General features: G+C 43.2%; 5 protein-coding genes across 14 annotated transcripts in view; 2 read left to right on the forward strand and 3 right to left on the reverse strand.

Annotated features, from left to right (window-relative positions):
- Nucleotides 1-6788: 6788 nt before the first annotated feature.
- On the reverse strand, nucleotides 6789-55824 carry LOC119378948 (uncharacterized). 9 transcript variants are annotated; one of them, XM_037648050.2, is made up of 6 exons: nucleotides 55719-55755; nucleotides 51801-51853; nucleotides 48863-48915; nucleotides 37376-37449; nucleotides 23812-23917; nucleotides 6789-12645 (listed from the first exon to the last, which is right to left on the reverse strand). In XM_037648050.2, exon 6 carries the CDS (start codon nucleotides 12514-12516, stop codon nucleotides 9130-9132), a length of 3387 nt encoding a protein of 1128 aa, XP_037503978.1. In that variant the 5' UTR covers nucleotides 12517-12645; nucleotides 23812-23917; nucleotides 37376-37449; nucleotides 48863-48915; nucleotides 51801-51853; nucleotides 55719-55755; the 3' UTR covers nucleotides 6789-9129. The 9 variants fall into 9 exon arrangements, 7 of the variants coding, with proteins under 7 accessions (XP_037503978.1, XP_037503980.1, XP_037503974.1 ...); XM_037648052.2 differs by having other exon boundaries at nucleotides 55551-55754; XR_007414807.1 differs by lacking the exon at nucleotides 6789-12645 and adding an exon at nucleotides 12653-12821 and having other exon boundaries at nucleotides 55719-55793.
- Nucleotides 52764-55553, reverse strand: LOC119378950 (elongator complex protein 4). Its single transcript, XM_037648054.2, has one exon. The coding sequence runs from the start codon at nucleotides 55503-55505 to the stop codon at nucleotides 54417-54419; it is 1089 nt and encodes a 362-aa protein (XP_037503982.1). The 5' UTR covers nucleotides 55506-55553; the 3' UTR covers nucleotides 52764-54416.
- A 5357-nt stretch (nucleotides 55825-61181) lies between the features above and the next one.
- On the reverse strand, nucleotides 61182-62756 carry LOC119378951 (uncharacterized). Its single transcript, XM_037648055.2, has one exon. The coding sequence runs from the start codon at nucleotides 62675-62677 to the stop codon at nucleotides 61247-61249; it is 1431 nt and encodes a 476-aa protein (XP_037503983.1). The 5' UTR covers nucleotides 62678-62756; the 3' UTR covers nucleotides 61182-61246.
- A 1951-nt stretch (nucleotides 62757-64707) lies between these two features.
- LOC119382808 (constitutive coactivator of peroxisome proliferator-activated receptor gamma) lies at nucleotides 64708-115273 on the forward strand. Its single transcript, XM_037650671.2, has 10 exons — nucleotides 64708-64721; nucleotides 65569-65714; nucleotides 84681-84910; nucleotides 85409-85648; nucleotides 85731-86022; nucleotides 93102-93420; nucleotides 96793-96956; nucleotides 103750-104012; nucleotides 106294-106506; nucleotides 110573-115273. Exons 1-10 carry the CDS (start codon nucleotides 64708-64710, stop codon nucleotides 110624-110626), a joined length of 1935 nt encoding a protein of 644 aa, XP_037506599.1. The 3' UTR covers nucleotides 110627-115273.
- Nucleotides 115274-118458: 3185 nt separating this feature from the next.
- The window catches only part of LOC119378952 (constitutive coactivator of peroxisome proliferator-activated receptor gamma), a 44921-nt gene continuing 19200 nt past the window's right edge, over nucleotides 118459-144179 (forward strand). For both annotated transcript variants that reach the window (XR_005181081.2, XM_037648056.2), the window contains exons 1-7: nucleotides 118459-118715; nucleotides 123082-123311; nucleotides 123869-124108; nucleotides 124195-124486; nucleotides 129522-129840; nucleotides 133771-133940; nucleotides 140290-140552. Coding sequence is in view for 1 of the 2 variants with exons in the window: in XM_037648056.2 (XP_037503984.1) it covers nucleotides 123090-123311; nucleotides 123869-124108; nucleotides 124195-124486; nucleotides 129522-129840; nucleotides 133771-133940; nucleotides 140290-140552 (1506 nt within the window). In the remaining variant the exon portion in view is untranslated. The remainder of the gene's footprint in view (nucleotides 118716-123081; nucleotides 123312-123868; nucleotides 124109-124194; nucleotides 124487-129521; nucleotides 129841-133770; nucleotides 133941-140289; nucleotides 140553-144179) is intronic.

The raw sequence follows: 144179 nt of genomic DNA on the forward strand, positions 1-144179 counted from the left end.
ACATCTTCGCGACCCCGGAATGGAATGCGAATGGAATGGGGACAACGCTTGGAGGAATGGAATGGGAATGGAATTAAGCTCTTTTTGCACGGAATGGAATGGGAATGGAATTACGTTTTTTTCCGAAAATAGAGCACGTTTTCGTCTACGTGCTGTTTTTCAAACTTCAAACATTAGTAAGTCAGAGCCTCGAATTTAACAAAAAGCAGTATTTTTAAAATGGTTTGGCTGATTGCAAGCACGGTACATTTATAAGCAACGCGCGTACTACAAACAGAGGCATAAGTTAGTGTACAAACAAATGCATTTTCCGAGCAGATATGAAGGGAGAAACAAACTACCCCTGCGCGTTGGTTCGCATTGATAACCCCACACGAAAGTGGCGAATACTCTATGCACAGCCTGATCTTTATCTCACGAGCAGTTTGGTACCTGACACACGTAAATAACCTTTGTGACAAGGAAGACACTGCATACCTGCGCACAGGCGAACACAGAAAGTTCTCCTCACCCCATCCATGCATGCTTGCGAGGCGCGCTTGACAAGCGTCAGTGCAGACGAGCAGTGCGGCCCAGTGTTCCGTATTCGATGCAAAGGCACAAGGTGCCCGAGAGGTGCAGTGTTCCAGCTAATACCAGCAGATCTAGAGGGTTTTGTTCCCCATTAATCAAATCTTAGTTTTCTCCATATTCACGACTGCTCCAGACGCGTAGCAAGACTTTTTTCACCATAAAAATACGCTATGTCGTCATTTTATAGCATTAACACATTTCAGCTTAACCATTATTAAAACATCGTCATTCGTTCAAACATGCCGACCATGCAAATACTATAGGTAGCAGAAGAACTGCCCCAATGGGAATTAGTAGGCTGGTTGTACTGCACGAGATATGTCACCAAGCTACTATCCCTCGACCTTGGTAACGTGTTTTGCGTACTTTTGCAGTTCTTAATGCATCTGATGGCATCAGCTTTATGGGGCGTTCATTCTTAACTCGATAAAACTATCAAGATGCCTTTCCTACGTTGAGGAATTACAAGAATGGAATTGAACTGCCCGGCCATTCCCGGAGTGGGAATGGGCTAAGCTTTTTCATTCCGAGGAATTGAAAGGAATGGAATTGAACTGCCCGGCCATTCCCGGAGTGGGAATGGGCTAAGCTTTTTCATTCCGAGGAATTGAAAGGAATGGAATTGCGGCAAGTCCTAATTCCCGGGAATGGAATTGGAATGGAGGTTCCCACGCCGCAGCACTGCTTCCCACCCACTGCAAAGTGCTCAGCCATAATTCTTCATCATCATCAGCCACAGCACAAAGTGCACATAATGCCTTACAGATGTGTAGCGGGTACCACGATTCCCCGAAAAATGACGAAAAATTGCATAGTGGGAACTTCGCTACTTCAGAAAAATTACGATGATTTATGGCGTAGTGGGTACCTTGCATGGCACTTCTATTAGTTGCTACAAAGTCCGCTCTTCCAGCTTTCGCTGTGACTGTGCTGCGTGTTCCGCGCAGGCCTGGCGATCCTTTTATCAGAACAGCGGTCTCGGACATCAGAGATTACACTCAATGACGTGCTGCTTCTGAGATCGTGCTCACTCCCTTGACACAAAGCATTGAGCCCACTAAAAGAAGTCGTATTTGTCTCTTGAGAAAATAAATACTATGGCTTTGAAATTAATACTGCTTTGTGCAAGTTGGTAGGAATTCGTGGTAAAGTTATTTCCGCTCCACTGGAGAGCGTGTTATACCCTTGTCCCACTCTCCTAAGAGGAGGGTAAGTAACTACATCACAAATCCAGTGTTTTTTATGATTACCTTAACTTCAAATTTTTGCATAAAAAAACCGTCACGAACCGTTACGGAACATTTTTGTTCGTTCCGGAACAGAAACGGAACGGAACTTTTTGCGGTGGAACGAAACCAAAACCGAAACGAAAAACATTTCGTTCCGACACCCTGATTATTACAAATAGCATCTTCTATACTTTTTTTGGCTTTCTTGTCTGTTATTCTAATTAACTACATAGACAAAGAGCATGACGAGTGTACGAGAAATGACATTTAAATGTACTTACCGTATAAGTGTCATACCCATAGAACTGAGAGGACCACAGCATTTCTCCGGAGAGTTGGAGACTTGACCATGCAGCGCAAGCATGTACACACACATACGAACAAAGCCAGGCGAATGCAAGCAACATGGAAAGCACTGACTCGGGCTTTCATTCACGTTCTTCTGTCCTTGTTGTTCGTGCGCTGTCACTCAAGATGAAGCTTAACCAACTCGCCCAAATACGAGCTCTGTTAACAAAGCTGAACGCGTATATGCTAGCTGTTCACATCCTCTTATTACCTGAAACACAACGTAAGTAAGCTACTTCAGACCCATGCACAAACCTTTCCGAGACAGTTGCCTATTTAATAACTTCAGAGACCCTAATCGCTCCCTTGTGTTCTACCCTGATGCCTTAACCAAAGTGGTCATTTGCTATCCAAACTCATTCAACGGCACCAAATCTGCTGGAATGTGGAAAATACATAGTACGATAACCAAGCAAAATATGTGCGCAGGAACACCACACGAATGAAAACATGGCCGGAGCATGACTCTGTGACAGCAGTGCTTGCGGAGTGATTTTCTACTGAAACGAACCGTTTCCAAATTGGAGAAAATAGAAAAACGAAGACCAAACTGCAAGCGCCCGACTTGACTTACTTCCGGATATCTGCAAAAATACGAGTTTATGTGCTACGCTGCAGCGATTTAAAGGACCCCTGACACCGAATTTGGAAACTCGAGATGCTTGTGTTGTTTGATAGTCCTGCATGCGGGCGCACTTCTGACCGATTATGAGTGACGAGCGTTGCCTTTAAGATATTTTAATTTCGTTTTAAAGTAAGCCTGAGTGCTCATCTGAATTTTGAACTCCTATCAACATAACCACTAGTATGACGTAGACGTAGGCCCCTTGTGACGTTGCAGAGGTAAAGCAAGTGTTGTCGACGTCACAGACAGAAATATGCGCGGTGCATGCACTGTGGTATATTGCGAAGCATGTTTGCTTTCCCACCTTCTCCTTCTTCGCTACGTGTCGGCAGGAAGCGTGAGCTCTCCGTGTTTGTTCTCCAACTGACAGTTCAACAAGCGCGTGGCTGACGTCACCCAATACTGAGCGCACGTCATCACGCGTGCCCCGAGGCGCGACCGCCGCGGCGCGGCGCTAGTTTCTTATCCTCTTTCGGCGCGCGTTTTGAACCTACACGAAAAATGAGCACAATTAACGCTGCTAGGATTATTTAGACATCACGTAGGAGCATTTGCGGTGTCATTCCGTGATTACAAGACATCGACCTACTTATTACAACATAAATGTCACAAACAAGTAATCGGCTGTCAGGGGCCCTTTAAGGGATAGCACGGGAAGGTGAACATGTCATTTTCCGTTTTATAATGAAAAGCCTCCCATGTGCACCAGTCAATGTTAAAGGGACCCTAAACCACGTCCGATATTGTTTTAACATTTCATGCAAGCGCGCGCATCGCAGGGGCGTAGGCAGAAATTTTTTTCGAGGGATGGGGGGCACCTCCTTGATTTGAAGTGGGGGCCGGGTAGGCAGATGTGGTCAAGTGTCCTTTTGGGCTCTGTATGCCATAGAAAAAAAAAAAAAAAAAAACCGGGGAGGGGGGGGGGCGCACGGGCCCACCGTCTTTGGGCCTTTCGGTACCCCCAGAGTTGTTGTGACGTCATTAGTAGAATCTGGTCAATGTCAGCAGCAGAAAGAACCTGTTTGTCTGCCTGCAGGTACGCGCGTTTCCTGCTTATCCTCGCGCGGCGAGGCGGAACACTTGGTCGGGAGGAGAGACAAGCCAACGAATGGAGCGTAACGAAGGAAAGAGTGAAACGAGCGAGAGCCTCATTTAAATCTCCAATCGCATGTAAATCCGTTATTACGGCACCATTCCGAAAAATTCTCACGGCCACGTGTTCGTTGTAGACTCGTGTACAACCGCAATAACACAACTAAATTTCGACCTCTGGGTGGTTTAGGGGCCCTTTAAGGAGAGATGGAGGGCAAAATCGAATGAAAATGCGATTATTCAATTTCAATGGCATGGCATTCCAGCATTCTTGACAAGTGTTTCCACGAAGTGGCGCCTTCATGTGTGCAACAGAGGGCATTTAAAAATGGCGCCAAACGCGCCTGCACCTATTTACGGCACGAGTTGTTGTAAGCGTTGTAGCGTTTGCTTTTTTGTGAATGTAAGGGCGCGCAAGTGTATTTATATGTATAATCATTTAGAACAGTAGCATATCTTCAGTCCAGGGCCGAAGGGGGCTGCGCGCCATTTGGGAAGGCTCGCAGCTGTGATCTGCGTCACAAACGCGCTGAGGACGCATCAATGCCTCGGTTTTCACCAAATCCGCGCAAGAAGCGAAAATTCTGTAGGAACCAGTACATCAAAGTGCACCGTCAACACACCCGAGCCACCGCGGGTGAGTGCAAGGGCTGCCAAGTTTGGAAGCGCTTCGCGAGATTTCTTTTTGATGATGCGGGTGCAGACTCATCTGGATAATGTGCGCTTCCATCTGGGCGCACGCAGAGCACCAACGTATCTCTTAACAACTTGATTTGGTGCCGGAGCGCGAAAACTACATTTGTTGGAGCATTCACAGTGAAAGCTGCTGTTTATGATACGGTCAGTTATTACAAAACGGCAACAATGCCAGAAAGGAAAGTCCTCGAGGCCCTTGGCGTTACACCAGGTGTCTATGGTGATGCTGCGCTAAGCAGGATGGAGCAGGATATGATAAGAAAGGCAGATTTTCAAGCCTCTGCCTGCCGAGAGCAAGAAAATAAGAAAAATCAAGGCAAGTGAGCGAAAGGGCTTCAAAAGACAGGCCGAAGTGAATGATGACGAAGATTATGCAGCAAAAGCATTTAATTTGACTTGACGGAAACTCTAAGTGGAGTTTTCTCCAAACCACTGCTTTTCGTCAGAAAAGGAACATTTTTTCTGTAACTACTTCAGCTGTCAAGTGGAAATTTTTGTGACTTGTTTCTGAATAGCATGCACCCTTACTGAAGCAAAAAAAAAAAAAAGTGTTGCCGAAAGCTTTTTTTTAAGAGAAAGCCTTGAAATTCTAGTGCTCAAAGATCTAAATTTTTTACTAGAATTTTCTCACACCTACAATTATTATTTTCGTTCAGGACACCCCGGGCACATTTAACAGCCACAAGAGAAATAAAAATATTAAAAGTGCACACACATCACAGTTTTGACATAAACGAGTTTATTTCCAGTTGCACTAAAGGAAGTCTGAAATTGCTATGGTGTGCAAGTGTAACTCCAACTTCCTGTTGATCATAAAACATAGATATTGCATTATGTACAAGGCGAACAAGAGTTTGGGACAGAAACAGACAAAGCAAGAATTGCTTGCAATGGTGAGCCACCACTTAATGTCCAGCTGACAGTTTCAATAACAAACAAGAGCAACCTTTCAAAAGCCCATGTATTTCTGCCACTTGCTGTTTTTACCACTGTATAAAAAAGTCAAGAATCTTCAGACACTTTTTTTACAAGCCCTTGCTCAGATGAATCAGGCTGAAGAAAAGGAGGAGAGCAAAGATCAATACCACACAAATACATCAAGCTTTATCTATTATACAAGCTGGAGAGAGAAGTCAACACAGAACATAAGACCTTTTGTACTGGCCATTCATAATGTGTTCAGAGCAGTGCAATTGTGTTTCAAGCACAATAAACATCCATCACCGGAGGCTTTATGCACACAATGAAAAAAATAAATAAAGCAAAGAAGCAACTGTAAGTCACCTAAAACAACTCAAACATTTATACACTCCATCCTTAGGTCATTGACAAAGCAACATATGTTCAGAATTGGCACATAATGTTGTCACTTAAGCAATGGTGCCATTTTAATGTGCACTGGACACTGGAAAAACCCTCCAATGAGACAAACATTTATGCTAATTCTCCATTCATTTCTGGCACAAAAAAAAATTATGAAAGGGAAAATAGACAACCACAAAACAGACTCCTTGTGGCTTTGTGCTACAACCGGGTGGTTGTCTATTTTCCCTTTCTTAACCCTTCCGCCACCTTGCGGGTTTCCGCAGAACTGATTTGCAATATGTGTCCAGATGCTTCGAGTTGTCGATGGATTCGCCCTCGCGCTGCCAATTGCTAGCTTCCTGGTTAGCTCAATTGGTAGAGCGACCGCCCCGGATAGGCGTTGGTCCCGGGTTCGATCCCCGGACCAGGACGAATTTTTCGGCAACTAAGAGGCTTTATTTCTGAGAAATCCGTATGGTTTTCCTTGTGGCTTTGTGCTACAAACGGGTGGTTGTCTATTTTCCCTTTCTTAACCCTTCCGCCACCTTGCGGGTTTCCGCAGAACTGATTTGCAAAAAAAAATTATGCACACTAAAAAGTACTTACAGTATTAAAGGTTATGAATTTACAACTTAAGGGCAATTTTAGTATCAAATAATGCCCCTTTTTCTGGCAATTTTTAGTGTAAAAGGTTCAGTGTTTTTCATGCAATAAGAGCAATGGCGAGTGAAGATAAAAGCGGTGGTCTGCGCGACAAAACGCAGATGAAAGATGAACAGACAAAGTTCTGTGCTCAATGCAAAGACATGGAAAAAAAAAAAAGCATAGACAAGGAAAATTCCTCATGAGGAAATGACAACAAAAAATTCACACAATATATCCTCAGCATTTATTTTTTTTGTGTGTGTGTGAATGATAGAAGAAGCAAATACACAGCACTCAACTTCACAGTTGACACATCTATTGTAGAGCCTCTGAATACACATACACCTCATTCAGGAATACAGCACACTGCCAGATGGTGAAACAGAGTTCATTACAACGTAAGAGAGTTCTACAATGTAAAGTGACCCTTTTGCTATTATTACCTGTAGGCACCTTAAAGCTTTTATAAATCAAGTAAAACAATAACAGCAGGAAACAAAGATACAGTTAAAACTTGATCTAACGAAACCCAATTTTATGATGTTCTCAATCTAGCGAAGAAATTTCCATTCCCTGGCAAATACCCATAGGGCATAGTGTTGTCATCAACCCGTATTAATCAACCAACTTGGCCACCAAACCTAATTTAACAAAGTAGTTCCTGAAATAACTGAGTAAAAAAGCAGTGATTTCCTTATAATTTTGACAGAGACGACTTTTTTTTCGAATGTGTGCGCTAACGCCATCGTGTTAAAACATCTAGCTGCCCCAGTCACGGTGCTAGCTTTGTTTGGACGAGGCTGCATGCCGCGCCCATGCACGTAACAGACTCGGTAGTCCATAGCACTCCGATCTACAAGCTGGTGCACAAGTGGTTGCTTTCGTTCTTTCACGGTTTATGCAATACATAACACTAATCATCTCCCCGCAACTTTCTCGCTCTGCCTGCTCACACAATCACTGCATTCTTTCTCCACGTCTTCGCATATCGGTAGCCTGTCATAGTTTCACGTGACCATCTACTTGGCCTGCATGACCAAGACACGGTGCCCCCTATGTCTGGGTGACATGAGAGGCTCCTTGTCCAGGCCACCCCTGTGGACTTTTTATACGCACAGGCGTGTATTGGATGCAAAAACAATGCCGTGGTAGCTTTTGGGCATCAGTAAGTTACAATTTTAGATTTCGAAGGACCGATAAATCCCTTTCTCAATTTTGCGAACTAACCGATTTTATGAAATAATCTGAGCATGATAATCTCTTCGTTAAATCAAGTTTAAACTGTATCAAATAGAAAAAAAAGGTAGCATAAGCAAAATCTAAAATTGCTTGAATACAAAAATGAGCACACCAATCATTACTCATACAAAAATTGACAAGCCAAGGAAATGGAGTGGCGAAAAAAAAGCGAGGTACCAAAATCATACAACCAGTCATCAGCATTTATTGACACATATGAAAACAAACAAGCACAATGCACCCAATAGCCTCCTTTTGACAACCAAATCGTCATTTTGATTTTGGATTCACTACTTTTTTTTTGCATATGCTAAGCTTGTATATTGATAAAATTAGGCTGACGTCGGATATTTTGACATTTTACTTTATCGTTATTACTTCCAAGGTGATAAGGGGTATACCAACAGTGGGACACAGTCGAATACGGAAATTGTGATCTCACCTGCTATTGCACTGTCTCATCAAAATGTCAGCATTGCAAATCATTTTTAAGACAGGCAGGAGGAGGAGAAAAACATCATTCCTCTGACACTGCTCCACTACCATCAACACTAAGAATCAGTGCTGAAAAATGCCCTTTTTGCTGGTGAATGAGTGCAGGCAGCTTTCAGTGGCTATTTCAATAAGGGAGGATTTCACATAAACAAAGATTGCACAGGTGCCCTTAGGATGAACATGTTTGAACACATGCAAATGTCTTGACAAAAGAAACAATGTTCTATAGACTACAATGTGTGCTAGTTTATATCTACCGCATAGGACCAGAAATGTAGGAGAAATGATATGCATAATTATCTATACTAAAAACCATGATAACACATGGCATGTTTGGTCATTTCGTTTGCACCAGCTGCAGCAGTAGGTGCCATGATACAGTCACATCACCGGATTTTACGGCCAAACAACTTGGTAAAGATTTTTCAGGTGCATAGTACTGCCACTGGTAGATAAAAGAACATGTGCCCTGTAACAGCACACAAGTGTTTTTGCAGCAGCACTGGCACACAGTTTAAAACTGCAAATAAACACAAGCATACAAATAAAAATACACAGCCGTTCAAACACAACTATTACATCCCTTGCTTTTGTTCCTAAATACAAAGAAAATTAAAATGAACACAAGGCTCACTTAGCAGCCTACTGTGGGCCTTATTATATGAAAGAGTTCTGCAAAACTATGTGAAAACGGAACTTTATTTAGATCCATGTGGTCACAATTTACAAAATTGTGCTGTACACAGAGCAAATTTTTTTGTGCTTTTAATGTACCATTCTTTTTTCCAATTAAGAACAATGATACTGGCGATAGAAAATATGACGATCAAATTAACTGACTGAGTGCAGCAGCCAGCAGTGCACATGACAGTGGTAATAGATTCATGCAAGAGCAGTGCTTGTACTTTTCAGGGCCTTGGAATCCCAAGCAGGTTGTTGTTTAGAGTATGGGCAGTCCTGCTTATGGTGCCTCACAATATTCTCCATGCGAGCTGAGCGGAAGCCACATTTGGAGCAGTGATACCGTGATGTCATCTTATCCATTGAGGAATTTGGCTTCTGGCAGCGAATTCTGATGTCACCAGCAAATGTATCACTCATAGAGGGAATCCGGCTACCAGCACCATCACCTACACTCTTTTTATGAGGCACAACTTTCACTGGCTCTGAGCGTCGCTTTCGAGCTTGCTTTACAGCAGTCGCTTGGCTGGTTGTGCAAGGTGTGTGCACAGGTTGGCTTTTTCTTGCTGTGGGCTTTACTACATCTTTTGCTTTGGCTGTCTTGACAGTAGACTCTTTTTCGAATGGGATACGTACAGATGAACTTTTCGATGGCGGACGGCCAACTTTTTTTGCACTTCTCTTTCTCGTTGCTGCAGTTTCCACGGCGGCTTTCTGAGCTTGCTCTTTCTTGAAGAAATCTAAAAGAACATCAAATGCCTCTTCTGACTTGCTCTTTTGTGTTGCAGATTGAACATCTTCACTAACGTAGGCCTCAAAATCTTCATCATCACTATCTGGGATGATGACTCTCTTTCTTGGTTTTGTTGGTGTACGAAGGCTCCAACGCTTTTTACTGGCAGTGTCATCTTCATGCTCATCTAGGCATTCATTTTCAGGTTTGGTTTCTCCTTCTCCCAAATCGGAAGTTGCAGATGCTCGACATGGCTCTTTAGCTGTCACATCTTGCTCTTCAAATGGTGAACATGATTGTGTTGAGTCATCAGGTGGACGGGGTACCAGGTCAAGTGCAGCAAGAAGTTTATCAGTAGGAGGGCCTTTAGCACTGCTTTTTCTTCCACCCTTTTTAAGTGAAGCTCTAAGTGAAGCATAAATCTCTGGCACATTCGTAATGCCCGTATCTGTGACACTAGTTTGACCTCCTACTTGTTCCTGAATGTCTTGGTTGAAGGCTTTCGCTCTTATTTCAGTCTTTTCACATGCATCCTTGCCTAGATGCTCATCGTCATGCAATTCTTGAAGTCCTCCAATGTCATCATGTTGAGCACAATGCTCAAAAACGTTCTTGCTATGATGGCACTTAGAAATGTGCATCTCTGTGTTATCAGCAGGCTTGCCAAGAAGTACATCAGTGGTTTCTTCCTGTAACTTGTTTTCTTCAGTGTCTGTTTCTGATGATGCTTGTGGTTGAACTACACAATGTTCCGTAGTTGTATCAGGTCGGCTGCCTTGGACAGCTAGTAAAGTTGCATCTGATGGTGCTTCTTGGATACTTTCAGACTCTCTCTTCTGGGAGGCTTTAAGATTTTGATTATGTGGAGAGCCCTGCAATTTGCTTTCTGCATAACTGCTTGTTACGGGAATCAATGTCATTTTGTCACTTTGTTTCTTTGGCATTTCACGCAATGCCTTCACTTCACTTGACTGGAATGCCTCCTCTTTCTGGATAGATTTTGTCTGATGATCTAATGTTGATTCAGAATTTTCTTTCAACATATTAAGTTCTGTTACTGGGTTATCTTTCTCAGTCGATTGAGATTTTGCTTTTTCATTGTCAGTAATTACGTTATTACTTAAAATACTAGCAGCTGGTAGAACTTTCAATGTTTCACCTTTGCGCGATTTTTGTCCTGGGTCTTTTGTCTTTTCATGTGCACAATAGTGTTTAGCTGAGGTACTTTCTTCTTCAGGTTCATCAATATTGTGTGCAACATCACTGCAACTGGTTTGAGACAGTTCCTCTGGAGCTGCAGGCAGAGATTCAATATTGAAATCTGCAGGCTCGTCTTTGGACTCTAGGGTTTTTTCTACACTTGTGCTGACCAGAAGAGATGCACTTTTCTCATCCTCTACAGTACAGTAACGTGTAGACTTTCTTCCTTCCTTCTCTTCCAAGCTTTCTTGTTCTTGGTGAAGGGCCATGCTACTAGCTTCTGATTTGGAAGATGCAAATGTAGAGCTGGTCTGTGGCTTTAATATCGACACATTTTTTATTGAGGCATTTCCTTTAGTATGACATTGAGGTGGATGTCCCGCCCTGCTTTTGACAAGACCTGCTGCATCAGCCCTCAATATAACAGAATGCTTGCTGGCCTCTGGGTCCAGGCTTTTATGCAGTGGTCCAGTCACAGTAGAGCAATCACTGCTGCATCTAATGCTTTGACTCAAAGGTTCATTTTGCTGTTCGACATTGGCACTTTGACTAGCTGTTTTGCTGCACACTTCCATGTTTTGGCCTTCGTCGAGGGATTCTTTTGATGGGACTTCACTGTGCTCAGCTACCACTGGAAGAGATTTATCACTTTTCTTTCCAAGCAATGGATTTGTTGTAGTGCCAGTGATAAAATGGTTGCTTGAAGTTTGAGATGCACACACACCATCCATAGTTTGTGCCCTTGTACCTTGACCTTGACATTCAGAAACTTCAAGGGTGTTGTCTGCAGTCTCAGTACTCTTAGAGTCCCGTACAGCACATAGGGCATCTTCCTTGGTATGCATGCCTGCATCAAGCACATCAGCGGTGTCCAACTTCCCACCAACAACGGGTGGCGCTAATGGCATTTCGGACATGTTCAGGTTGACCTCTGTACCAGGTTTTATGGACTGCACCAATGGCACAGTCATGTCACTTGAATGATTATCACCGACATTAATGTCCACTATTCCATTCTTTTCTTCTGTGACTTGCATTGGTTCCCTGCTCTGTGAAGGTGGCTTTTCTCGACATTCTGAACTGTCGCCCTGACCCAAGGTGACTGGCACATCAGAGCTACTCGTCTTACTAGACTTGTTCACACCTACTGGTGCAGCTGCATGAGGCTTACTTTCATATTTGCATTCTGTGCTTTCTTCAGGAACATGTACATTATCAGGAATTGCATTTACTACACCACTGCCATTTTCCTCTGACAACTCTTTACATTCTTGCTGTAACTCCATCTGGCTGCTTTCAGGTGATGCAACACACTGCCCATCTACATGACCCTTTGAAACCTCCTGGCATGAAGGCCCAGTGTCAAGAACAGCAGCAGAATGTTCCACCGGTGCGCCTTCCATGCTTACAAGCTTCCCATTAGCATCTTCAGACAGTATTAGAAGTTGCTGTCCTGCAGAAGTTCTAATTGTTTCTACACCAGTGAGCTGCTCTGGAAGGGCAGCCGAGATGGCATTATCCAACTGATTCACTGTGAAGGCTGCCTCGTCTCCCACTGCCTCAGAATCTCTAGAAAATGCCTGAACAACAACATTTTCAGAGTTTTCTTCTACGACAACAATTATAGGTTGCACTTCCTTCCCGTGCTCGGACATTAGGATGTGTTCCCTAAGTGCTTCAGTTTGGAGGTAGAAAGTGTCGCCCCCGACAAGCTGCAAGCCAGAGTTGTTCAGGTCAATGTAGCCAATCACTTCTTCGTGGACACTTGGCTCTGATCCTGCGACCTAAAGAAAACACACTTCACTTATATTATGCCCAATACAGTAAAAGCAGGTGCCTCCACTTCACGTTATCAGCAACTGTCATTACTTACATGCAACACCAAAGAAATACTTGCCTTATGACCACTGTGATAAATTAGGTGCAGGAAAGGTCAAAACAAATACTTGCCTTATGACCACTGTAATAAATAAGGAGCAAAAGAAAGTCAACGCTAATCTACAAAATTCTTAACATAATTAAAAAACAAGCACAACAAAAGGCATAATTCCTGTGATATAACAGCTGGAAGGCGAGCACTGGAGTGAAATTACCATGACTGCCATCTACACCCGCTACAATTAACATGGAATTTTTGAAGTTGAATATGCTTTTGTAACAGAATGCTTCAAAGGTGCTCTGAGACATTTTTCTGGCCATTAATAACTGAAAGCCAGTTAGACAAAATAACTGTAATAGAAGCAATGTATATACTGCCCAACTTAAAGCAAAATTAAAAAAAAAACCACCCCTGCTCTTTAGGCACACAATGTATGTCATCACAATGAAGTGCCAATAGTGCAATGCTTACCGTTTATGTTGGCATTGCATCTGTTGTGCTTCTGGTTATTCTTACTTAAATTTAGCCTTTGACTCATTATGCTAGGGTAATCTTTACTGTTCGTGATATACAACTGCTCACCATGCAAAGGCGCACGAGGCAATATTACAAAACTTTAACACAGTACCAAACTTCAAATAAATAATTTTATTCATTATCAAAAGGCACATCAATTGCTCCTGAGGCCCATTACTACTGCAAGCAAAACAAAAAATAAAATAAAAACGCACATGAAAATGTGAAATATTTTTTTAATGATCACATAAATCTTTACTTCAACTCAAGTCTAAAATCTTTGCATTCAATACATACTTACTGACTCTTTAGTAAGAGGAATGGAAAAAAAAAAATCTGCTGCAGCCAATAGTGCCAAAATAATTGCAAAGGCCATTAAAAAATTTGAAGCAGCAGAAGCAAGTTAGGCTTCTTGCAGACCCATATGTAGAGAAAATTGTATACATGCTGGTAGCTATGTTCAATGCCATTCACAGATTCTACGGAGCCTATTCTTCAAGAGGCAAAACTGTCCCTTTTCAATACCACCAACGCGTAAGCGCATAGTTCACAAATTAAATTAATACAACATACAATTAGGCCAGGGAAAGTGTAGGAGACATTAATTGTTGTCTTTAACTGTAGTGTAGTATTAATGACGTAAATTGAAGTCAGCTTAAGCGGACAAAAAGATCACCCTTTCCGTCGGTGGGATCTGATCCCACAACCTTCGAATTATGCATCCGATGCTCTACAAATTGAGCTATGATGGAAGGTGCTGCCCCGTCCACTCTGTTGGTCATTTTTGTATGTGTAATCCCTGAAAGTGTTAGCCAATGCTGCTTGTGGCCAAGGCGGCAAGTGTAGAACACTCTTTTTGCCAGAGGGCATCATGTGGCACGTGATCTTTGCTCGAGGCGGCAGCTGGCTATGAGAGGCGCTGGCCAACACATATCTAAACATAATTCATTTTATGCTTTGTAAATGCTCACATGGCTACACTTTAAAAAGAAATGGTGTATTTGGGGCATCCTCCTACCACACAACAATAATTGTCATCTTGAACGCTTTTCTTGCATTATCACTGTGCGCCCGGTACATTTTGGTCACAAATGGTGTGCACTCTAGGGGTGTGACATAACATTCTTCATTGGGAAGTAGAGAGTGCACAGTATGAGAATGGAAACAAAAGCAAGCTAGAAGACAATTATTGTTGTGTAGCAGAAATACGCCCTAAATATGTTTTTTTCTTCTTTTTATTAGTGTGTACATTTAAAAAGAAACAACAAGCTTGCGCCCGTGCCTTAGCTTGTCCGAGGGCTTATCTTGTTCTCAAACAATAATTGCCATCTGTCTTGTGGTTACCTTCTTGAAAAGTCTGTCCCTACCAATCTTCTTTTTGTAAAAAATACATAGTCATATTGGTAATGCATATTTTGATTGTAGCCTGGAAGTACCTAGTGCACAGCATTAATGAAAGGAAAAGCACACAAGACAAATGATGACTATTATTTGGGGAGAAGATAGGTCCCAAGATTGCAAGGTTTTCTCAGACAGCTTATTTTTTACCCAAACAAGAATCATCGTCTATCATACATACCTTTTCTTTCAGGGACAAGAAAAAAAGGGCAATGTTTGAGCAAAACTTTGAACAATGTTTCCTTTACAGTCACAGCCCACAATTTGTAGCTTTTCAATTCTTCATCTTTTATCATGGCATATCACATCCTTTATGTTGCTGCTTGAGCTTATAAAGAGAAAAGAAAATGCAGCCTTTATTGAGATGATAGTAATTTCATGCTAAGCCATTTCTCATGCGAAACAGACTTCCAGAACAGTGGCCACATTTCCTTTACCTGAGGCACCACCAACCCATTTAATTATACAAATTCTTGCGTTATTGATGCTCATGCCATGGTGAAATTTTGCTAGCACCTTTGCAATGGAACAGTTCAAAAACTTAAAACAGCAATAAACATGAAACACGTTTTTTTGTTTTGAAAATTGTAATTCTTTTGCCCTGCACTCCCCTTAAAGGGACACTAAAGGCAAATATTAAGTCGACGTTGATTGTTGAAATAGTGGCCCAGAAACCTCGTAGTGCTACTTTTGTGCCAAGGAAGTGCTTATTTTGAAATAAAATCACATTTTAGTGGTACGCATCACATTAGCGCATTTTAAATCACCCGCCTGAAAGCTGCCTTTCTCACGTCACTGGTGCCGTGCCCAACGTTGCCCGCCTTTACTGTGCGGCGGCGTGCACCATTCAGACATCCAGCAACATCACATGCATGCGGAATTTTGTCGAACTTTCTGTCAGAGCGACTTTCACAAGCGTGCAAAACACACGCGGCAGTACGCGATACCGAAACTACCACCGAGATGCGACCGCGTGAGCGAGGCAGGGCGCCGGGCGAAGTGCAGTTCGGCGAAAACGGAACTTTTGAACCACGCGCGCTGTTCCAGATGGCAACGCCAAAGAGGTTCTTTTTTCCATGAATAAAACAGAAACGAACAAGCAGCATTTTATTACGTCTCTTGATGCACGGAAGGTTCTTTTTTTTATTGCAGCTACTTTGATTACTAGTGATGAATTGTAGTCGGACGCTCTTATGTCATCAGGATCATTTCCAAAATGTCCCACTCGTGGCGCACGTCGTGTGATACATTTAGCTTAATTTCTCGGTAAGTAGGTCACTGCTGTTGATAATATTGCCGTTTTAGACGTTGTCATACACTGAGCTTTCCCTCTGACATAAATTGTTATTTGCCTTTAGTGTCCCTTTAATACACAACTACCTTATGCATTACATGCTTAATCCAACTATAAAATTCTTCCTGTTTACATCAACTACATTACCAGCTACTTGTGTTTGCTCTCTAATCCATATTACGTGCTTCCAGTCCCTTAGCATTGGACTTATAGCTACATTCCATCACTTCTTGCATGGTTCTTTGTTTTCACTTAAAGCAACACTTTTTCAGCATGATCAAAAAATGCTGCCAATCGGTAGTCAAGGCTCCTGAGAACATGCGAGCCAAACATTGTAGCGCAGCAACGCGGCCTGGAATTTACAATTAATTCTCAAAGTCTGCTAGAAATCGTTCCCTCTTTCTACAAATAATGCCATATACCCAAATTCACAGCCGTTGGCTGACCTGAGCATCGTGAGCTGCATAGTTACCGAGGCCACCACGCGCCCGTGCACGCGCTCGCGATCACACTGAAAGTAAGCCGCGCATTCGAAGAAAAAAAAAAGAAAAAGTGCTCAAGGTGATGACGCGCGCATGACGTAACTTCTTTCCCCTGTGCCCATAGGCGTGCGCACTGGGGAAGGGGGGGGGGGGGCGAAACCTGCCTCATACATTAGCTTAGTAGGAGGGGGGGCGCTGCGATGAACCTTCGCTCCCCCTGATGGGGAACCCTGCACATGCCTATGCCTGTGCCATCCCTCCCTGCTTTGCTTCCAGCGTGCTCGTCGGGATGAGAGAAGAGAGAAAGCAATTACAGCGTGAAACAAATATCTAACTCCGCTCGTACTTGACAGATTCTAAAAATTTTTGTGGCGGTCGATTCATGAAGCAATAAACTCCTTTGATGAAGCCATTCAATGGTTACTTGGAAAAGTGTTGCAGGGCCCCTTTAAGTTTTGGCCCCACAGATTAGCATTAATGTATGCTTTCCTTTTCAGCAGCAATGGTAAGCTACCATACATGGTTAAAAGTGTTGCTTCTGAGCACTCACTCATTTTTATCCATATGGAGATTTCGTTTTCATTCTTTGAGTCCCATGTGACCACTTGGCCCAAACAGTAATGGTTCAGGCAGTTGGCCTCTCAATGCTGATGCTGGCACGAGCAAAGAGCTGATTTGGAGCAGCTATAAGCGCCTTTGCGACAGTGTCAAATGTACATCTATATGCTGTATTGTCTCAATATAGCAGTAGTTAACAAATATTGCAGATCCAGCTTCATGCATATCAACACAGCCTTCTGAATAAAAATTACCAGGCTAGATTAGTCAATTTTTTAAGATAACGCATTTCCTTGTGCGCATGTCATGCCATAAACCCGTCTTTACAATTTCGACTAGCTACAAGCCTTTGCACCTTCACTGCACTTAATGTGATAAATATTATATATTGCAGAACTTCATAGATGTGAGACCAAACGAAAGCTGCGGTGCAAACATCCAGAGATATCCCAGCTTCAAATATGCAAAGTCTGTCCAGGATAACTGTGGTTTGGGTCATGCAAAAACACTTTAATTACAACCACTGTATCTCCTCTTTGATCGTGCAAGACAGCTAGGAGGGTCCCCACTAATATAAAATAATTAGCCAGCAGTTGCAAACCTTTTTGCTTCTACCTTCCTCCTAAAATCCAGCGGCTGAGTAAGCATGTACAAGGTATCTCTAAAGTGCCACAGTCAGCAACTACACCAAGTTATGCCTGATCGAACATTCCATAGCTTTTGATCTGGGAGCCTCCAGTAGAATGTCAATGCTACAGTATGAGAAGTAATAGCACACAAGCAGCACAAGAAAAAAAGCTGCACAGCAGCATTACATTGGCAGAGGTGCAACAGCTGAAATACGATTTGGAGCAATTTTTGGAGCAGCAAAATGTTGCTTTTGGAGCACGAAAATGCAAAATTGGAGCAGGTTATGAAAAAAAAAAAAGAACTCCATTTTTTAGCAAGAAATCTCAGATTTGGAACAGTATAACAAAGAAGGCTTACTTTTAGAAAAGAAAACAAAAATATGTACAAACTACTCAACATCAGCAAATTCGTGCACAGCGCACGTGAGCATTGCTGTTTCAGTAAAAGCAGTGTGTTAACCACCCCACAGTGCAAACAATGACGAAGTCCGCGTTAGCATTCGCAGTGCCTGTCAAATGATTTGATAGGCGCTGCAAATGCTAGTGCGGACCTGCCAACCTGGCGACCTCAACATTCGGGAGATTCATAAAGCAGAAGCGAGTGGGCGTGGCAAAAAAAAAAGAAAACTGGCATATGTTTCTGTTTACTGTTTCTCAGGGCTGCAGAAACGTCATACCCAGCTCTGAAGGATTGCCAAGAACTTTTTTTAGACGTCAGCGATCATACTTGTGCTCGTAATTACACAGCACGTGCATGCATGAGTAATTAATGAACAAAATGTGCTGTTTCCCGTGACAGCTAGTACGTATAGGCCCTTCTAAATCTTAGCACGCTTTTTCCCAAAGCACCAGCGTACTGTGTCAAAAGTGGTGCAAAAAACGTTCTGTACGCGGCAGAACCATGCCAGGAAATTTTAGAACCAATGTCCTTTCTTGTTTTGTTTCGCGGTGGGGTTAGGGTTAGGGTCTGTGCTTCTGAATTGAATTAGATGATGATGCCCAAACTACTGGTGGCCAAGGTGGCCTCCATTTCTTACTAAAACTGGCGTAACTGAGAAAATTTTGAGGCTTGTCAGGCATTTTGGTGCAGAGTGGCGCAATTTCAACAAATTTCACGGTTTGGCTCAGCTTGGTGCAAAAATAAGGAATTGTATCAAATTGGCACAATTGCAAAAGCTCTTGCACTCCTGCATTGGAACCTCCACCAGGCAGTAATGCAAGAAAACCCAAAACAGCATATGGAGCACGAATGACCAATGTAATGGCAGCTCGGTTCACTTTCATATGGTGAAGACAATGATGAAAGTAGCTTTTGTTGTTTTGGAGCAATTTCTGGAGAAGGAAGAACGCCTTTTCTTTTGCATGTGCCGCATTAACATTAGCACAGTGACAAACTATCTAAATCACTGTAAAACATCACATGAGCCTAGAAAATGAAACAAACTAGTACATAACCTTAAAAATAAGTAAATATTACTTAAACTAAAATTACAGTGACTGAATTTTATTTTGAAGATTACATTAATCATATATAATGAACAATTAAAATGTCAACAACTTATGAGGATGAGTCAAGACTTTCTTGACTCATCCTCATGTGAAAGGCAAAAATGCTATTTCCTTAACTTCTCCTCCTCCAACTTCTGCGGAGGCCCAAATGTTGTGGTGGACAAGGGCGCACACCATTCGAGTAGGAATCACGCTGTCCGCTACATTTTTTATTAGCCAAAATAAGGTACATACAGGTTTACAAATGTACATATTTACCTACCTTACACTATTTTTCCACATAGTCCCCACACCAATTCAGACATCTGTCCCTTTGCAGCACCGAATTTGGGATGCCCCTGTGGTCGAATTTGTCCAGTTGACTGTGGAACCATCGAATTGCTGTCTTGGCTTCTCTGGTGCACGTGAATCGCTGTCAGCTCAATTGGTAGAGCATCGGATGCATTATTCAAAGGTTGCAGGTTCGGTCCCTGCTGGCGGCAAGTTATCTTTTTATCCACTTTACTTTCTTCTAATTTACAACAAAATTACTACAAATAACATCCCCCATACTTTCTTTGGCTTTATTGTCTGTTAGTTCTCATTAATGTTGTGTCTAACAAAGAAAAACAAGCTCTTAAAATTCTTCTTTCGTCTTGCCAGGAGCTTTTCAGTGGACTGGACCGAAAGCATTCCCCATATGTGGACTGCATTTTTCTCTGGATTTTGAACGGAATTTGTCTTTTGCTCCACAGAATATGAATCACTTCGTTACTTGTACGCCATGGAAGTGTGAAGCACAACCACCATCTTCAACAACTGACAGCAGTGCTATGCCGCAGAGCTACTGGCAGATAAGTAGAGCTGTGTAAAAGTAAAATTTTGGGTGCGAAGCGAATTCGAATATTAAAGTTGGAGTGTGAATCGAATTGAATAATTTTTTAATATTTCTCAAATATTTTTTGAATATGTGAAATTACAAGGAAAAAGAAAGGTTGCAGAGGATCCCTAAGCATATTCTTATGAGATGGGAACATGAAAGCGTTTTCATGTTCCTATCATCGGCTTGGTTGGTGAAGCGCTGGAGGGGTGCTGCTAAGTCGTGTTCCCGGTTTTCTTATAAAGAATGAGGCAACGCAGATGCCTAATTGTGTTTATTTACATGATTCGGTGCAACCAAAGTGGTGTCGACAACACTTTACATGTGAAAGGCAAAAATGCTATTTCCTTAACTTCTCCTCCAACTTCTGCGGAGGCCCAAATGTTGTGGTGGACAAGGGCGCACACCATTCGAGTAGGAAGTTCCTCATCTGCTGCACGGATTTCTCTCTTTTACTCCTTGGCTGCAAGTGGTTTCTGTGGCAGCTGTTGGCGCTGGCGACAGCTCCGGTCGGAGAGGTCACATGTTTCCCGCACACAGCTTTTGCAGATACCGGACGAGTGCGCGCTTTCGCAAACCTGGCCAAGTAACGCTTTTGTGCTAAAATGTAGTGCAAAACATGACGAAAAAGAAAAAAAAATGCCTTTAGCGCGGTAACCCGTAGACCTGGCGGCAGCACGCTGTCCGCTACATGAAAACAAAACTGTGCTGCTAGCTGTCACATAGTGACGCGGGTGACGTAATGTGCCATATTGCTACGAGCCTGCGTAACTTGATATTTTGCCGTTTTTTGGGTGATACTAATGTATTTTATACTGCAGGTTGATTTCGTGGTGGGTGATACTAATGTATTTTATATCGCAGGCTGATTTCGCGGTATCAAGACATAATTCAAAAAGCATGTTTCGCAAAACAAGTCAATCGAGTACGAAACCGGAACCACATTCGTGGCATTAGCAACAGCCGACCACCAGTGGTAGACGTAGTGACCGATGGAATGCATTGTAAAGCGAGCCTGCACAGGCTCACTTAGTGCTGAACTACGTTCTGTTTGTGTCAAATTTGTTCCCAGCGAAGTGGAAATTGTGAGGTGCCCCTTTCATTATGAAAGCTCATATCAATGGAAAGTTATTTCGCACGTTGAGGACAGCTACGTTGCGTCTCTTCTGCATGTCCGTGAGTGGTGCAAAGAAAGGAAGGAAATCTTCAGCTGCATGTTGACCAGGAAAAGTTTCTACAGGCCGAAAATTAGAAAATATCTGGATCTCAATGACAAGCTTGTAGGCGTTCTCAAGCAGCTCCGTGTAGACAGAGCTTGTTAAATTAACATCCCTTGAAACGGCGCACGATCTTAAAGACAGCAAAGCTGGATCACTGAAGGAAAGGAACTGCCAGCAAAATAAATTTCATTTTCTATGAGAATGCATTGTGCTTGCCTTTTTTTTTTCTTCTGATCTTCAACATTGCGGCAGGCCATAGTTTTGAAAGATCTTGCAACATTACATGCAGATGCATTTCTATTTAGAATTGTCAAAAATTGGGTGTGCATTACATTCTATGAAGTACGGTTTAAGGAGATGCGCTTCACACTTTTACGCTTAACTCTTCCTAGAGTGTGCGCAGTGATCGAGCTGCCTTGTCTAAAATAGTGTGGGGTGTGGTGACGGCTGTTAACCTTTCGAAAGGTTCGTGAGAACTGGGTTTGCGCACATGATTTAGAAGCTCTCTGATTTGATTTTAAGTGAACGAAACCGTTAACATTTATTTTCCGGAAGTTTGAATATTAGCACATCCCTACAGCTAAAACTGGGCCGTTCCAAGAAAGCTTCACCACTGGAAATGGCTATGCTGACTTTGCATTTACAACCATAATATGGCTAAAACAATATAGGAGCAAAGACTTTATGATTTGCCCTCATATTAACCAAGCTGCAAATTGAGACATAGTGCAAATGGGGACAGAAGCGAAAACTCATGCAACAAAAATGCCACTTCTTGTGGAGAGAGCTACAATAATGCTGATGCCGCAGGATTACCTTGCATGGACCTCTTGCATTGACTTGCGCTGCATGTTAACTGCCACATCACAAAGCAAGCAAACAAGCTGTGCTTTTGTAATGATACATCAACGTAATTGTATTTAAAAAATTCCTCTATATATACACAAAGTATAAAGCACGACATACGTGCTTGCAAAAGCAATGCTGTCGTTGGTAAAAACAGCGCATCACTGTGCAATGTGCACTGCAAAGCATCATCAAGGTAAGGAAATAAATGGCATTAATGTTTCAGTTTGTGTTTTAACTGTTCTGCTAGGTTATATTCTGCTAAGTGGCACAATCCAGCGCTTCCTGTAAACTGTGAACAGTAGTGAATTGACACGAGGTCTGCTCAGTTTTTGTGTGGATCTCTGGTTGCATGGTAGGTGCTGCATTTGGGCATAGGTTCCTTGGGCAACTACCGATAGCAGCTGCTACTGACCGCCTCTTGGTACTGCTTCAGCATACTCTCTTTAGAAGTTGAGACGACAGAAAAGCATTCAGGTTTCTTCAAGTGCGTCATTCTTACACCCATTTTTACGCACATGAGTTCATCATTCGCCTGGTGAGCCCAACACTAGAGAACTTTGACATGCCAATGTTTGATAACATCTGTAATTTTAAAAGAGGAGAGGGAGATGTGTGGCCCTGGTATATTGAACACCTTGAACCTTTTTTTCACTGCCCATGACATATGTTGCAGGATCTCGTTAAGCTCACCCAACTGCAAGATAGAACCTTGCAAAAAGTTACTTCTGTTCTGAGGGACCATTACTGCCCCACGCAATGTGCCATTGTTCAGTGGTTAAGGTTTAACACGCATATTTGCATGTAAAGCCAGTCCATCAGTGATTTCGTGGTGTCACTCAAAAGTCTCTCTGGACAGAGCAACCTTGAAAAAGATCCTTGAAATGTCTAGAAGGACCGCATCATGCGTGGTGCCAACAACAATGGGGATGCCGCGAACATGGCCACGAGGCTGAGAATCTGCTTGGAGAATCTCCCGATGACCAGAACTGCTTAAGTAGAAAACGACTTCTCGTGAAGGGCCTCTGTGCAGAACATTCTGCGCAGTGCTGTGAAAAGCCACCAGGGGAAGATCGTATCTTTCTTCAAATAGATATGAATGCAGGCCTGTTTTGTCAAACGAGTGTAGTACTCTTGTAATTTCACCTTCTCATGTTCGGTCTATTTGGTTTAAAATGCCACAAGGTGAGAAGTAAGGATTACCTTGTTTACAGTGGGCTTGAAGTCTCAAATAATGCATTTTTGTACCTAGGATATACGCACGAGCCAGATTTCCCATTTGTTACAGCTGATTCTTTTTGTCTCTACAGTTACAACGGATATTGGATATAACAAACAAATTCATGGTCCCGAAGCTACTTCGTTATAAAGTTCGACTGTACTGCATCTGCTTAAGAGTTACATCCGATCTTTAGTAAGCTATTTCAGCAGTGCAGAGAGTGGACAGTGAGTCAAGATATTGTCCATAGGGGTAATATTTACATGGTTTCCATTTGTCTTCCCAGAACTAACTGCTTCAACAATAATGATATAGTGATTACTTCCTAGTGTGGAGTACAATTTTTCACAGAACATAAAAATGACATATCCTGAAGTCTTTTGTTAATCATGGCTTATAGTTATCTGTCAAACCAAATAAGCTACAGAAACACTTACTGAAATTTGTTGCTCTAGAACTTCTCTAAGCTCCAGCATACATAAGGGTAACATACCTGCCACTCCAGGAGCAATGAGCCTGTCATGACAATGCATTGACTTACACTGAATTGAACCTGTCCTCAAGGTCCTTTAAGAATGCTTGGTACTACAGCTCCAGGCCAAAGCACACAGGCCCATAAGAATGTGCAGTTACGGGATTGTCACATCCTTAAATGAAGAAAAGAAAAAATAAAATCACAATAACATAAGTATTCATTATAAAGCCACATTTAAAAAAAAAAGCACACTAGAAACCTTTTCACCGCAGTCCTGCAAAATAAATGTCCGGATACCTCGTTGGTGCTTTTTTTTGTTGTTCTAATCTGTAAATGTTATCTCAATATTGCTAAGGTATCACTCGAACTACGTGGAAACATCCAAGTACGAAGACCAATGCAAGAAAGAGCAAAACACTCAACACAAACCGCTAAGCTGTACAAAAGTAAAAGAATGGCGTAATCCCAACTTTAACAAATTCTGCTCTGCCTATGGTATTACAATTTATACTTTGTAAACAAACAAACAAACAAACAAATTTAGTATAATATTGTAGAAAGACATATCACAACACTGTAGACCAGGAGTCGGCAACCTCCCGGCCCACGGGGCAGTATTATGCGGCCCCCGACACCACGTCAGAGCTCCTGCCCTCCCCTAACCGATGAACACCTCCACGACTTTCTGCGGCTGTTGATGAGCAACCTTGATGTAGGTATTTGCGAGTTGGCTAAGAGTGTTCAGCAGCAAAAGTCGCATTGCAAGAGTGTTTCTTTTTATTTTGCTTGTAACTTATGTTAATTAATTGCAATATTGTCTTATTATTAATGGCAACTTAGTATTAATTGCAACTCTTTGCCCTCAAAGTAAGCCCCCCTCCCCCCCCCTCCCCCCCCCTCCCGTTCCCCGATTTGCCGTGTGGCCCCCGCCGTGTTGGCTTCATGCAACTCAGCCCTCCACCTCAAAAGGTTGCCGACCCCTGCTGTAGGCTATAATATCAGAGGTAGCAAGCAGTTTAGTTATTCTGGCTGCAGTAAACACGATTGTTAGTGAGCAAGTAAACACCTTTCCTTTGGCAAAGACAAGTTTTCATGTCAATATGTTGGCTCTTAACTGAAGGATTCCCTTACTTGCCTGCTGCCATAGGTCGGCAAACTCACTCATGAGTTGACTCACTCAAACTCAGGTCGGGCCGTGAGCCTGATTGAGTCCGGGTGAGTAATATTTTCGTTAGCTTGAGCCCGAGTAAGTCCAGCTGAGGAAAATTTTAGTGAGCCTGAGTCTGAGCGAGTCTGGTTGAGGAAAATATTGGTGAGTGTGAGTCTGAGTGAGCCTGAAGCGCAAAATATATTTCTTGAATGAGTATGAGTGAGCTCCACCTTTTATTGCCGACCAATGGTCCTATCTTCAACATTACTATCAGCCTTATATCGGCTTATGTTTATATTCAAGTGTATTCACACATATCTCAGCGCATTAGCGTTCATGCGCCACCTCAATATTTATTGAAGGGGCAGGAGAGGGGGTGCCATGACCTTCCTTCGCAAACTCTGACAAGTTCTTGATAAAGATATCTCGAGTGAGTCGCGTATTTCATAAAAATGTCCTCACTGGATTGAAGCCACTGATAACTCGTATTTGAAGGTAGAAGATCAAAAGGCATATCATAGAGCACAGATTATGAGCTATATTGGTGTTAAAGAGCATTGACACCAGGATCAAAAAAGCTAATTTTACGCTGATGAACTCATGAAACGACTCACTCAGGCTCACTCAGACTCAGGTCAAGCCGTGAGTCTGAGTGAGTTCGGCTGAGTAATACGTGGGTGAGTTTGAGTCCGAGTGAGTCCGGTTGAGAAAAGTTTAGTGAGTCTGAGTCCGAGTGAGTCTGGTTGAGGAAAATTTTGGTGAGTCTGAGTGAGTTCCAATTTTTTTTGCCGACCTATGCCAACTGCTAATAAATTCAACCTTCATTTTTCTCGACCCCTTTGTCTTGTTTATGTGGAATAAAAAAAGCTGGACCTGAAAAAAAAGCCATTCTTGCCCACTCTTTTGCCATATCCAGAAGAACGCCTCCTTAAAGGACCTGTGACACCAACGTTTCAAATACGAAATGTTGGTGTTGTTTAATTCTCCTGCATACATAGGTAGTACTTCTAATGAAATGTTAATGGCAGGTGTAGTCTGAAAGATATTTTTATATGGTCTTGAAGTAAGTGCGAGCGCTCCTCTCAGTTGGAAGTACCTTGCAATATTGTCAATATGATGTGTTTAGTGGCTGCGGGTTCTGCGTGGCATTACATCCATTCCACGAGTACCGTCAACATCACAGACAGACAAGTTTGGAGGGTGTCATGCGCCACCTAGACTGGCGCATGACAGAGGCTCGCATCCCTCTCTTTCCCAGCTCTTTGTCAGGCTGCTCTCAATGGTTTGACTGCTTAGCCAGTTTTTCCAGAGGCCTTAACACCAGTGGAGTTCTAACTTAAATTTTTTTTTGGAGGGGGCACACTTTGGAGGGGGGGGGGGGGAGGGGGGGAGGCAAGTGTGTCATGTTTTACGCTAGGTGTACAATGGTAGACAGAAAATTAAGAAGGGGCACATGCCTGGGTTATCTTGCCTACATGCTACGTGCCCTGCCCATGTCCATTTATTCTTGATTTCGACTAGGATGTCCTTAAGACCTGTTTGTTCCCTGACCCACTCTGCTCTCTTGTCTTGTCTCTTAAGGTTACACCTATCATTTTCCTTTCCATTGCTCGCTGCGTCCTCAATTTAAATTGAACCCTCTTTGTAAGCCTTGACATTTCTGCTCCGTAGGTTAAGTACCAGTAAGATGCAGCTGTTACATACCTTCCTTTTAAGGGATAGTGGTAAACTACCATTCATGATTTGGGAATGCTTGCCGAATGTGCTCCATCAAGGTAACTGACTGGATTCCAAGAGAAGGCAAACGCGCTAGGGGGAGACAGAAAGTTAGGTGGGCAGATGGGATTAAAGGGACTGTCTACCGTCCTTCATTGCTTTTCTGTTTTGTACTGCAATAGAAAGAGCACCGTCTGAAGTGTCAAACCTTGCAGCGGTTTCTCTAGAAAGTGAGTAGAAATTTTTAAAACAGAATTTTTCAATAATAATAATAATATCTGGGGTTTAACGTCCCAAAACCACGATATGATTATAAGAGACGCCATAGTGGAGGGCTCCGGAAATTTCGACCACCTGGGGTTCTTTAACGTGCACCTAAATCTAAGCACACAAGCCTCAAAAACAGATTTTTTTTTTTTTTTCCCCCCCGATCTGCGTTCGGTCTTCTTCCATTGGCGTGAAACGTGCCCACGACACTGGTTGGTGGACGCAATGATGATTGCAGTGCCGGTAAAAATTAAAACCGAAAGCACATGTGATTTCTGTAGGATTACTTTATCTTCACTGAACACTATTGTAACGAACGTAACAGTCATTTTCAGCGCGCTAGCGGTTAAATGAAGCCTTATTATAGGATTACAGAACACTTGTTTTGCTGTAGCCGCAGTCTATGCGTTTATTTTAACACTGCTGCCGCAAGCAATCCAAGCCAAGTCGATTCATCAAAAAGAGACAATATATGCGCGCCTTTACAGCGCCGCACATGTGAGACATCCTAACAACAATACAGCGGCACAGTACGACCAGCGCGGAGTGCCGCATGGCATAGCGCATGAGTTGAAGCAGAAGAAATCGAAGACGGCGCCGCAAACAGCGCCACCAGGCACCTCTTTGGATGCGTGGGAAAAAAAAGGGCAAAAAATTACTCTCTGACGCAACCGAAAGATGCCTCAAGTGCGTAAAATACAATTTCAAGCTATACATGTTTATTTTTAAGCAAAATGAGTCTACATGCGAGGATTTCTTGTCATACCAGTGGATTGAACCACATCGCCGTTGGGAGACGCTAGCGGTCATTCTTTCACGATTTTCAACATCAAATTAAAAATATAATTCGTTTTTTTATGGGGCAAAAGCATGCTCGTTGCCGCCGATGTGACAAACGATCTTCTCATTTTCACCACAATCAGAAAAATTTTTCCGAGCGGTAGACAGCCCCTTTAAGAAGTCTGCAGGTACAATGTGGCAGCACCAAGCACGGGACCGGGTTGATTGGCTGAACATGCCCTGCAGTGAGCATAGTCAGGCTAATGATGATGATGATGACATGCCCAGGTGTGCCACTGCCTGGCTGTAGCTTGGCTGATACCACAGCAGCCATATTGTTTCATTCCTTACCACACAGAGAGCCCTCCTTCCAAAAGCACGCTACAAGTGTCCCTGAGATTTTGGGCTTACACTGTTATCACTTCAGTTATCTATTATATGCCGGCAAACTGTACAGGGGTGCTGAGTCCTTTGTCAAGCCTTTCTGCCTTTAGGTCTGGCTTCCTCCTTCATTAATGAAAGTAAAATATACTTCCCGCCAATTCAAAAGTTACCTACGTACCACAATATTACACAAACAAGCATACCCTGAAAGCACTTGTACCAAAGTAGTAGTCCTCACAACCCTAACATATGATCATCTTTTGCAGAAATGGCCAGTTGTCAAATGAAATAAAAGCATTCTTCAAGTCTTGCATAACACTAAAAAGTTGCCCATGCTCATATTAATAGCATTCTGAAAACAAACATCCCTGATTACTTCAGTACAGTTTTTGACAGTTAAAAACAAGCTGCACGATGCAGAATAAAACAAGACTTCAATATCGATGGATAAACTGTAAAAAATGCTCAGATTTTGCTGTGAGGATATCATGATATCAACAGAGTTTACCATGAGAAAATTACTATTGTGATGTTTTAGAACTTAAAGAAATGTTTACTCACTCGAAGTTGCCATGTGCTGCGCTCACTAATGCTTTCGCAGAGGTACCTTGCTTGCGCATCATTGCACGAAGAATACAGCTAAAGAGCTGCAATTGCTGTCATCGAAGCTCTTAGCAACATGATGCGGGTCATTCTGTTCACAAAATCTAAAGAAAACCTTGCTTTTGGCATGCTAATCTATGAAGGATCAAAATTTTTGTGGACTGTCTGTAATGTTCACTCTATTTAATTAGCCTGTAGAAGAAACAGGCTGGTGTGCTTGAGGTAAGCTAGTCCAATGCTGCAAAGAACGTAGTTTACTAGAGAATTGAATAAAAAATCATTGTCAATACTTTTTTCATAGGAATCATTCAAAACATGAAAGTGGAACGTGCCTTCGTAGAAGTAGTTGTGGTTGTGTTGGACGTGACTTTAAAGAAATGCAATTCACACAGTAGGTATTGCTACTGGGTCGGCATGACGGCCTTCTAAGTGGATACACCCATGTTGACGACACCCACTACCACATCTCTGCCTAGCATTTTGATCCGCCTCCATAGTGTCTACGGCAACATGGAAAGTTGCGTCGTGCTCAGGTTCATGAATGCAAGAAGCGCAGTTTGTACTGTGCGCCTAGAACACGTGAAAGCGTTCTTCCCACTGGTGCTTGCCTCGCTGGCTCGACGCTGTCATGACATCTGTGCTTGTGGCACTAGCCTTTGTAAACTCTCCTAAGGTGCCTACTGCAAGTACAGTTGTGAAGTACAGTTGCTGCATTATAATTCACCATTTTGTGGAGTAGTGACATACCCACTATGCATCTGTAGGGCGACACGCGCACCTAGGTAGCTGCACACTTTGTTCATGCAGTGGCTAATGATGATTATGAACTATGGCTGAGCCCCCTTGCAATGGGTGGGAAGCTTTAAACCTGAAATAACGTAAGTTTAAGTATGTCGATATTCCATTTCAGCATTTAGCACACAACACAAGATAAGGACACAGTAAAAACGAACGAAGACAAGTGCTAACTTCCAACACATTTATTTCCACAGCATCACACAGCATCCACAGCATATATGGAGATTAGTAACAGCCCGCGCAAGCACACTTGTACTATCTGACATCACATACGATGATCAGTTCAATGTAAAAACAGGAACAACTATAAGATTATGAGATGGTTTTATTGTATTTTCTGCCAAGTCATTCATGGCTTGTAGTTAAGAAATTTTTTTTTTGTTTATTCAACTGATGGTGCACTCAAGCATGTGTCTCCCAATTTAGCTATATTCACTGCTTCTATTATCTCGCGTGTCAATTGCTTAGCACTCCTTGCAACGACATAGGATTGAGAGTACTGGGGCTTGCACCCGCATTAGCTAAAGTGGAGGCTAAGGTGGCCCACATCTGCGTTTCGCACATTGTTGGCATGCTCCCACAACCTGTCGTCCATACCAATCAACCAATGTGGTGTATGCACTGGCTTTGTCGTGCGGAAAAAAGTACATCAGTTTCTTGTGTAAGCGGGCCTTCGGCTTCTCTTCAGAGCAGTGAAATTATATACCTATTGGAAAATAGTGCCGACAGCTTCCTCGGAAGGTGATTGAGATGACTATCAACGCTGCATGGCCTGCTTGAGATGTATGTGCATATTCTGCTTTTGTTTTGTCTGTGCCAATTCCCGCTTTCTATATATTGCACTTGATTTGCAATAAACTTTGGTTGTTAGCACTGTGTCTGTAGTCTTCACTTTGTCCTGTCCAAAGCACAGTATTAATCTCATTGATAACTGTGATATACGTATGAGAAAATCAGAGCTTGACCCCTCTTTTTTTCGGACTTTTTTCATGAAGAAAGACTCTAGTAAGTCGCATCTCTGTGACTCATGACATACAAAGGCACAAAAGAGATAACACTGAAATAAATCACTGGACAACATGCGAAGTTATTATGCAGTGCAATTTTCAGCTTGCTTTTATTTTATTTTCATCCATTCATTTGGGTTAATGGGATCAACCGTTTTAAAAGAAGTGTTTTCTCAAATAAAATGTCTATTGCTAGTAGGATGTCATCCTGTGATTTCTTTCTGCGATGCATTTTTTGCACCTTTTTACACCGCGAGTCCAAACTAACTCGCCAAACTTTCCATTGCTCACCTCAGTGAGCTGAAAACAAAGCTTGACGGATTAGTTGGAAATGAAGAGTGGGGTGAGGACTGCGATAACCTCGTGCAAGAGAGTAAGAACAGTGCTGAGGTTGTGGTTTTGTACTACATCAGTGGACTCCTCACAAGAGAATTGACAAGAATATTCCCTTGTGAAAAATGCAGGCAGTCCCTTACTGTAGACACTCCGACCATGAAATAAGTCTCTCGCCCTCTACAAATGACAGATGGCCTCATGCAAACCAACAGTTATATGAACAAGATACTTCACCACACAAGAACAAACAACATGGGCAGCTGTGACATCTACTAGGGCTACAATTGACCATGTTTTGGACAACTTTAATAAAGCTCATGTTTACCTGTGATGAACCCAAGAATGATGTACTTGCCAGAATTCTGTTCTACTGCATTGGAATGCAAATGATGCAGCAGTGTGTAAATGAAACACGTAATAAGGAACACAGAACTTCAGCAAAGCAAAAGCTGTTCAGGCTTTGCAAAAACTAGCTTTCTTCAAAAGCACAGTGTATTCACGTTTTCTTAAAAAAGAAAATGCCAAAAAAGAAGTGTTTTTATAGTTGTAATGACTATTCTGAATAAATTCCGACATAACTGCCGTGTTATAAGGTTTTCGTGTTCGCTTGTTGTAGCTTGGCACTCCAGACCCATTATCACAAAACACTTGCCAGAAGAATGTGGACATGTGACTTTCCATTTCTGCGGGCAGGCTCCACAACTTAAATTTTTTTCTGTGTCTTCAGCACATATTGAACGCCATTTTCCCACAAATAAAGCTTAGCATGCCATAGTAAAAAAAATGAAAGCAAACACTCTAGCCATTGTGGAGAGCGTAGCGAGATGATCGCAGTCAGTCTCCTTCTCACGGAGCTCCGGCCAGCTTACTGAGACCACATTGTATCATCTGCCATCTCGTTTAGCAACTGGCTTTGCGTTCAGCTAGTGTATTTGAGATATAGCTAGCTAATGGAAAGGCGACAGGCTGGCATCAAGAAGCCGTGTGCAAGCAGATGACAAAAGCGCACCCTGCACTGCCCTCACCGGATGGATCTGCTGCATCACTTCAGTGAATGGTCAAATGACCATACGTAAAGCGACCAGCGTGACAGTTTTGTGTTATGGTAGGCGCCACTGTCACTGCGTCTGCTGCAACGCTCCTACTCAACTTTATGAGGATTGAGGAAGAAGCCAAGTTGCACCTCCCAAATTATTCTGTCTCTGTGGCCAAAAGACAGGGCAATGTCCTACTAAATTGTCTCGGTCATTCCTTGTAAGTCTCAGAATCTGTCTAATTCATTCACCTCTTGCTGCTCAATAAACAAATCCATTAAAGTGTCAACAAAGGCATCTTTGGTGATATTTCTGCACAAGATGGGCTCGTATGTTGGGCTTGCATGTCTCATGCATGATAGCCTTGCATTTCTCATTCGACAAACATTTTTTATCATCATGAATATGAGCATGAGCAGCAGTTCTGGAGCGTCTGTGCCAGATGAGGGAAGTTTGGAAAAAAGACAAGGATGACCCCCACAAGCCGAGCGTGAGAGCGCAAGAGACAAGAAAACAAATAAAAAAGGAACTAATCGCAGGAAAGCACAAAGCTCCAAGACGCGAACCATACTGGGGACCATAATGCCCTGAAGGTAAAAGGCAAAGCATGTGGGGTTGTAGGGATCCACATGAAGGTCAACCACCTGACCAGGTGCTGAGGATGTGCTGTCAGGTTTCAGATCCAAGCAGCCAGTCAAGGACCGGGCAGCACCTTCTTACAAGGGAAAGCTTTGGAGCTTTGCTAGGCCCTGAATTTCTACCACAAAGCCTATGGTCCTAGTGATGTGATCAACCAAAACCACTTTGGCGCAGCCTCCGGAGCAGCTAAAGCCTCACTTTGGAGCAGCAAATCAGCCTTCTGGAGCACTTGCTTATCACACATTTTCAAACACAACATTTTAAGTCGTTAAGCAAGAGTAGTTTTACCATGTTCAACAAAGTAGATATATGGATACATATGTGGTGGGAATCATTACGCATACAATCGGACAAACACAGGAAGAAAACAAAGTAGACGGAAAGAGCTCAAACTATCAACTGGCTTTATTCATTTGGTCGCTGCATATATATGCATTTTTCATACGTTCCAAATAGAAAGTGGGGGGGAGAAAGGAGGAGGACACACATGTCAAGATTACCTCACATCAACAAAAGTTGCGCAGAAAATTACTTTTTGCACTATACAGAGCAACAGAAGTGTCACTTGCGCAGTTATTGCCCATTTCCTTAACCCCTTCAGGGTTTTCGCCGTACATGTACGGCAGAAGCTTCCTGGTACCAAAGGGTTTTCGTCATACATGTACGGCATAGCGTTTATTTTTAAAACGCGCGCCTTTTTCGATCATTTCTCTTGTTTGGCCTGTGCTTCAACACTTCGGGAATATGTGGAATTTTTTTCATGCGCCGATGTCTCTCCGTTGTATTTTTTTTTCGCTTCCCAAAACGGCGCGCCGCCTATCGCTTGCCCATCCGAGCGCGTTCGCGGTGCAGCTGGTTTAAAGTGCGCGCCTTTTTCGGTGATTTCTCTTGCTTGGCATGTGCTGCCACGCTTCGGGAATACGTGGAATTTTTTTCATGCGCCGATGTCTCTCCGTTGTTGCTTTTTTTATGCTTCGCAAAATGGCGCGCCGCGCGCCGGCTATCGCTTGCGCAACCGAGAGCGCCCGCGGCGCGGTTTGGTTTCAAACGCGCGCCTTCTCCCTTTTCTCTTGCTTGGAATGTGCTGCCACGCTTCGGGAATTCGTGTAATTTTTTAATGCGCCAATGTCTCTCCGTCTTTTTTTGTTTTCTTTCCAAAGAGGCGCGGCGGCTTGTAGTCTCGCATCAGAACGCGCGCACGCGGTCCGGCTCGTTTCGGTTTCGTCCTTCGGGTGGTTTTCGCTTCTTGCGCCCGCAGAGCGGATGGCTGTTTGGTTTCTAATCTCTCAAAGGGTGACCGCTTGTTACTCTCTCATTTATTGCACCCCGGCGCGCGATTACATCTGTTTCCGCGCGGCGCTAAATTACACAAACGACGCCGCCGTGATTGCGTTTCCTGTTTTGGATTCTCGGAAAAACTAACTACGTCTTGTTGGCGATAAGACGAAGTATTACTGTAGCTTTTTCACTCGTTTTGCTTTCCGGACGGGCGCAGAACCATAGAGTTTTCTTCCGTGCGCTCACTAACGCAGTTCGCTCACGCTATGGAAGCGCGCGTCGGTTGCGCTGCTGCCGGTGAGTCGAGCAGCGATTCTTCCGATGCGGACTATTCCCCAATTGCCGATCAGAATCTGATTCACTGGATTTCAGTTCGTCAGACGAGGAGTTTTGACGAGTTCAGACTCCGATGACGATCAGGGAGCGACATCTGAAACGCGTGCGCGGGGAGCCATGCTTCAAGGACTATCACACGCTGAAAAGTTTTTAGTGTTTGAGCACGAGCGTTTTTAACCGGAAACGTAGTCTGGTACGCTTATTTTTGTACGTTTGTGAGCTATGTTTAACACAATGCATAATTTTTATTCATAAAAAACTGTGAAGCTTCTTTTTTTTTTTAGGATTCTGCTTGATTTTACTACGAATAAACCATATGTATGTAGCAACAAAACTGATTTTTTTGTCACTTTACGGTCACGAAAAAAAATTTTAGACAATTTTTTTCTTAAATAGAATCGTCTGAAGAATTTATTTCAGCAATAAAAAAATTACACATTTTTGGACTGGATTTCGCGAAAAAATTCGACCCTCAAAGGGTTAATATAAAAAGCTTCTAACAGCTCACGCCCTACTCTCTCCGTGCTCCAGCCTAGAATTTTTACCTTTTTGAATAGAGGCTTGCACCCCAGGCATGAGCTGCCATGAGCGGGCAAGTTTGCTCCTTCCCTTTTTGTAATCGACGCAGCATGCCCCCCTACGCGTTCATTCACACAGCGCCCTGTTTGTCCCACATACAGAGCGCTGTATGTGTTTGTCCCACATACAGCGTCCCACATATCCCTGTTTGTCCCACATTTGGTGCACCACTCTTGTGGCACATTTCATGAGTATTTCGACGTGCAAAAAACCGCAGCCTTTTCGTTCTTCTGAAATGGATATATACATGCATATATAATATAATATTTCAAAAGGTGAAATTAACTCACTGCTCCTCGCTTTCCTGCGGACAGCCTTAAATTTCTATGTATCCGTGACGTCAGGCCACCTGACAATTCTTCGCAATACACTTCTCATTTGTTATTCTCTGCGGCTTTTCCTGATGCTTCAAGCTGCGTAAATTTTCCACTCATATTCTTTTTGCTATCGAAAAGAACTAGTATTGCGATGACGTCTGTGCTTTCAATACAACCTAGGCGTTCGAGTTGCGTGGTGAAATACACGCTGTCGCACTTTATGGACAGGCTCGTTAGCAATTAATAAAATAGAGGGTTTACTGGTACATTGTGTCTGAATTCCAACACGCACTACACAAAATTTGTGAGAATGAAAGGCTTTGCATTTTATTGACACAGGTCCTTTAACTTGAACTTCTCCTAAACTTATCAAGCAGCACCGATATACCACAACAGAGTGTCACCATGTTTTCCCAACAAAATCCCACAGGCCACTGCAGCGGCGGGAATCGTAAGTAAGTACTGACCGTTGTATGGTATTAAAACATAAGTTCCCTGCATGAAATCTTTTGGAAGCCAGAACAAATAGCACTACAATTTTTTTCAACAACCTAACTAAAACCAAGTTTTTAAAGTGCATACACGTAATGCTTACTGTAGTTAATGTTCATGTAACAGACAGAACAGACTGGCGTTACACAAAAAAACTTGTAATTTCACCGATTATTAGATTCTTTCCGACTTGACAACATTCAGCAACTATTTTTATCTGACTTGATGATGTAATTTCACAGTACAGCATAGCTGGTATTGTTTGGCAGAGTGTCCCCCCTCCTGGCCAGAAAACGCAACATGCAGAATTAAGCGCTGAATTGAGTTTAGACACGTAGCAGAGTGCTCAAAAAAAAAGCTTGCGGATATAAACTTCACATTTTGACTAAGACAATTAATTATACTGCATGCCTGCCACAATACATGGCATGTTCATGTTCCACCTCCCCCCTCCCCGGCATCGCTGTCTGGGTCAGTACATCAGGCTCTTGTACAATCTGCTAGCTTGAACGATTTCTCGTGCCACCATATATTTGCATAAGCAAAAGTTTACACTAGGGCAAACGGTTCGGTGCTGAAGCTGCCATTTACGAGACAATGTGTGCATGTCTTTGCAGCTGGGTAAGGCAGTCGCAATGGGCAAAGTTGTGGCACAAATAGTGGTTAGACATGAACATTATTGTAAGCTCAATCAAGAGCTACTTGGTAACTGCAATTTACTTGCTGATCCCCATTAGCTCAATCGAATAATATTCTCTGTACGCCTGTCTGGTCCAATAACCATTAAGTATTACAACGGTAACACAAGTATGTATTTCGATTGCCTGCCCTTTTTTTTTGATCTTTGGAATACCACGAGAATGATGTCTTGGCACAAACTTGCGCAATGTAGCAGGGTGTAGCAGGTTTCACATCTAGGCGCAGTTTTGCGCAATTGGCTCAGCAATCACATCACTGCTGTGGTCCCCTGAACAGTGGCTCGTGGACAGAAGCAAGCCTTCGAGCTGCAGGTCTGAGCTTGCAGGCATCTAATGGTCAACCTTTCCTACTGGCACTCGATCTTCAAGTTTTTCAACGTTGGACCTGCTTGTACGTGGCCAGCTTAAAATTACTGTGTTACAGCTGCCTCCACTCCAACTGTGCTCTGACCAATCATGACTAGGGGTAAGCCATCATCACTTTGTTTCCCTCATAAGGCCACCTCATCAGCCATGCAGCAGCGACTAAACCATGTTCCACATTGCCTTTCTTGTATAATGTGTAGAGAAGCAATGGAACGCCCTAATGGGTCGTCCTCTCAAGCGCCTCCTAGTGGGTCATCCTCTTCGCCTGTTCTCGGAGAGCACGCCCCTCGTGCTCGTGCTCGTGCGAGTCTGCGCTCTGTCGTTGTGCATCGTCGCCGTCAATCTCGCCGTCAATAAACGTCTTAACAAATGTTACATATGTGTTGTCTCCCATGAATGTACATGCAAATGCTTTTCTGTAGACTTTTTCATTAAATGCTAGTTACCTGCTCCCCATTTTTTCCCTTCCTGTGAGTATTAAATGCTGTGTCTTCACTTGGGTACTCTGACGTAAGGCCTCAGTGACGCATTCCAAACAAGGAACCTGTATTACACACACAGCTTAATATTCCAGGCCATGGCCTTCCAACACAATTTTTCCCCCAAAGAATTGTATTCAGTTTTCTTTAATAAAAGCCAAATAAGAAAACTTGCACATATGATTTCCCTGTTTCTAACTTGTAAGAGCAACTGTTGCATTACAATAAACTTTAGACAGCATGAAACGCTCCAATGACAATTGTTGCATGTTGTAACCACGAGCTTCTAATTTCTTTTCCTACCTTTCTTTCTTTTTTTTTTTTTGTCACTGAGTTTGCAAAAGATGGAAGAAAAAAATGGAAAAACAAACCTGATGGCACGTCATGTTAGGCTCGTCAGCAGTATCCATTGGCAAGGCAGATTATGCTGAATGGTGCATAAGGTCTGAAAAGGAAAGCAGGAAAATGAAATTGTGGCAAAACCCTAAGCAGCTGCAAATTATCTGGAGAGTAACGGAATCTAAATCTGAGCACTTTCTCAGCAGGTTATTTCATGTGCTCTCATGCACATGAATTCTTCACTAAATCATGCATGCATTTGCTGTTTGTTTCCATTATTGTAATGTACTACATTCAGTTGTTTCTACTGCTTCCTCATATGCCAGCACTAACAACAAAAGCTTAAAGGGCAATAAGCTTGTGAAATCTGCCTTGCGGAACCAGCACTGGCCACGAGGCACTATAGCAATTAAGTCTTTTACAACCCAAGAAAAAATGTTAACTCCACCCACAGAACTGTGGCACACCTGCCTTTCACCTGTGAAAGACAGCCATGCTAGCTGGTTTCTGCTCAAACCATAAGTAATTTTTTTTGGCTAATGTAAATACTACGCATATTAAGAGTTAAAGGTCCGTCATTACTACATAAACATACGCTTGGCTGAGCAGCGATGTCAAAATCCCTGACGAAATTCACCAGGACGTTCAAGTTTTCGACCTAAAACGAGCGACACAAACGTGTCTGTATGGAAAAGTCATCTTAAGCACAAGAGAAGTACTTGACGTCATGAAAATGAGTAAAGCATTATTGGATGGAGCATTTATGCAAATCCTTTATGGGAAGGACCGCAACGGCTGTGGGCAGAGCAGACATTTTTTCTTAGGTTGCAACCACCCATAAAGTTCTCAACTAAAACATGCAGACATCATCCTTGAAATGCCATGAAATTGGCATATCTTGAACAATGGCAGACTCTTGATAATGCAAGGCACATCTGACAGTGCATGTTCTAAGGAGTGTACCTGCTCCTATGACATAGCCTGTCGGTGCCCAGATACATCATACGCGGGACACGTGTGCCTCAAGACAAGTGGCGAAGTTGCCACTCGTCCTGCTGAAATGAGATGAGGTCCTGCTGAGAGCCATTTCTTATTACCGTAATCTACAATTCATCGTGGCATGCGTGTCAGGACAAAACATTTTTGTGATTTGTGGGCTATACAAGCCTGCAAAGTGGAATGGATTGCTATCTCCCATGCAGCACCAGTGCGGTATATGCCATACCTCTGGTTTGTGGCAAGACCTACGTCGGGCAAACTGGGCGCTGCATAAACGAGCGACTTCGGGAGCATGCTCAAAAAGTAACTAACAATGTCAACAAAGGAGCACATCTTGTTGCTCATATTAACTCCTGCCACAACTGTGCTCCGCAATTTCGCGAGACGTTGATTCTCGACAGAAGTAATAATGAACATGCGCGGCTTGCATTGGAAGCATATCACATCAGGAAAAGGGGAGCTGATTGTATCAGTGACACCTCTATTTCTTTGTACTCATCAGAATATGAATTTATGCGTGCGCATTTTGGTTAGACATCTGTGTTTTTACGGTTGCAACACGACGCTACGCATGCCCATGCAAGGGTTGTGGGTGTGGCGTATCTTGTTTAAATATCTATGTTGTTACGTATGCAATACGAAGCTACGCGTGTACATGCAATGATTGTGGTTGTGGCATATATATGCGATGCTGTGAGAAGAATAAAGCAGTTGTTAGAAAGCGCCAGTCCTTGTCTTTCTTGTCTTCGTGGCCCGTCTTCATTTGCGCTGAATTTCTGTTCCTAAGTGGAATGGATTAACTTCAGTAACATGAAATTAATTTCAGGAAGAAAACTATTGCCTCCAAGGTTCACTTATTCATGTTGTAAAACGCCCATACCCTCATAAGATGGCAAATGCCACTTGTCAAGATGTACTTTTGGGCTAGTTGGTTCATAATCGCAGTAAAACAGTGCTGGCAAAAACGACAGACCAGACGAGAAGGACACGTAACACTGCCAGTAAATTTGTTAACTTGTATACAGTTAAATAAGGGTCACAAGCTTTGCCTCCTTTCTTTTGCCTGTTCCCTTCTTTCAGGGTGGTATACTTTTGATTAAAGTGGCAAGTAGGGTGTGTTGGTATATAATTCTAAAATACTGCAGCGCAATAAACAGACAAGGAAGAAACGAGACAACATCCCATCCTCGTCGTCCCATTTTATCCTTGTCTGTTCATTTTGCTGCAGTATTTTGGTATACCTTTGATTTTCATTGCTATGGTTTGATAGCGATGGCCACTTGAGACAGTGACACCAAGGAATCACTTGGGGACCATTTCTTTAGTTCTTCACAGGCCTCCATTGGGAATGCCTTATCCAAGCACCAGCCACAATGAAGGGCCAAAGACATAAGCTGCTCGTGTTACGAAAGAGCCCCTACTTCCAGCGGTCCAGAGTACATCTATTAGGGGTTTTCACTGTTGTTGCCGGTGTCCTCGGAAGAAAAGAAGGAAGGATGACTAATTAAAAATAAGCAGTGCGTGAAGCACTGTGCACAGTGAAGCACAGTGCTTGAAGCACATGATGCACTTAAAAGATCAGACCAGTTCATTGTATTTACAGCATTTGTGCAATATAATAATGTGGGGAGGAAGGTAAGACAAAAGTAATCGTTGCATTTCAGTAACTGCTCAATTACTTTTGTGAAGCAGTGGCTGGCAATTGTAATCAATTATATTTCTAATGATGTATTTGTAGTTGTAACGGTTTTACTTCCTTTCTGTAACATGTACAAGTCTGTCAGCATTTCGCTGGAATCTTCACGTCAGTTTTACGAACCAATTTTTGGAAAATACCCTACGTCACAGTGGAAATTATCCTATTTCACCCTATACAATTTTCTTACTACGCTACATTTTACCCCACACCTAAAAATAGCACAGTATAACAATAAAAAAGGTAGAGACCACACTTCACTGTACCACATGCAGACGTGTAGTGGCGCTGAAATAGGTAGCTAATTTGAAAATTGGTTTGAATAAATTTCGAAGAGAGATGATGATTAGAGTGGGGTTTTGTGGTGCAAGGGCCATGGGTGGCCCTTGCACCACCCATGGAACATGAAAGACAGAAGATGGGAAGAGAAAGCATTCCGGTATTTCTATGGGAAGAGCATTGACTCACAGTTGAGAAAAAGAACTAGGAGACTCATCAGCAAGTATATGGCTGGCAGTGTAAGCGATATGGTGACAAAGAGTGTTAAGCGAAGCGTCAGAGAGGCGAAAACATGTATTGGATAGCAGTGATGGAAAGAAAGCTGGCTCTGGGTAATCACTGAAAGGGTAAAGACAAAATAAGCGAGGGTACAGTTTACGATAATTCAAAGGAATGTGCTTTGCCGCTTGAAGCGAGGTTGGGGTGCCTTAGTACGCGTAGTTATAAAGCGAGATTCAGTGAAGAAGAGAAATGCACATGCGTCGGGAAGGTAAGGAAACGACAGAGCATGTTTAATTGAATGTGAAGACACCCACCCGGGTGCGTGTCAGGACAACAGCCTACATGACCCCTTGGGTTTTAGGGACAACATTGGAAAGGTACACAGAATAGAAATAAGTAAAAGATGACTGGGGGATTGGTGGCGGAAAAGTAGGCAGATAATAAAAAATAAAAAAAGCAGGTAAACTAACGTTAATCTGCGCTAAGGCTCAGAAAGTTGGGGCTGTGAATTTATAAGTTTTTTTTTCTAGGATGAGAACCTTAATCCATCTGGACAAAATTATGCCATAACGCAATAATAATAACAATAATGATAACAACAACAACAACAACGATAATAATAATAACAGTAAAATCTTGAGCTTGGTGAAGCGCAGGTCACCGCCCTGTCATAAAGGGGATGCTCTTTCATCCACCTATCCACTGTCATCGAAAAAACTTGTGCACTTATCTAAGATCACTCGAAGGCGAAAACCACCTTCTTTTTCGTCTTCTCCACTGATTGTTTTCATCGCCCGCCCTCAAAAGACTGACGTATAATCTTTCACGTCTGCCCTATGCTGGTGACATGTGAATTAAGACAGTTCCAGTTTTATTCAAAGAAAGATTTAGTTTTTGGATGTATTTAGGGATGTCACCCTCGGGGATGTCGCGTTGATCGTCCACCTCTTTCGCTGATCGATGACGAGTGAAAAGTGGAAATTACCCTACGCCTGATAAGAAAATCGTATTACCGCCCTACTACCCCACGCTGCCCAAAAAATTCTGAAAATACTCTACAAGTAGGGTAATTACCCTACAGTTGGCAACCCTGCTTCACGTTAACATTGTGGTTGGCGATTTCTACTCTACAGCGGGTAAGACATGGTCAGCAGGAGCATGCTATTTCTGCTAGAGATCGCCAGCTGCTCTAAATAAAGAGCCATGGGGGGCCTTCTTTTCAACTTACAGCTGTTCTCAGGGCCTACGTCAGTGCAATATCCTGCAGAAATGCTCAACTTTTTTAAAATGGCAGAGGCCTGTGTACTTAGATCTAGGTGCACAGTAACCCCAGGTGGACGAAATTTCTAGAGCCCTACACTACGGCGTGCCTCGTAATCGTATCGTGATTTTTGGCATGTAAAACCCCAGATATTATTATTACGCTCAATTGTTTAACTTGTTCACTCACTCAATTATTTAGCACTGCCTTTGTTCATTTGCAACACCACAACCTGGTGAGCAGCCCCTTAAATGACAGCCAGCATGGCACAAAGCAAGGTACTGGCACCACACACTTGAAATTTGGCAACACAATGAATTAGCTGATAAGAGCACTTGGACAAGTAATCATGGCTAGCTTGCCAAACAATCCATGATTCATCATGCAAGTACTACATCATATCCATCCCTCTTTGTCGTTATTAATGAGCATATACTGACATCAAGCATGGTAAGTAAATATACACAATAAAACCTGTAAGTACTACTTTTCTTCTCATAATTTTTAAAAAGAAGTCATAAAAAACAAAGGCACGAAATGGATGAATGAGGTAACACTAAGTCTCAGTAGTGTCTTGTTTAACTTTTTTTTTACACCTGCAGTTTAAAATTATGAGTCCTTACCACCCTGCTTAGGTTTCTATTCACCATTTCTTTTCGGCTTGTGTTTTATTCTTTCTCCATTTGAATTGTTATAATACTGCACGGAATGAACTGTGTAGATACTCTGGCTCAACACGAATACTACACTTCTTTTTTGCACAACAAATTTTGCAAACAGCCTAGAGATCATAATTCGGAAAACGGAAATCCTGCGCTCGGACAAGGGACAAATGTGCAAGGCACACATGGCTCTGACGAGCTACAAAAGGCTTTTTTGCTTCTTCCTAGAGCCTTTATGCCTTCACATAAGAAGTAACAAAGGAGAAGAACAAATCACTGACCTGTGGTGAAAAATGCATTATTTCCTTTTTTTTGTGCAAACGCACTGACCACGTGCTTCGTTACACGTCTCCATTTTTGTGAACCAACAGGGCTTCAAATATTTTCGCAGTGCTCTACTTACAATATATGCCGATAATCTGACTCTTTTTGAAAGTCAGCTGGCATGTGCAATTGCTACAATGCACGGCAAGATTGATACCTATTGCAGGCTTAAAAGAATTTGCGTGTTCCCTCAGACAGTCATTTTTGTAATGACCAGTCTGGCCCACACAGCATCTGCCACATGATTCGAAGGTTGTGTCTTCGGATCCCACCGACGGAAAGGGTGATTTTTCGTACACTTTAATTCCTTTCAATTTAAGTGAGAATAATTACACTGCAGTTAAGACACCACAAATAATGTCCCCTATGCTTTCCTTGGCTTAAGTGTCTGTCGGTTTTACTAGTTGTGTATAATATAGAAAACAAGCCCCTTGGAATATTCCCGATCTTTCGTACTATAATAGCAGAATCAAATTCAGCTGTGGTGTTTTACATACTATTTAGAACATTTCTTTTCACAAGTCCTGGGTGCTCTTTTTTTCCAGAGTAACCTTTCTACAAAAATTACGCAACTTGCTAGGAACTTAACCCCTGCTTCTGACAATGATTTTTTTAGATTAAGCAATACCTTATGAATGTACAGTGGCATCCACTTCTACGTAGAGCACGCGAGCAACCATCTTTGCTCTGTGGGGCAACACCTTGCGGTGGCTGCAGGGTCTGATGTAGTGTACCCAAGAGCATGCGCGTCCTAATAAACATGCAGACTTGCTTTGCATGAGTGGCAACATGGAGAAGGGCCTTTGCTTTACCAAATATGCACTCTGTCTCAGGGCACTTGCGGCATCTCGATGCCAAAGAATGATGCATTTGGGCTAATAGCTTGCACCCGACTCTTTCGCATCAAATGATGCACACTTTCTGGCTGTTCCAAGATATGTGGTCATATAAAAAACTGATAACCTCAGGTAATACACACAGCCAGCAAAAAAAAAAGGTGCTTAACAACACCATTCCTGCTTTAAAGCAATGTGCACAGATCTGCATGTGCACAGGCCACGCATGCTTCTGGGCGCACTATGTCAGACCTAGCAATCATCGCAAGGTGTCGCCTCGCAGAGCAAAATTGGCTGCTCGCACATTCTACACAGAGGTGGACAGCACTGTACATGACTACTGCAATGTTTCTTTTCAGAGTATTGTTGACGTTCCTCTGCTTTCATTCTCTTTCTATACTGTGTTCAGACAACGGTCCACCTCAGTGGTACAATGGTTACGGTGCTCGGTAGCTGACCCGAAAGTCAAAGGTTTGTTCCTGGCTGCAGTGTTAAAATTTCGATAGAGGCGTAAAATGCTAGAGGCCCGTGTAATGTGTGATGTCAGTGCACATTAAAGAACACCAGATGGTTGAAATTTCCAGAGCCCTTCACTATGGCGTGCCTCATAATCATACTGTGGTTTTGGCATGTGAAACCCAAGGTATTATTATTATTATTATGTGTTCAGACAATAGACTTAGCACCATACTTTGCAGCCCAATTGTTTGAAAGGCAGAACGCTTCAGCTTAGCTACCTATATCTGAACACTATATTTGGTACTGCACAAATTATTTCTATAGTACTGCACCAAATGTTAAAACATATTTTCCTTTTTTATTGATGTTACGTTGGCGATGTCGAACGACAGTAGACCTCTCTGTGAACACAATGCATAGGCCTAACAGGCATGCGTGCTGTCTAAAAACGAGTAAAAGTCAAAGAAACTAAACGTATCATCGTTCAGAAGTTCTCTCGTGACCTGTACTCACAGGTCGGCAAACTCACTCATGAGTCGACTCACTCAGACTCAGATCGAGCAGTGAGTCCGGGTGAGTAATATTTTGGTGAGTTTGAGTCAGAGTGAGTTCGGTTGAGGCAAATTTTAGTGAGGCTGAGTCCAAGTGAGTCCAGTTGACAAAAATTTCGGTGAGTCTGAGTCCGAGTGAGCCCTAAGCACAAAATATATTTCTTGAGTGAGTCTGAGTGAGCTCAAAATTTTTTTGCCGACCTACGGTGACAACTACTCAACTTAAGCATTACTATCAGCCTTTCGACGACTCACATTGGTACTCACCTCTACTCATAGATACTTCAACTAACTAGCGTTCATACACCAACTCAATATTTATTGATCAGGGGCGTGCCTTGACAGCCCGCCCCCCTTCCCCGCAAAATGTTTGTTTCAAGGGAAATTTTTGACAACAATATCTCGTGGTAGTCATATCTTTCAATAAAAATGCCCTTACTGGATTGCAAACACTGACAGCTCGTATGTGATGTTACGAGATCAAAATGCATATCGCAGAGCACCGATTATGCGAGATATTGGCGTTTAAGTGCGTTGACATCCTGATAAAAAAAGCTAGTTATAATTTAATGAAGGAAAGAAGATGAATCTTAAGGGCTCGTTTTCTTTGTTAGACACAATATTAATGAGAACTAACAGACAAACACCAAGGAAAGTATAGGGGGTGTTATCTGTAGTATTTAGAATATAAATGTGAAGAAAGTAAAGTGGACGAAAAGATAACTTGCCGCCGGCAGGGAGTTCTCATTAATAGTTATAATTTAACTGACTCATGAGTCGACTCACTCAGATTCAGATCGAGCCGTGAGTCTGAGTGAGTCTGGTTGAGAAAAAATTTAGTCTGAGTCCGAGTGAGTCTGGCTGAGAAAAATTTTGGTGAGTCTGAGTCCGAGTGAGCGCTCAGGGCAAAATATATTCCATGAGTGAGTCTGAGTGAGCTCCACATTTTTTGCCGACCTATGCCTGTACTCCATCAAGTAGTTGGGCAAACAGCACGAAAACTGCTTGAGCACACTGTTGAGGATCTTCATTTCTCTGGTACAAAACCAAATAGTCATCCATGTATCTAAGGACACATACTGTGCCTATGTACTGACCATAAAACTACGGTCACTTTGCGCAGAACAACGAAAAAGGAGGGAAAAGAAGCACCTTCCTCCATTCCCCTCCTTTTTCGTTGTTTTGCGCTAAATTACCATAGTTTTATGGTCAGTAACAGTATAGCAGCTACATACTGCGCCGTGTAACTGGGGCATGAGGATAGGCTTCTGTCAAGACTGGCTGGTAATAGGTCACCTAGTATAGGAACTTAGCACAGGAATTTAGATTATGGCAATGATGAAAGCGACCATAAGCGTGCGCACAGGAGGGGGGGGGGGGCAGTGGGGCGGTCCCCCCCCCCCTCCTAGTCACCTAAGAAGCGGGAGGCGCAAAGTCTGCCCCATACATTGACTTAGTAGGGAGGGGGGCGGGGGCGCCGCGATGAACCTTCACCCCTCTGAAGGGGAACCCTGCACACACCTGTGAAAGCGACACAATCGTTTGCAATAACCGAGTTCTTGCTATTCACATATCGAGGTTCTGCTCATGCTATGTCACCCATATGGCGTTACTTAGCTCAAATTTGATTACATTATTCGTTGAGTTCACAAGAACTAATGTCCTATCAAGCCCACGTGCTGAACAGCAGCATCAGTATCAATAGGTTTGAAAGCTGGGCTAGTTGGTGATTGATCATTATACCGTATGGTGAAGTAGCGCACTTTTGATGAGGACAAAGGGGACAAAGAAACGACACTCGCTACACTCACAACTAAATTTATTTCAGAAAAAATACTTCACATATAGATGCACCCACGCACCCCCGAGCGACACAGAAATGAACAGTCAAATTGGTAAAATATGTGCAGGATGAGACAGCAAAGTTTCCATAGCAGCAAGAACTATAATACCAATAGATGCACGATGAAGCATACAACGAAGTTTGTTAAATGCAAATTATCTGTTGTATATTGTTTTGCCCTATCGTATGGAAAAGTATACATCGGCCAGACAGGTCACTGTAGAGCACAAGAGGTCATTAGACGCAAACATTCATTCCCACATAAAGGGACATTGTGCTCAGTGTGGATGATTGCCAATGTTAAATGACACCACCATGGTTTTTCAACACGAAAACGAACCAGAGAAATTGTAGAAGTACTGCAAAATGGGCAAGTTGGTGCATTTTAATGTCGTTTTGCTATAGTGCAGCTCAGTTTTAGCACTCATCCTGTTGCCTGTCATTTCCTTCTTTGTTATTGTCTGTTTCCTTCATGCTCAAACTGAGCTGCAGCATAGCAAAACGAAATTGTAGAAGCATTTAACATTAACAAAAGAAAGTACGGTTGCATTAGTCAATCATCGGTTTCACTGAGTAATTGGGAAGTCACCTTCCTGGAAGGACACTAGTCTTACATTTACTAAATTTCAATTGAATATGTGGTGTTTGCAACTGTCAATAAAGAACAAAACAGTGCTTAAGATGGGACAAGTTGAAGACACAGACGTGGTGTTTGCAACTGTCAATAAAGAATAAAACAGCGCTTAAGATGGGACAAGATGAAGACACAGACATGGTGTGTGTGTCTTCATCTCTTCCCATCTTAAACGCCGTTTTATTTTTCGTCTACTATGCATCAACCAGCCCAATCAAGCACACTGCTCAAGTTCATTGCAACTGTCACGCACTCATCCATGTTATCTATTTCCACTCCCGTTATGAGCACCTGTAAGTTACTACCAATGCATCTTACCTGGCTGTTATCCTCATCTAAATATCTAAGCTACACATGCCTTGTCCTATTGCTTGAATGTGCACGAATTTTGTTCTTTGACGAGAATGCATTTGGCTGTTAGTTCATTTCTGTGTCTGTCGCTCAGGGGTGTGTGGATGCATATATATATATATATTATATATATGAAGTATCGTTTATGAAATAAATTTAGTTGCGAGTATAGTGAGTGTCGTGTCTTCCTTGTCCCCTTTGTACTTGTCAAAAGTACGCTGCTTCACCATATGGTATCATGAGCACCAGTATTGCTACAAGGGACGAAACTAAAGTGGAGCGCAGGATAGGTCAAGGTCCACCAGGTAGGGTTCAGACCAGAGACTTTTCCACAAGTTTATATTCCACTATGGTGCTCTTATACATTCGTAGCTGAAAGAAAAACAAAAATTCCCACAACTATTTTTGAGCATCAAATCTGTTCCTACACTTGGTTGACTCCCTCGATATTTGTTCAAGGTTAATATTACAATGGTCTTCCCTTGCAATTGTGAAGCATGAAGCAACTCAAAGTGGTTTTAACCCATATATGCCTTAGTGTCCTACATATAGGACGCTTCTTTGATGCACTCTAACTTCGCTATTTTTTTAGCTCATGATTAGCGCCACCTACAGCGCATCAAGCAGGCCTCATTCGCGTGTGCGAGCATAGACATTGCTTGCTTTTCATGCTGCCACGTGCCGACTGCTTTCTCTGAAAACACGTGCTTTGTATTAAAGACGTCATGGAGAGGAAGAAGTGCAATGTCGGTGTGCACATGAAATGTTTCAAGGCTTACCACACCTGCACATAGCACCCCTAATGCCCAGTGTATATGTATATGTACAGGACGGCTAGAAAAACAGTGTTGCGTTTACCTGGCACTAAATAAAGAACTTATGCTTTCTTTTTAGGGTAGAAGTACACTTTTTGTCAAAAAAAAAAAAATATATATCTGTTTTGTCATTTTTTCTGAGTTTGGACATATATGGGTTAACTGTACATATATATACAGACCCAAAGAGTGTGCTTGAGAAGTAGAAAGAAAGGCATAAATTAATAAGAATGCAATGTGTGAACATGTGAAGATGTTTAGAAAATCTTTGCGTGCTTCTACCAAAAGAGTGTGGAGGGGTGCAAGGAGAGAAATTTTCAATACTGGACAGCTCTTCTTATATTCAATACCCAAGATAAACTCCTTTTCATTTCACTGATTGACGTACAGTAATATTTCCAACTTGTTTTTTATCAGAATTGAAACACTAGAGAGGCAAACAGGGAACAGTTGGAAAGATGTGAAAACAGTCAGGCAGTAGCTAATGATTCTAGTTGCAAGCATACATTTACACTGCAACAGGACACCACAGTACTAAACAGACTATTTTTCGTAGTATTAGGTGGTGGTAAGTTAGGGATACTCACAAGTCATTGGATGCAGCACCATAGGCCAATCAACATTGATGGATGTGAGCAACCTACAAATGAGAAGAGATGTGCTGCCTGTAGAAGCCACAAAATATATTAATAAATAATACTGAATGTTAATTTCATGATGCATCATATGTCCTATGTATACACAATGGAATCCTGCAGTTAAATTTGGGGGGTAACCCCTCTGCAGCCTCTAAATTTTCATGGCATGGTCTTGTTGGATCGTTTGAGACTCCTATATACAATCGCTTCATACGTTCTACCGCTGTGCAAATTCATTCGACCATGACAACAATGAACAAGCCAAAATGCACATCGACACACAAACACTAAGTCAAGAATCCCGATGCCAAAATACAGTTTCAACACTTGGGAAACCAGAGGGAAATTGAGCATTATTTTACATTTCCACCACTAGTACGGCTGTTTAGCTAACATAGTAACAGTGGGCAGTGCATGGACTTGCCTGAACATCATATTTCTGAATTTGAGTGACCTTGTAGTTTGTTATACTATTAACTTTAATAAAGCATGCCTTTCATACTTTATACGCTCTTTTCAGGCCATTACAAAAAGTAATAACTTTTAGATTCTGGAATCGCTAATTGTTACACATAATGAGTGTTCCTCGCCTAACATCTAGATTACCAGCCCACTTGGTGATCTAGATTACAACCCACGCGGTTACAACCCACATAGTAAGGTGCTGCAATTTATTTACACGTTACAACTTTGGAGCCACAGCACAAAAATTGCACAGTGTAGTTATATTACATCTGAGCACTCCCTGTGCTTCTGGTAAAATTCACACATTTTAGGTTCCAGACAGGCACTCAACATACTTCTGGTAGTCTTCATCTTTAGAGGGACGCTAAAGTCAAACAATGTAACGGTTTAGATTGATAAATTGTACTCTGAGAACTCTAATGTCATTAAATTCACAATCATAGATTTATTAATAGAGAAGAAAATCAAGCTCAATGTTTCATTTTTAAAATTTTGCACTGAAATCTCCACGCGTGATGTCACGGATTTCAAAGAGTATTTTTCGTATTTTGGCGACACTGGCTCAATGAAATATCCTGAAACTTGGTGTGTGATGTCTAGGGCTCCCTAGAGTCCACCACGGTGGTGTAGCAGTTACGGTGCTTGGCTGCAGACCTGAAGGTCATGGGTTCGATCCAGCCGCGGTGGTCACATTTCGATGGAGGTGAAATGCTAGAGGCCCGTGTACTGTGTAATGTCAGTGCATGTTAAAGAACACCACATGGTCAAAATTTCCGGAGTCCTTCACTACGACATGCCTCATAATCATATCGTGGTTTTGGCACGTAAAACCCCAGATATTATTATTATTATATAACCTCCTCAGAGGACAATGTACTTCATTTTTACTTATTGGGAACTACAGAGGACCATCAAAATCTATGTCACGGCGTTTGGTGCGGGAATTACAAGGTGGCGTCGCCACCCGCATTCTCCTTTTGCACGCTTCCTCGCTTACCAAGCGCCTGCTCGCGGCAAGTGTGGTGATATTGGAATCAGGAATGAGTAATTTATCAACCGAGAAAAATAATTTTTCTTTTGAATGTCAATTTAATATACCTTTGAGCTGGCTTTCTAGCATACATGAACTCTTACCACGCTGAGAGAATGCTTGCTGCTAAGGGTTAAACGTTAAGCAGAAACTGGCTAATGCACACTGCAAACAGAAAAGGGCCTCACCGGTACACAACACTGATTTCAAAAATGTACAGGCCACCATGTTGTGAGCAGTCAAGCACTGCAGACTAAGATCTCTTGAAGAGAAAGAAAAGACACTACTTCTTCATTGCCAACTCAGGGATTATACCTAGACTTCACGTATACAAGTGCTTATTCATTTTTCAAAAGCCTGCACACTTTGGTATCTGAGAAAATGTAAAAGCAGTGATCAATGGGGGCACGGCAATGAAAAAAATAACGGGGGAGAAGTACAGCAAATACTGTAGAGAAACAAAGTGCTAATAGATTGAATGAACAGAAGGTGCCTAAGACAGGCTGGCTGACGTTTCGATAGGGGGACCTATCCTTGTCTAAGTGAGAATGTCCGCAGATACCATGTTACAGAGGTACACGTAACATTTGCCTTACATCTGATTTTTCACAGGACAAGGTAACATGTGGAATACAACTTTCTTGCATGTTTTGTCCAGCTACATGTTTATGCACGGTCTTTCAGTTAGCCCGGGCCAAGCTTTAGCAACCAATTCAGTACTGCCAACGCTTGACCAACATAAGTGTACTTTGTAAAATGAGCTCAGGTGGTTAATTAATAATTAATGACCAAACTTCTAAAGTGTTCTTTTAAATGTAAAATCTTTAATGCAGAAATTGTACAGCCTATTAATTAGTGTTCAAGTCATTTCTTTTGACGATAATAGCTGTCATGGTTTCAATTTTTCTAGGCTTCCAAGAAAGTGTGTGATTAGAAAAGGTAGCATGTGGCTAAGTGTGCAGCATCAACAGAGCCCTGAAACATATTGCCAACGAATAGCCAAACCTGCACACAGATGGAAGGTATGAACAGACAACAAATGAAATTGATAAAAAGTAGCCACACCCTTTGTTTATGATACACTGCCATCTGTCTCTTTGCCCTCCATGTTGTCCAACAGCAGTAAGAATGCCAACAGAAATTCGAAAATAGAATTGCATAAATTATTGCATATCTCCATGGCCAAATTCGGTTCACAGCATAAAGAGACAATGATGAATTTGTAACTGGACCATGTGCTGCACGAAGCAGCAAACAAGCAGCATCCTGAATCTCTCTTATTAGCATTGTCCTGACAAACAGATCAGCATGCCAATAAAGCCGACATGAAAGAAAAAGGAAATCAACATAATGGGTTCCAAAACACGCAATTTTTAGGCTTTGTAGCCTCACCTGATTAGAAATGCTGCACTTCCTGACTTCCCAGTTGCGTTCCCGAAATTTTCCTAAGGAGAAAAAAAGACAGTGTCCATCAAATGAATAAGTGACCCAAAGCTGCCGCAAATAAATCACTTCACGCAAGCCTATGTCCATATCCCTACTAAACCTTGCAGCACTTATTCAGAAAAGAAAATTGCATAAGAAAAAGCCGATATTTTCCACTGCAGATAGCCAATGAGAAGAAAAAGTACTGCTAGAAAGTGTAATACGATTTCGAAGCCTAGTCACAAAAACATGATGGAAAGGTTCGTGGGAAAAAGAGCCTCCTCATGTGATAGGCAGGTAACTTAGTCCTCAAGCATGGGAGATTACACCAGAGTGCAGTTGGCAAGGGCAGATCATATGATTCATCAAAAGCTGCAACAAACAAAACTATCCTTTGAGATGTCTAGCAACCATGAAGGGCATGCTTCCCACGAGCCAATGCCAGATACATCTTAAAGGAATGGAGGCGGTTGGCCTTAGGGCTATTTGCCCATTGTCATGCTTAAACAAAATCAGTTTTCAGATACTGCAGTGAGGTTTAAATGCACAAGGCTGATGAATAAAGCAACCAAACTCTGCGGATAAGCTACATTTTGGAAGATTAAGGACTAGTTTCTTTAAATGTATGTATGCACATCAACAATACCTTGTTATTATTATCATATTAAATGATTGTTCTATCAATATTACAATGAAGTTTCGCTGCTCTGGCATTAGCACATCAATCTGGATTGAACGTCTATATGGTTTATTCGTTCCAGCGTGCAATGACAAAGCATAAGAGCATTTAAACGAAGCACCTAGCAAACAAAAACTACGGAACGAATAGTGACAAAGAACTTCACCACATAAGTAGTTGCTCACACAAGCAGGAATTGCACGGCGGCTTTCCCCTCTTGTGGTCACAATTAACAGATACCACATGCTGCATAAAAGTGTTTATTCAGGCAAGCACAACTCAAGAACAATCAATAGTTTGTAGATCATACTAATGCACATCATATTCAACCAGATGGACAAAAATGTAAAAATATGGCACACACCCACTGTGCAAATGCACACAAATTCTCCACACAGTTTCACACTTTGACACACGAAAATATTGAATGAGCTCATGACTCGTTGCTAGCTGTGAGCCTGCACAAAAGTGTGCGTAATGGAAATTATGCAAATTTCATGTTTGCAACAAACCACAAAACAAAAAAGAGGTAAACAGCTGAGCATGCCACTCCCTTAACAGCTTAACAAAGTGCACGTACACATAAAACAGACATAGGCAAGAAATATGCACGGGCAAAGAAAGTAAACATGACCTATACGCTGGACAATTCTACAAATCAGAAATGGATAGATGGTAATGAACTCATCGTAATGCTCTGCCTGGTAAGCCTCCCTCAACAGTACATTTACATTTCCTACATCAATGCCTCGACTAACCTCTACAACAGTGAACAAAAGTATACACTTCTTTAAAATGCTTAATGAAGCATTTAACCTTGCTGACAAGACGTGACGGCATCAACATGATGCATGGCTGTCACATAACATGACAGCCACATCACATGTTGTCTCTAACTCCATGGTACTAAAGCCCATTAGAAACACAACATTGACCTCGCAACAAGCAAACAAATTCCCATTTGTAAATTTTAAGCAGAATGCTACAGCAATCTTGAACCAACAAGCTCGGATGAAACCATCAATAACGTGCTACTGCAGTGCTAGGCCATGTTAACGGTATCCATACTCTGGCTGCGAGAGCAACAGTGGCCATAACATCACACACCAAAGTCCAAACTATCAAGCTGCTTTATAGCCACTTTTAATTGAACATGTAAAAGGCATGGGTAAACAACAACAGTGAAAACAGAACCAAAGGCATATTTTTGTTTAGCTGCTTAACTTCACAGAATGATCTGCACTTGCACGAAAGAACTTCACAGAGAACAGAAGTCATGCAACAAACACTTCAATAAAGCACAATGTAAATGTATAAATATGCTTCAGCCTTTTTATATATATGAAAGTATTCCTTCTCATATAACAAGTGGGCAAAAAAAAAAAAAAAATGAAGGCTCATTGTTGTAAGAAACTGCAAGAGAAAAAGGCACTTTCCTAGTTGGCTCCGTGTCGTACAATCTTAAAAGTGCCACTGAAATACTGCAGTGACCTTTACATTATGATACAATGCCACGAATTCATAAACTCGTAACCTAGCATTATTCAAGAGACATTGATGCATCAACATTAAAGAGCTCTACAGTAAAAAAAAATATTGCTGCTATAATACAAAATTTCTATATCCATATGAAAAGAACAAGCAATGATAATTAAAATGTGCAAAACGAAAAACATCCTCAATAATCCAACCAAGGGCAAGTATAACCTGTAATGAATTACAATATGCCATGCGAACTGGAATGAGCTGAGACAGTTTCTGCAATTTATGAGGAATGCAACCTCAACACCTCACAATTTCGTGTAACATACTTTTTTTTAAGCAGGAGAAATACAATACAATTAGTGGAAGTTGTAGCACATTATAAGCTTAGTCAGTCACTGAATCGCTGCTTTTCAAAAAAGTCAGAAACTAAACTTTTGATTGCTGGCACATGCCAGGCCCGGTATCTTGGATTCTGCAAGTGCATTCTCGTCAGGACCAAGTTCTGGAGGCAAATGCAGTCTTTCAACCACAAACTTCTTGCTTCTCTGATGAAACAGAAAGTCACATTCAGGTATGCGAATGCCTAGTGACGACAGGCGACACAGCTTGACGATTTGCAGGAGTCCGTGGTAATTTTTGTACAACGGGTTGGCGCCTCGCTCGTGGTCGTCAAACGCCTGGATTTTGAGTACGATGTCTGCCAAACGGCGGCAACGCCGGAGAACGCTGGGGTGCGCCCTCGTGATAACTGCTGGGACTGTTACAAACGCACTGACTGGCTCCCCTCGTATTACCGCTTTTAGCGTGTGAAGGAAGGAAGAGAAGCCCGCTACCGAACCCCATGCCGGAGAGCAAAGCCCCTGCAGAGCGATCCTAACTGCAAAATGCAACTGGTTCTCCTCCGCCTTTGCTTTGTCAACGAGTCTGCTCACACCGGCAAGCACAGACTCGTAATTCGGTTCTAAGGCAGCACCTACGTGTCGATCAGTCGCTTTTCCCCATCTTTCGCACGGGTCGAACGTGACTACACAAGCACTGGCGAGCTTTGTGCTTTCGATTCGATCAGAAAAGTCAAAAACATGGTTCAGTTCTTCGTAGTCCAGAAGAGAGTCTTGCTTTGCCATGCGTTCGTAGCGGAACGCTATTTTCAAGTCGCCATCACTCACGACAGACGCATGCTGCTGCGTCGCAGTGCCAGTAGCCGCCTGCAATGTTTTCGGCAGTTCGCGAAGAAATTTTGTTGGCTCAAAGTCTCCACTAGCAAGGTAAATATGGTGCTGCTGCTCAATTCCTTCTGCGACGTAGTACTTCAGCAACTGGCCGCAGTACGTACCGAAAGCGTCCTCCTCCACCAGCAGAATGCCCCCAAGAGGCAAGCCGCCACCGAGAATATAATCTAAAGCAGAAACACCACACGACAGCACTGTCTCTGCAGTATGCGGCGACAACTTTGTACCCGCAATGCCACGGTGAGCAGGTCTCGTGCTCTTCTGGAAGCTGCTGCTCATTTCCGCCGCTACTTAGAACGCCGAAACATAACGAGATCAACAAACCTTCCCAATCCGGCTAGGCTGCCGCGATCCCATGCGTATGAGATCAGCACTGCGCATTTATCATCAGACGCTAAACTGCTCGCAAGCGGTAACAATCACTGCGATATGGCCAAAATATACACTCCAATTTGAATTTTTAGCACAAGATCCTTTGTACTAGTTACTTACGGCTACACGCAGTCTTCCTTGACTATAAGCGCCACCTAACGTTGCATGCGCACTCCGACTGGTGCGCCACGCCTTGTTATCGGAGAGAAGAGCACCTGCATTGTAGGAATGTATTAGTGTGTCTACTTTCTCATAAATTATTGTTCCCGAAATGAGGCCTAGATTTGTTGCTCTATTTCCATAAGCGTTTGTCAGTCTCCGTAAATGCTAAATAACACAACAGCAATCACACTGCTTGACTGGAGTTCCTTTACTGTAACTACCCATGAAGCATAAAACATCTATAAAATGTCTTTAAAACGTTTAAAACCTCTATAAAACGTTTTACAGAGGTTTTGTATTTCATGGGTAGTCTTTACCAAAGCATAAGAGAGACCCCCTCTCTCTCTCTCTTTTTTTTTTATCGGAGAAGGCTACGGTCAGTACGGTAGTGCTCGCTTTGGGTCAAGCAGGAGCTCAGAGTTTTCAAATAGGGTCTGCGGCGCTTGAGTGGGTGCCCGCACGTTTGTTTGACGCAAAGCTTTTGGGGGCATGCTTTGGGTCTCCCGCTAAATTCGAGAAATAGCGTCCCCAACGCAAAACCGAAACTGCCCAAACGTTGTTTGGGTCTCGCGCATGCGCAGTGGCCTCGACGATATTTCTTTGAGGCCCCTATTCGAAAGACACGAAAAAAAAAACAAAAAAAAAAACGCCGCGTCTGATTTTCTTTGTGACCTCCACGGAACTAAAGAAATCTGCGATTCATGGATTCATATTGCCTCGCCGCAGTTCACCGTACGCGCTGGAGTAAAGCGGGGGACAGACGGTCCAATTTTCCATGCGATCCGACGGCCGACGCGGCGGTGGGAGAGAGGGAATGGTGGCTGTACGATGCTATGAAAGGTCACCATTCCGGTTTCCCCTCCGCCGTGTCGGACGTCGAATCGCATGAAAAATCGTACCGTCTGTCTCGCCCTTAACGTTATAAACGTACCGTGTTGTCACGTGACGCGGCCGTTACCCTTCTCATTCTTGTAAAAATCTGCATCTCTCCCAACATCATTTGGGGGTGCCTTAAGTAGTACACGTCCCTCTTCAAATGAATAATATCCAGTAAGGAGCAGAGCTCGAGGCCGCGACCTTCAAGAGGCCTGAGAGGGTAGAGGAGACCTACTTCAAGTAGATCCTCCCCCCCCCCCCCCCCACCCTCTACCCATCGCCACCTTCCCTTCACACAGGGATAAATAAAGTTGTTCATTCATTCATATGCCAAATGCTTTGTTTGTTTTCAGGATGCAATCAATTTGTTAGGATTTACGTGCCAAAACCACGTTATGATAGTGAGGCTCGCCGCAGTGGGGGACACCAGATTAATTTTGGCTACCTGAGGTTCTTGCATTTCACCCTCACTGAAACGCAGCTGCTGTGGCCAGGGTTTGAACCCGTGCCCTCGAGCATGACAGTGTGACACCTAACCCCCTAGGCTGTCATAACGGTTATATATATTTTTTTCTGGATGCACTATTTACATTATGCTGGCGTCTACTAACGGAAGAGTAACATTAGTTTGTTAGCAGGTGCAATCCCACTTCCAGAATTAAAAACCTCGGTGGAGGAGTGAGTGTTTAAGAATTAGGGAAATTTTAGTACTGACACGATTTTAAGACATTGCAAAAGGGACATTTTATGTTTCCTTGGCATGCAGAGTTAACGCTCTCCACATGCCGGAGTCAGACAACAAAGTATTTTACTTTGATTTTAAAGTTTTTGTCGCTTAGCATCTGCAAGCCAGCCCCACAGTGTATAGGTGTTCTGTGAGCCCCACCGCAATCGACACTGTCCCGACGAGTCCACGGTTGGTTTGTGAATTCTGCGTCCTGCATGCAGCCTAAATCGCAGAAATTCCTGTCGGGGTCGCTGGACGACAATTCACGAATCGTTTACGTGCACCAGGAGCAGATGACAGATCTGCCGCTAGTACGTCGCGAGTTGTTGTCTCCCCGTGATGTCACACAGCAATGTCACGTCATTGAGAAGCGGCCCCTCGATATCGAAACTGAGCTTTTTTTTTTTTTAAGGTAGCGGTATTAAAAATATATTTGATGCATTCCCAGGCACCACAATACTCTTTTTAGGGTTCTTGACACCAGTGTTTTTATTTAACGCAACAATCCGAGAACATTTAAAATTTGTGTCAGTACTCCTTTACTAAAAGTGGCACTTGTGAAAGCTAGCAAAGGTGTGGGAGCCACTGAGAACACTTTGCCATGAGGACAAACGAAACAATATCAACAGATGTGGTAGAGAGCCAGTAAAAGGGTGTATTTAGGGTAGGTAACATAGATAAGGAGTGGTGCTTTCAAAGATCTGTTGTCAAATTTTATGTTGCCAGTAAAGAAATGGATGAAAAACAAATTGAAGAGCTGCGACCAGGTCGTTCTCCATAATCAAAATTCATGTGCATGAATGAAAAGGCCAGCACAATGGAAAGTTGGGTGAGTTGGGTTTGACATCGCTACATTAAAAGGCTTGTATTACTACACAGAAAGGACGCCGTCCGGTGTTTTTTCTTTGTCATCTTTTTTTCGTGCCTTTTCACATCATGTATGAAAAGGCCTGGGCAACATAGGTGTGCAATTTACCGGTGGGACTTGCAGGTAAACATGCATTTGATGCATATACATGTTTGTGGCCAGCAGTCCAACGGCAGCCAGCAATATTGATTATGCACCACAACCAGTCATACTCACTGACTATGCTAAAATATTGGCATGTTTCTTTTTGAAATGCAAATAGCATTTCTTCTGCTAGCGTGACGAGTTTCAGATGGACGATGGATCTTGCTGGCAACGACGTCCACACACACATACACGTGTTATTACCTCTAAGCACGAGTGATGTCAACAAAGCGCATATGTACATCAGATAAACAGTATTCAGAATGTCTTCATGGCAGGATTTGAACTCCAAACCATTAGTATCGAAGTCAAACTACTATGTCACAAGCGCATATGTCTCATCAGGCAGAACACCTTTGATGTTTCACATGTAAGCAAGTGCATTCGGATGGTTGGCTCAGCACTGATGGTTTCCTCACGAATGTTCTCCGCGCAAGTCAAGACATTGAAATGCTCTGCTCCAAGTCAAGTGAAATGCACAAGTCAATACATTGAAATGCACAAGTGTTTTAACAATGCTGACAGTGTTTTCGAGTCACCCTTACTGTAGTCACACGGATAATGATAACTGATGCCAGTCAACTTCTGCTGTAATTTTTTAGTTGCAGCATCATTTATGGGCCACAGATCAGAGTTGATGTGTTTCAAGCAATTCTCATAGATTTATACGATCTACCATATTTGTGCAGCACATTACTCTAAAAACCACAGAAAAGTGAAACTGCACGTATGGTAAAAACTGCATAGTTCAAAGTGTCTCCGATGAATTGCTAGAATCTACATTTCTGGAAAACTTAATCTACATTTCTGGATATCAACAGTGTACTATCTTCTTGAATTTTACATGCGCCTGAATGATGCACACAGGCTCTTAAAAAGCAAGCCCAAGAAAAAGTTAAGGCTCATTGCTTAGCAGCAACTTGAAGAGGTCACATGAACACTTGCAACAGGGAACCAAGAAGCAACCGACGTTCACATGGACCAGCAAAACCTGCCCTTTGCTGCACCAATATGCCTCACAATTGTGATGCCGTTCAAGTCTTTTCGCTCAGCCATCACTTAGTAAAATAAGCAGACGTCCTGTTCTTTCGCATCTGATTGGTTCAATAGCTTTGCGACTCGACCAAAGCGGCAATTTGTGACCAAATTGGTCATGCAACCGATGCTATTTACTGCTGTGTATGAGTCCTTAATAATGGAGTGAGAAATTTCACGAAAAAAAAAAGAAATTGACTCGCCATCCTGGCCCTGAAAAAGTGGAAGAAAAACCAGACAACTGTTGAGGGAGAGTATTTAAAAATGCGAAAGCTTTACATGGCCCATGAAGCAAATTTTAGGGCAGCTTCGCACTAGTGGTAGCAAACCTGAAAGAACAGTGGAGCTGGGTGGCGTTCCTTAAAAAATGTAGGCTTAACTTGGATTGGCAAGCAGGTGCCACCACCTAGCAAACGCAGATTCTTTCTGTGGCCCCCTCCTCATCCATTCCTCCTCACCCTTACATCACTCCCCCTCATTCTCGCTTCCCTTTCCCAACCTCTTGCTATACTATACTGCACATGATATGAGCTGCTTGGTACATAGCCACTTTCTGTGGCGCATGCCTGTTCCTGTCCCTCTCATCTCCTCCTGACCCCCACTTCCCTTTCCCACCTCACACCACGTGACGCATGTATAGGGGTTTTATTCCACAGCAGTGTCAAGCACTGGTGTGGCTCTGTGGTAGAACACCTGCCTGCCATGCAGATGGCCTCGGTTTGATTCCCACTACAAACCAAGATTTTTTTTATGCTATGCTAGGAGCTTCTGGAGTTTTCTGGTGACACAGATCGGCCTAACAAAAAGCTCAACAGTTCCGCTGTAAAAATCCGGCATTAATCCTATGGTACCAAAACCCATGAGACTAAGAGGTGGCACCATATTTGTCATGATGACGGAACATAATTTCATCACACCAAAGGTCACGTGGTGATATCACGTGTCAAACATTACACAATGGCATCATCTGCTTGTGAGAATATGACCTTATGCCATTAAGTGAGGTAACGTCATCACATGATGTTATGCAATGCCTCTTGGAGAAGAAACACACCGTACACTTTCCTCCTCTTTGCACAGTTCTCAAGATCGGTCCACATCTTTCAGCAAGGTCGATCGATGAAGCCACGAAATTCAATTAACTAGAAGCTAACAGCTTCACTGTAAAATTTGCTAGAAATCTGATTATAAAAAAGACATACCTATATACACGCACACACACACACACACACAATTTTTTTTCAGCTTAATTAATATCCACTGCAGGACAAAGGCCTCTCCAAATGATCTCCAATATTTATGCCATCTTGTGCGAGCCGACTGCATTTGCCCCTCCTAACTCTCTGGCACCCTTGGCTGAATTTCCCATCATTTGCTATTAGTATACTCCTTAACTCACAATATTGCAGTGGTAGGGTTTAAATAATAAAATATGCATACCTACATTTATATTTATAAAACTTGAGCCCTACCAGTGCAATATTTGGTTCACTGTTCTATATTCTTTTGTCATAGCATCTTGGTGGGAAAGATAAATTAAAGGGATAAAATGTGGTGTTAAAATGCAGAAGCGAAATTCTTTGTACAATTAAAGCCAAGAGAAGTGTTTGTGTAACATATAGTTTACTTGTTTTGTTTCCAGATGTATGCTTGATAATTCATATTTTCCTGTTTTTACATGGCTTATGTACACACACAAACACACACATGGGCTTAGAGCACACATATATAAAAAATTTGGCTCCAAGACATGGTAGTCAACTTGCAGAAAAATAGTGCAGTATTAAATGTAAAGTAACAATACTGAGAAACATTGCAATTGTACAGCAAATCACATTAGGAAAACGGTTGCAAACCTTCAGCTTTATAGTCCCTAAGGGGCCAGTGCAGCTCATTCAAGCTTGGCAGCTCTTGCCACTGCCTCCAGTGCCAAGAGTCGCATAAGTCAGGTTGCATTGCTTCAGGCTCTGGTGCTACCGAGCTACCATCTACAGTGCCTCGCATGAACACTGTCACTGCATGATAGCCCGCAGCCTGCTCCACAGTGTCTACTACAGAGCACACTGACAAATTACAAACATACATTGCTGTGCTTTCAAACACTTCTCTACATGCTGCTTCTTCCCACGTTTCTCCGAACTCAATTTCTCCGCAAGGCACCTGGTAAAGGCCTCCACCAAGAATGCTCTTCCGCTTTCCAAGAATGACTCGTCCTGGCTGGGACTTCGCCATCACAAAGACTGCAACTTGAGCAAACGGTCGTTGCTGCACCTTTTGTGGTTGTTTCTTCTGATATTTTGACCACAGTGAGCACAGTACTTTTTCAGCCAAACTGTCTGGCTTTCGGCAATAACGCTCCTGTTGAAACTTAACAAGAGAACCCACTAAAACTGCAGTATCCTCCGTATTCAGCAGTTCTGCTTCTTGAAACAACAGCTCCTGCACGCCAGTAAACAACCTCTCCAATGTTTCTTTGCGTTTCTCTACTAACTTCAGCTCACTTTTAAATTCTGCACAAAGTAGCATATATTTCTGTAGAGGAGTCTCCTTAGCAGATGGCGCAATGCGCCGGGCTAGCACTGAAGGTTGTTTCCGCTGCAGGTGAGCTGTTTGTTGTCTTCTGTGTGGGGCACCGGATGAAACCTTCTGTGGCGCGGCTGCCACTGTTGCGAGGGGCTTAGTATGCGTCACAGCTGTTGGCGACAGCTCAGTTGTACTTGCATCGTTCGTTCCAGGCAGGTCGGTGCTGTTGTTGCTTGAAGTCGTGCTCTCAATTGGCTCAGAACCTGCCGCTGACTTTCGCAGTGCTGCTTGAGAACCTTCGTTTGAGGTAACTTCTCGCGGCACAACTCTCAGCAAAGTGGACAACTTCGATTTTGGCGGCTGCTGAATGACACGTGGCAACACGCTTAAGTAGTCGTGGTCCATTTCCAAGTGTTGGTAATTGACAGGCGTAAAGATGGTCGGCACAGCGTCGGGTTTCAAACGGCGGGAACCATCGCGCATTTCAAACTGGGTCGCGTCGAAGTGCGCTCGGCACAAATAGGTATTCTGGCACACTTCTGTCACAGGTCTTCCAGATAATGTATGGTTTCCACAGTTTTCTATCCACTGCCTACAGCGCCAGGCATCCTCAGGGAACCTATAGAAGTGCAGGCCTTCTATATAACTGCCAGAGCCGTTTGCGCAGCACGTGTTGGATGCACAGTAAATTTGTCGGTCACTGGTCGCTAGTAGTGGCTCGCACTCATCGCCATTACGAGCCATCAGTCGAATCCTGGCGCTAACCGTCACACAGCAGAACAACGCGCAACACAAGCTCGTTGCGTTTGTAAATGTTGTACCATTTGAATTCAAAGTCGCGAGAGCGTGAGAGACTACACACTACACTACAGCGCATGGTACTGGACGGAAGGGGGCGCCACAAAGCGCTCTCGTGTAGAGCAACGTTTATAGAACCAGGTCAGTTGCAAAACTGAGCGATGTTGCGCGGCGCCGCCGCATCAGCGACAGATGTGGCGCTGCTGTCGCAACAGGATTCACTCGCTCCGCTCTCTTCAGCCGGCGTTGCGGCGCGTTGCATCAGTATCCGTGGAGGCTGCTTTCTGCGCGAATAGCTTGGCGTTTTCTGTTGTGCTTCGGATATGCTGCGTGGCTTCACCATGCCGACATGTTCTGTTCCGAGACACCCCGACATTTCTTTTGTGCCTAGGGTTACCAACTCTTCAATGAAGGGAGTCGGGACGGGTGGGGGGGGGGGGTCCATTGTTTCGGCCTTTTCAGCTGGCTACGTGCTGCTCGCAACACTTCCTCTTGCTGGAGAATGTATCCGTAAAGTTGTCGCATTTCGCACAGAAGTTCAGACAAAGTAACTGCAGCCCTTCGCAGCCACCGCAACATTGCTTCGTGCGTGCTATTCATGAGAACTTTGTGTTCTGGAGCGTGACGCGCGTTGTCAAGCGTGCGTTGGATCACATAAAAAGTTCTAACTGGACGGTACGGAATAAATCCGGGACATATAGCTGTCCCGACAGGGACGGCTCGCAACGCTGTATAAAAAGTCGGGACAGTTCGTCCCGCGAAATACGCGACGGTTGGTAACCTATTTGTGCCCCGCGTGACCTTGACCAGCGAGCGACGTGGGATCGCGCCATTCCTCGTATGGACAAGAAACTGTCCGACATATCACTTGTATGTGATATGCACATTCATGAAGAAGACATCCTGAAGACGTTCACACGGTCAACGATAAGAGTTAAGGTTGAAATCGCCAGCGGAAAGGAGCCACGTCAAAGATTGCGTCCCAAAGATATTCCCGAACTTGCCTTGATATGAGTGATTCTAAAATTTGCTGTAAATAATTTTTTGCAGTTAATTAGAGCTGTCTTGATAAGGTTTAATGCCTGAGACTGTAAATAAGTTGTGCCGTTTGTGTGCATCACACCATACATGCAATATCTGAAAAATTGTTTCTCTGCATTGCGTGCGAAAAATAAATACAATTTTTCTTTCTGTAGCAGGACTGAAATTGTGGCGTGCAGTACACACACGGCGATTTTACCACTCAATAATTACAAGTAACGACAGCCGCGGTACAGAGTGAAACTCCTCACTTCAAAAAAAGTGAAAGTGAAGAATTATCGAAAAAAGAAATAGCGCGAAAAACTACGGAGCACCAGAAAAAGGATTACACAAACAACAGCGCTGACTTACAACAAAGATTTATTCGTTAACACCACGCAATACTTGCACAGTCCAAAACGAAAAGATACAAGTACCAACACGCCCAAGCATCCGCTTTAGCTAAATAATTACGCTACGAGAATGCGCCATATAGTTAATTTCTTATAGGGTAATGGACAGGCTCGTATGCTATGCTATCAAGCGTCAGTTATCTTGGACAGTCTTGAAAGCCATGGCTTTACTGACTTTGCCTTACCGCTGCTAAATATTACTCAGTTTTACATTGCAGCGGCAGCGCAACGAAAAATCACGATAATATACAGTCGGCGAGTAAACAACCGAGCCCTTTCTGAACGGCTGCCCCGGCGTTTGCCACGCAGACTACGCGTTTTCGTCTGCTAGCGGAAGCTTGTTGCGCCGCCAGCGCCACCAAACCGGAAGCTGTCCCGGCGCCGCGCGACGGGTTGGCTGACGCGGGGAGTTTTGCAACTTACCTGGTTCTATAAACGTTGGTGTAGAGTTACTGTAAGGTAGCATATACAGTAACTCTACTCTCGTGTTTTTGCACTTTTGCGCGAGGTAGAATCAGTAGAATCGGTAGAATCAGTAGAATCATGGGTGTTCTCTGGTAGAATGGTAGAAGCTCTGGTAGAAGGTAGAATTCTCGTAGAAGCAAGAAGCGGTAGAAGCAAGGGCAGCGCAATGGCTGCCGATAAACTTTTGAACTTCGAAGTACTGAAACGTTCCAGCCTCTTGGGGCGTCTTTCTGTCCTTCAACGATAATTGTCATCTATCTAGTTTGCTTTCCGGTCAAACAGCATGCAATCAATGCAACTGTCAGCAAACAGTTTTCGAGAAACGAAACACAAGCAAGCCAGATGACGATTGTTGCAGAAACACTCCCAAATAAACGTGTCTTCCTGCCACACACGATCATCGTTTGGGTTGCTAGCGTTTCCTTTCTCGAAAACTGCACTCGTTGTATGCTTTGTCTGACCCGTACGCTGCACACACGTCGCCACGCCTTTCGGAACAAGTCGCGAGATGACGATTGCCGTTGTGAGACAAAAAGAGATCTCAAATACTTTCTTCTTTAGAGTGTATTAAATTTTCTTTTTTAACTGCTCTTTTTATCGAGTAGAAATGTGACCTGCCTGGTTGCCGACTTTCGCTGGCCACAAGGGGTGGCGAAATATGCAAAAAAAAAAAAAAGATCAAATATGTTATCGAAACAGAAACTAGCGTCATTTCACGTCCTTTACTGAACTGAAACTGCTGAAACTACGTTCAGTCAGCCGTCGCATTTCGATCTAGTGTGAATTGAGATTTGTGAAATCATATTTTATCTGCCCAATCCTTGGCCAATTCTACTTAGTAGGTGCCAATCATGGACCATGGTGCCAATCATCGTGCCAATCATCCACGGAGCATCATCTTCATCATCGGGATTTAATGCGCTGGTGGCGTGCATGAAGGTGGCGTGTACGCGTGTATGTGCAGCACGTTCAAATCATCGTTAGAGAACGTCTTCGTTCCAATGTAGGCACTGTCCATTTTCTGACCCGGTATCCCTCCCGTCTACTTCTGCGCCGTTTGTGCGCCGATTTCTTCTTGTGTCGCGGTAAGAATTTCTGCTACTGATAGGTTGTCACTTTGGCCATTGATGCAAGCTGTCGAAATTGCATTAACCCATGTTGTTGCAACAACACAAAAAGTGGGACAAAAGGACGGACTAAACAGAGACAGCACATGTCTCCGTCGTTCGGTCCGTTCCTTTGTCTGCTTCATGCGCTGTTGCAGCATAGATTACCAACTAGCCACACTTCCCAAGCATTTAAAAACCAGCAGTTCGTACATATTTGTCGCGAGAAGAAACGACAAGGAGTCACTTCTGCTTGGCAACATTCAATAGAATTGGTTCTGGCTTCCAGAACCATGCAGGCTGGCTTGGTTCTTTAATTGGTAGCCGGTAGCCAATTCCAGTAATAATAATAATATCTGGGGTTTAACGTCCCAAAACCAAGATATGATTATGAGAGACGCCGTAGTGGAGGGCTCCGGAAATTTCGACCACCTGGGGTTCTTTAACGTGCACCTAAATCTAGGTACACGGGCCTCAAACATTTTCGCCTCCATCGAAAATGCAGCCGCCGCGGCCGGGATTCGATCCCGCGACCTTCGGGTCAGCAGTCGAGCGCCATAACCACTAGACCACCGTGGCGGGGCGTAGCCAATTCCAGAATCAAGCCTTTCAGGGCGTGTTTATGTGCAGGAAGGCGCTGTTTTATAAACCTGAGCCCCGTATCGTGGTCAATTTTTTTGTATCATGAAGTGAAACTGAAATTCGTTCGCATCGTGGCTTCGAGTAGACGTGAGACGGAATCACTCTTCTAGAGCGTGTGGCTGTGGACGCTGTTGTTCACAGCTGCTACCTCACGTTATTTACCAGCTTCCGTTCATGCTTTAATTATGGGACAAGGACCTAGCATGCATGCAGTATGACTATGATAGGTGTCACTACGGCGTCTTTCTATGCATATTTCTGCAGAAAACGGCAGCTGAAGCGGCCGCCTGGGCGCTCTAGAATAGTGCGATTCCGTCTGCGGGGGGGGCTCGGGCCCCCACTCCTGGAGCCGGCCAAGGTTATTTTTTTTTAAGAGCTTGGCTTAGGTCCCCAACCATTGACAACGGACTTTTGGCCGTCCTGTCTGGCAGCCAATTCACAGGGGGCTGTTTATGCCCACATTTTTTTTTTCATTTCAGTATTTTAAAATTCGGATCATGGTCCATTGACAAGACAAACATTCACTGCAAAATGCCCTTCAAAGGAATTTGTATGTGCAGAATATGTTGTGTTGATGAACCACTGAAGGGATCATTTAAGCAATGACGAGTTAAAAAGTCTTGAACTGCGTAGCGACTGGTTTTCCTAATACAAAAATGCTGATAAGAATACAAGACAATCCGACAGTCAGTCAGGTAATGCTTTCACGCACACTTGCTCTCCAATAAAAAAAGGGCAATTTCTTGGTTGTCTATAAATGGGTACCCTTCGACATGCCTGCCTATAAAAGTGCCGAGAAAAAAACGGTACGCATTTTTTATTTATCAGCAGGGGGTTTTACTACCAGATCGGTGACCGAAGAGCAGCTCAAATACTCGACCAAAAAACAACCTTTGGCGGAAGAAGTCGTAACCACAGCTTCGCGCAAGGTGTAATGGTAGCAAATGGTATTTGCTACCTTCTGAGAAATATTTTTGGTCATCTTAAATTGAATTCAATGGCATAGCTAAAGCTTTCCGTGCCAGCATTAGCCTACTCTCTCCCGTTTGGTGCATGTTTTAACAAAGTATAGCATGTCAATAAAAAAATTTGGGAGATCCCACGCATTGTGGGAATCGATTTTATGCGATGCAGTCAGCGAGTAGCAGCCTATGCGGCCTTCTTCGCTATGAGCCCAGCGTTACGAGGTCGATCGATGTCTGTGTGTAAATTGAAAAATAAATCTGGAGTCTCCACTAGAGATCTTCATAATGGCATCTCAGTGTCGGCACCTAAGCGACTAGTTATATTAAATTCTTTAATTTGAAAGTCGGTCTCTATCTTCATAATATCGGCTGTCCCAGCTAACTTGGACCAAGATTAAAAAAAAAAAGCATGTGCTCTAGTGAAGTTTTACCTGTTGTATATTGATGGTAGTCGTGTGTACATACAACCTGTATTTTTTCATGACTAAGTGCTAATTAATTAATTAATTAGCTTTAATTAGGTAACTTTTTTATTTTTGATTGAATCGGTAAAATATTAACCTAACCTCAAATAACCCCAGAATCAATCATTTATTTTTTGCTGAAATCTGCCTGGTTGATTTTTCTGAGAAAAAACAAAAGTGCGCGAAACACGCCAAATATGAAATAGACGCGCGTTCAAGCGGCACTGCTCCAGCGCTTCCAAGCGTTCTTTAGTTGATACATGGCTGCATTCGTTCGCCACCGCATTGTACAGGGCTTCACGCTCGATGATGGATGCGTCAGCAGCATATTTTGATGCGCGTCCATCAAATAGTGTGAAGCCCTGTACAATGAATGAACGCAGCCGTGTATCAATCAAAGAACGCTTGGATTCGTTGAGTAGCGGCGCGCGAGTGCGCATCTATTTCATCTTTACCGTGTTTCATGCGCTTTTGTTTTTTCTTGGAAAAATGAACCAGGCAGATTTCAGCAAAAAATAAATGCTTGATTCTGGGATTATTTGAGGTGAGGTACAACATAAAGTTAATATTTTTCCCAGTCTAGCAAGAATAAAAGGGTTGGCTAATTAAATCTAATTAATTAATTAGCACTTAGTCATGAAAAAATTACATGTATGTACACACGACTACCGCTGATATACAACAGGCAGAACTTTCCTAGAGCGCATGGTTTTTTTAAAGTCTTGCTCCAACTAAGCTGGGACAGCATATATATATATATGGGGACAGTGAGAGAGAAATGTGGAAGAGCTCTAATCGGGTCCCCGCCTCCTCCGGGAAAGTGAAAACTCTCCACATATGCCGTCTACAGTGCCGTCCATTGCTGTGTGGAGCGCGCAAGCTGCCCGCTTCGCTCCATATGCCGACGCCTTGCAGTGATTACCGAGTCAGAGACGTAGGAGCATTCGCGGGTGTGCGCTTTGCCTTCTCGCTACGCCGCAGGTCAGCAAGTTGGTGCATATGGGTTGATAACGCATTTGATCTGTCACGTCACTAGGTATGAAAAAGAGGCATCAGTTTTCAGTGATATCAGATGTCAACAGCCAATCAAGTGACTCCATTACACATGTAGTGGATGTAATATTTGCCACGAGATTGGGCTGCAGGTGGCAGCACCGTCGCCGCGCTAGTGTGGATAGGCGGTCGTCGGCGCGTATACAAACGCACACAACAGCGCTTCGTTGCGAGTGATTTGACTCAATTTCCGGCAAACAAAATGCGTTGACTGCAGCTTTCTGGTAATATGTGCGCTCTTCATTCCCGAATTAATGCACGAAACACGCCGAATGTTACTATGACTTGTGAGAGAAGCGCATTCTGCCAACGAACGGGGTTGCTCGCCTTCGGCAACAGTCGGCGTTCTCGCAATGGATGACGTTTTCTTGTTTTATTTGTACATGTTCAGCTTGTGTTCCACCTACTACGCACTGCTGTAGCGCAACTAATTTAAGTATTTACTTCTTGTTCATCTGGATACCCCCAACAAAAAGACAGCCCGTATTCCTGCACGATGAGTTCAAATAGCACTTTGTGCGCTGCGTGCTCAAACATTCATCTGCATTTCTTATTCAGTTCTCCAATGTAGGACAGTTGATAGGTTTGCTGAGGAAAGCTACGTGGCTGACAGCGCTTTAGCGCTACAGAAACGTTTAACACGCACACGCTTGTTTTTATTCCAGTAACAGTACACAAAGGTAACTGTACAGCACGGAACTTTCTTCGATAAATTACTTGCATGACAGTAATGGAACAAAGGCCCGGTTACTTCACGGGACCAAAGTATGTTTTTTCACGCGAAAAATGTCCGCTGCCTTCTATTACAACGCAACACAAACGCTCCAGATAATGTAAAGAAAAAAAGATGTGCAGGGATGCAACAGCTGCGCCAATTGCGCCAATTTGATACAATTCCTTATTTTTGCGCCAAGCTGAGCCAAAACCGTGAAATTGGTTAAAATTGCGCCACGCTGCGCCAAAATGCCCGACCAACTTATAATTTTCTCAGTTGCGCAAATTTGAGCAAGAAATGGGGGCCGCGTTGGTCATCTGCAGTGTGGGCATCGTCATCCAATGCAGACGCGCAGACCCTAACCCCTCGCGAAAGAAAAAAAAACCCTGTTTCACCGCAAGGACGAAGCAATGAATGCGATAGCAACAAATTGTTATGTTATACGAAGTGAGGCTGGCAGCAAACTCTTTTGTATCCGATCTCGCGTAACTCTACAAAACCCCCGCAGGGGCGTCTGCGCAAGCAGGCGTTTGGTGTGTAGCGACACCACGGACCCGAGCTAACGAGGGGTTTCGACCCCTCCCACTGCCTCGCTGTGCGTGGCTTTGCAGTGTCCGGGGAAAAGGGGATCCTGGGGGTTGAGCCGACGCCGGGTGTTTGGACCGTTAAGGCCCCCCGGCAGACGCAACACACCCCTTTGGCCCCGGCTTCACGTAGACGGCACCCCTGGGCTGACCCACCCAGGGGAAATCGGCAGTCGCCTTTTCCTGTCTCTCTCTCTCCCCATCTTCGTCTATCTCTCTCACTTTAAGCCTGTCCTGTCCTCTCCTCTCTTCAATCAACTTCCGTTTTTCCTGGCGGCAAGGGTTAACCTTGTGCAAATAGCCAACCTTGGTCTAGACGCATTAGGTTATAGCAATGATGTACGGCTGACGCGTGCAAGTAATTCTAAACTCGTACCGTCCCCTCGTTGGGCTCCGTGGTGGGTGGCCGCCATCGTTGCCGAAAGAAATATACATGTCATGCATAAAGCGTTTCCCTTGCTAGCTGATCGCACCGCCACAAAGCGGGCACGCACCGAAGCCTCCGTCAACTTCTTTTTCAAGCAGAATGAATCTTTCCCCCGCTATCATGTTGTACATAGCAACAGACCTGAGAAGCCAGTAAGAGCGATCTCGCCATTCCTCGTGGCGAATTCACTGACACAAACAATCGGACCGGGATATAAGGCGAGCAAAATGGCAAGCGGCGACCTCCTTCTGGAGCTGTGTGACAAGGCACAATACGAGAAACTTGCTAACATTAGAGCTTTTGCTGACACATCAGTAACAGTAACGCCCCACCGATCTTTGAACACTGTCCGAGGCGTAGTCTCTGAAACTGACTTGCTGGAACTTTCAGAAGCAGAGCTTTTGGATGGCTGGAAGGACCAGAATGTCATCACTGTAGAAAGAATAAAGATCAGGCGAGATAACACCGAAATACCAACAAAGCATCTAATCATCACTTTTGCCTCAAGCACCCTGCCAGAAACCCTCGAAACGGGCTACACAAAAACCCGGGTGAGACACTATATTCCAAACCCGCGCCGATGCTTCAAATGTCAGAAGTATGGCCACGGCTCTCAAAGCTGTCGAGGCCACCTTACCTGTGCAAAGTGTGGAGAGAAAGACCACTCTTCGGAAAACTGTTCTGGCAAAACTCGCTGCATAAACTGTGATGGCGATCATCCTGCATATTCTCGATCCTGTGAAACGTGGAAGAAAGAAAAAGAAATAATCACCCTGAAAATAAGAGAAAACATATCGTATAAAGATGCCAGAAGAAGGTGCTCCATTTTTCATAAAGGAAGCTTTGCTGATGCGGCGCGTAAGGGGGCAGCGTCGAACCAGCCTGCGTCACTCCCACGACCCGCTTGTAGCGAGCCGCTGGCTGTGGCGCCCGCCCCCGTGGTGGCAGTAGCTAAGGCTGCTCCACCGACTCAGTCACAGAGTCCCGCGACTCCAGGGTCGTCAGGCCTCAAGACCACGCCTCGCGAGGCTAGGTCTGAAGCACGGACTGTCAGCCTGCGTGCGCGGGCGTCCAGCGCCTCGCGGGAGGCAATGGACACAACACCGGCACCTCTGGTGCCCAAAGACCGGCGCAGCTCTATCGAGCGCGCCCCGAAAGGAAAGCAGAAAATCCAGTGTCCAGAAAAGGACTCTTGATAAGCCCAAAGTTCTCCAGTAGACGCAGAACACCCTTCTTTATTTTGTCATCATGGTCACACAGATAATGCAATGGAACGTGAGAGGACTTATTCACAATCTCGATGACATAACTGAACTACTCTGCAACCATAAGCCTAAGGTGTTCTGTGTCCAGGAGACACATCTAAATCCCAAACAATTTAACTTTCTACGACAATTCGCTATTTTCCGCAAAGACCGTGACAATGCTAATGCCTCGTCCGGTGGGGTGGCGATTATTGTGGACAGGTCTGTTGCCTGCCAACAAATCACACTTCAAACCGAGCTTGAAGCAGTCTCAATACGAGGAATTCTCTTCAATCGATTAATTACTATCTGTTCAATATATCTCCCACCAAACTGTCAAGTGAGCAAGACAGAATTTTACAGTTTAATTAACCAGCTTCCGGAACCGTACATTCTAGCCGGTGACTTTAACGCCCACAACAGCCTGTGGGGAGACTCCCGCTGCGACGGAAGAGGCAGATTGATAGAAAACTTCCTAGTTAGTTCCGGTGCCTGTCTCTTTAATAAAAAGGAACCGACCTACTACAGTACGCAGCATAACTCTTACTCCTCAATAGACTTGACAATTGGTTCTGCAACACTTTTTCCACATCTAGAATGGGATGTGATCAGAAATCCGTATGGAAGTGACCACTTCCCTGCAGTGTTAAAATTAAGGGAGGAACAAAGCTCTCTGCCACAGCTTCCTCGATGGAAGCTAGCGTCGGCTGACTGGAAGGGTTTTAAGGAATCATCTCGCTTGTCTCAAGATTTCTTGAAGAATTTAAACATAGATGACGCAGTCACCTATTTTACTGCTTTTATCATTGACTCTGCACAAATGTTCATCCCCGAAACAAATGGTTATTCATCCAAAAGACGTGTTCCCTGGTGGAATGAAGACTGCAGAAAGGCGCGAAAGAAGCAAAATAAGGCTTGGGGCATACTACGCCGTTATCCGAACGCTGAAAATCTCGTTGAATTTAAACAGGCTAAATCACAAGGAAGACGTACCCGACGGCAAGTCAGGAGACAAAGCTGGGAGAAATTTATCTCTGGCATAAATTCGTATACGCAGGAAAGAAAGGTATGGAATGGGCTGAGAAGGCTGAAGGGACAGGAAACTTATCCGTTGCCCTTGGTAGATGAGCAAGGAAACAGTTTGGAAGAGCAGGCAGATGCCCTTGGTGCTCATTTTGAGAGCATTTCTAGTTCCATGCACTACACCGAATCATTCCGAAAATACAAAGAAACCGAGGAATGCAAGGCACTCAACCGCAACTGCCAGCAAAATGAGCCATATAACCGTCCTTTTAACATGGCCGAGCTGAGAGCTGCATTAAATACATGCAAAAGCTCAGCACCGGGAGCTGACAGAGTCGTATACGACATGATTAAAAACCTCCATGCAGACACTCAGATGACACTGCTTGCGCTACTTAACAATATTTGGGCCACCGGATATCTTCCTGCCGCATGGAAAGAGGCTATCATTGTCCCCATTTTAAAGCAGGGCAAAGACCCATCTGTATTAACAAGGTACCACCCGTTAGCGCTCACCAGTTGCTTATGCAAGCTATTTGAAAAAATGATAAATCGCCGTCTGTTGCATTATCTTGAATCGAACAATCTGCTTGATCCACACCAATGTGGTTTCAGAGAGAGTCGTTCAACAACCGACCACCTTGTTCGCATTGAGGCTAACATACGCGATGCATTTGTTCATAAGCAGTACTTCTTGGCAGTGTTTCTTGACCTCTAAAAGGCATACGACACCACGTGGCGCTTCGGAATTCTACAGGACTTGTCAGCAATTGGTATCCGTGGTAATATGTTAAACGTTATCGAAAGCTACTTAAGCAACCGTACGTTCAGAGTAAGAATCGGCAACGTGTTATCTAAGCCATATGTGCAGGAGACTGGGGTACCACAAGGTGGAGTACTAAGTTGTACGCTCTTTATTGTAAAAATGAATTCCCTGCGCAATTTTATCCCACACAATATGTTTTATTCCATATATGTGGATGATGTGCAAATAGCGTTTAAGTCATGTAATATCGCTATCTGTGAACGACATATCCAACTGGGCCTCAATAAAGTCTCAAAATGGGCTAATCAAAACGGGTTTAAGCTTAACCCCCAGAAAAGCTCTTGCGTCCTTTTTACAAGGAAGAGGGGACTAGTTCCAGAGCCTCACATTGAGCTTTACGGGCAGTTACTACCTGTGAGCACAGAACACAAATTTTTAGGTCTAATACTAGACTCAAAACTCACCTTCCTTCCCCACATTAAGTACCTTAAAGCTAAATGTCTAAAAACTATGAATATAATCAAAATACTTTCACACACGACATGGGGCAGTGACAGAAAGTGTCTACTGAATCTACACAAAAGCCTTGTAAGATCACGTTTGGACTACGGTAGCATTGTGTATGCCTCTGCGGCACCAAGCGCCGTGAAGGTATTGGATCCGGTCCATCATCTGGGCATCCGCCTTGCCACCGGTGCTTTTAGGACTAGTCCTGTCCAAAGTCTCTATGTTGAATCCAACGAATGGTCACTCAATTTCCAGAGGCAATACCTTAGCGTTGCATACTTTTGGAAGGTGAATGCAAATATATATCATCCTTATCGCTCTGTCATTAATGACACTGCATGCGCGGCTCTTTTTCATAACCGCACTACAGCTAGAGAGCCCTTCTCATTGCGTGTGAGGAGGTTCTGTGAAGACATGGATGTCCCACTTTTTACGCATGCGCTAATGGCACCAGCGAACCTTCTACCGCCCTGGTCATGGCAAGAGATAGACTGCAATATGACATTTGTCAAAGTTTCGAAACATGCCCCAGAGGCGCATATCCACATGCATTTCCTTGAACTTAAAGAGAAATATGCTTGCCCAGCATTTTACACTGACGCGTCCAAGTCGCATGCCGGTGTAGCATATGCAGCGATTGGCCCGTCATATTGAGAATCGGGAGTGATGCACCCGGAAACGAGCATCTTTACAGCAGAGGCCTTCGCTCTGTTAACTGCCGCAAAGCACATAAAAAGCCTTGAGTTAAAAAAGGCAGTAATATTTACTGACTCTCTAAGCGTAGTTAAAGCCTTAGTAAAAGTCCAAAAGCACAAAAATGCAGTAGTTCACAATCTGTACGCTGTTTTATGCGGCATGTACGTGTTAAACCAGCGCGTCACTCTGTGTTGGTTGCCGGGCCACAGGGGGATTGGAGGAAACGTCCTTGCCGACGAACTTGCTACATCAACAGGGATGAAAGGTGGCAACACTTCCTTAGCGGTGCCTGTTACAGATTTGAAACCACTCCTTCGCAGTAAACTTAGAAGCTGTTGGCAGAACGTGTGGGACAGAGAAACATCAAACAAAGTTCACTTAATTAAACCCTATTTAGGTAACTGGCCATCAACGACAAAGTCCCATAGACGTGAGGTCTTGATCTGCCGCTTAAGAATAGGTCATACCTATACTACCCATAACTACTTGCTGACTGGTGAGGACCCTCCCACCTGCAATAAATGTGGTCAAGGGCTTACAGTTCTTCACGCCCTCCTAGAGTGTCGGCAAGCTGAACCTGAAAGAAAAAAGTCACAGTTTCACCGCAAGGGCGAAGCAATGAATGCGATAGCAAGTAACTAATGCTATACGAAGTGAGGCTCGCCAATGGATACTCTCAGTTTGAACAGCGCTCCTGTTGCAAAGGCGGCCAAAGCAGCAAAGGAAACTAGCGTGCTTCAAGTGTCGAGCTGTGACACTTGATAGTTCGCGCTCATCTTCTGTTTGTTCGTTTGGCGGCGTCCCTGAGCTCGAGTGACATTCGTACGCGCCGTAACATGAGCGCGGACATCACGGTGAAAGCGTGAAACATTCCTCTACCCCTCTCCACGAGAAAACCGCGCGAGCAGACAGCGGAAGGGCAAGCTTCTCCCATGCGCAAATATAAGAAGAAGCGAGCGAGCTCGCTGACGACTTTTAAATGCGCCCGTCGGGCTCCTAGCGCCACCTCGCTGGTAATGAAGAAACGCTTATTATCGCCTGCTGTCTCCGAGTCCGTCCAGCGCTAAATGGTGTGTATATAACGCTCGCCGTTAGCTACGCGGAGGATCTGCGTTTCGTGGCGTAGTGGATAGCGCCGCTCGCTGCGGATCAAGAGGTCCCTGGTTCGATTCCGCGCTTCGGAAGCATTATTCTGAGTTATTTTTCTTTGGGGCCTTTATATATATATATACATACTTATACATATACGGTGCATGACGGCGGCGACGGCGACGGCAAAATCCAGCCGAGACTGTCCATATAATTGCTATCGCAATAAAAAGTATTTTCAGCAGGCTTACCGAGAAAACATTCCCTTGCACCCAGCAATGTTCCTCGGAAGAGATCCAATATTTGACGCAGACACAGTCCTGAATTTTGTTGACAGAACTACCACACTGCATATTATTAGTCCTAAAAATACGTAGCACAGCCTACCTTGAGAGGCCGCTGCTGCGATGATTGTACACCTTATAGCACGTACTCGTCGCCCTTGTCTCCAAGGACCCTGACGAGGTACGAAGTGCTACCTTCATACGAATCTCCTTTGATAAGTTCATTTATGCATACCATATTAGCACACTCATTGTATGTCTCAGAAATCATAACATTCTTTTAACAGCTATTTATGTCTTACGCACTTTACAGCAAACGTTTTTAGGCCCATATACAGCCAACGTTACACACTGCCATTGTCATTGACCGCATCATCTCCTACACATCAAATAACTTTTGGCGTTCTTTGGCCATCATTGGCCCTTGCGCCACAAAACAACACATATCATCATCATCAACTCTACAAAACGTTGGTGTAAGAGAATACGGCCACTCCAGGGAAAGATGCTCTTTCTGCACAGTGTCCTCGCATTGAGAGCGCAGCACGTAGCAGGATATACGAGCCGCCCGCTGATCGCTGCCGAGATAGCGCGCGCGCCAATGATCGCGCCCGCGGCCTTAGAATCAAAGTTCAAAGTTGCTACTCGAGCAAATTTCCCAAATTTCCATGTTGCCAGATTCGCAGGTCCACATTAGCATTGCCAGTGCCTGTCGAATTATTCGACAGGTCCTGCAAATGCTAATGTGGAGTTAAACGTTGTTCGCACTGTGCGGTAGCTCAAAACACTGCTTATATTGAAATAGCAGTGTTCACGTGCACTGTGCACGAATTAGCTTATGTTGAATGGTTTTTACATATTTTTTCCGAAGTTTTCTAAAAATAAGCCTTCTTTGTTATGGGGCTCCAAATTTGGGATTTCAGGCTAAAAAATTCAGGTTTTTTTTCGTAATCTGCTCCAAATTTGGATTTTTGTGCTCCAAAAGCAACATTTTGCCTGCTCCAAAAACTGCTCCAAATCCTATTTTGGCTGTTGCATCCCTGGATGTGGCTTCGCATGAAATTACTACGACATAAATGTAAAGTACACCGTTTGGATTAATTTTGACCATCGTTGATCTTTAATGCGTACCTTAATCTAAGTACACGGGTGTTTTTGTATAAATTTCGCCACGAGTTAAAATTGCGCAAGGCAACTCAGTTTTGCGATTTCCGTACATTCTATTTACTGTTCTTTTTAGGGGACAATTTAAGTACCGAAGTGTCAGACATGACTTGACAGAAATATTTCTGTGTAGTGGGACAAGGACCATACACAAAAAAGCTCGTCGCGTAACCTATAAACGACAGTCCTGAAGTTATACACCCAACCACAACGCGCAAGTGCATGAGAGCCTTTTTTTTTACCACCGAGCCGCTAAAAGGCTATATTCACATGAGATTTAATATTCTCATCTTTAGGACAATGCCAAGTGCACTTTGCAATGCGCTTGAACCACAGAGCGGCACCTACACTGATATAACTCTCTTAAACGGAGGGTAAGACGACCACACACAGCACTCTTGACCAGTGCACTCACTGATCTTGTTACAGTACATATACAGCCGATCAAGGCCAAATGCTTCTTTACATCGTGTTAGGCATACGTACGAGCGGTTAAAGTTGCACTAACGCAACGGAACAAAGCTTCTTTTGAGGACCTGCATGACGTACGTGCACATGCAAACACAACGTGGCTAGCAGACGACGCAAGGAGCAATGCACACTAGGCACGGTTCAGTCAGAAGCCGCCAGGTGGCGACTCCGCTCGATCTCGCGGCCGATAGTCAGGGTGTTGGAACGAAATGTTTCTCGTTTCAGTTTTAGTTTCGTTCCACCGCAAAAAGTTCTGTTCTGTTTCCGTTCTGGAACGAAAAAAAAAAAATGTTCCAGTAACGATTCGTAACAGTTTTTTTTTTTTGATGCAAAAACTTGAAGATAAAGTAATCATAAAAAACAAACATTGGATTTGTGATACAGTTACTTGCCCTCAAAAACGTGGGCCAGAGGTTAAACACGTTCTTCAGACGAGCGGAAGTAACTGTACCATGAATTCCTACCAACTGGCACAAATCGGTATCCTTCAAAGTCGTATTTATTTTCTCAAAAGTCAGTTACGATATTTTTTAGCGGGCTCAGTGCTTTGTGTCAAGGGAGTGAGCACGATCTCAGAAGCAGCATGTCATTGAGTGTACTCTGTGATGTGAGAGACCGCTGTTCTGATAAAAAAATCGCCAGGCCTGCGTGGAATACGCAGCACATTCACAGCAAAAGCTGGAAGAGCGGCCTTTATAGAGCCCGTTGTAGACTCTTGGGGCAACTAATACAAGTACACATGCAAGGTACCCACAACGCCATAAATCATCGTAATTTTTCTGAAGTAGCGAAGCGCCCACTATGCCATGTTTCGTCTTTCTTTGGAGGATCATGGTGCCCACTACACATCTGTAAGGCATTATGTACACTTTGTGCTGTGGCTGATGACAATGAAGAATTATGGATGAGCCCCCTGTAACGGGTTCAACAACCGACTCGTTAATACAAAAGGGATAACTGCGCTACCTGACACACACGAAACAAACTATGGTTGTTTCGTGTGTGTCAGGTAGCGCAGTTATCCCTTTTGTATTAAGATGCACCAACTCGCCCACCAACAAGTTCTTCTAAACCGACTCGTTGCGCAATTCGCATTGTGTGACGCCAGGTTGTTATTTTACTCTTCTGCCACGCTATGTTACATGTGTTAACACGATTCCTTGCCCGACATGACGCCTGTGTAGAGAATTTTTGCGAAGGAGTTACAAGCACCAGCGTGGCAATGTGGTGTAATACTCAACTGCCACGCAGAGGGCGCGGGTTAAAATCCCATCCGATCCTAGAAATTTGTTTCTCATTTCATTTTAGAGGCGAAGCTCCTTAAGGTGGCACCTGTTTGTCCCTCATAGTCGTAGTAGTGCGTAACCAGTCGTAACGCTAGTACCAGATCTTGACCTCCAAGGTGGTGCCGGTGGGAGATTTTTCCTGTGTGTCGTTGAACAATAAAAAATTCGCAGCGTGCGCGTTAACTAAAAGCCGAATTCTTCTGTCTCTCATTCCCCATTAGCAGCCATTGGCATGTTCCAGTAGGAAACGTTAGTAGAAGTGTAAGTGTTAGCTAAAAGCCGACTTCTTCTGTCTCTCATTCCCATTAGCAGCCATTGTTTACCTCCAAGGTAGTGCCTGGTGAGATTTCTCCTGTGCGTGATTAAACAATAAAAATTTTGTTCAAAACGCTGTTGATTGATGAAATAAACCAATGAAAGACGCCAGATGTTTTCTAAAAGCAAAACGAAAGAACGCCAGATGTTTCTAAAGCAAAACGAAAAGACGCCAGCTGCTTAACGAAAGACGAAAAAAATCAATGGTTTTCTAAACAATGAAAATTCACAGCGTACATGTAAAATTAAAGTGAGCTGCAAGTCGTCATAACTTATCGAACCTTTAGTATAAACGCGCCCGATCTCACGTCGGTGATGATGTACTGGGCAGAATTCACGGAAGATTAACGGTTTACCGATGAACCTCCGCAGCTTCGCCCACTCATCATCATTCACTCCGTGGATATGCTGTGATTTTTTTTCTTATTTCACGCGACGGCGGTTATGGACAGCAGCTGCGGCGGACAATCATGGTGCCGAAATCGGCTGTTGTGATCTCATAACAGCTTTCGCTGTAACATGCCGTCTCCACGCTGGCCTGCATGACAGGCGCACAGAAGTCCATTAGCGTTAGTATGAACATCCCTGGTTGCCACTGTTTTCCTTTTTCGCACAATTTCAACATATCTTTGCTTTGGAACTCCTGCCTCAGGTACACGCTAATACTGTACCCTGAGATATGCATAATTGCTCATGTTGCATGACCTCAGTTGTTCTGGATTGCCATGTTTTCTCGTGAACCGAAAAATGATAAAAAAAATTTCAGTTTCACTCCGGAACGAAATAATAGATAAGTTTCGGTTACGCTTTTGTAACGGTCAAAAATATCGCTTTTTTCGTTTTCCATTTTTGGTTTTCGTTTTGTTTCAATGCACTGAATATAATGTCTGGACTCTGCTGAATTCTTGGCTTCATTAAGACTACTCAAATTGCAGTGCATAAGAAATGGTATTTGTAACATATTCCGCAAGGTGCACACTATTTGCAGCTGAATAATCATGCCTGTGTCATTTGTTCAAACACGACAATCTGTGTCATGGCACCTCACCATTCTTAGCCTATTTTTTATGCCCACCGCAGGATGAAGACCTTTCCCAATGATCTCCAGTTTGCCTTGTGCGAGCCGATTCCATTTTTTCTCCTTAAGCTTCTTTATTTCATTATTGCTCCATCTGGCATGCCGCCGTCCTCGACTGCATTTCTCATCCCTTGGTAACCATTCTGTTGCTCCAACTGACCACCGGTTGTCTGTCCTATGCATTACGTGGCCAACCCAGGTCCACTTTAGGTGATTATCAACCAGATTATCAGCTACACTTGTTTCTTGTCTGGTCCATTCTACTGTATTCTGATCTATGGGGTGTATACAACAAAATATTCAATAAAAATTTTATTTTATGCAGAAGGCCATTTAATTAAGAACTCTGATATCAACCGGCAAGTGCACAATAGTGGTTCCAGTAACGTGATATTACACAAATTACATTCTGCATTTCACGATTTCAAAAATTTCCACTAAGAGGTGGAAAACCTCTGAGTGATGACACAGATAAGTATCACATGACAGCAACATGATGTGGACTACTAAAGCGATAATGTCAGCAAACCGATGTGCCATCTGCTACATTTTGCATTTGCGCCTTCACTTTGTGTAACCAGTACCACCGAAACACGCAGGTGCATCTCCTGCAACAAAACCATGTTGTCGTCGGATGAATCAGACAATAAGCATGCACCTGGATGCAAGCTAGTAGAGGAGGAAGATCATTTTGTTTTTGATATGCTGGCATCAGATGACAAAAGGGACCATGACATCGTATTTGCTGTACACATCTACAACGTCGCACCTTTTGCAGCTCTCTCCTGATGGTTATTGCGTCAAATCTGAAAAAGGAGCCACACTTAGTTTCTAGACTTCAATATACAAATAAATTACCTGTTAGCCATCTGTTCTCCATCAAAATTTGCCACAGTGTTTCTTGCAAGCACAAAAAGCTCATGGTGTAGTCGGTTTATCACCCAATTTTGTTGTCTACTCTACTTTAGTGTTAAGTCTACCATTTTCTGTTCTTTTGTGCGCTGTGTGGTCCTCATCTTTTTCTTGAGTTTCTTTGTTATCCAAGTCTCAGCCCCATATGCTAGAACTGGGAGCATGCTGTGATTGTATACTTTTCGTTTCAGGGACAGTGGCAGTTCCAGCCCATCCTTATCCTTCGGTGAATTTCCTTCTCATGAGTAGGCTCCCCTGTTAGTAGTTGACTTAGGTGTGGTTTGTTCAATAAAAACTAGATGGCGCCACCGCACCGTGGCCGTCCCCCTACCCTGGCCGTCTCCATGTCCATCCCCCTTCTGTGGCCTTTGGCAGCACTGCTCAATATGTCTCCATCCGCGTTGCGTCGTCTGCTCTGCGTTCCCATAGCGTTTGTGCGCACGCGAGTAAAAACGAGCAGATGGCAGCACCGGAAAAGTAAACATGGCGGCACTTGTGGATGCAGTTTCCTTTCGCCTCGAATTTATCACGTCGTCGTCCTGCGCTGTGTGGCCCGTAAGTTCAAAACCTACGCATTTATTTGCTTTATATTCACGTCCTGAAGCTTCGAGAGCAATGTACTCGTCGGTATTTTACAGTGTTTCCAAGATTCATTTTTGTATTGTTGGAGACAAGGCTTAGCAGGCATGGCTAAATAAACACAGCTGATCGCAATAATAAAGACAAAGCATTCCTGACACTTTTTCTCCAGCGTGAGCTGACACAAAGCGATGGCCGATTTTACCATTTATTTATTGCTGCGAGGACAGTGGGCGAGTAGCAAGCGCGAGTTCGGATCGAAGCGGACTGTCGCGTCTGCATGGGTGCTGCCATGTTGGCTTGTAACTTGAGCTACTGGTGGTTGCTAATACAACAATTAAAGGTATACACCATAAATACGAAGTACATTAAACATATCGCTTATCGTTGTGGCGTGGTACATACCAAACAAACGCAGATGTCTCAACGTTTTCAACTTTGAGGCAATTACATGTAGAACTACGTTTTGCTGCGCAAGCATGTGACTTGCTTACACCCTGCTGCAACCAGCTTGTATGGTACGGCCAGGGTGCGGCCACGGCCGCTTCGCTGGCCCAATGCGTTGGCTGGGGCAAATTTCTGGGGGAAGGCCAGTTACGATCACGTGATCAAACATGGCAGCGCCCGTGCGTCACTGCGGAAAATTGTCTATAAACGTTAATTGCCAATTGCAAATTCTTCTACTTTTGCTTTGCTATTTCTCATTACCTGGGTGATTCCACGAGAGATCGAACATGCCTGTCCGGTCGATATTTTTGTTTTGCCTGGGTTTTTTATATGTTATGTGGGCACATTCGAAGTGCACGGAACCGAAAATTTTATTTGCAAGAAATGCTCCCAGCGCGCCAGAAAAATATTTGAAGGTGGCGGCGCGGGCCTCCTGTTTTTGCTCACTGCAATGTTTTCGGATTTCACGGCCGAATTTAACGCGAACTATAAATGGTGTGTCGAAAAACTTTTTTGCTGGTTTTAATACGCATTACTGTGAATTACATCCATGCTTTTTTTATGCTGTCCTCAAAAGGAAGAAAATGTGAAAAAATGGCAAACACGGCCTAAATCAAAAAAGTGTGCTAAGTATGAGGCGCCTTGGCGCCTTTCCTATTTCAAACAGAAACTTGAAAACAGTGTCAAATACAGAAAAGAGACTTTTCAACATTTATATGGAAGATAATTTTCCTGCGGGCAGCATAAAAAAAGAAAAAAATAGTTAAAGAAGCCAGTTTTTTCAAAAAAAGTCATTTTCAAAAATAATAAAAAAAGCTCCGGTCTCAATCTTGTCGACAATTTTTTATCGAAGAGCGCTTATGTCAGTAAACACACGGTTTTAATATCATATGTCCTCATTTGCTTTGTTCACGAGATATAAAGGGCCAAAATGACCCTTGCTGTGTGTGCTCACTTCATTGCGACTGATGGTTGTTATCAGCTTGCATTGTGCGTAAATCTCAGTTTTAGTTATTCTGCTGCAGCAAAACCTTGCTCTGGGAGCTTTTCGCCCCAAAAAATGTGTTCTCAGATTTTATTTGTGTCTAGCGTGTGCGAAAATGGGCTGCTGCCACCCTCTAAAGGGTGATTCCACGAGAGATCGAACATGCCTGTCCGGTTGATATTTTTGTTTGGCCTGGGTTTTTTATATGTTATGTGGGCACATTCAAAGTGCACGGAACCGAAAATTTTATTTCCAAGAAACGCTCCCAGTGAGCCAAAAAAAATATTTGAAGGTGGCGGTGCGGGCCTCCTGTTTTTGCTCACTGCAATGTTTTCGGATTTCACGGCCGAATTTAACGTGAACTATAAATGATGTGTCGAAAAATTTTTTTTGCTCGTTTTAATACGCATTACTGTGAATCACATCCAGGCTTTTTTTATGCCGTCCTCGAAAAAGAAAAGAAATGTGAAAAAATGGCAGACACAGTCCAAATTGACAAAGTTTGCTAAGTTTGATGCACCTTGGCGCCTTTCCTATTTCACACAGAATCTTCAAAACAATGTCAAGTATATGAAAGAGCCTTTGCAACATTATGCGGAAGATAGTTTTACTGCAGGCAGCGCAAAAGGAGAAGAAAATAGCTAAAGAAGCGAGATTTTTCAAAAAAGATTATTTTTAAGAAATAAAATTAAAAACTCTGGTCTCAATTTTGACGCCATTTTTTTTTATCGAAGAGGCGCTTATGTCAGTGAAAACACCGTGTTAATATTTATGTCCTCATTTGCTTTGTTCACGAGATTTAACGGGCCAAAATGACCTTTGCTATGTGTGCTCACTTCAGTGCGATTAATCGTTGTCACCCCCTTGCATTGCACGTAAATCTACAGTTTTAATTATTTTCTTGCAGTAAAACTTTGCTCTGGTGTCTTGTCAAGGAAAATGTATTCTCAAACTTTATTTGTGTCTAGCATGTGCGGGGGTGGGCTGCTGGCACCTCTTCTGTGGCTCATATCATTCTGTGACAATACAGTGGAGTATCTGCTCATAGCCTCCCTCATAGCAAATATTAATTTAATAAACAAATCATGTTTACTAAGCAAACATTTTTTTTTTAGTATGATTCATGAAATTTCAGTATTATTGAGCTGTATCTGTGGGGTTTTATGTACCCTAAGATTATCATGTCTGTGATGCACTTGTTTTGAGAAGTGTGCTATTGTATTTTTCCAAATGTATGTACCTTGCGCAGGGTCAGCCATGGGAATACAGGGTCTGCAGACATACCTTGAAACGCTTGTACATGGCGGGTGCACATTCACTGACATTGTGAAAGAGGCGAAGAAGCATGCTGCATACTGCACTCAGGGAACCAAGCCCACAATAGTGGTAGATGGCCTGTGTTTAATCAGGTGGCTTTACAGTAGAACAAATGACTACATATTTGGTGGCCCGTGGAGTTACCTTGTGCATGCCTTGATGGTAAGCATTTAAAATGAACTTGAAGCATTGTGAATATTGGAAGTGCCATTATAATGCCATCAGATTATGTATTGACAGTTTTTGGTAGGTTGGATGCCTGAATCTTGGTGGCACATTGTAGGAAGCAAAGTAATTGAGTGAAAGGGAGATTGTGTCTTCATTCTCTTTGCGGCTTGTCATTTAAAGCACTTCGTTTTTTTACTAGGCACCAAGAAGTCCCTATTGCCATCCTCCTTCAAACTTCATATACCTGCGATGATGGTGTTAGCTCATGGTATTGGGTATCTATGTGCAATGTTTCATTATGCAAGTGTGCTAGTTGCGTGCTTTTGTTTGGGAGACATTGTTGTCAGTTCATTGTTTTTTTTGGTTGAGACTTTCTTGTTGTAAGCAGGTGTTTAGTACTTTTTTTTGCCTTCACAGTGGTAGTGTCTTGTTACTATAAGTTGCAAACATTTGTAAAGCTGTATTGTCGAACATGATCTTTTCTTCCAACAGGGCCTTGTAAGATCATTTCAAGAGAGAGGCATTGACTTGGTGTTTTTCTTTGATGGATCTGTGTGTGGTGCAAAAGTGGAAGAATGGCGAAGTCGACGAGAGAAAAAGTGTCAAGAGATTATGAAGACATTTGAGAAACTTCGAGCTGGTTGCTGGACAGGTGGTGATAGGAACTTTACTTGCCCCAATGGAACTGCGCACACGTTGTGCTTCATGGTCAGGCACTTAACATCATGCAAAGTATGTTAGTCAGATATTTAGATTGTCAACATTTGTAAGTAGCACTGCATGTTTACCAATGGTCTCTCAAACTCTTTTGCAGGTGTTTTATGCAGTGGAAGAGTGTGACACTGAAGTGTGTCGTTATGCTGAGAGTCATCCAGAATGCTTTGCCATATTGGGTCAGGATACCGACTTTGTCATTTTTAACATGCGAGTTCTGTATCTCTCCAGCTTGCACTTAGACATGGACAGACTTCAAACCCGTGCCTACAGTTCTGAGGCACTTGCTCAACATCTGGGGCTTCATCGTGAGCTCCTCCCCCTCTTCGCATGCCTTGCAGGCAATGACATTGTCGGCAAAGAACAACTGAAGTCATTTCATCACTCACTTGGTATGTGCCTCTTCTACTTAATGTGACATTTAACCATTCCACTACATTTAGTTTTAATGTGTAACCTTGTTTACCGTGGTTTTACTTATTCATCCAGCATCTGGTGTTCTGAAACTTGGTAATACAAGTAGCCCATAATCGGGGCTTAGCTGAAAGGGGAACTCCGGCAATTTTTTGATGTCCACAAATCTCAATAAAATTTTCACCATACTGCCGCAGAGGCTGCCAACAATAAGTTTTCTCTGCCAACAAGCCAGCGGGCCGCTGGGTTAGCGTCCGCAACGTGTCGCGCCTGCTTGTGCTTCGTGTGGCCGCGCAACGCATGCCTCTCGCGCATGGTCACGAGACTGTGGGTTGACCTGCAAGCCAGAAGAAGAAGTGCGTTCGTCGAACGGACACTTTTATGTGTGGCACGCTATAGCGGACTCCTTGATTTTGTACCTAGTTATCTGGGCACAAGTTCGCCTACAATAAACGAGTGTTTGTGTTTCCCCTCTTCAATACGCTACATTCTGGTGGAGGTGCGGGGTATGATTGGAAGTCCCCTGGGTGCAAGAGAGCGGAGCCTTGACCCTCAGCGATTGGAACCTGGTGAACTGACTCCAGTACACCAGCGTGCAAGCCGCCGCCTCCCAGGAGACCCGCCTGAATTTGAACCGCTCCCTACTGCTCCGGCAACACAGGCATCGTCCACTGCCGACGAAAGAACTATGGCCAGCCCGGTGACATCCGAACTCATCGTGTCCCCACTGTGCATGCCTAAGCCCTTCCACGGTGATACGTACGAAGATGTGGAGGACTGGTTGGAACACTTCGAGCGGGTGGCGAACATCAACGGCTGGGACGAGGCAAGAAAACTGAGCCGTGTGTACTTCGCGTTGGAGGATGCAGCGAGGACATCGTATGAAAACCACGAAGCGGTGATACCGACCTGGCAAGAGTTTTTACGGCATCTGGTCACTACGTATGCCAGCACCGATCGTCGAGAGAAGGCAGAGAATGCTCTCCAGTCCAGGAACCAGTGCACGAACGAGAGCGTTGGCATGTATATCGAGGATATGTCCCGCCTTTTCAGACACGCCGATCCGAACATGACCGAAGAGAAAAAACTGCGTCACCTGATGCGAGGAGTCAAACAGGACTTATTCGCAGGGTTGGTTTGCAACCCACCACGCACCGTTGCTGAGTTCCGCAGCGAAGCCATGACCATAGAGCGCGCATTGCAGCAGCGCTCCCGTCACTACAACCGTGATGCCAGTAGTGTACCTGCAGATGTCCTTTCGGCAAGCATGGGCAGTAACAGCGAAGCGCTGAAGGAAATGGTACGATCCATTGTAGAGGAAGAGCTTCGAAAGCTTCTGCACCCTCAAGTTACGCCGACAGTCTCACCTCTTGCCACTATTATTCGGGATGAAGTTCGTCACGCCATTCTGCAAGCGGAACCTGAGGCGCAACCTGTTCGACTCGAACAGCCATTGCAGGAACGTCGAGTACCAACGTACACCGACGCTTTGCGCCAACTCGTCGTGCACAGTGCTTCGCTTGCAGCCCCCGGTAGCCGTCCATCGGCTTCGAGCGGCTCACCTTTTCTAGGAGATCTGAGGCCACAAAAAAGCGACGTGTGGCGCACACCCGACAGGACGCCGCTTTGTTTTCATTGCGGAGAAGCTGGACACCTTTACAGAATGTGCCCATATCGAAGAGTCGGTCTCCGCGGGTTTTCCGTAAATGCGCCATGCCCCTGAAATGGTGAAAGACCCGTCGAAATCGAGGACTACTTGTCAAGGCATCAATTTCCAGCTGCTAGTTTCCAGCACGAGCAGGCGCGGGACGTTGCGGACGCTAACCCAGCGGCCCGCTGGCTTCTTGGTAGAGAAAACTTATTGTCGGCAGTCTCTGCGGCAATACGTTCTCTTTGGTACTCTGGTGGTATCTGCCTAACGATAAGACTGCAAGTTCTTTGTTTTCTTCTGGAAATGAATTTTCAAGATTGGTAGCCAATTCCAGAATCAAGCCTATCAGTGGAGGCCACCCTGTGATTGTGACATTTGCGCCTACCTTACCTCACTACCTCCCCATCTCCTTGAGTAGATGAAGTGATAAAGGAAGAAATGGGCTCATTCTTCAGCGAGATTATGGTGATGACCGTCACCATAGATAATTGTTTGGTTTTGTAAGCTGCTTTGTATGTGGTAAAAAGCAATAGGTGGAAGCTGGTGTTGCATTGAAGGTTCCATGAACATAGCAATGGAGACCGGGGGTGTCTATTGTCAGTCGTCTCTGAACAGAACTCTGGGAGAAGCAGCTTTGTTCACTAGTGAAAACGCTTTTGGAGTGGTTTTGCACTACAGTGAGCTACGTTGCGATGTCATTGTAGACATTGCATGAAGCATTTACCCGTTTTGGTTTTGTCACGTCACTTTTCAGTTATTTAAAATTATTGATCAGTCTCCAAGCAAAGTGAACCACCCTAGCTGTTACAGGACTGCCAGTACCATTGGAGAACAGATATGTCATAATAGTATTGTCAAAATATGCCAGAGTTTCCCTTTAAGGGTAATCAGTTTTCACCAGCTTTTTCATATTTATCATTTCTTGAATTGCACCTTCTATTTTTTTATTGTTACTCGGTGGTTGTCTGGTTCACTGTACCTCTGACACTTGAACATGTACATCTGCAGATTCTGCTCTTCACCATAGTATTTATGTCCTATACAGGGGATGGCAAAGCTTTTGAGGAGCATTATAGCAAGGCCATAAGGCTGTAAAGCAATGTTATTGTACAGGAATTAAGTAAATAAACGTATATAGAAAATTAACTGGGCACATCCATCACTGCAATTTTTTCAACCTGCCCAACTCGCTGCACTTGGCAGTTCAACTTCTTGGAGTAAAGGCTCTTTTTTGCATTCTAAAGGTGCATGTTGCAACCAGAAGTCCACATCCTCTGCTGCACTGTTTATTCACGTCTATTCAACTATACAAGCTCGCATGACTTGCCACACTTGACAACTGCTGAACTTATGACAGCTGATTTTCACTGTTCTGGAGTAGTGAAAAAGCAAGCACTGTGAGCTTTCTTGCCTTTTCGGTATGCCCATCTATGTGTTCAAAAATGGAGCCCTTGTGCTTTTGATGCTATTGGTGGCCTAACATTGTGTTCTAGATCAGTTTTGGTGCCTTTTCTTGCAGCATAGTTCACGGTGTGTGCTGCTCAAGATGTACTGAAGTTTGGTGGTTCTCACTTTATGTTGGTCAAATTTCTTTGGAACATACTGCGGTCACTCAAGACCAGGCAGGCAGGGAACAGAACAATAAACAATTATGCAAACATAAAAAATCAAAGGAATAATCAAAATTTTCAAGAATACACACTAGGTAATGCAGCAAGGAAAATAGTAACAAAAAATACAAAAAAAAAGAAAAGTCACAGTTTCACTGCAAGGGCAAAGCAATGAATGCGATAGCAACAAATTGTAGTGTTACACGAAGTGAGGCTGTCAGCTAACTGTTTTGTGTCTGATCTCGCGTAACTACAAAACGCTGGTGTAAGAGAATACGGCCGCTCCAGGGAGAGATGCTCTCCGCATAGTCACTTTGTGTTGAGAGCGCAGCACGTAGAAGGGTATACAAGCCGCCCACTGTGATGGCTTTCGAGACAGCGTGCGCGCCAGCGATCGCGACCGCGCCCTTAGATCCAAGGTTCAAAGTAGTGGCTACTCGCGCGACATATGTCAATGCCGGGATGTGCGAGGAGAAAATGGCTGCATGTATTTATGTGCAGAATTATTCAGCTTACCATTATAAATTGAATGCAAAAATTTTAGGCTTGCGATTCTGCGGCGATCCTAAGCACAGGGATGTCATTTTCTCTCATTAATTTTGTAGGAGAATCAGTAGATTTAAACTCAGAAAAAATAAAATGTACAGCGCGTCTTTGCACCATCTCAAGTTTTTGAATATCTTTTTTGCAGAAAGGGTCCCAAACCACTGAAGCATATTCTAGCTTAGGTAAAATATACTCTTTGTATGCAAGCATTTTTAGTTTTGGAGGGGCTAGAAGAGAAATTCGGGCTAGTTGGCAGTTCATCATTGTGTGATGTCTTCCTTGGTCCTGGTCCATTTTTAGCGCTGTTTTTGCTTCACAATGATAGAGGAGCTTTTTTCAGTTTGTACCTAAAAAAACTGAGCTTACTAGAAGCTGATGCGTATACATTTGTTATATGTGCGGACCAAGAAAGCGTATTTACACTGGTTACTCCTAGGTACTTATATTCCTTTACTTCGTGTACTGGTGCTCCTTGGTCATGGTAAGTAAACATAAATGGCTGTTTTTTTCTCGTCAACCGTAGAAGTACCGTTTTATCAGGCTTTAATATCATTGATGACCAAGGACACCACTCACTAACATGTGTTACGACAAAATTTAAAGGGGTACTGACACCTTTTTTTGAAGGTGAGTTTACTCTGCCATACAAATCTGCATGCAGAGACGGCTCTAAGCAAGTGTGAAGCTCAGCAAATGCTGATCAGATATTTTAATTTGATACTAAAGTCAATTTTTCCATGGCGCACCCACGTCGACACTAGCGTGACGTCAGGCTACAGTACAAATTCTGGTGACTTCACGCAGCAATCTGGCTAGTTGTGATGACGTTATGTATCAAAACTTCCAAGGTGACCGCTTGTGCGTCATCAAAACTTCTAAAATGCCCGCTTGTGTGTCACCAACGGAGCCACGGTGCGGAGCGGCCGTAGAAACATCACTATATATTGTGCGAGCATGCGCTGAGAAGCTCATACCGTGTTGTGACGTCAGGGTACAGTAGGAACCGAAACTATAACTTCCGCGGTGAGGTGGGCATGTCGTGCACAGCAGCAGCACTTGCAATGCTGTTTGTGTTCCAGCGCAGCCGTGATATCAATAAGCTATTCGGGCGAGTGAGCTGGTGGAATGAGCCACGGTCGCAGTGGAATGCAACCGTAGTGTTCAAGCGTGGCCGTCACTGAGCATATCATCACGTGGGATCCACATGGCTTAAAGGAACCCTGACAGCGAAGGTTTTGTTTGCGACTTTTTTACTGTAATTTTTAGCTTTGTGTCTGGTAATCCCGAAATTGTATCGTAAATGCTCTAACGCATCATATAGTTAATGCTAGCATCGTTAATTCAGAACAATTTTGCATCAGTTCGAAACTCCCGCCCAAATACCATAAGAAACTAGCGCCCCACAGCGGGGGAGAGCCTAAGGTCACATGCACTCAAGCTTGAGCTTTGGTGTCGTTGAAAGCGCAGTTTTCAAATCGGGGCCCTGCACGTGGTAAAGAATGAAACGATGCAGGTGCTTCGGTATTGTTAAGCGCGTGCCCCCCCCCCCCCTCAGAAAAAAAAAAGCAGAAAAAAAAGTATTGCACAAGGAGGGGTGACGAACAATAGTCCTCGCCGGGTGCCAGTTGTGGTATTGTGCGCACCCGGCAAATCTTCTCTGACGTTGACAATACTCGCTTGACTCGTGGAATGTCACACGGGGCCTCTGTCTACGTCATACCAGTGGCAGCATCTCTCATAATCATATCGTGGTTTCGGGATGTTGAACCCCAGATATTATTATCATACCAGTGGCGATGTCGCTTGGTGCTGCCAACTCAGATGAGCACTCACGCTTATTTTACAACCAAATTAAAATATCTGAAACCTAACGTCCAGCACTAATAATCGGTCAGGAGTGCCCCCTTATACAGGACAATCAAACAACACAAACACCTTGAGGTTTCAATTTTGGTGTCAGGGGTCCTTTAACCTGAAGACCAAAGAAACTAAAAAAAAAAATTCTTTAGTGAAAACTTTGCTGGAATTTGGGAGGGGAAACGACTGGGCGTCCGATGGTTTTCACGGCGTGGAACTGATTGGAATTTTTGTTGTGCCTGAAATATCCGGTCAAATGTGAAGTTTAAAAAACTTCTTACATTGTGCGACCTGCTTCTTTGCCTCTCTGTATAACTACTCACAGAAATGATGGTGCAAGATTGATACTCCCCTGTATTTTGGTCATACATCATGGTTGAGTTATATGCTGTTTGATTCTGCAGCTGCATAGTGTCATCTATTAGCAAACTGCTATTTCTATCAAAGGTAAGAAAAATGCTCAGCGGAGGACATGTAAAGCACTTCAATGACATGGTGTGCGAAGAAAGGCTATTCTCGTCAAGCATGCGAACAGTGCTTCTGGGGTGCCACTAGGCTTCATTCATAGTGCTGGAAGCCACATGCTCCCATGTTTTCACTGAAAAATATACAAATTAGTGCATGAAAGTTAAAGCTTTGTAACCTTTCATAAAAATCGAAGTAAGTATACATGCATGACTCAAGACCACTGAAAGCTACTAGTATTTAAAATTTAAAAGGATTTACAAGAATTGCACAAGGAGCCTTCCAATACGGCATGTTATCTCTCCTAGCCAGAGTTGCTTCCAGCCAGCAAGCATTCTCGAGTTTTGAGCATGCACTTTTTATTTAACAGCTGAGTTGTTTAAGCTTGAGTTCCAGCCGTGGCCGGTGACTGCTCAATATTCGGCACAGCTGTGCAAAGTGAAGTGAACGCATAGCAGAGCCATGTATAGTATAGTAAAGCAAGGGGTGCGAAAGGGAAGTGAGGGCGAGGAGATGATGTGAAGGTAAGGAGCAGGAGAAGGTCTCCAGCTCTGCTGTTTCCTCAGTCTCCCCACCACTAGTGCATAGCTGCCCCAGTTTTTTTTTCTTTTTTTTTATGAATAGGGTCCCCGTTGTCTTTTGCTGGTCATTATAAAGGCAGCTCATCTGAAAATCTGAGGGTATTGTTTTCATTGGCGTCCCAGTTCTATCAACAAACTGCGGCTCTCCCTGCTGCACTTCTCTTGTGATGGGTCAATTTTTGTGAATGAAAGCTTCATTGTTGGGCATCCCGTTACAGCTTTTCATATCCTGTGAAAAGCACCCACTTTTTTCTTGCAACATTTGCCTTCAACATCTTTCTGCCTGCAGTAATGAAATTTTGCTGTTTCACTTGAACATGCAGGGATTGTGGCGTTTGTTCTTTCAGGTTCTGCTCCTTACAGTCATAATCGTCATGCGTACTTGTTCGAGAAAATCGCTGCTGTCATCCGTCAGAAAGGATGGAGGGCCGTTCCTGACATTTCTGTGGCCAGGTGTATTGGAGTCGACTTGGACCTCTTGCTGAAAGGGGTTCGCATGTATGACACAAAAGAAGAGTGCTGCGAGTTGGGGATGCCCTTGGGTATTGAGCAAGCAAGTTGGCATCTGGCCTTCCGCATGTACAAGCGCGCACAAATGCCTCCATTTGTTTTGCAAGTTCTTTATGGCCGAGAGATCTTCCTTGGGGAAACCATGGAGCAGCCAATGTAAGATCCCCTGTTTTGCAATGCAAACTGTCTTGTAGCCCGGGCGCATCACTGCAAAAAGCCATAGATGTGAAGGCATATGTAGATGAGGCTGTTATATGCAGGGTAAGCATCATATCTTTTTAGAGTGTAAGAAGGATGGGTTGTAGTTAGAGAAAAACTCAACGCCATTGGTCACAAGGGTGCAGCATGCACATTGAACATGTTTGATATAAGAATCTGCGCATGGCCCCTCTGCGCATGTTCTGTATGTTTATCGCAAGTGTTCAAATTATTTGTTTGTTGCAATAAACCTTCAGTTGAGAGTCGGCGCTTGTTTGTGTTCCCTCCTATCCGTCCCGTGAGTGTGTGCGCTGTTACCGCCCATAATAAGAATCTTACGGTAATATATCTGTACTGTGTTGCATTTTCATAAAAATTCCAAACTCGCCATTTTTATGATTTTGACGTGGATTTCCCACATCTGCTCATCCTGACATTGCAGATTATAATGGCCTAGGCTAGGGCATAAGTCAATATTTTTCATTTGAGATGTACTACATTGTATTCTAAACATGCCAAAGACAGACCTTGTCAAAGTGTAAGAAGTTTTTCTAAGCCTCAATGACCAAAGTAAAACGATTGGAACACATGATGGCCATGCTGGGGTTATGGTGAAATGAAAATTAAAGAATAAAATACAAATTTTACTTTCCCATTCATTCCCAATAATCAGCCATTTACCTTGAGATTAATGAAAAATAAAAACAGAATTCTTGAACAAATAATTTATCAACGTAACTGATAGAGTGTAATGCATCTTTAAAAATTTCCTGAAATCTTTGGCACTTTTATTAAAGTTAGAATAGTAAATTAGAGTTCAAAGGAATTCAAAATGAACAGTGATGTGGTCGAATAAGTTCAACTTGAATACTATATATCATATATTATAAAGAAAAATGAGCACCTCAATCATGACCCAACTTGCACAATATTTTCAAGAGTTAGAACAATGCTTGTGTGAATTTACCTTTGAAGTGAAGTCAAAGTGAATTCAAATAGTAGCAGGATTTTAGTAGTAGGCTGCAAATTATAAACGATAACATACATTATGTTTCAGATTTACTGTACTTCACAAATATAAGCCTGCATAATGGGCTTTTAAGCTTTAAAAAAAAAAGATAAATACAGGGAATTTGCACACTAAGTTGCTTCACGGTAGTGCGGATTTACCCTGAGCAGGCAGTTTCATTGGCAGAGCAGCCCCACACTGCAGTGAAAGTAACCTTTTTAGAAGGTTTACATGCAGTAAAATGTCTATTTGTTCGTTTTGAATACTTCGAAATTTTGACATTTTAAATTCATGTTGAAGTGAATTTTAATACTGTAATATTCGTTCAGATATTAGAAGTGCCTGAATATTTGCATAAACCTAATTGAAATGCCACGTTTGACTATGAAATTATGATACATAGTTTTTGTAGCTCGGCCTAGGGTTGCTAAAAATTTCAGTTGATAAACATGGCTACCTTTGTGAGTCAAACAGGGGTTTTAGGAAGTTATAGTTTAAAAGGGTCGTTATAGGTATAATTTATTAATGTTCATTAATAAGTGTGAAAGAGGTTGCCTAATCTCTGGTGGGAGTCCAAAATATTTTTTTATATAACTTTGTGAGATAGTAATTGGCCTGAGTATGCTTTAAATAGGTGGACCTTATGACTCTTGTTAGAGCCAAGGGTGCTTTCATCTTTATTTATTACATTATCTCTTGACATACTGTGCCTACAGTTGTAAAGGGTGACTTCACAATTTATAGCTTCCTAGGACTCTTTGCAAGTATATGGGACCACCTATTGTTATCACAGTTATTGAAAGCAGCAGTCTCCATTTTCTATACGGGGTGAATTCAGATAAGAACAAGCAGGTGGTTCTGGTCACCATTTCCCTATTTTGATTGAACTTACCTTTGATGCATGTTTTGGAACCCGCCACGGTGGTCTAGTGGCTACGGTGCTTGACTGCTGACCCGTAGGTCACGGGATTGAATCCCGACCGTGGCGGTGGCATTTTCGTTGGAGGCGAAAATGCTTGAGGCCCGTGTACTTATATTAAAGTCCACGTTAAAGAACCCCAGGTAGTCGAAATTTCTGGAGCCCTCCACTAGGCGTCCCTCGTAATTATATCGTGGTTTTGGGACGTTAAACCCCAACAATTATTATTATGCATGTTTTGGACCCAGAGTGGTGCTGACTGCAAAGCATCGGGCAGTTTTTTAGTTGCATGATAAAGGACCTCGGTGGTGATTGACAGTTTCACTTTTTACAGTTATGCATTCCTTATCTCGTTCACCCTTCTGAACATTGTTTTCACATGCAAGCGAAGGTTGCCTCCATTCGAAGCGGCACTTATATAACGGGAGCACCCGCAGCCTTGAACGGCTGCCACTAAGTCATCTACTCACATTTGCTAAGTGACTGATCACAAGACAGAGCTTGCCACACCATACAACCTAACTGCAAACAGGTTCTTTGTGATTATATTGGGTACAATTATTTTGCACGACCTCCATCTAATTTTTAGCAAAATAGCAGTGTCGCATCTACTAGGCTGAGTTGGTTGCATTTGACGCATTATAACACGTTAGGAACTCAAATAATGCAATGTTTTTTTTTTTTTTGGCGTGGAATGGCAGACATTTTCCTTGACATTAATCATAGAGATTGACAAAAAAAAATTAATAATGGCCTTCTTGAGAAAACTACTTAACTACTTTTAAACTTCGCTGTTTTGGGTAAACCACATATGTTTCACCGCTATTTTAAAATACGATGGTTTTTTGGAAAAGCCATGAAAATTATCGCAAAATAAAGGGAAAATACGAAAGTCAAAATCTACCAAGTATCATTATCCTCAGTTTAACTTCTCTACAGCAATCGATTCCTGAATTACAGGCATTTTTGGCCGTTTACCATGTTTGTGACTTTTTTCCTCAAAATTCTGTCAGAGAAATGAAATAAATGCTCATAAGGTTGCATTTCACTTGTTCTCTGATGAGAAAAAATATTGTGATCAAGAAGTGTGCTATGTGCGTCAAAGCTCAGAAATTGAGAAATTGGCGGAAAAGAGTTCTTGGCGACTGAAAATTGTAGATATATTTTTCAGCCATACTAAAGCCTTTTTTCCAAAAAGAACTTCAGAATCGTTGTTCTGGATCCAAAACCTGTGTCTAAAGTAAATTTCATCAAAATCTGGAATGGTGACCAGGACCACCTGTTTGTACTTACGTGGATTCGCCCATGATATTTTCTGCTATTGTAAGACTACTCATATCATCTGTCAGCATTTTACATGTGATTCTTTTTTTTTTCTACTTTTTTTTCTACTTTTTTTCAGTGGCAACGTACCAGCACATATCTGCTTTCGGTCGGTCAGGCAGAGGATTTACTGGGTCCTTTTCAGAGGCGACAATTCAGTGATCATCACTGAGCACGTCACCTACCCTGGAAACATTGGAATAAGGGATGAGGCTGTGCCATGTGCACCTGTGCATATTGAAGGTGGGATTTTTATATAGTGGCTGCTGTAGTACTTACAGCAATGATTAGCATTCTACTTGTCCAGATTTCTTGAAACAATTGACTGCTTGTAACAATTATTAGTTTGCTTGTAATGATTATTAGTTTTACTTGCCCTGGCAAATCTTACTAGTCGAAAAGTTAATGCACTCCGCTCTTCATTTCACAAGAACTTTGTGCTATGTTTACGATAATTAATATTTACATGTAATTACAGTGCGTCCCAGCTGATCGGGCCAAGCTAACTAAATAAAAAGGTGCTGCGAGATATGAAGATGTAACGAATGGCATTTTATTAGTGGTTGCATACTGGTATTCTCTTTTTGTTGTCGCTGCTTACTTAATTATAGAATTGCATAAATAATAAATTACTTAGCTGAAGACTGTTGCCATTGCTCATGCTACTCAAAAATCTTCCCCGAACTCACTCAATGATAACAATTACTGGCTCACAAAAATGCATGCGATGCATTTTTTGGGTGAGTCGCTGTATCCCATTACACACACCAAACCCTAAAGGCACTTCATGCCTGCCAAGAGCTGTCAGGGGAGAGTGAAGAGCAAAAGAACAAAAATGTGATGTGCACGCGGCTTTACTTTTGTTTGTAATTTACTTTTTAAGGTGTTCACTGCCAGGAAAGAAATTGGCCCTACACAATTCGTCCTGGCCAATAGGAGGCATCCCTCCCTTCTGGTCTTTTAGTGGTCTGGCTTCTGCTCTGCCCTTCTCAGCCATGCTGAGAAGAAAGACACCCAGGAGTGTGTTGATTCCACAGTGGAAACTTGACTCGCCATGCTACAGAGTAAACATAGCGACCGGGTTCTATGAACCGTGTGGGAAAAAGGACAATTGCACGACTACATTCAACTGTTGGCGCCTTTGTGCAGTTTCTTTTTTTTTTCCTGACACAGGTCGTGCACATTTTCATTTGAAATTATTTGCATTTATGTAAAAATATATTGAGCCTATATTTAGAATGTTGGAGGCCTAAAACGTTGTTTTGCCTGCCTATTTTTGGCACCTAAAATGCACTTTTTAATGCCTAAAAATCCGGCATCTAGTCATCACATTATTACTATTAGTGACACTTAAGTTTGCTATAAATAAAAAAATAATTAAGGCAGCTTTGCAGCAGTGGTGCCAAGCCTGAAGGAAGAGTGGAGCTGGGCGGCCTTGCTTGTTTCTTTTTTTCTCTTTCACTTCTCTTTCTCTCTGTTTTTCTATCTCTTTTTTTTGTCTCTGTTTCTATGTCTTTCTGTCTCGGTCTGTCTATCTGTCTTTCTCTTCTTTCCTTTCTCTCCCTCTCTATTTCTCACTTCCTCTTTTTCTTTCTATCTTTCTCCTCTCTCTCTCTTTGTTTCTCTCTATTTCTTGTTTCTCTCTTTCTCTGTCTGTCTTGCTCTGAAGCCGAGAAAAGATCCTTCTTCTGTATCAAGTTACAGACCTATAGCATAAACAAGTTGCCTCTACATAGTACTTGAAAAGATGATTGACTGCCACTTACTACACTTCCTAGAATCAAACAAACTACTCGACCCATACTAGTGGGGGTTTCGAGAGCGCTGATCTACCACTAACCATCATATATGTATCGAGGAACGCATACGTGAAGCTTTTGTTCATAAGCAGCTTTTCGTATCTGTATTCCTTAACATGGAGAAGGCCTATGATACTACTTGGCAGTTTGTGATACTGAGAGACCTCTCACACATAGGTATATGTTGTAATACATTCATCTGATCGAAAGTTATCTGCCTGATTGCGCATTCCGTGTTCGAGTGGGCAATGTTTTGTCCTGAACATTTGTTTTGTCCTGAACAGGAAACTGGAGTGCCACAGGGTGGGGTGCTCAGCTGTACGCTCTTTATTATAAAAATGAACTCTCTTTTTCTGTACATACCACAAAACATGTTTTATGCAGCATATGCTGACGATGTGCAGATAGGTGTTAAATCGTGTTCTCTTGCGATCTGAGAGTGACAGGTCCAGCTTGGTCTCAACAAGGTAATGGGCTGATGAGAACGGGTTCCGACTGAACCCACGAAAAAGCAGGTATTTCCTGGAAATGAGGCCTGCACCCTGACCCTAAAACTGTTATACAGGATGAGCGTCTGTCTGTAATCTCGGAACATAAATTTCTAGGCATTATTCTAGACAGGAAGCTAACCTTTGTACTGCACATAAAATATCTTAAAAATAAATGCATTAATATCTTAAAGGTGCTGTCACACACAACCTGGGGTAGTGATAGAAAGTGTTTCATGAACTGGAATAAAATTATATGCACACAACTAGACTATGGAGCCATAGTTTACCAGTCAGCCAATCCAACTGCTCTAAAGATGCTTGACCCTGTCCACCATCTACGTATTCGCCTTTCCACAGGCATCTTTAGAACAAGCCCAGTAGAAAGCCTTTATGTTAAATCGGGCGAATGGTCACTCCATCTGCAGAGCACGTATTCGTCCTTCGTGCATTTTCTGAGAGTGAATGAAAACAGCAGCCCTTGTATTCCACCATAAACGACTTGTCCAGTTGTCAACTATTTTGCAAGCGGCCCACAGGGGCACACCCCTTCTCACTGTGTGTTAGAGAGCTAGCCAGGGATGCAACAGCTGCGCCAATTGCGCCAATTTGATACAATTTCTTATTTTTGCGCCAAGCTGAGCCAAAACCGTGAAATTGGTTAAAATTGCGCCATGCTGCGCCGAAATGCCCGACCAGCTTAAAATTTTCTTAGTTGCGCAAATTTGAGCAAGAAATGGAGGCCGCGTTGGTCATGTGCAGTATAGGCATCGTCATCCAATACAGAGGCGCAGACCCTAACCCTAACCCCTCGCGAAAGAAAAAAAGTCAGTTTCACCGCAAGGACAAAGCAATCAATGCAATAGCAACAAATTGTAATGTTATACGAAGTGAGGCTGGCTGCAAACTCTTTTGTATCCGATCTCGCGTAACTCTACAAAACATTGGTGTAAGAGAATACAGCCCCTCCAGGGAAAGATGCTCTTTCTGCACAGTGTCCTCGCATTGAGAGCGCAGCACGTAGCAGGATATACGAGCCACCCGCTGATGGCTGCCAGGATAGCACGCGCGCGCGCCAGTGATCGCGACTGCGGCCTTAGAATGAAAGTTCAATGTTGCTACTCGAGGGACAGCCGCCTCCCCCCCGCCCCCTCTCGCGTCTTTTCATGCTCGTTGAAGACGGGTGGGGCGTTTCCTCTGCTTCGATGGCAGGCTTCCCGAGCGGAGTGGTGTTATCGCATACGTCCTCCGAGCGACGGAGATGGGCTGGCTCGTTTGATATCTGCTTCAGCCGCGTTCGTCGCCCGCATTCGCGCGCTTTTACCCGCGGTAAAACATACTATGCACAGGGATGTGTTATCAATTTGGACTTTATACGGGAGATAATGGCAAAAACTCGTCGAGAGTGTCCTTATAGTTGCTATCGCAATAGAAAAGGACAGTAGTTCTCAAATTTCCTGATGCTTATTTTATTGCGTGCAGAACGCTTTTTAAGCCACTTTTGCCACAGTACACTGGTGTCCTGCTGAAAAGCATACTGAGATTTAGAAGGGGCTATTAGTACTAGCTGTCAGGGACACTGCACGTTTTCTTCCTTAATTACTCATTCGTGCACGACGTTTAAAAAATTATTGACAATCATTTGGAGCTGCTGTGTATGGCGTTTCTGCGGCCTTGTGAAACAATAGACAAAAGCGTATGCCAGTTTTCTTTTTTCGCTGCCCCCACTTGCTCCTGCTTTACGAATCTCCCAAATTTCCAGGTTGCCTAGCATTTCCAGTGCCTGTCGAATTATTTGACAGGTCCTGCAAATGCTAATGTGGACTTAGTCATTGTTCGCACTGTGGGGTGGCTCAGCACACTGCTTTTATTGAAATAGCAGTGTTCACGTGCACTGTGCACGAATTAGCTGATGTTGAATGGTTTTTACATATTTTTGTTTTCTTTTCTAAAAATAAGCCTTCTTTGTTATACTGCTCCAAATTTTGCGATTTCGGGCTAAAAAATTCAGGTTTTTTTTCGTAACCTGCTCCAAATTTGGATTTCCAGAAATTGCTCCAAATCCTATTTCGGATGTTGCATCCCTGGCTAGCTGAAGAAATAAGTGTCCGAGTGCTTGAATATTACCTTATGCACCCTGCTATATGGCCCACTCTATGGCAGTGGCAGCTTATAGACTGTGAGACATCTTTCGTAGCTGTCACAAAGCATGCCCCCCCTCATACACATTTGGAGGTACTTTCTCGAGCCACAGCATAAATATGACCGCACAGAATATTATACTGATGCATCAAAGTCCCATGCTGGTGTGTCCTACGCAGTGGTTGGTCCATCCTTTTTGGTTGCTGGCATTCTGTCCGGCTACACAAGCATTTTCACAGCCAAGGCTTATACATTATTTGCAGCCGTTAAACACATCAACTTAAATATGCCAAGGGAAAGTTACATACATCGACTCCTTAAGTGTTGTGCAAGCTTTGAAAGCTGAAAAAAAAATAGAAATCCTGTAATTATATCTCTCTAATCAATATTATGCACAACCTATGCATCCAAGCAACATGTCGTGGTGTGCTGGGTGACAGGGCAATGCGAGATTGAAGGAACTGTGTTGGCTGACCAGCTGGCCACATCCATCCACGTAAATGCTGTCAACTATTCAATTGCTGTCCCCGTAACGGACTTAGAGCCACTCATAAAGAAAAAGCTCAGGGCTTACTGGTAGAGATTATGAAATCTATAAATGCAGAATAAGTTACTTGATTAAACTACACCTCGGCAACTAGCCAGCCATATCAGAAACATGCTGTAAAGATGTCACACTCTGTCAGCCTAGAATAGGGCACACACACGCACACCTTTTGTCACGTGGTGACTCACCCAGCTGTGACAGATGTGGTCAGTACTTCACATACTCCTTCAATGCTCTGAGCTAAAGGCTTACAGGAAAAGAGGAAAAGGCATTTTTCATTGGCGTCCCAGTAACATATTCCCCTTCATCTGGTCTTGTTTATTGGTAGAGAATCTCTTTCTAAATATGATACATTGACAGCATTTTTAAAGGACGTACATACTTTTCGTGTCATTTACACAGGTGACCAGTAGCACAGTGTCTTAAAGGAGGCTGCAGCGGTTGCTCCATTTAAAGAGAGCACCTGCCTCCTGGCCCTTGGGATCAAGGGTGTTGACGAGGCATTCGTGCTAATGCCACCCTCCCATATTTTAGCATCATGATCACTCGTCATTTATTCTTACCACGCATGTTTCACGTCACTATCATGACTTTAATAATTGCGTATTTACGCACCTTTAGTGCTAAGAATTTTAGGCCCTTATACAGTCACTAAACACTGTCATTGATCACATCCTGTATAATGACCTGGCGCTCTTTGGCCACCACTGGCCCTTGCGCCATAAAGCACCATATATCATCACCATCATAATCACTTCCTGCCTTGTAAGATCGTGGACTTGCGCTAATGATACCGCCTCGGGGATCCCAATATCAAATCCTGAGCACTGGGGGGCTGTGTTGCTCAGCTACAATGCAGACCTCCATATCTGAGTCATCCGGCGGACTGAGGAGGCCACCAGGCCCGTATGGTTTCTGGCCACCTAGTTGGGGCATCTCCCACCATTCATTTCTCCTTATTAAATTTTCACTCACTCAATCATTTCCTCATATTCATATTCCATATTCCCCCTGCTGCTTGGTCTGGCTTGGCATCCTTACATTTTGTCACGTAACACTGGAGCGCCAGTGCTCATCGCCTGGACAAAAACACCAGACACCAGCCCCATCTCTACGCCAAATAGTTGGAAAGCTGACTTTGTTCCAAGTTTATAGCACATAAAATTTTAAAAAGTGGAGACAGTCATACTGTCGGTGCACCCAGTTTGGAATGCCATGCTGTATTGGTGGCAGTTATGTGACTTCTCAGGAAAACGAGGTCATAGTATAAAGAAAAACTTGTTGCTTGATTGACTGCCCATCTTTGAGAGCTTGTTTCTTCTGATGTGTGATCAGTGGTTTGGCATGCACCATTACGAGAAAGCAAAAGATTTTGCATTGTGACGTCCTCTGCTTCTTGAACTGTTGCACTGGTGGCTAAAACCTCTGCTTTAATTCGAACTCTTTTCATACCCTGAATAAAGTTTAGAAGACTCTATTACCTATCCTTTAAAGCGATCATCTGGCATGTGCATGAGTCACCATGTCTGTATTGCACTAATGTTGCAGTAGATATTTTAGAAGTGTGGTTTAAGAAAACGCATTGAGCCCTATTGAACACTTTTCACTTTTTAGTGGCATGATTGGCAAATGACACTCTTGTTTCTTAAGCAACAACTTCCAGTTGACCTCTGACTTACGCTTTGTGCAAAATTAAAAAAAAAATGTTTCTAAATTCAAAGTACTAATAAAAAATAATAACTCTATGAAATCTATGGTTCTGGTTCAAGTTAAGAGTTATGTTGGATACATATGATATTGGAACATTAGTTTACTTAAGATAAAGGCCAATTTACTGTCATCATAATTAAAGTTAACTGAATGAATTCATTGAAAGAGCAGGCGGTTTCGTAGTCACTGTCAACTGCCATGGCAGTTACATCAGTATCAGTTGACTGGAGCTTGGCTTTGTCTTTTCATTTGGCTTTTGTTATCCTGTAATTACGAAAAATTTTGCACATTGTCATCAGTGAAGTCTAGTATTTTAGGAGAACCATTAAAGAGAAATTTTTTCTTTCCAGGTGGAGTACCACGGCTCTGTCATCTTTGGTCCGAAGACCCATCCTTGGAGTTTATGCGCTGGTGCCTCTTCTGTGGCTGCCTGCAACTGGAGAGGCAGATTGAGCAGCTCAGAATGCTGCCTTCCTCCTATGTGGTTTTTTGTTGTGTGCTACATCAACTGTTTCTAGCCGGAGTCATTGGGGAACGGGAACTGCGTTCTTTGATCCTACAATGCATCCTCCCCTACGAGACAAAACTTGAACTTTCAAAAAGGCAGATCCCAGTGAGTTTAGACACATGCAAATACTAAATTTATTGTTGCTTGTGTGTACGTAATCGTGCAAGTACAAGTGCAGTTAAAGGAGTCATGAACCACTTACACATGTAATCATTAGATTACCTCACTATTGTAGTTTATTGCCTCATGAACCGATTGCCACAAAAAATTTTTGGATCCACCGAAAACGAGCTGATTTACAGGGGATTGTTGTGCACTTTAAGAGCTTCCTCTCTTTTTCTCATTCCGATGAGCGCACTAGAAGCTAAACGGGGAGGGATGCTACGGGGGAAAAAGATTACGTCAGTACGTGTCATGACTTTAAGTGTGCGTGATGAAACGTGGTTGCACTCTCCTGTTGTCATTTTTGTGTTTGAGTGTGTCTCGCTGAGTAATGTTAAGACTGTGGAGTGCTGCGCCGGCACGTGGTGGCACCCCGTGGCAATAAGTGAATCTGATCCAAACGCCACACTTGGTTTATGTCGGCTGTTGGCCAATAGCATGCTACCCACTCTGCGATGTCAAATAGCAGGCACCGGCAGCTCCGAAGCGAGTGAAGATGGACCTCTGTATGAAAAGAGGGCACCTGAGAAAATGGCAACTTCATGCTCTGCCTGTAAGCTCTCCTTGCCGCGCACAACTGCAAGATTTGGCTGAGATGCTCATAGCAGTGTCTGCTATCAGCAGGATGTGTTTTCTCACCAAGGCCAAGATGTGGTTCATGACCCCTTTAAGCATTCACATAACAAGCTTCATGGTGGCAAGGTAGCTGGCTATGTGCTTTATAGCCAGATACCTTGCTGCAGCATGATGCTGCAACGAGTGATCTCACCTTTGAAATGCTCTGATAACCTCATGCTGTATCTGATGAAACTCTGTGGGTTGTGTGGCTCTGGGTATATGGCTGTGATCATTGGCATAGCCAAGAGGGGGCAAGGGGTTCAACCCCCCACCCGCTTGGAATATTTACATTTTGTATGGGTATATATACACACACGCACATCAAACATGCATGCGAAAATACGATAGACTTGTGACAGTTCAAACTCCAATATTTTAAACTAGGTTAATTTAAACAAATTTAAAATCTTTGGCTGGGCCACTATGTTTTTAGTGTGTTTTAAAGCCGCTTCATTCCAACTGCTCCATGCATAAATTTGAATAATCAAAATTTTTCTTGTCTGTGCCAGAAAGTATCTGCTGCCTTTATCACTTCTAGCTAAATGTTTGTGTTATTATGTCATTAACAGTCATTGAAGCAGATTGCCTGCATGTGAAGTGTTCAAACGAGCCAAAGCATGTGCACGAGCAATCACACATTGGTTGAGGAAGAAAGAAAAAGAATCTGAGATGGTGTGGCCGTAGTCTGCCACGTGTGGAAAGCTTATGTCACTTTCACCACCATACATTAGTAGTGTCATGCGGAAAAACATACCGATATTTGGAAAGGGCTGTTAGCTGTCATGGGGCACATCACGTTTTGTCCCTTTATTACACAAGCATGCACGTGTCGTATAATATTCAGTACCAATATGATTGCTGACATCTAAAAACTATACTGGCAATTATTCAGAGCTGTATATGACGTTGCTGGGCCCTGAGAGAAGTTTGTTGAGGAAGGAAGTGGCATTGTTTTCTGCAATTCTTGCAGGAGCACAGCTCAATTCCCTGAAAAACCAATAAAAATGCATGCCAGGTCTGTTTTGTCATGTCTGCCCCCACCCCTTCTTTCTCATTCTGCTGAATTTTGAAGTCCCTAGGTTTGTATGTGTGAATGTTTCAACACAAGTTGGTATGTTGCCCAAAGTCATATTATGGGTCCAGGGAACTTCTGATAATTCAAACAATATCCTGGGGTCCCCTTGAGTTGGAATTATCGAAAGCATGCTGTACACAAAAGATAGAAAAATATTTCTAGGTATGTCCCTGGGCATGATGAAAACAGCCAGCCCAAGTTCGTAATGCTCATGCTGAAGTATCTTTTCAAATGTGAAAAGGCATTTTAGTCAAAATCTATGGTTCATGACAGCATGAAAAAATCTTGAGCAAGGGACGATGCTGAAGCTCCACAAGCTGCTTCCCCCCGGCTGTGCCCTTGGTTTTGTTCTAAGTTCCAGCAGTTGGTAAACGTGTGGTGCTAAGTATGCATTTCACTTCTTTACCATGATAAAATATCAATATGTTGCACTCATTGCAGAGGTCATGTGTAGTCCTGTTGCCTCAACTCCTGTGTAATACTCTGAGCTTGCCAAACATACTAATGAGAGCATTGTTATTTCTTTCTAAGCAGTACAACCAGATCAACGCTGACTTGGTTTCCATCTCAACGTATGTAATGATAGGAATTCAGTGTGTGACCATGGCCCTCAGTGTCTGTGGACAACCGTCACCAATTCAAAGCGCTGCACCTTGGCTTTGTTTTGATGGAAAGCTGTTCCATTTAATTCATCGGGATCTGAACGAATCGCAAGCATCATTTTCCTCATTATTAGAACATGACGTAAGTACTTCTATTTCCAAATTTTACATCACTTTCGAGAGGTGAAATCGTGTACGGCTATCCCATGCAACCTTGAGTAAGAAATGGATGGTAGTGCGACATGAATACAAAGGGTCTTGAGGAAGAAGGAAGCAAGTGATTGAGTGCCAAGCCTTTGCTTTCTACTAGTGTTCTTGTTGCACCACCATTTATTCCTCTGTTTTCAGCCAACTTGCCCAGCTAAATATTTTACTGAACCTTTTCCAGTAACAAACATACTTGTAGTTTTAATGCATATCCACATGGGTCCGGCTTGAAGCCATGGGGTTCATCGTGCTCTATAAATGAGTTGAATGAACGAATGGGTACAAATGATGAATGCAGAATACTGTAGTATTATTATTGATGCTGTTTATTTAATATGTGATGATGATTTGCTCAAGCTTTAGACCTTGAGGATACTGTTGACTTGTACTAGAAGCGATGCGACTTGAACCTCAATCAGTAGCTGTTTTTCTCATTATGCAACTCGTATAAATGGTGCAGAATTATTTTTCAATTCTTTTTCATTCCTGCTGGATTTCAAGAACTGTGCTCTGGCAAGTTTATATCAAGGGCATACTGCCAACTTTCCCAATTTGCCCGGAAGACTCCTGAATTTTGAGCAGTCTTCCAGATTCTACTGGTACATCCATAAATCTCCCGAAAAACAGCGCTAGTGCCACTGTGAAAAGAAAATAATAACTAAGAACATCAGTTCTTAGTTATTAGAACTGGTGTCATGCAAAAAAAAAAGCGCAATAAAATTGGCATGGGACACAGCAGATTTTATGCCTTAATTATGTATGTGGGCATGTGCCATATAATTACGATTACCAGTATGATTACTGACATACACCAGTTTTCTTCTGTAGCGTCTCCCCACCACCAACTTTATGAACCCCTCAAATTTTGACATCACCAGGTTACAGTGGCGTAGGCAGAAATTTTTTTTGGGGGGGGGGGGGGGCACCTCCTTCATCCGACATTTGGTCTGGGCAGATAAGTGGGGTCGAGTGTCATTTTGTGCTCTGTACCCCAGAAGGAAAAAAAAATTCGGGGAGGGGGGGGGGGGGGGGCACGAGCCCGGTATGCCCCCCATGGCTACGCCACTGCCAGGTTAGCAGGTATGCAACAATAGTGTTGTGTCTGATGAGAATAAAAGTCATATGGATGGCTTTAGCCATAAGGAGGTTTCAATTTCGATAAAAGCAAGGTGGAGTTCTACTGAAATGTTCAAGGTACTATGAATCAAAGATTAGCTCTGGTGATTTAGACATTGTATAAATGAAAATTGCTTTGTGAAAGTTAGCAAGTGACAACCCATGAATTTTCCAACAAACTACTCTTGTTCTTTTACCAGAGTAGAGGTTTGTGCTTTCATAATGCTTTCAAAATTTTTCGAGAATAATTTGAGAGGAAATTTTGAGACATCTTGAGTGCATTTCTTTAACAAAGGCGAAGGTCATAATCATAGAATCAGCCTTCTTAATGCACTGGAACTACTTTTGTACTTGCATGTACTAAAAGGGCCCAACAACACTGTTTGAACATAGTCAGAAAATGCTGTTTACCAGTAGTCAAGGCTCCTGTGAGCCAAATGTAGCACTTCATGCAGCAGCAAATTTGTAATTTCATTTCAAAAGCAGCCGAAAATCGCTCCCTCTCCTCTCCGCAAACTACGTAGATGAAGAGACTTACTCCATAGTTGAAGGGGCAGACAGGGTCATTGGCTGATTTCATGATTGCGAGAACATGCTCTGTAGTCTTTATATGGTTTGTTTTGAGTTCAAATAAATAAAAAAAAAAATATATATATATATATGAAAAAGTAACTATCGCAGTACTTCCGGTCTCAATCAACAGTCATTTGATTATTGTTTTGTTTTCTCCTACATTCGTGTGAGGTATACACGACATACTACACCGGTGCTATTTTAAACACTATGCATCTGAGTTGGTCATTTGTCTCGTACTGAGCCTGCTTCTACAGTACTCACTGATGCACATAATTGTTTCCAAAACTATCATCATGATCCTGCCATTGCACATGTTATACATTTTATGTGCTTTGCAAAGAAGACTCCTTTCCAGATATCGCTTGGTGTTCACTTTATTGAATGAGCTTGAAAATGTGCTAGCTGGGTTTGGCTACTATCCGTCGGTCAAGCTGATGCAGGACAATGCCAGTGCACACGAGGTATTTGTGGAGCTCAACGAGAGTTTCGCATATCAATAGCACTGCTTGTGCTGCCATGGCCTCCGAGATTGCGTGCCGGCGGGTTTTTCTCCAGCCATCCCTATCGCACGGAGAGAGTGTAATTTCAGAAGTGGGCGGGGCCCGCTCCTCCTCCGCATTGCGGCACTCTCCACTGAGGGTCGAAAAGTCTGCCACGCTGTTGGCGCGGCTTGCGTGAGGTGAGGAAGAAGTGGTTTTGCGCTTTTATATAACCTCCCACTGATTTGGAAATGTCAGGTCAATATGTACAAGAGGCAGAGTGCATTCTGGGGCCTATTTTTTCTCAGATGCGCTTTTTTCTTTTTTGCTGTAAATATGTGCCTCCTATATTAGAGCACTTAGAAGTGCGATGCCTCTGCAAGAGATCCGTATGTGCTGGAAACGCACTACGAAGTTTGCGGGCTGCATTGTTTGGGGGAGCTGGCGAAGGAGATAAAAAAAGTGAAAGATTATTAGGCTGGGCGCGACGACGCTCGGGGCTCGCGCTGGCCCTGCTGCTGAAGATAGATCAGTCGCAGCTGGGCCTTCGTAAAGTAAAGCTGTTTTCTTGCTGCCTCCATGTTTCCTCTGAGGGCTCCGGCCAGTACTGGCCCTGAGCCCACAATAGATATGTTCATCATTTTGTAAGCTAAATTTAAGGCTGGCAATGAAAGCAGCCCGTTCAGGCCGCCGACGGACGCCACGTTGCGCAGCAGTTGCGCAATGCGCGTCGGAAGGAGCAAGGGCAAATGTTGCTATGGGCCACTGTGCCATCACGTAATTGCTGAGAGAGTGTGAGGGGGAGAGGCCACAGCTGGCACCGTGCCAGGGCACGGACGGACGGTCACCGGGAGAATGAGACATTAAAGGCTTTCGCCTTAATACTACCAGAGATGAATAGATGCGTCTTTATAGTGATCTATATCAAGAAAATCGAGCAGTTACAATGCTTTCCTCCGTAAATCGGGCCAAAATAAATGCAGTGACAGAAAAAAAATACTTGCTTTCAGTGCATTCAGAAGATCCGGCCGCTGATCCTTCCCTGCATGCGAAAAAGTGCCAACGTGCACACTGGTATGCCGTGCGCTCTTTCTGCCACGGTGTCCGCTGCCACCGGAATCCTCACTAAACGCGCCCTCTCGCGGTAGCCGGGCACACGAGGCGCCGTACATTTTTTTGCTGGGGAGCGTGGCGATTGGGATGGCCGGATAGAAACCCGCCGGTGGGCAATCTCGGAGGCCATGGTGCTGCATAGGTAGTTTATGGCGCCACTATCACACCTCCCTATTTAGCTTCCAGCAAGCTCATCTTGGTGAAATAATAATAATAATAATTTTTATTTGCACAACAATGTGAGCCCTCCGGTGACGTGCGAGGCTAGACAGAAATGAAAGACCTTTACGCACGTGCGTCTGCTAGCCCGTCACCAGAAGGCAAGAAAGAAGGGGGTGACGTCATCACGAGTCGCTGGACAAATAGCGACTGTAAATAAAAGAGAGAGCACTCTGAGTGGGTGACAAATCCCTGTAACTTTGCTCATACTAGATAAATTTGAAAAATTTTTGCAGCAAGGTATTCGTGAGGCAATAAACGCTGATAGTGAGAACATTCGATAATTACTTGGAAAAGTGTTGCAAAGCCCCTTTAACTGACTATGTTCGGTTGAAGCTGTATCCCATTGTACTTAATGCATTCTTGTTTTGTAACTCCTACTGCACTTAATGCACTCTTGTTTTGTAACTCCTACTGCACTCGTTCCTTTTAAATAAGAGGTCTTGTGATTCATTATATGTCTACATATGGAACTGACCTACATGGTGTTTACTGCAGGCTGACCTACTGCATCGGTACAGTCACTTGTGGGACATTGTTACCTCTGGATGACCACCACATCGTCCACTTCGCTGCTGAGCAAGCGTGAAACAAAAATGTGGACATCTAAACTTTGATTTTGAACCAAAAAGAAAATGTTTTATGCAGGTTTTAACAAATTATTTTGTAAATACATTTGTGTGTTTGACATTGAAACTGCCAAGTATCAAAAGTTTTTATTGTTTGCCATCTTATTCATCATAAAGTGCTTTGAAAAGTTTTTAAAACTAGATGTTAGTTTGCATGTTCCAACTTTCTGACATAAGGAAATTTCGTACACTATATGTTTTGAGGGTGATTGATGAACTGGAACGTCAGCATTGCCTTTCACTCATCATTACTCATTGCTCATCAACAAAGGAAAATGGGGAGCCAAGATATACTGACCGGCAGAATTTTGGCTCTAAGCTGATGCTTCCTTTGCTCGCTCTCTGTGAAACCCCCCCACAAAAGCTAGAGATTTCTCCCACAGCTTGCATTGGCAACTAAAAATAAAGCATAAAATATGAAAGAAAGATGCAGCTTTGCATAATTCCATTCAATGTAGCAGTTTTATGCCACAAAATGCGACGCACCTTTTTGCATGGAAGGCATTGCAGATCTGAACTTATTGCCAAGTGAGCAGAGTGGCATGTCTTTGTGACCAGTGGCCACAGTTCTGCGCTTTCATTTGCTGTCAAAACATGTATATATCACATGTAATTTTGTGCAACATTACATCTATAAGCTCTGCAACAACTCTGCAGGATACACCCTTGACAATATTAGACTAATTGCACTAACTTCTAATCTGGTTAAATTAATAGAAAGAATTCTTTATGCCCGTCTGATGAAATTGGTAGAGGATAAAGAAGTTTTCGGCCTCTTCCAAATTGGCTTTAGACTTGGATGTTCTATTTGGCATGCACATGTGGATTTGGAGAGCCGAATCAAATTAGCGTGCCGTCACAGACAAATAGCAGCTCTGGTAACATTGGATATCTCAAAAGCTTACGATAGTGTAAGGACATAAAATATTATTAAATCAATTAAAATTTCATGATATCTCTAATTATATAGTGAGGTGGTTTAGTGAGTTTTTAACTGGAAAGGAGTTTTATTGTTCACTAAAAGGTCATTCTTCAGGTATACATTGCCAGTCAAGAGGGGTTCCTCGGGGAGCAGTCACCTCGCCTCTTCTCTTTAAAGGGACACTAAAGAGCAAAACGATTTTCTTCGCATTAGTAAAGTAGTCTTCCACGATACCAAAAACACCACGCTTTCTGTGCGAAGACGCTTAATAAGCGAGAAAACGCGCAAAAAGAAAATACAGGTGGCGACGCCACCTTGGAATTCCTGCACCATTTGCCGTGACATCACATATTTTTGACGGCGCCTGCTTGGGCCTACGTAGTTCCTAATCGGTTAAATCGAAGTACATTGTCCTCTGAGGGGGCCAGAGACTTGACATAACGAGTTTGTGGAAATTTCGTTGAGCCAGTGGCGCCAAAATACGTTAAATGCTATTTGAAGTCTTTTACGTCACGAATTACAAAGTTTGGCGCGAAATATAAAAATGAAACTTTGAACTTGGTTTTCTCCTCTAATAATAAACCTATGGTGGTGAAATAAACTACACAAGAGTTCTCCGAGCACACTTTATCAATCTAAACCAATTCATTGTTTCTCTTTAGTGTCCCTTTAATGTATTGCTAAGCACTATTCCAAGCCATGATGGTGTATATACATACGTATATGCAGATGATATAGCTTTTTTTGCATCAGGCTCTGATATGCATTCATTATATACTCGCTTACAAACGTATATTTGTGCCATTGAAAATTGGTTAGAGGCTATCCATTTATGTCTTAATGTCTCAAAGAGCACAGTGATAGTTTTCCCTTTGGATAACCCAGCTAATATAACACTAACTTGCAACCTGCAGGACATACCACAAGTGGACTCGGTAAAATATCTGGGAATAATTTATGATACTCGCCTCCCTGGCATACACACATTGAGTACATAACAGAGAAAGGAGTATGGGTGCTAGGAATCCTACGAAGACTTCGCAACAGTCGAACGGTGATGCAAAGGGACACACTAATTATGATATACAAGATGTACGTACGCCCAATATTATAATTCGGATGTGTTTTACATTCGGGTGCACCAGCTTATAAATTGCGTCCTCTTGTACTGCTGGAAAGAGAGGCCCTTGGATTACCGAAATTCGTAGCCAATAATGTCCTCTACTTAGAAACAAGATTGCCCTCTCTTTTGTGCAGATTTAGGATACTAACGGTACAAACATTCCTAAAGATGTATGAATATCCTATAAAACTAAAAATTGTTTTCATGTCTCACCCAACGTTATTTTTTCAATCTTACTGGCCTCGATTTCATGCACCACAGGTGAGTTACGTACAAGCACTTATTGGACCATTAGATGTTAAACTGAGTGAAGTTCCTTCCATTGACAAGGAAAGGCACAACCTTAAAATCATTTTTGAATATATATATATCCAAATCATGCCAAAAATTTGCCTTACCAGATATTAAACGGCCTACTACAAAAGCATTTAGAGGGAATAAATACAACAAATATTATAGCTACCGATGCCTCACAATCCGAAGAAAAATCTGGCATTGGTATTTTCTCCGAGACATTCAACTGGTCATTTCTTATCAGTATTTTCGGCGGAATTTTTAGCGGTGATTATGGCTTTACGAAAGCTGAGCCCATCAACCTCAAGAGTGGCTATAGTTACAGATTCGTTATCTTTGTGTTCAGCACACTCTGCACATAGTGATTCTAAATTATCATGTACTTTTCATTTTCTTGTTCCAACCCTCGTAACTTTAATTAGATCGATCTGGGTACCGGGCCACAAAGGGATAAAAATGAATGAAATGGCGGACACTCTGGCGAGAGCCGCTCTCAGTGGTCCAATACTACCAATTATCCCCACATCAGCACTCATTATTCGTGACAGATTTAGAAGGCGTGCCATAATTCAAGATTCCGGTAGAACATTAATCACTCATCTAAACGAATATCGACACCTCTTGTTTCCTTGGCGTAGGAATTTCTGTTTAACAAGAAAAGATGAAGGTATTTTTACTAAATTACGATGTCGCGTTCCAAAACTAAACTTTTATATGCATAGATCTGGTCTGGCTCCTTCCCCTCTTTGCTCGTTTTGTAACAAGGACGAAACAATTGAACATTATTTCTTATCATGTAACCGCTTCAATTTACTGAGGAAAAACATTCTCAAAGCACCGTTTAATCGTATTAGATTGTATTTCATTACTTCGAATATTCTATCCTTGGGAGCCTCCTCATTAGGTCGTTGTCACCGGGATGTCTGTTCTGCTGTACAAAAATTCTTAGTTGAATCAGGGCGATTCTGATTCTGAATTTTTAAAATGCATTATTAATATATTCTAACTTTCTATAATTCATTTTCATATGTGTCCACTTTTACCTATAAATTATTTATTTCTTGGCCAATCCCCAAGAGTGGGTGTGAGCCATTTATAAGGTCATCATCATCATCATGACATGCACTGACGAACGGGCGCATCTGCTTGCCCCATTGTTATCCTCCTCCCTCCGTAGCTTTCAGCTGCCGGACGCAACCTTCTTTGTTGTGCTGTGTTTGTCAGCGTGGGACAACGCCGTTGTAGACGCTCTCATCAACCCAGTTGGGGGGCCTTCATCCGAGGGCATCCATCAACGCTTCTTCTGAGTGTTCCCGGCAGCGGAAGCAGAGGTCATTGGCCTTTCACCCCAACCCTCCTTCGGACTCAAACTCCTTGCCGACATTCCGATATGCGAGTCGTTGGGGCGTGGCGCGTGAATTGTGTGGTGCACTGGTGTTCCCCCATTGGTCTTCTCGACCGACGAGTGTATTGTGCGACTCTTTGCCTTCTTTCTGGAGGCCGGACGCCAGGCCACCAGATTGGCGGGAGACGTTGACACCAGTTTGCGTGTGCCTCAGTATTGACAGTCTCGGGGCTATAAAAGCCGAAGACTTTTGACGTTATTCTTTGAAAGTACGCGCCTCCTCACTGGGAAATCATCAGCTATGGGGCCGGACGGCGGGAGCCAGCTACCGTAACAAGACCAACGAACCCCACTTCTTATACCCTCTTATTATGCCAACTAGATGTGTTTAATGAAAAGTGAGAGGCATTCCTGGTGACTTTCAACTACACCTGTTACCAACAATGAAGAGCTTGTGCGACTGCTAGCAATATAACCAGCGCTTTGAAAGCGACTAAACACTTGATCTAAAACTATGTTAATTGAGCATTGTGGAGGTTGTGCGTAGTATACTGCAAAATGGTTCAAACTACTGCAGTATTCATACTACACTGGCACAGGAAATGCAGAGAGACCAATAAGATAATTTTTATTGTACATCTGTACACTTGGGTGTGTTATCTTCTGCACCTCCACCGGTGCATTTTTGCATCATTAAGTACTGTGGCTGGTTGTTTTAGGGTTTCTTGTCCTTTTTTACAGTCATGATTAGCCTGGAAATCTGGGCTGGCAGTTCGCTTCAATTGTTCATCTCTTTGAACATTCAGAAATCCTAGTTTTTGCAGGTTGTCTATAGAAAAGTATTTCAGTAACACTAAAGGCAGGACCAAACAAAGTGTTTCATGTCACCAAAACAATATCTTAATTCACATTCTGTGCTTAACTGAAAGTATACGTGCCTATCCAGTTATGAATTCAGACACCAAGATGTTCTCCAACCGTGTTCTTTAAAAATCAGAGTGGCTAGCTTCGAATCGATTGCTTGGCCCCCATCCCGGATTTGGCAATGCAACGCCCATGCCCTTCACTAGCTGTACTCGTGTTATTGGGTCCAAAGTACTCTTTCAAGTGGGGATTGCTTGTGTGCAACCCATTTAGTGCTGCTGCCAGACACCCTTTTGCCTATAAGGCCTAGCACATGCCAGGCACCCGGCCGTGTTATAGCTTCCAAACACAGCAGTCATAGTCATGAGGGCACCTGCCAGTTTGTGAACCTTAATATTCCTAAGAATCTGTGTACATGACAAAAACAAGTGGTGTGCAGGGGGATATTAAGCATTTTTTAAAATATGAACAGTGTACCATATATGTTTGTATGTCACATGTTATGCTAGGTCAAGCACAGCTAGTGACATTTACACCATGTGAAAGAAAAATATATGTGTCTTTGCCTTGGGAACACTCTCTTGCGTGCCCATATCTGCGTTGGATGTTATGGGAGACCCTTCATTGCTTGTGGATCTTGAAGTCGTTATCGAAAAAAGAGAGAGCAAGACAGAAAGAGAAAGAAATGTAGGAATAGCAAAGAAAGAAATAGATATATAGAGAGAAGAAGATAGAAAAAAATTAAAGCAGCTTCGCACTAGTGGTGCCAAGCCTGAAGGAAGTGCGGAGCTGGGCGGCCTGCCTTAATTATTTTTCTATTTTTCTCATTCTCTCTGTTCTTTCTGTCTATTAATTTCTATTAGCTCATTTTCTTTCTCTTTCTCACTTGTTCTATCTTTCTTTCTCTCACTTTATTTCTTGCTTCTTTTTCTCTCTCTCGCTGTACTCCTTCTCTCGCCCATGAGAGTTATTGCATCCCACGCCGGAAAAATCACGCACATTTTTTGGGGATTTGCAGAAGACGAAGCATAGTGAAATACAAAAAAGACGCGTACCATCAAGGAAGGATGTAAGACAGAACAGAGAGAGAGAGAGAGAGAAACAACTTTATTGATGGCACAGCGAGGTCGTTGAATTTAGCTTGCCGGTGGTTCGAATGGTGGTGACAAGTAGCTCACCACGACCTTTTCAGCCCAGTTAATAACTTCTGTCTGAATACGTTGGTCATTTGATGACAGGAGTGACTCCCACGCCTCGAGGGAGGAAGCTGGCAGTATTGCTTTGGAGGCGGGTTTCCCTCGCATTCCCAAAGAATGTGATTTTGGATAGCCTTCAGGCAGCCGCAATGTCGGCAGTGTGGTTGAATTGATTCCGGCTAATTTTTAGACAGCCGATGGGGGCTGGGAAAAGAATCTGTTTGAATTTGCCTCCAGATCGTAGCCTGTGTCCTTGTGAGGTCTGTATGCGAGGCCGCGTATGTTTTGCGGGTCTCTCTATAATATGCTGTAATTTCATTATATGTGGCGATTCCCTCCTGCGGGAAGTCCAGGGTTGAGGGGTCCACCTACAGAACAGAAATGAATCCTTCCTTGATGGTACGCGTCTTTTTTGTATTTCATCAGCATGTACCAACCAAAGATTTTAAAAAAATTGATGGAGTGAAAGATATGCCTCGAAAGTGAAGCCAAGAATCCGTCATTTACCAGTGGCAAGATAAAACAATCTTTGCATGTAGCGAAGAAAAAGCAACGTTTGCCTCACACGCCCTAACATGGGTATATTTGTTGGGACAGATCGTGCTCGACGTGCGCCTTTAATTGTACGTGTTACAAATTTCTTTCAGAAGCCTCAACACTTAGGCAAGTTGCATTGGATAACAAACTGATAAATACTCTTCTCGATAGGTTACTTTTGCTGGGAACGATATTACCTTATAGTGTTTACATTGACAGAGCGAAACCACGTACTTTAATTATCTCTAAGCGGGCACCACCCGAAAACAGCATATGTTTCCGAGACAATTTTTCTTTTTAAATACTCCTTGGTACCAACTAGCTCAACAAGTCTAAGACAGCAGCTGGGTGCACAGGAGCGAGCAGAAGAGGACGAAGAGAGAGCGCGCCAGCCGAGCACCGCGTTATGATAATTTTTCGGCGACTAGGCCGCTCGGTCTAACGAAAAGCTTACCATGCATTGCCACCTTTATGGGAACCATTGAAGGTGTCCCTATGGGTGAACGTGTATGAGCTCATTTAGTACTCTTCCATGCGACAGCAGTACCAGCAGTACCAGTACGCCGTCTCGACGAACTGCACAAGCACAATGCGGCACTACGGAGTTCCTACCGTTAAGCGGGTCCACACGACCCGACACTTCAGAATCTAGCGTGCATTCGCGAGCAGGTATTTCCTGTTTAAAACACAGAAATTTATGACCAGAAGCAAACAACTTCGGGCAAAAAAAAATTTCTCTGACAGAGTGGATGTTCTTTAGCACGATCTCCAAAATCACACTAAATGACATTTAAAATCGTCAAGATTAGTTCCGTCTGACGAAACGTTGTAATGAAACCGATGAAACTTCCCACGTACGCTGCGTTTGCGGTAGGGTCGTAGGGTGGCTAGCCTTATTTGCGGCCCGCTATTTGGCCCGCAAGCGGTTAGCGTACGACGCATGCGCAGTTGCGCAAAAAGCCAACGCAAAGCTTTGCGTACGCTATTCGAAAACGTGTCTGTGTTCGTCCGTAGTTTTCGTTCTGTTTTTTTTTTTTTTTGCGCGTTTTTTTACTACCTTTTCCTCTAGAGTCTGTTTGTACTTACTCTGCAAGCGAGATTTCAACGGGTCACTTTAACGGGGCGGATATGTAACGAATCTTAAAAAATGTTTTTTTTTTTTTTTTTAAGGAACTCTATGAGCTCTATGAGCGACGGCCGTGATCGATAGATGAAGTAGATGATAAGACCACGGTGCTGTGGATAAGACCATATTCTCTGATAAGACTAGATCATAAAAAATAGAAGCGTAGAATCGACCAGAAAGCATATAATAAACGTAACAGAACAACACATTTCAGAAGGATTGACTGCTGGGCGAGTTGGTAACTCATCTTAGAACGGTGCTGCGTAAAAAAACGATAACACAGGATAACACAGCATTTCGTGTTCCTTTCTCTTGTGTTATTGTTATTTTTTGTTTTGCGCACCACCGTTCTAAGAACAACACAGAGAGAGAGAGAATTGAGAAAAACGTGATATCGAAACTGAAACGAGAGTGCTAGCAATGATATGAGCCATGCGGTTTCATAGCGCGCCATATGCAATTTCGTATGTATCCTCGTGCGATCTGTGCTCGTGATCTTAGCATGTTCTACGCTACCATGATGTGCTGCGACGTAGCTCGATCGTGCGTTCGATTCCACTTACTGTAAGCTTGCGAATCTGGTCAGTCTACGATCTGATTAACTGGTATGTATCTCCGTTGATAGCTTAATTGATTGATCGTTGATTGCGTTGATTGATCATCAACTGCTCCTTTATCGCAATGTGAATTCCCTTGCCACAGATATGATTTTTACTGTGAAAGATTCAACCGTTAAACTAGATCGAGTAAAACGGCCGCCGTTTAGTCCCACAACGATAATCGTCATCTGGCTCGCATGCGTTTCCTTTCTCGAAAACTCGGCGCTCGCCGCTTTCCTGTCAAGAATGCTGTGTCATGCTGATAACGCGCATGCCGTTAGCGACCTGGGGTGCAATCGCGGAACGATGCTATTTCCGATTCCAATGCCTTTCGTGCTTTTCGCGCTTGGCCAGTGGTCAGAACGACGGTCCGTCCGCGTTATCAACGCGATCAGCCAGCCACGAGTGGTGGATAATAAAAATAGCATAGAATATGGCCTAAGGCATCGTTCCGCGATAGCACCCCTGGAAGTGCCGGGCGCGCGGTGATAATGCAAGAAAAAGACACCCTTTTTACTCGCTCTTTTTTAAGGATCGGGAGCCATTTGTAGCTTCACCGTTGGTACATTTTCTGCCTGTTGGCAGCTTCCGTTAGGGGGTGGGGGGAAGCGGACAAATGGGACAGGTCGTGTATGTGGCTTTCGTTACGCAGCCTAGCGGCAGTACGTATTCTTTCCCATCGGAAATTAGCTGTACGAGATGTAAGAAGAAATATAATCATGGTGTTGCTTTACTTAATTGCAAAACGACGCGTTTTTGTAAAGCCGAGCTAGAATGTACTTGAACCAGCTAGAACCTAGCACACGCAGTACACCCTACCCGAGCCCTGACCTGTTCCATTCCTTATATCAGTGGTAAACCCAGAAAAATCACAAGGGAGGACACACATCTTGCATTGCCAGCCATTTTGTTTTATAAACATGCTTTGTTTTTAATCGCATAAAAATTGAAATTTTGCTTTTGGATAAAATGCAAAAAAAAAAAGAGCATATATAGCATCGACGCGGGTCGGGGAGAGAGAGAGAGAGAGAAAACTTTATTTTTAAAATCAGTCAATTACGTCAGGCATTGCCCGTCGCCCCTAGCCGTCGGCCGGAATCCCTTGAGACACGGCAGCAGTAAGAGCTTGACTGATGAGGTCCCGCTGGACGTTGGGGTCTGGGTTGTGGAGCAGGGCCTCCCAGGATTCTAGAGTGTGAGAACCATCGTTCTGACTAGGACATGTCCACACCATGTGAACCAGATTCGCTGCCCCATCACAAAATTTGCACTGGGACTGGAAAACTTCTGGGTGCCACTTGCTGTAAAGTACGGGGTTTGGAAAAACCCCCGTCTGCAACTTTCGCCACATAACCTCGTCTTTCTTATTGAGCCGGGGAAAACAGCACTGAGTGTTGCATGGCGAAGTTAGCATCTACCGTAACTCGAAGGTAGGCTCCAGCACATCCCAAGCTATGTTATTCGGGTTAAAGCATAAAATAAAAATGGTAGCACATTTTTTGTGATAATGTGTAAAGATACAGCCTTTTTTTTTTTTTAACTTCAGCTCCATTTTTCATCATGCATGCCTGTTAGTTTCTACTGTTAGAAATAGCCTCCCACGTGATTTATCCCTGGAAACTTTCTTATAAAGCATTTTTATGTTCACCACGATGATCTTCTTTAATGATGCAATCGCATTTAGATTTCATTGTGATTGGCTTCCGACAAATCGTTGACATAAATGATGTTAGACGAGCTGGGATTATTTATTTACTTTGCATTTCAAAGCCCAGCATAATAAACATTTGTGGCACATCAGAATTAATTAAATAACCCATAGCCAGAAAGCTCATATATACTCTACAGTGCTTTTTGAAACGACAATCAACTTTCACTTTTGTACTTGGTTTCTGTTTGTTGGAAAGGCTTCAGATTTCAGTTGGTTTTATGGAGAGTGTGCTATCATATTTAACTGTCAAGAAATTCAAATATGACTTTTGAAAGATAAATCTCAAGGGGGACACAAGGGGTGTCCCCACCGGCGTGTACACAAGGGGGTTGGGACCCCCCTGACCCCCCCATAATTTATGCCGCTGCTTTGTATAATGGAAAAGTGTTGCTTCAAGTAAACATGTAACTTAGGCATTTCCATTGGGCGGGAGCTATGAGCCACATTGACAAAATTCAGCTACTTTAGCCCAAATACGGTGTGATACACTGGCTCCATAAGCGTGCGCACAAGGGGGGCAGGGGGGTGGCCGCTCCCCCTAGTCATCTAAGGGGCTCCTGATGTTGCATCCAAGAACGGTTTACTTTTCACCTTTACTCCCGGAAAGCTAAAGGCAGGCCATTGTGAGAAGCACGTCATTGCTTAATTTTCATTTATGCATCTATTGTGAAGCTTGTTTTCTTTCGGACTCGACTAACAGGAAGTGGTGGTGGGGTGCTGCATTGAAACTTTGCCCCCCCCCCCCCCCTAATGGACAAACCTGCGCACACCTCTGACTGGCTCTACTACCTGCAGTTTAAGATAAACATGGAGGCAGCAGCAGTGACCACGACATATAGAGGCATGCTGCCTCTCTATGTTTCTTGATGTGCAAAACACTTCTTTCCTGCAGCATGTATTTGTCCTTAAAGGGACCCTGCAACACTTTCCCAAGTAATCATTGAATGGCTTCATTAAGAGAGCTTATTGCCTTACAAATCGACTGCCGCAAAAATTTTGAGAATTCGTCAAGTACGAGTGGAGTTATATAAATTTGTTGCACACTTCTCTGTCCTTTCGTACAAGTGTGTGCACACTTAAAGCTACGCAAGGGGGGGGATGACAAGGGGGCAAGAAAATGTGTCTGTTTATCAGCGCGTGTAAGCTTGAGCACTTTCTTTTTTTTTTTTTCTTTGACCGCACGGCTTACCTTAAATGTGATCGTGAGCGTGCGCGCAGGCTTGGGTGGCATCCCGCGGTGGTCACGGTAACTATAAAGCTCACGATGGTGAAATCAGTCAATGGCCGTGGGCTTAATTGGGTGTATGGCACGGTCATTTGGTTTTATGGCATGATTTGTCGAGAAAAGAGGGAACAATTTCTAGCTGACTTTGAGAATTAATTGTAAATTCCAGGCCGCGTACTGTGATATAATGTTTGGCTCGCATGTCCTTGGGAGCCTCGACTGCTGATCGGCAGCGTTTTCTGACCATGCTGAAAAAATATTGCAGGGCCCTTTGTGTGTAGACTGCTGTCATTCTGTCGAAAAATGGGCTTGCTGATATGATTGCAGGAAAATAGGACTAAAAATTTGAAACAGTATATGGACTGTCTGAATCACAGTTGTCTAGAGCAGCCAGTCGGCTGCTTCAGCCACCGTGTTTTGTGTAAAAATGCAGGGACCTACGTCTTAATGATACCAAGCATAGTCATATCACATGCTGGGTCCTTCTTGGTAAAAGCAGCACAAAAAGATAGCAACGTGGGATGATGAATGACACAGGGCAGGCACTGACTTTATGCTATAGTGCAAGCATGAACGGAAGCTTGTAGCTAACGTGACATTGCAGCTATGGACTTTGCCAGCATCCACAGCCATCCACTCGACCACTCTAGACAAGTGTGATTCAGACCTTACTGTCCGAAGTGAAGTGGACTTTGCAGTCACTTATCGTTTTGGCATGAGATTTAATAATGACTGAATCCCCAAGTTTTGGAATGTCGCTGCTTCATGACTAACTTTTTCTAGCGTCTGACATTTTTCACTGCTTGTTGTAGTTAAGCCACATTGTTATTATTAAAGAGACCAGTGGCATAGCCAGAAATTTTTTTGGGGGGGAGGGGAGGGGTCGATCACCCATTATGTCATATATGGCATGCATGCATTTGTATGTGTGCATGTATATGTGAACAATTGGATGATTTTATGTACAAAGCACATTTTTAGATATTTTTTACAACATTTGTGATCTTTGATTTGCATCTTCTTTTGGAGGAGCTAAATTCAATACACATGCAGTTGCTCACCAGTTTCCCAGAGCATTATTCTTTATAACCATCGATTACTCAACTTGAAGCAACAACACTATCATAGAGAACTAATGTATTGCAGCAGTAGGAACATTGGTTGCTTGTCAGTGCACATTTATGTGGATAAATTTCATAATCATTTACATTGGTCAGCGGTTTGCAGCCGCCCTACAGACCAAGGTCAGCGAATATTTCTTTTAAGAAGCAATAATGTTTACTAATTAAAATTTTTTTGATACATTTCATGTAACTTCACAGCATTTTTCAGCTGTAACTATGCATTCTTACATATTCTAAGTTTGTCATGTCTGGGATGTGCTTGTTTTGAAAAGCGTGCTATTGTACTTTTTGAAATCGATCTGCAATGCGCAGGATCAACCATGGGAATACTAGGTCTACAGACATACCTCGAAAAAGTTGTGGATGGCGGCTGCACATCTGTTGACATCATAGAAGAAGCAGCGAGACATGCTCCATACTGCCCTCCAGGAACCAAGCCCACAATAGTGGTAGATAGCCTGTGTTTAATGAGGTGGCTTTACAGTAAGACTGATGACTACATATTTGGCGGTCCATGGAGGTCTGTTGCCCACATTGTGACCGTAAGTATTTCAGATTAACATGAAGCATGATGAATATATTGGAAAGGAGTGCCATTATAATACCGTCAAGATTGCAATAGGGTGGATGCTTCAGTCTTGGCGGCACATTTTAGGAAGCAAAGTAATTGAGTGAGAAGGAGGTTGTGCCTTCGTTCTTTTTGTGGCTTGTCATTTAAATGTGGTTTCTTTCTTACTATGCGCCTCCAGGCCTAGATTACCATCCTCCTTCAGATTCCATAAATCTACGATGATGGTGTTAGCTCATGGTATTAAGTATTTATGTGCAATGTATTCTTCAAGCTAGCCCAACTACATGTGTGTTGCGCAAGTGGGCTAGTTGTGTGCTTTTGTTTGAGAGACATTAATGTCACTTTGATTCATTGCTGTTTTGGTTCGTGTTTTATTCTTACAAATTCAAGTATTATTTGGCATATATGTAAAGAAATTTTTTGCACTTTTCTTTGTCATAGTTATTGATAGTTATCGTATCTTGTTTGGGTAAGTAGTAAACATTTGTGAAGGTGTAATATTAAGCGTGATCTTTTGTTTTCTAACAGGAGCTCGTGAGATCATTTCAAGAGAAAGGCATTGACTTGGTGTTTTTCTTTGATGGCTGCGTGTGTGACGCTAAAGTGGGAATGTGGCGAAGTCGACGACTTCAAAAGAGTCGGGAGATTATGGAGATATACGAGAAACTTCGAGCTCATTGCTGGACGGGAGATGATAGGAATCTTTCCTGTCCCAATGGAACAGCATACGTCTTGTGCTTTGTGGTCAAGCATCTGACATCATGCAAAGTATGTTAGTTGGCCAGCAGTTTAGCTTGTTCATGTTTGTAACTGGTGCTGCATATGTACTAACATTCATTCAAACTCATTTGCAGGTGTTTAATGCGGTGGGAGAGTGTGACAATGAAGTGGCTCGTTATGCAGAAACGCATCAGGAATGCTTTGCCATCCTAAGTCAGGACTCTGACTTTTCCATTTTCAACATGAGAGTTCTGTTCCTCTCCATTTTGCATTTAGACATGGGCAAACTTCAAACCCGTGCCTACAGTTCTCGGGCACTTGCTCGACATTTGGGCATCGGCAGCCACCTGTTGCCATTGTTTGCTTGCCTTGCAGGCAATGATTTTGTCAGCAAAGAGCAACTGACATCGTTTCATCGCTCACTTGGTATGTGCCACATTTTCTTATTAATATGCCATTTAACTGTTCCACGGAATGTAGTTTGAAGGAGTAACCGTGTCCTCTCAATTTTATTTGTTTACCTAACATGGTTTGTTCTGAAACTTGGTGGTACAGGCAGTCCTTGATTGGAGTTTAGCTTTACCACTTTTTTCATCGCATGAAAATCTGTTGTGTTACATGAATAAGCCCACATTCTTTTCTGCACCGTTTAACCATTTCTGTGCAGTTCTACCAGCTTGCAGAACTTGCCACATTTGTGATAGCTAAATTGTTTCTTTGAAGTAGTGAAAAAGCAAGCACTGCCAGCTATTTTTTTTTTCCTTTTTAAGAGAGGGAGAGCACTCGTATTTTTAATGCTATTGGCAGCTACTCTTTGTGTACAATATCTATTTCATCCCCTTTTCTTGCAGTAGAGTTTGCAATGGGTGCTGCTCAAAATGTGCAGAAATCTTGTCGTTCTTGTTGGTCATTTGTAACACACTGATTAAAGTGTCTCTTGTCAATGTGCATGTATGGGAGAAGGAGAGAAACATCACTGTGCCAACATTTCTTGAGAGAGGCAGTGTCACAGAGGTGGGCACAGGTTCTTGTACTAAGGGTGCGTCAAGTAAAAAAGATTGTCCAGAGCAAGATATTATTTCGTCCATCCTTTATGTAAGCTTTGCACTTCACTGTTCAGCTCATGTTTGTTGGGAGAAATAGACTTGCCCACACACTTGCGTCAGGGCTTTTTTTCTAATGGGTTTAGCTTAACACTTTCGTCACCGTGTAAAAAGTCGGTTGTTTTTGGGTAGTCCAGGAAATATTGTTTTCCTGCTACAGAGATTAATTGATGCTAAAGTGTAGGGTATCAAATGATAGAGGAAGAATTGTTCTTTCTAAAAATATTAATTTTAAACAACAGATTTATTTTGAATATTATCAAAAACTTATCAAAACAAAGAAAAATGTAGCAAGAAGAAAAAAAATTCATAAAAACAACAGTGCTACTCTGCACAGGGTAAATATAAAAAAAATTCAAAATATGCATTTTGAATACAAGGTCATAATAGAATAATACTGCAAATATAAGCTCTGCAAGTACAAAACTTACTTACATACCTTACTTACATACGTACAAAAATATAAGCATTAGTGCCTATCATGCCACCACGCAAAGTAGTTTCTTGACGCTGTTAAACAAAGGTTGGCTGCACATGTTTTGCATAAAACATTTTTTTTTGCTCAACTTCCTTTTCCTCGTAGCAGTTCTGGTATCTTCTAATTTTTTGTGGTTGGTGCTGGGGACCCTGAGACGCCTCCAGTGTATACGTTGATATGAACAGTGTACCCCGTTTCCAAATCTGCCAAAACCCATAATTTGCATCCTGATTTGACCACTTTGTCCCTCATGTACTGCCAAATACGAGACTGACCTTTTGATTTCACCATTTTCTCATCCACGGAAAGGTCAGACGCGGTTGAAAAAATAGCGCGGATGAATCATTCATGTGTTGCAGTAGAGAAGACACGTGGTGAAACTTCCCGTGGGATGCGACGGTGGTCTTCTCTAGATCAGAGACACTCAAGAAGGCAAGCAACGGCTTGAACCTTTTCCGTGGCATCAACCAGTGGCATAAATCGAGTAAAATCACAAGGGGGGACACACATATTGCCATGGTGGCCATTTTGTTTTTATTTTTATTTATATAAAAATTAGAATCATGCTTTCAAATGAAATTGAAAGAAAAAACGAGCGTGGGCTCCCAGCTCATATAATTGCGTTGTTCTATTGAGTCTTCTCCGAAAGCAGTCGAGCAGTAGTTGCAATTTCAATATAGTCTTACACAGCTAAGAGGTATTGAACACATGCCTACACACTACCAAATAAACAGGCATTAACAAAAAAGTTGATTGCACAATACTTAACTATCAAGCAGTTCAAGTATATGGCATTTGAAAGATATACCTCAAGTGGGGGACACTTGAAGGGGTGTCCCCCCCCCCCCAGCCTGAACACAAGGGGGGTCACCACCCCTCTGACCCCCTCCGTGATTTACGCCAGTGGCATCACTGGTGGTTGATGAAGGCCTGGAAATATCTGTCGTCGACTCCAGCAATGCAGGCGCGAGACTTGGACGATTCCCGTGTACACCAGAAGTCTGACGAACTTGTGCACCTCCTCCTCAGTAACCAGTGGCGTAGCCCGGGGCAGGCACACCGGGCCCGTGCCCCCTCCCCCAAATTTTTTTTCCCATGGGATACAGAGCACAAGATGACACTCGACCCCACTTATCTGCCCAGACCCAATGGCGGATCAAGGAGGTGCCCCCCCCCTCGAAAAAAATTTCTGCCTACGCCACTGTCAGTGGCCTCCCTCCAGAATCCATCCCTCTAACTGTGCGTTGGTTTTTCGAAAATATGCATCCACGCATACTTATTTGTGTGGTTGCGTATCTCGCTGACGACCAAAATTGGTATTGCGCAACGTGACTGTATGACAAACATATATGACAGGTGGTAACTTGAAAATTATGATATGCATATCATTTACGGCATGATTTACATGCCACGCTCATTGTCCGATTGCGGCCGTTTCGCTAGCCTAATTGATATACACCAAAATTAGTATTGTGTGACGCGAATGTATGATGAACATAAGTGACAGGTGGTAGCATGAAAACTATGACATGCATGTCATGTATGGCATGATTCACATGCCACGCTCATGGTGGACTCGCGGCCATTTCGCTCGTTTGATATACACCAAAATTGGTATTGTGCGGTGTGACTGTATGACGAACATAAATGACAGGTCCTAACATGCGAATTATGTTATGCATGTCATGTACGGTATGATTTACATGACACTGTTCTGGTGCGCTTCCGGCCGTTTAGATAACTGGATATATACCAAAATTGGTATGGCATGACAGGAGTGCGTGATGAACATAAATGACCAGTCATGCAGTGTATATACTAGAATATACATTTCATTAGCATGGTATTATACCACATTGTGCATGCACGCGTGCATGGCAAACATGCGATATATGGTGAGCTAGATGCCATGGCATGAATGATTTCATTTGGCTCAAAAATAAGCAAAGCGATGTATGCAGCTTTTTGCTGGCTGCTTCGCATTACATCGATTCCCACAGTGCGTGGGATCTACCGGATTTTTTGTATTCCCTCTTTTAACACGAAAGTGTTCTTTGCCGGGGTCCACCAAGACTTCAGTGACGTATTTCTGCCACGGAAATGACGTCGAAAAAATTCACACGATCAGATGGCAAAGCTAAAAGGTTCCGTCAGCGGGCATCGAACCCACGACTGCTCGGTCCGCAACAACAGATGCCGGGCGCGCTATCCACTGCGCCACGGTCACAGACTCCAGAGGCTTTACAAATGCACCTTTTATATCTACCACTCTCCCGGTCAGCGGGGTGGTGTTGCCCTCTGGGAGCGGTAAGGTAAAGGAATTCTCCATTACTCTGGCCTCCGCGATTAGCACCTGCAACGCATACATGTCCGTCCCATTCGGCGCATTTTCAATAAAAGTTAAATTTTGTCAATGCCTTAACACACCACGAGGTGGCAATCTTAGCCGAAGCGTCGTAAAAGCGTCGGCCTCGCTCATTGCATCACGCCAATCCAAAACAAAAATAGCTCTGCGACGCACACCTGCCTCACCTGGCTTAACACCGCGTTCCCCGCTCACGCGCTCGCCCCGAAAAAAATCGCGGCCGGGCTACCGGGTCGGCACGACGCGCTTTGCGTTTTCCTCTAGTCCGGCCGTGGTGTGCCGTGGGGGTGCCGTGGGATGGCGACCAAGTTCTGCGTCCAATATGCGACGCTCTTCTGGCTATCACACCTCGTTCTCTGATTACGCTTTCACTGTTAACTACTACAGCTACCACAAGGGTTTGTTTAATCATTTAACATGGACGCTAGTCGTCGGGATGGAGATGTGCAACAAATCATGAAAGTGCGTGCATCCACGTTAAACGGTGCTATAGCTGCCAGACATCAATATACATTGTGCAAACTCTCTTATATCAATGTAGAGTAAACATTCAATTACTTCTGTAAGGGCGCGCTTTACTTTCGTGTTATTCCGATCCCTATGACGGAGGGATCAACCATCCTTTTCACCCCTCTGTGACCTTTCAGTCCAAAACTGGCATACGTGGGCATCGGCAAGGGGGTGCAAAAGGTGCACTTGCCCCCCCACGATCTCCCACCCCTCAAGCCACACCAACAGTTGCTCCCCACCCAAGCCATACCAGCGCTCCCCCTCCCCCACCACGATGTAACGTGGGTTTGCACCCCCAAGACAAAATCCTGCCGATGCCCATGCTGGGAAATGGGTAATGGTTAATGCTTAAATCATACTTGCTGTTTCTCCCTTGTCTATTTGCTCAGAGTGAATCGCATTAGTAAATACATGAAAAGCAAGTAACATTATAATGCCAGCCTGAGTCTATGCCGAAATAACACTTGAATCCCTTTTTTAGCCTGATTACATAAAAACAACTTTTACCGACAATACTGAAGGATTATGTACAATTTGTGCAGGCTGGCAACTGAAAATTGCAGCTTCGTTGCTTTTCATGAAAATTCTATTAATACATGCCTATCTTGTTTTAAACTTGCTGGCATTTGAAACCTAGGATTTACGAAAATTAGGCTAGCACTCTCTAAAGCATGCACATTTTTTTTAGATGAATAGGCGGAGTTTTATGTCTTTTTGTTTTCTGGCGGCAGCTCATGCGAAAAAGTTAAAGAAAGAGTAGCTTTTAATTGATGTGCTAGCTTCATCAACAAATTGCGTCTGTCCAGACTCCACCTCCTATTCTAATGGGTGAATTTTCTTTGAATGAAAGCTTCAGTGTTCGGAATTCTACTGCAGCTATTCATATCTTGTGAGGAGCATCCACTTTTTTCTTCCAGCATTTTTCTACATCTGCTTTCTGCTTGATGTAATGGAATTTTGCATTCTCACTTGACCATGAGGGGCTTGTGGTTTGTGCTCTTTTAGGTCTTCGGCCATACCATCACGGTCGTCATGCACTCTTGTTCGAGAGAATCGCTACTGTCATTTGTCAGAGAGGCTGGAGTGCCACACCTGACATACATGTGGCCAGAAGTGTTGGTGTAGACTTGGACAGTTTGCTGAGCGGGGTCCGCATGTATGACACGAAAGAAGACTCCTGCAAGCTGGGATTGCCCAGGGGCATTGAGGTAGCCTCTTGGCATCTGGCTTTAGAGAAGTACAGGCATGCTGAAATCCCCCCAAGCGTTCTACAAGTGCTTCATAGCCGAGAGATCTTCCTTGGGGAAACCATGGAGCAGCAAATGTAAGATCCCCAGCTTGGCAGTGCAAGCTGTCTTGTAGCCTGTGCACATTTCCACAAAAAGCCATAGAGGTATATGCATATGTAAGTTAGGTTGGTATAGGCATAATAATAATTGTTGGGGGTTTTACATGCCAAAACCATGATATGCTTATGAGAGACGCCGTAGCGGAAGGCTCTGGAAATTTTGACCATCTGGTGTGGTTTAACGTGCACCTAAATATCACCACGTGGGCCTCTAGCATTTTGCCTCCATAGAAATGGGGCCGCCACAGCCGGGATTCGATCCCGCGACCTTCGGGTTAGCAGTCGAGCAATATAACCACTAGACCACTGCGGCGGGTTAGGTTGGTATATGCAATGCAAGTTGTTGTAATGGATGAGGGACCTCATTAACTCAAGCTCCAAGAATTTGTTCAAATAAACTTGAGTTTCAAGAGCCATGTGCCCCTTTTATACAGTGCTGCAGTCATGGGCACGTTACCAGTAAAAAGTAACAGTGTTACAGTTACAGTTACCTAAACCAAAAAAGTAACTCTGTTACAGTTACAGTTACAGAGTTTCCGAAAGTAACTTGTTACAGTTACAGTTACCATGCAAAAGTAACGTCGTTACTTTTCCGTTACTGTATAAAATTTTAGATCACAAATCAAATTATAGAATTTATTTAATAAGGGTTGCACGTCGTAAAACCCTAGACGAAGGAAACATAAAAAGAGGCCCAACACCAGCAATCACTTTGAACGCCTCTTACTTGAAGTGGAAAATGTGGTTGATGTACTGGAACGACGGCAGTATATCCTAAGACGTTTATTAACTATACCCAGAAGCGCATGCGAAGAGCAGCTGGGAGTGCATCACGAGTGGTTACGACGTCCATTGTGTCTGCTCCATATGTTTAAAGGAGTACTGACGTGAATATTAAAATTTTTCGGGTTGTTGCTCTAAATGAAAGCACGGGTGTCGAGAACCCTAAAAAGAGTGTCGTGGTGCCTGGCGATGCATTGCATATATTTTTAATACCGCTTCTTTCAACCAGCAGTTTCGGTTTCGGTTTCGAGAGGGCAGCTTCATAGTGACGTGTCAAGTCTGCCCGTGACGTCACGGGCAGACTGCAACCCACGAAATATGCACCTGCTGTCCTTTGCTGTCAGTCGAACGTGGTTCATGATGAGTGAACTGTCGTCCAGTGCCTCCGACAGCGATTTGTGTGATTTAGGCTGCATGCAGAACCCAGACTTCGCAAACCAAGTGAGCTGACTTGAAACGTCATAGGGCTCTCCATGCGGTGAAGCTGCCTTGCAGGTGCTGGGAGATGCAAACATTAAAATCAAACTTAAATATTTATACGTGTTTCCCGGATGTGGTGTGGGGAGAGCGTTAACACTACATGCCAAGGAAACCAAAAGCGTCCGTTTTGCTGCACTTAAAAATCATGTCAGTACTCCTTTAAGGTGCGTCAGACTCTGTTCAGAGAGCTTCCGGTCCGCTGGACATACAAACCGTTTTTAAGTCCCGTTATTATACCTTGGAACATGACAACGTGTGTTCAGGAAATCCTAAGACTGCACACCTGCGGATGATCATGGCGGTATCTAAAAGTGTGATGCGGGGATCGGCGAAACGGGCAGGAAATGATCAACGAGGCCTAAAGAACTCAAGCGGAATGTCGCTAAAGCAACCCATGCAACGCGTTCTAAGACCGAGCTTGTTGAGCACTGCTGGATGACAGGTCATAGCTTTGACCTAAACAATGCGACGACGCCGGTTTGTGAACGAAGGTGGGGGAAAAGCAACTCCTGGAATCGTGGTTCATTCGCCGCGGCTTGCAAAAACAGCCGCGGCCCCCCACTGGACATTTACAAGGACATGTGTGACTAGTGGACTGGTTGACCTCGGCTCATTTTTTTTTTCTTTTTTAGGATGCCACCTGCATTGGGGGTGAAACGTCTGTCATTTTGTTAATAATTCTTGCATTAAGTCGGAGTAAACATTTTACAACCAGTTACAAAGAAGTTTTAAAATATCGCTTCGCTACTTCACGGAATTTCTGGCCTTAGCCGTTTCGCGTTCTGCTGTTTTCTAGCCACCTGTCAAACACGATTAGCTCGGAGCCTCAGATGAGGGAGACTATAAACATGGCATCCTAATGCTCCTCCACCTGTACACCAAGAACATAGCTAGATGCTCAAGTGACGAAAATGATATATATGCTGAAAAAAAAAAAAAACGGACGCGAACTTAGCAGGCTGTTCAGTTGAACCACGATTGATTTACATGTTGCGTTAATGACAGACCTCCAACCTCGGTCTTCTGCAGGGAAGATAATACGCTTAGTCACCTCCTCTCCTAAACTGTGAGGGGAGCCCTATTCTGGAAAGTTGAGGGGTGGAGAGAAGAAAGTTCGAAAAAGTGTTGCTGTTGGATAATTTTTCATAAAGACAGAAGTAACTGTAACGGTATTTTCCGTTACAGTTACTGCGAAAAAAAGTAACAGTGTTACAGTTACAAGTTCCTCTAACTTAAAAAGTAACTAGTTACAGTTACAAGTTACTGAAAAAAGTAACTAGTTACCGGTAACGCGTTACTAGTAACTGGTTACTGCCCAAGACTGCAGTGCTGTTTCCAAATTATCACATGATAATAGCACGTGCTACTGCTTGTTAGGGGAAGCCCTGCTGAAAATTTTTTGGCTCTTCAATCGTGAGCTGATGAAACTCGTATGAAATTTTCTCTGACAGATAAGAAATTTCAGCATGAAATTAACTGCAGGAAGCTGTGAAAATGCATATTCAAGCTTAACATTGATTGTGTTGACTGCTTGCCACATTTAAAGTGGTCTTTTGCCGGTGTGAATGGGCGAGTGTGGCACTTGCATTGTGTGCCATATGAGACAGGGGTACTGCAAGTAGCCAATACAGAGTGCTGCTCAAGTGCAGATAGAAGTACTGCAACCTGTGCTGTGTTGCTTGTTACATCTGCAGGGTGCTAAAAGACTGTTAGAGCATGCACTGAACTCAGTAGCGTAGCCAGGGGGTGGCACGCTGGGCCCCCTGGCTATGCCACTGCCACTGGCTTTAACCCTTTGAGGATAGGATTATTATAGACTATTGAGGAATGCATCCAGTCTCAATTAAATAATTTATTACAAGGTGCTGGAATCCCCTGCAAGAAAGTCATTGTGGTAGGATATTTCTGTGCAGGTATTCTAGTAATTATGGAGTAATCAATTATCTATTTAACCTTAAGTCAATCACACTGTGCTTCTGCATAAAGAAAACTTGTCCATCGACTTGAAGCACATGCTAAAGATAAATATTGACACATTGCAAGTTATAACATTCTTTCACTATTGCTGTCATTAGTCACATGTCGAGCATATTGTCAGATGTGGTGGTGTCCCTACAGAAGTTATCGTTTGTAAGAATAATGCAGCGCACAAAAAGTTAACTGAATACAAATAGAGTATGAAGGAGGTTCAGCTTAGCCAACGTTAAATGTTTCTTGCTTTATCATTGCCATCACTAGTCACAGCTGGCAAAAGTAATCGCATGCGCAAATGTGTGCATGTTGCTTGAAGAGTTTAATTATATGGACCTAATCGCTCTTGTTAGAGCCAAGGCAACTTTCATCTTTATTAATGATGTCACCCGTTGACACACTATGCCCACAATTGCAAAATGTTTGGAGAACTTTTCTATGCTGTGCCCATTGCTGCTGCATAAAGTAGTAGTAACTTCTATTTCATGATTGGTAACTTCCCAGGACTCTTGCATGTCCAGTACGTGATGCGCTGCATATTTTTATATAGTTATTCAATGCAACAGTGCCCACTTTCTGTATAATATTTTCTTACGCCTCAAGACTACTCATAGAATGTGTGAGCATTTTGAATCTGATCCTTCTTTTTCTTTTTCTCTACTTTTTTTCCAGGAGTGAAAACAAGTTACCAGCAAACATCTTGTTTCAGGAGGTCAGGCGGAGGATTTACTGGGTCCTTTTCAAAGGCGACACGTCAGTGGTTATCACTGAACATGTTACATACCCTGGTACCATCGGAGTCAGGGATGAGGCTGTGACATGCATACCTTTGAAAATTGAAGGTGGGGCTCGTACAGTGGGGTTGCTGTAATACCTGCTTTAGTGTTCTACTTGTCGTTATTGCGTGCAATGATTGATTATTTGGAATGATTACTAGTTCTAGTTGTCCTGGCAAATCTTACCAGTTTGACTGCTGATGCAGTCTGCTTTTCATGGTTTAAAGGGACCGACAACCAACTTTTGTGGTACCCATTTTCTTGAGTGCAACGGGAAGCTTACCGGTCAGAGCTTCTAATCACGGAGTGGTAACGCGGAGAACGCCGTAAAACATTTGTAATCAGAGATTTTCGATCTGCAGCGATTATGCAGTCTTAGTATCACATGCTGCAAACAGTGAGAGGCGAGCGCGATAGCGATTATACACTAGCAGTGGTGACAAGTTATGCCCTAAGTATAAAAAGGCAATGTTACGTTTGCAAAGCCTGCGGTGCTGCGACTACTGCTTTCTAGCCTATTATATTATTTTACAATAGTTATAGCGTTTTTCTGGGGCTTCTTATAGAAGTACTTTGGCCGTAAACAGGTCACTTTATCACATTTTAGTCAAGCCAAGCCAAGCTAAGCCTTCGAAAACGAAACAAGTGGTAGGATACACCAGCAGTGTTGTTCATGAAGTGGTAGCAATCCTCCACAGAACAGTAATTCGATGGCATTTTGCGAGCAGCAGCGCAAACTCGCGTACTACTCTTCAAAAGTCCGATACGACGAGAGCAGACGAGAGTCGAGTACGCGGGAAACGCCGCCGGACGCCGCGTGCATGCGCCATAGCCTCTGTTTCACTGGAAGCCACGAAAGCAGCGCCGCATCTCATGCTTTATTTCTTTTACCTTAGAAACAAACGGGATTTGACAATAACATACATATTCAAAATTTCAGCTCTCGTTCTGGTGCGTGTAAAAGCATTTGACTACGTACAACAAAGTGCTTAAGACTGCATACGTCTAGTTCATGGCGCTCGCGCTAGGCTGTGTGACATACCGGTTTTTGTTACTTTTAAATGCGATTTAAAAATATAAATCCTACTCAGATCGCAAAAAGTATTCTGGAATCTGTCACTATAATGCACGGCCTTTTTATTTCCACCAGGATCTAATCACCGTTCTGGCCAGTTGTCGGTCCCTTTAAAGGGGTCATGAACCACTTTTCCAAGTAATGATCTAATGACCTTAGTATCGGAGTTTACTGCCTCCCGAATCGATTGCTGCAAAAATTTCTCGAATCCGTCAAGAATCAGCGGAGTTACGGGGGTTTGGCGCACGCTCCCAGCGCTTTCTCTCTTTTCTCGTGCCGACGAGCGCACTCGAAGCTAGACAGGGAGGGATGACACGGGGGAAAGAAGTTACGTCAGTGCGCGTCATGAAACGCGATCGCTCTCCCGCTGTGATTCACTTGCGCGAGTGCGGCTACCGTGTACTGAGGAGTGCGGCGCCGGCAAGTGGCGGCACCCCGCGGCAAGAAGCGCATCTGATCCGAACGCCGCTCTCGATTTACTTCGGCTATCGGCCAATAAGCATGCTATGTCTCTTGCGACGTAAAGTGACAGATCCGCGACGTAAACTGACAGACACCCCACCGACGAGAGTGAGAACCGGCCTCTGTTTGAAAAGAGGGCGCCTGGGGAAACGGCAACTTCGCGCTCCGCTTGTGGCCTTTACGCGGCGCGCACGACTGTAGTATTTGGCAGAGCAGTTCATAGCCGTGTCAGCTTTCCGCAGGATGTGTTTTTTCAACAAGCCCAAGGGGTGCTTCATGGCCCCTTTAAGGTTCGCTTTAAAATAGGACTTGTGTGCCATACTTACCCTAATAAACATGGATGTACAACGGAAAAGAGAATGCATGGGAACTCATGTTGAGTGTTTCTTGTTCTGTGGCTGTATTTAGTGCTGTAATGTCACAAATGTCAAACAACCAACCAGCCAATTTTCTGCCTTTCTCAAATGAAGGTATTAATACCTTTGCAGTTATTCGCCCTTAATAGTGGCAAATTTTGTTTATTTAGAATCTTTCGCTTTCTATTGATTTTAATAGATCGTAGTGACAGTGATGCAGGATTGTAGAACTTAAAGGGACCCTGTTTTGGCGATTTTGTAGAAATGCATTGAGCTGGTAAAGCAAGACCTAAGCATCATTTGCAGACCGATTTAAGCTCTCTGTGCCAAGTGTGTGATTTATTACAAGACTTTAAACACGCAAATCACTCAATGTTGCAGTGGCTCAGCTAAGTGTGCTTTCAAACGCTTGCTTCCATTATACGAGCATTGTTCTATTATACGTTACAGCAGCGATCAATATGATTAGACATGTCCAGTCTACGTCAACTTGACCTTTGGTGAACAGCGAGCGTGATCTGCTTGTGTTACAACATGCTTCATGTTGACATGAGCTTTGCAACAGTGTTTATCTCGAGGTGTCTTTTCTCGGACACAATGAATTGCCTTAGCTGCGTTGTAGGTTGGAAATCTAGCAGTTGGTGACGTGTAAAGCTGTGACTTTGTCAAGGTAACTGGGGAGACAAGTTGCTTCAGCTAGAGCATTCTAGTGCACTTTACTTCAGCTCATCGGTGCCATGAGTGTCGAGCTCTCGCTATCCGATCAATGGCAGGATCCACGAGTATGCGGCCTTAACGTCACTACCAAAGACACCACCAGATTGCCCGTGTTTACGCTTATCGGTGACCATTCTCAGGTACATTTTGTCTGTCTGCATACTTAGCGTTTGCAGATCATTGGTGTACTGGAGAATAAAATTTCAATGGCCCGTGTCATTGCATCACCTGGTGGAGAAGATCTCAACCATGCGCTTCTTTGTAGTGGCCTCCCCAATCTGCTTTGGCAGCGTGGCGGTGCTGACGGCGTGCTGCTGGCTCACTGCCGGAGTTGATTGCGGGGGTGATATAGAAGATAGTGCAGCTCAACCCATCGAGTGCAGTCATCGCCAGTGATGACTGCACATTCGACGAGTTAAGGAGGAAGGACAGTGCCTGAGGAGGAGGTTAACATATGATTGTCCATAGCTGTCTTGTTACAAGGTGTGTTGCTTAATTTGTGCTGGAAATTATTTCATGATGTAGCCTAAACGCTGACTAAAACTAACAAAAAAAACGTTTCAGAGTCCTTTTAAGTGGAAGTTAGCGTTGTGGCAACAGTTATTGGAATAATTTGGCAATTTCTCTGGCTAAAAGAAAAAAAAAATTAGGAACAAAAACTTGTGGTAATCAGAACCAACCAACTTTAGAGTGTCAGTAGGCAAAAGGATCCTAGTAGTAGACTCAATGGATGCATTGTGCTGCTGCTGCTCATCATTTACATTGTTCAGAACAGTAAATTAAGGTGGCATATGGTGCATTTCCCAAAATGGCAAACCCACCTTGTTATACATGTGATCCAATGTATCGCAAAGTGCAGACGTAGCCTAAAAGAGCAGGACTCGCTATGCTCAGTCAGTGTCTACATCATAAGCCCCATTTAGTATTGCCTTTCATATCACAACGACACCCAACCTTTGGGGAAAAAAAAGCTGAACATATTCATTTATTTATTTATTTGAGATTGTTTCAGACACACAGAACGTCTTAGATTGCAAGGCTAAAGGCAGAAAATTGTCTGCCTGCCCATATGCATCATATGCATCAACCAAAAGGTTCCTTGAACCTTTTGGTTGATGGGACTGCATCATTTTGGTGAACGGGACTGCATAGAAACATTAATGAACCAATAGCAGCATATGTCAGTAACCTACCCCGACTATATAAGACTAGACTAGAGTGAGGACCCCACTAAAACGTTCGTATTGTAAACTCCTACAGCATTGACATTGAGAGGGCTCAAACTCATTGAACCCTTCAACTACACCTGAATTATCACTGCTTTTTTTCCTCTCATGCACTCTTTGGACACTTGTATTCATGCATGCAGCAACTCATGGCAAACTGAAGGAAGTGCTTCGAACAAAGGCAGAACCAACACTGCTTTGTTTCTTAACACTGGGCTATATGTACACATGAGAACATCACTTGTGGCACTATCTAAGAACAAAAGACAAACTTGCTTATACACAACAGAAACCTCTTGGAGTACAGACAAGAATGGGTCAGAGCCTTCACCAGAACTATGGAAAAGCCTTGAAGCATGCTTTACTCTACACCAATGCTGTACACGAATTGCACAGATGAGACGTGTGCAGTTGCACTTTAGTCCCGTGCATTCGGCGTTATTCCCGGCATCCAGACTTAAGTAACTGAAGACTGTGTCGCCCAAAACGTTTCCCACACCCACTCAACTGTTATGGATACTGACAACAATGATCATTGACACACGTGCACACGCATACACACAAAATTTAGACGTTCAATTTGTGTTTTCAGATAATTCCAGGTGTACCAGTGTTACTGCTGTGGGTAAAAATGCCGAACTTCATTGTCTTGATCAACATAGAATAGTTTCCAAACATAAATTTTTGTATCTTTTAAATCATGAGCATTATAGAATATCCAGAACAGAGCATCTCATTGAACCTCTCAGGTACTCAATAACTAACCACAAGACAATACGGCTACCTAAAAGTCACAACAGCATTCACAAAAACTCTGTTTTTCTCTCAGCTATAGCATACTGGAATGAACTACCATCATCTACGGTGAACTATGAAATGATAGAATCTTTTGCTGAAGGAATGAAAGATATCGTTTTTTTCTAAATAGTGTATTTGTATATAATAAATTATCAACAGCACAAGGTGATGAGTAGGGCTACACGGTTTATTATAAACTGTTATTTCTTCTTCCACTTAGTGTCTCATTGACAGCATTGTTTACACCATACTCATCATTGAATTTTTTCGGTGGATTGTGTTCGTCCCTTTTTGTATGTGGCACCATTGTAACTTTACCGCATATCTTGTGTATAACTCCTGCTTGGAACGAGACCGTCTGCAGTATGTTAAAAAAAACGTCACAGTTTCGTTGTAAGGGCGGAGCAATCAATGCGATAGCAACAAATTAGAATGTTACACGAAGAACAGCAAGCAGCTCGATACTCGCAGCACAGCCGCTCAAGCGCAGAGGACGCAGGAAAACAACGCACACAGGACGAGTGCGAACTAGCAGCTGTCACGGCTCGACACTTGCAGCGTGCTGCAAGCACAAGGAAGGATGCTTGAAAAGAACGCACAAGTATACACAGGACGAGCGCGAACAAACTGTCACAGTTGTTACTTTTTTGTGTTTGAGCAGCGTGCTACAACCCAACGCTCTTAGATATATTTTTTCTTGAAAAGTGCGGCGCATGGAGTGACCCCCCCCCCCCGTGTTTCCTGCCGCGCAGTGGCGTTCAATGCATTGTTTAACCAGCGTTCCACACCGCGAGTGGGTAAAAAAATTGGCCACTTTTTAGTGCGCGTCTCAAGGGCAGTTTTCACACTGAAGCCAAATCTAGGAGCGTTGCTTTAAAGCGCGCCCTTCAGGCAATCTCACTGGTGATAATGCACACGCTGAAGCACCTTCGAGCTCTGTTTAACGCCAGCGGTAAATGGTGTATATAAATAACTCGCCCTTAGTATACCAAAGAACGGATGGCGTGTGGTCTAGTTATCTAACGCACTGTGCTGCGGAGCGAGGGGTCGCAGGTTCGAATCCCGGTGGCACACTTCGGAAATTTTTTCTTCTGATTTATTTTTCTTTCTGGCTTTTATTTATATATACATACATATACATATCCGGGACATGACGGCGACAGAAAAAACCTGCCGAGAGTGTCCATATAATTGCTATGCTATCGCAATAAAATAAATAAACACACACACACACCCCCTACCAACTACTAAATGCTTGCCACTTATTTTTACCACAAATTGGAGGAACCTCCCAATTTGTGGTCCTCTATTGAGGGGCCACTGTTGCGATGGTAGTATAATTTGTGGCACATTCTACCAGGCTACTGTGTTCAAGGGCCATGTGAGGCAGCTGTGCTATTTGCATTCACACATCCTATTACAATCATCCATTCTTGCCATATCTCGTATGTTTATTGTACATTGGAAATAACCATTGCCTTAATTGTAATGCCTATATATTATGCCCTGTACAGCAACTATATTTAAGGCATATATACAAACAAAGTACACTGTCCTACTGACATTTACTGCACCCTTTCTTACGTGTCTTACCATCTCTTGGTGCTCTTCTGCCATCACTGGCCCTTGTAATGGCAGTAAAGTCAATATCAATTAACTGGAGTTTGCTTTTATTTTTTCATTTTGTTGTATTTTTAATTATGAGAAATGCACTCTTTAGTAGTGCATTAAGTATTGTAGTTTAGGCTATCCATTGCTGATAAAATATTTTTTCTTTCCAGGTGAAGTACCAGAGCTCCGTCACCTTTGGTCTAAAGACCCATCCTTGGGGTTCATGCGCTGGCAACTCTTCTGTGGTTGCCTGCAAATGGAGACGCAGATGGAGAAGCTCAAGAGGATGCCCTATGTCTATTTGGTTTTTTGTTGCACACTGCGTCATCTGTTTCTAGCAGGAGTCATCCAGGGAATGGAAATTAATGCTCTAATCCTACAATGCATCCTGCCGGATGATATGAAGCTTAAGTTCACAGAAAGGCACATTCCTGTAAGTTCTGATGCATGTAAATAGTTTAATTTATTTCTATTATTTAGTGTGCAACCATTTGACCACAAATATATGTCGATGTAGGTTATGGAGACACTTAACACAAGTAACGTACATTGAAGTGGTAATAGAAATACATGTGATATTAACATCTGCTTTCTGTGGAATCAACCACATACAGGAATACTGTAAGAATTCATGATGCACGCCCCTGAAAAATGCAACAGAGTTGGTGAGGGGAGGATGTTTGAATCTGATGTTTGTTCCCACATGAGCCACATAATGACCAGAACTGGTTCATTGTAGCTATGGAGCTATTCTGAAAGAATAGTGCAAGGGTTCCTATGCCAGCATTGCCCGACGACATGAGTAGCGCATTTTGCTGGGTTTCGCTAGTATGGTGGCGCAAGTGCTGTACTTTTCCCATGTAGGGTGGACCTCAAAAATTGAGTGCTGTGAAACAAATGAAGGTGCTTAAGGTATAAGCACACATAGAGTAAACAGATACCATACACTAGTAGTAGGCTAGGAGTGGGAGAGCTGTTTAGGGCCACTCAACAACACCTTTTTTAAATATAGAACCCAGAGCAATGAAACTTGAGTGGTTTACATAGTTTATTATACTGATTTCAAATAAATAAGCAGATTTATAGTGAGTTGCATAGTTTTTATCTTGTACCATGAGAGCATTTATAATGTAGGCCTTTTTGCCCCTCTTTTTCTATTTCTAAACTTCCATAACTATGAACCATTAGTGCCTCAAGTTCCTCCACATTATGTGGAGAATGCAGAAAACTTATTAGAATGTGCATACAAAATATGTTAATAATAAAGGTGAAATTGGAAGGTATTAAGAGCCCAGTAATCACTATTTGAATTTCGTCTTGAAAATATAAGGGATACCGAAGCTTAAAGGATGTAATGGCAGTCCTCACATGTTGAAGAAAGAGGCAAAAAAAATTTCATCCAAACATGAGCATCAGAACTACCAAAAAAGATGAGAGAACTTGAAAAAGCTCCCAAGAAAAACAGATTGTAAAGGTAAAAGGGAGAATTAATTTGATTTATGTGGCATAGACAAGCTTTCTATTGTTATTTCTTGCTTCATGCAGTTGAGCAATCATAGTTATTTGGAAAATGACTTTTCTGAACTCCTCATGTGAACCACAATGGGAGGTGACCATCCTATGTCGTCTAGGGAACTCTAGATAATGTGCACTTTCTGGCTTTTAACAACCACCTTGTGCTCTTTAAATGTGATTTTTTTTCCATTTCCACTTGAAGTTCAGTGTTGATTTTTGCTTTCATAAAAGTTGAATGAGTCACCTTTTTAAAACGAGTAAAAGAAAGTAATTTTAGAAAGTACCTGTTTCTAAAGTTAGAAATAGAAATTTTTAGCATCTCCTGTCGATATACAGAGGCATCTATGTGGTTATTTTGTGATGTGCCATGTTTGATAGCTCAAAATGGCAATTTAGCTGTGGGCAACGTCAGTGTGAAGCTTAATGCAGCATTTCTGATATGCTGGACTTGCAGTTGGTGATAGCCCATAAATCCAATTACTATTCAAGTATTTACTATAATAATGTTCTAACTGAACATTTCATGCATCTGCTTTTTGTTGAGTTGTTTGATGAGTTGTTTTAATTGATCTATGATGTAGAATGGTGTTGGGACTTGAATATAGTGACAGTGAGGTCAACAATTGTTTCTATCCTTGAAATGTCTGAACAGTGTAAAATGGGGGGGAATGAAGATGTGAAAGCAGTGAGGTACACACATACACGTGGCTAACGTCAAAACAAGAAATGTGTGTGAATGGTAAAGGCTGGAGCAAACAAAAATTTTTCATGGCGCTTGTATTTTAGCTACAGTGGAATAAGCCGAACAGGCACTCCCGTAGCCTACAACCTGCTATGGACTTGTAGTATCAGGCCATTGATGCCAAAGTTTTAATATTTTGTGCTGACACTGGTAGCAACAGGATTTCAATTATCTTGCGGTTTTGGCACAAAGAACCTCAGAATTTTAAGTAATTACATATGAATGTTATGTACTCTGAATATGCGTTGCATGGATGGTGTAATAAAGGTGGAAAGCTAGGTAACATTTCTCAAGCTATGTTTTGTTATCATCATGACGTTGAGAGCCTGTTGTCAAAAAGCCAGCACATATTGGTCATTGCACACTAGATGCCCAAAATTCGACACTTTAGTAATCCTTTTTTTAATACTGGAAATTTAATTAAGTCTACAAAAATGCATCCCTAAGATATCTATTGCTAAAATAATTTGGTCTATTTGATTACTGTTTGAATTGTACCCTTAAGCAGAAAACATGTAAAAGTTATAAAACCATAAAAATATGAATACTGATTCAATAAAAGTGGTAATTGTCTCAGCATTGTAAATGGGTTTTGCTTTAATACGCACTCTCCAATGTAGCCCCCCCCCCCCCCAGTTAATTCTGTACACATGTATTTATGTATAAAAGACAGTTGGGGTAGTTTTTAAAGATTTTTCATAAAAGCTGAATATTTATCTGTACTTGCTAACTGTTCTTGCAGAACTGTGTCAAGGTACTAATCAGCTTTAGTATTTGGACATGCAACAACTGCTAAATGCAATAGAATCTCGATAAGTAGACTCTCTGTTTAAGCAAATAAATTTTTTAGTTGGCCGGCTATGTTTTCAATGTATTTAAAACCTGCTTAATTCAAACTGCCTCATTGCACAAATTCGGTTAATTCAAACTTTTTGCTTGTCCATACCTGGAAATATCTGCTACTTGAACATTCGTGTTTTTGTCGCTAACAGTCGCAAATAAAGCCGATTGCCTGCCTACAAAATGGCCAAATTAGCCAAACTGTGTGCACCAATAATTGCATGCTGAATGAGGGAGGGGAAAACAACAACAATAACAACACCAACTAAACGAGACGGTCTGGTCTTGGTTTATTGCGTGCCGGAAAGTGTCCTAATATTGGGAAGGGGCTACCAGTTGTTGCAGGGCGCAACACATTTTTGTCCCTTAATTACACACGCATGCAAGTGTTGTATACTAACGAGTACCAGTGTGATATGCTGACCTACAAACTCTGTTTGGGATGTTGCTGTGGCCCTGAGAAGCACTAAACATCACAATGCTAGTTAATGTTGCCTTGAGTCATGTTTGTGAGAGCTTCTGATAGTTCAAGCAAAATCCTGAGTTCCCCTCGAGTTTGAGTTATGGAGAGTCTACTGTATACAGAAATGATTGCAATAATAAAAAGAAATGCATTTGTATCATCTTTCTAGTTGCAATGTCTACATGAGATGCTTCACATAAAAAGATAAAATGTAGTGTATTTCACAGGAGGAGTGCTGACAATTTGTTTTGGAAAGCTTAGTCAGAATAATTTTCGTTTAAGAAAATAATTTTTTTCTGTTTGCATGCCCTCCCACACATGGTGCTGTTGATGTATTATGGTGGCAGAGAACTTTATGCTTCAAGCATGTTTTTTGCTGGGGTGCATTGCAGAAGTATTTGAAACTGCTGCGCCTCCACTTGTTTAGTGTCCTCCAAACGCTCTATGTATGGCTAGAAATTAGACAGGGACTGAAAAGTCATCATTTTTATGCAAATAAT

Source organism: Rhipicephalus sanguineus, chromosome 1 (genome assembly GCF_013339695.2).
Source record: "Rhipicephalus sanguineus isolate Rsan-2018 chromosome 1, BIME_Rsan_1.4, whole genome shotgun sequence".
Taxonomy (NCBI): Eukaryota; Metazoa; Arthropoda; class Arachnida; order Ixodida; family Ixodidae; genus Rhipicephalus; species Rhipicephalus sanguineus.

Bases quoted from the DNA above. Each gene is read 5' to 3' on its own strand.
- LOC119378948 (XM_037648046.2), bottom strand. From the start codon at position 37,414: ATGGATACTGCTGACGAGCCTAACATGACGTGCCATCAG. The intron at 12,646-37,375 runs GTTTGTTTTTCC...TGTTTTCTTTAG, and splicing joins CTAACATGACGTGCCATCAG to GTCGCAGGATCAGAGCCAAG.
- LOC119378950 (XM_037648054.2), bottom strand. From the start codon at position 55,505: ATGAGCAGCAGCTTCCAGAAGAGCACGAGACCTGCTCACCGTGGCATT.
- LOC119378951 (XM_037648055.2), bottom strand. From the start codon at position 62,677: ATGGCTCGTAATGGCGATGAGTGCGAGCCACTACTAGCGACCAGTGAC.
- LOC119382808 (XM_037650671.2), top strand. The intron at 65,715-84,680 runs GTAAGAATTTCT...TACCTTGCGCAG, and splicing joins CGATTTCTTCTTGTGTCGCG to GGTCAGCCATGGGAATACAG. The intron at 104,013-106,293 runs GTGAGTTTAGAC...TTTCTTTCTAAG, and splicing joins TTTCAAAAAGGCAGATCCCA to CAGTACAACCAGATCAACGC.